This window comes from Emys orbicularis, chromosome 3 (genome assembly GCF_028017835.1).
Source record: "Emys orbicularis isolate rEmyOrb1 chromosome 3, rEmyOrb1.hap1, whole genome shotgun sequence".
Classification (NCBI taxonomy): domain Eukaryota; kingdom Metazoa; phylum Chordata; order Testudines; family Emydidae; genus Emys; species Emys orbicularis.
In genome coordinates this window covers 96439122-96583300 of record NC_088685.1, presented here as the reverse complement: position 1 = coordinate 96583300, position 144179 = coordinate 96439122, and the positions used below count along the sequence as shown (strand labels likewise).

Genomic DNA, 144179 nt, shown 5'->3' with positions numbered 1-144179 from the left:
CAGGTGCTTGGGGCTGTGTGGGGTGGGGCGGGGCAGGTGCAGGGGCGACTGTGTGCAGTGGGTTGTGGTGGGGCAAGTGCTGACTGGAGCTGTGTGTGGTGGGCTGGGGCAGGTGCAGGGTGTGTGTGTGGTGGGTTAAGGCGAGTGCTGTGGGGGGAGGGAGTGCGGGCAGGTGCGGGGTGGCTGCGCGTGGCGGGTTGAGGCGGGCGCGGAGCTAAAAGCTGCGGGCCCATTGTGACGCGGCGCGGCGGTCACTGTGCTGATGCGCCGCGGGGCAGGAGCTGGGCCATGCAGCAGCCGCGGCGGCGGCGAGGGCCGGGGCGGTGTCTCGGGGCCGAGAGCGGCTGGCGCTTCCCCGCGGGCGTCTCCCTGAGTGACCGAGCGTCCAACAGAGGCAGCAAGAAGCCGGCCGCGCCCCGCAGCTTCCCCCGCGCTGAGCCCGGCTGCCCCGCGCCCAGATCGGAGATGGCGCGGCCGGGCTCGGGCCGCTTCTCGCCGCCGCAGTACCTGGACCCGTACGGCTCGGAGCCGGAGACGGCGGGCGGGGAAGGGAGCTGCAGCCTGGCCCCGACGTACCAGAAAGCGGGGCTGAGGAAGGGACAGAAGAGCCGGGTCCCCCACCAGTCACGCCGCTCCTCCTCCTGGCAGCGGCATGTGCCCCCGGCGGGGGAAGGGTATGCGACCTCCCTGAACCCCTCCTGCACCAGCCTCTTCCGAGGGGACTGCCCGGGGCACCCCGACAGCAGCCCCTTGGGCCGGGGCAGCCGGCTGGAGGAGGTGCTCAGGGAGGACCAGTGGGCCAGCCCTGTGCAGAGGACCCGAGAGTATGGCCCAGATTTCATCTCTGAGGCCAGCAAGCCCCTTTCCGCCTGCGCCTCCTCTTCCTCCTGCCAGCTGGAGACCGCCCCCAGCAAGCCCGGGAAGAAAGAGCTCAAGAGCGGGGGCTGGCAGGAGGCGTGTGAGAGCAGCCCAAGCCTGAGTGACCTGATGCACTCCTTTGCCAGACAGTATGAAGATGAGGATGAAGAGGATACACAGGCTGAAAACCATTACCACAAACACAGCGTCCACCATCCCCCGAGGTCAAGAAGGAGAGAGCCCCAGGTCAGCGTCCAGGATCTAACTGATAAGAGATATGAGGACTTAATCCCTGAAAGGGACCGAAAGATTGCAGCTCTGATGCTGGCCAGGCATCGGGAGGAGCAGGATCTGAAAGAGAGGCAGCAGCAGACCTCTGATGCCTGGGATAAGATGAGAGGGAGGGAGAAGAAGATCAAATCAAAACTGGAAAAAGAAAGGCAGCACCATCTTGCTGAAAGCCTGGAGAAGTGGCAAAGGGATAGAGAGCACAGGAAAGCCAGGCTCAGGCTAGAAGAGCAACAGCTTTTGAAGGCCAGAGAGAAAGAAATGATGTTACAGCACAAGAAGTGGGAAAAAGTAGCCGAGGAGCAAGAAATGAGGCGGAAGGAAAAACGTGAAAGAACTAAAGTCCAGGCTGAGTACAGGAAACGCTGTCAAGAAAAGCAACTGAGAGAGAAAAGAATAGCTGAGAAGAATGCTAAGCAGTACAACTATAATCTATTAAAGGAAAAAATGGCGCAGGCCTTTGAAAAAAGACTGTTGAAAGAAATGGAGGGGAAGAAAAGGAGTCAAGATCTGAACCAATATGAAAAAACCAGACACAGGCCCCTGAAAGCGCAAATGGATCACCAAGTCAAAGCTGATGAGCTTTATAAGAGGCTTTCTATAGAACAAAAGCTTCAAAGATCTCAAGAAATCCTTGATCAGCTGATGGAAGAAAGGAACAAAGAACTAAAAGAAAAATCTCTAAGGGATGAAGACCAAGTCCTATTGGCCAAGTTTAGAGCAAAAGAGACTGAGGAAGAAAAAAGAAGGCGTAAAAATATGTTGCTGCAGATAGCGGAGATGAAGATCCAGCAAGCCCGAGAAATTATGTCTAAAAATATCCAAGACAAAGCACAACGTAGCAAGGAAAGTAACTATTTAAAAGAAATAAACCACCACTTTCGAAAACAAAAAGTTGAAGATGATGAAAAATGTCACCTACAGGAAATTCAGGCAGCCATCAAAAGGAAAGATGAAAAAAGCAATAGAATTTTAAGGGACAAGGAAGCAGCTGTTGAAGACTCTAGAAAAATAGCCAGAGCATCTTATGACCTGAGAGAAAAAGTGAGAGAACTGATTAACAGCCATTCATTTGACTAGATGACTTTAGAAGTCCATCACAATGCAAGTCTTCCTAAAGGGATCTAGTAAGACTTAAAAAGAAAAATTGCAATCATTCTTGTGCTAAAATGATGGTTTGCAATACATTCATTTTGTGGCTTGTCTAGAATTCTGCATTGTATTACACTAAAATGGTTTCACCCTTAACCTGGGTGTGTCTCAAATGCACTGATCATTTTCAGTAGGATTATGGCCTAAAGGATTTCACAGTGTTTATTTAAGTGCACCATTTTGCAATTGTATTCTGTTTATAAACTGAAAATGGGCCACCTGGAATCTATACTATTTAAGTGATTAATGTAGAAGGTAGATCTTGATGGAATCCAGAAAAGGTTACTAAAAAAAGCACGAATGCTATCTAATTGCAGGCACACTGTGGAAACATGGGCAGATACCTTGTCTTAGTCTGCATTTGTAAAGCACCTTACAGTATTAATGCTACATAAACCCATAATAACAAAGGTCTAGGTTCCAAGATTCCAAGAACTGAATAATGCAACATCCACAAATATTAAATAACTTGTTTTTTTCTGCCTTCAATCACTTAGTAAATACCCTGATCATACCATATATTCAGTGAGAAAACATTACATAAGTATGTTAAACATGAATCATGCCAGATCTAAACAATCTATGGATGCAGGTATTTTGAGACTGATAGTGCTTGGATACAGTGGAGTTCTTGCTTAGTTCTCACTGTGAGCCATACGCTTTATTTATATATATATATAAATAAAGCTGTGTTTTTTTTATATATATATAAAAATAAAAGGTATTCATTTCACTAGGGAGTTCCACATATTGACAGATCTGACCCTGATTGTATAAAGATTTGGTTGTTTTCATACTGAACCTGCATGTGTCCAAACATTTTCTTTATTTCTATTTCTGTTGTCTGGGTATTTCCCCAACTGTTTAAAATCTGAACTTTTCAAGCACTGAACACATTTGGGTGTGGCTTTTTTTAAAAACAACACTATTATTCTATCATATCTGCATTTGATAGACTAGATGTATGGCTAATGTTAGAGACTTAAACCTTCCTCCCCTACCCCAATCTTTCACCAGTACTAATTTGACACTAAAAAGAATGCTACTGATGAATATAAAGAAAAATATTTACCAATAGAGTATGTGGGGTGAAATCCAGATGCAACTGAAGTCAATAGCAGAATTCCCATTGACTTTTGTGGGGTTAGGATTTCACCCCTCCTATAGCAGATTTTAAAGACACTTGTTTACAATCTGGTTAAGGGACTGCCATTCTTCCACTGTCCCAAATGTGTCACACTTCAGCAAAAGGGTGCCCAAAGGCATCAAGTTCAAGTGCTTTCATCTTGAATAGGATTCAACTTGATTCACTTGGTAAAAATGCTTCATATCACATAAGGTTTCAGAACACTGAATTATATTAAAAATGGAAGGGGTGAAATCCTAGCCCCATTGAAGTGGGCTTGGATGCTTTCCCACCATGTCCAAACAAACATTCAGCTTCTAGTTTTCACTTGCTGAGATCAGAATATGGTTTTATTTCTAATTAATTGTATTGCTTTTGAAACACAGCTAAAGTTCCATTTTGAACATTTAGTTGAATTTACTGAGATCTTAATGCAATCTAAAATGCAACTCTTGTCCATTTCCTGTAGTTATGCACATTATTATGTTGATTTTAAAAGAAACGCATTTGAGATGCAGTTTCTGGCACTAGAGTATTCCAAGAAGCTATTTTAAACAATGGCAATAGGAGGCTTGGGAATGCTGTGTGTATTTGAAAATCTAAGCTTTCAATTAAAATGTAAAGTTTGTATATTATGTTGTATAGTATTTCCTCTTATCTGAGCTTTTAAAGCACTGAACAAATTTGATTACAGCTTTTTTTAAACATTTGTTATAATTCTGCCATAGGAATGCTACTTCAATCAGTAGAAAGCCATATGGTAAAGGACTGGTAATGATACAGAAGGCCTTCCACTTCGGGAACACTATGAGTTATTCCCATTGGTAAAATTACCAATGGTCAGTTTTAGTTCTCAAACATTTATTTAATCTTACATAAATACACCAAATAATTCATGTACTGAATTTAATTCTAGTAATATCTAAATAATCCAAAACAGTAATCATTTTGGAAATATTATATTTATATTTTAATATGTGGAATAATTTTGTTGTTCCTACATTGTACAATTAGTAGCTTTATGCAAAGAAAATGTAAAGGGTACTATATCGGAAACAGTTTTAAATGGAATTACTAATGTAAAATATATTAAGTGCTTTAAAAACTGAATAACATATTTTACTCTTCTAGAAACAGTGGATTATTTGATTTTATATCAGAATATTCTGAGTACTTCTAAAGCACTTAGATGTAGAGTTTTGTGATGTGAAGCAATATCTGAATACTACTGAAACTTCAAATTGTAAAACAAGATGTAGTAGAGCACCTAAGAATAAAACTGCATTAGTGTTAGTATACTATCAGAAATGATAGTATATATATTTATAAAATTTCTGGGACAGTGAATCATATCATTAAATGTTGTAATTTTTCTTACTGTATAACCTCTGTCCTACTTTGTTTATCTGTTTGAATTCATATTTTTCTTACAGTATGTTTGATTTTTAAAATGCAAAACATTTTAACATTCACAGCATGCTAGACATAAAAATACATATCATAATAGAGAGAAAAAAGGAAATGCCTTGATAATACTTGAAGTAATTATGAAAAAACAAGACAGAACCACCTGCATTCAGAATTTTGTGGGTTTCATTGTACAAAATACCAACCCTCCTGAAGGGTCCTGTGATAGGGGCTCTACTCACTGCTTGATGGCACTGTCTCCTGGTGGTTCTGGGGATTAGCTGTGCAAGGCCAATGCCTCTTCCTGCAGCTGCACTCTGTCACGCTGTCTCTTTCACCCTCTGCAGCTCTTCTCTCACTCCAGGAGTCACTGACTCCTCTTCCTGGCTCAGCCCTCCAGCTGGGTCACTATGTGGTTTTACCTTCCTGGGATTACCCCAAATCCTTCCACACAAACAGTCACCAGTATTCTTCTATGGCACTATCCTGATGGTGCCACTTTCCCAGTGGCCAATAGTGAATCTGGGCCCACCCACTACTCCAGTCCAGGGACAACTGTGGATTTCCTCAGACCCTGTTGCTCCTTCCCACAGCTTCTTGTCATCCCCGCCCCACCAGGTGTACCAGCTCAAACTCCCTCCTTCCAGGGAGTAACTACAGACTACTGATCCCTGTAACCTCAAACACACATCACTTCTCCCAAGGAGTGATTGCAAACTACTTCCTTGCAGCCCCCATCCTGTCACCAGCTTCCTGGCTGTATAAACTCAGCCCCACTCTTCTCCCAGCTAGACTTCAGCCAATTAGGTCTTAGTGATCCCAGGCTCTCCTCCTTGTATATATACTAGGGCTGACAAGTGATTAAAAAAGTTAATCACAATTAATCGGACTGTTAAACATAATAGAATACCATTTATTTAAATATTTTTGGATGTTTTTTACATTTTCAAATATATTTATTTCAATTATAACAGAATACAAAGTGTACAGTGCTCACTTTATATTTTTATTACAAATATTTGCACTGTAAAAAACAAAAGAAATAGTATTTTTAATTCACCTAATACAAGTACTGTAGTACAATCACTTTATCATGAAAGTTGAACTTGCAAATGTAGAATTATGTACAAAAAATTACTTCATTCAAAAATAAAACAATGTAAAACTTTGGAGCCTAGAAAGTCCACTCAGTCCTATTTCTTGTTCAACCAATCTCTCAGACAAACAAGTTTTTTTTACATTTGCAGCAGATAATGCTGCCTGCTTCTTTACAATGTCATCTGAAAGTGAGAACTGGCGTTCCCGTGGCACTGTTGTAGCTGGCGTCGCAAGATATTTACATGCCAGATGAGCTAAAGATTCGTATGGAGAGAAGCTGGGGGCAGGGCAGGTATGTGTACCTGGTAGTGTGGGCCCTTTCTCAGGGTCCTAAACACCACTTTGATTCCTTGGGGGGAGGGATAGCTCAGTGGTTTGAGCATTGGCCTGCTAAACCCAGGCTTGTGAGTTTAATCCTTGAGGGGGCCATTTAAGGAACTGGAGTAAAAATCTGTCTGGGGATTGGTCCTGCTTTGAGCAGGGGGTTGGACTAGATGACCTCCTAAGGTCCCTTCTAAACCTGATATTCTATGTCCCTTCATGCTTCAACCACCATTCCAGGGGACATGCATCCATGCTGATGACTGGTTCTGCTTGATAACAATCCAAAACAGTGTGGACTGACACATGTTCATTTTCATCATTTGAGTCAGATGCCACCAGCAAAAGGTTGATTTTCTTTTTTGGTGGTTTCGGTTCTGTAGTTTCTGCATCAGAGTGTTGCTCTTTTAAGACTTCTGAAAGCATGCTCCACACCTCATCCCTCCCAGATTTTGGAAGGCACTTCAGATTCTTAAACCTTGGGTCGAGTGCTGTAGCTATCTTTAGAAATCTCACATTGATACCTTCTTTGCATTATGTCAAATCTGCAGCAAATGTGTTCTTAAAATGAACGTGCTGAGTCATCATCCAAGACTACTATAACATGAAATATATGGCAGAATGTGGGTAAAATGGAGCAAGAGACATACAATTCTCCCCAAAGGAGTTCAGTCACAAATTTTAATTAATACATTATTTTTTAACATGCATCATTAGCATGGAAGCATGTCCTCTGGAATGGTGGCTGAAGCATGAAGGAGCATACCAATGTTTACCATATCTGGCACATAAATACCTTGCAATGCCGGCTACAAAAATCCCATTCAAATACCTGTTCTCATTTTCTGGTGACATTGTAAATAAGAAGAGGGCAGCATTATCTCCCATAAATGTAAACAAACTGGTTTGTCTTAGTGATTGGCTGAACGAGAAGTAGGACTGAGTGGACTTGTAGGCTGTAAAGTTTTCCATTGTTTTGTTTTTGAGTGCAGTTAAGTAACAAAAAAAAAATAAAACTGTACATTTGTAAGTTTAACTTTCACGATAAAGAGAGAGTACAGTGCTTGTATGAGGTGAATTGAAAAATACTATTTCTTTTGTTTATCATTTTACAGTGCACATATTTGTAATAAAAATATAAAGTGAGCACTGTACACTTTGTATTCTGTGTTGTAATTGAAATCAATATATTTGAAAATGTAGAAACACATCCAAAAATATTTAATACATTTCAATTGGTATTCTATTATTTAACAATGCGATTAATCACAATTAAATTTTTTTTTAGTTAATCACGCGAGTTAACTGTGATTAATTGATAGCTCTAATATATATATATATAAAAAAATTAATGAACGGCTAAAGTATTATGTTTTCCAGCTCCAGACTATTGACTACTGAATTGAAGGGAGATAAGGATAAAAACATATTTGAGGCTAGTCAGTGAGCCACAACAGACAATATTTAAGCAAAAACTATTCTGTAGGATCAGATCTAGATTCTGAACACCAGATGGAGGTTGTCTACAATGCTATTTAGATGATAGAATTTAGCCTTATTTGAAATACATTTTTATATAGTGTCAGTGCTGACTTATTCTCAGACTGATTGTGACAGTGGCATTACCATTCATATGAAACGAAGACAAAACTAAATAAAATCAAGTAAGAGTCAGAGAAACTAAAAACAAGAAAGTACAAATGAGAACTGGCACAATATTTCAAAATAGAACACCGAGAAGAGCCTTTAGACGATGGCAGCAGTAACAATATTTCAGCACGCTAATTTTCTTGAGAACAAGAACACCGCCTGAAAACTGGGACAGTCTCATTTGTTATTGGACAACCAAATGAAGTATTTTCTACCCATGAACAAGTGATTAGATTTTTTCCCCTTAGCCTAATCAGTGGATCCTTAGCAAAATGCGTAGGTCTTTGAAGGCCTCATTGAATATGCTCTTTATAAGCAAGCAATCTACTATATGAATAGAAGAAGTTTTGAATTAGTCTCTAAAAAAATTGTATAACTATGTAAATGTAAGGTCTATAGTCCTGATCCTGCTTTCAACCAAGTGTATTCTATGTTATCCTATTCTATATAGAGTTTTACCATTCTTCACAATAGCATCCAAGCACCTTCCAGTAGAGCATTAAGCAACATGACTAATATCTGTCACATGTGGTTTGTTCTCCCATCTTCTTCCTGGGGGTGAGGCGTGGGGCGGGGGAAGAGGATTGTGTTTGCAGTGTTTGGTTTTGTTTTGTTAGGTTTCTGTTTTGTTGTTATGTACATGTTGTTATGTGTTTAGGTTACAGAAGACAGGTAGAAGAAGTTTGCCTTGCACTTAGAGCAGAAGGTGGGGAGGTTTGTGATGGTCTGTAGTTCTTAGAGGATGCCACAGTCCCCATTGGCCTGGAGCAGTGAACCGCAGCCAGAGGGAGCCGTGATCGGCCGAACCTGTGGACGTGGCAGGTAAACAAACCGGCCCGGCCCACCAGGGTGCTTACCCTGGCGGGCTGCGGGCCAAAGGTTGCTGATCCCTGTTCTATGGAAAGCCAGTGTAGCGAGCGGAGGACAGATGGCCTCACGGTCACGTATGCTGTAGCATTTTGTACTGGCTGAAATTTCCTAAGGGCTGATGGCTTCATGCCCAAGTCCAGACAAAAGGTGATGAAAACAAGTATAAAAAAGGCTAGGTCATCATCTGCCAGGATGGGATGGAGTCTCCTAGCCAACTGGAATTGATAGTAGCAAAATACCCATTTACTTCAATAGGTTTAAGATCTGGCCCTATGATGTTTCTGTCAAACAAACAAAAAATTCAGTGCTGCAAATATAACCATTGATTGGCCATATTATGTTACTGATTTTCGGTGAAATTTACATTTTTGCAGAAGATCAGCACTTGCACCGCTCCTGACCAATGCCCTATTTTGCCTATTTTTAAGTGGTGCATAGATCTTGTCTAGGTCCTCTGCACAAGGTGAATTTCACCCTGTAAGAACATAGTCAAATGCTGGTAGTAATGTCATGGAAGCTTGTGAGCTACTTTTCCTACCTCATCATCTTCCTTTATTGCCCTTTATTATACCCTTTTACTGTGGATGGAAGGATGGATGGGGAAGTGAGCTGAAGTTCAAACTCCCTCCTTTCTGTAATAAACAATGTTCAAATCTCTAAAGAGAGGACATTTTTAAATCCACAATTTTCAAATGGGTTTAAAATGTCATCTAAATTTCCTCACAGAATTCCTTTAAGAATTGCTGTTTATTCTGGCTAATCATAGAAAATGTAGGGCTGGAAGGACCCTGAGAGGTCATCTAATCCATCCCACTTCATTGATGCAGACCAAGTATACCCAGATCATCCCTGACAGGTCTTTGTCTAACCTGTTTTTAAAAACCTCCAATGACGGGGATTCTACAACCTCCCTTGGTTACCTATTCCAGTGCTTAATTAACCTTATAGTTCGAAAACTTTTCCTAATATCTAAGATAAATCTCCATTCCTGCAGATTAAGCCCATTGCTTCTTGTTTTATCTGCAGTGCACATGGAGAACAATTGATCACCATACACTTTATAACTGCCCTTAACATACTGCTAGAATTGCTACTAACTGATATTTATGGCCACTGGCGATCACTAGTTCAGAGTAATGTTGAAAGTTTTGAAATACTGTGTACACACACTAGGCTGGTGACTAAGACCTCAATCCTAAAATGAGATCTGCACAGATTAGCACAAAGATCATTGCAGAGTCAGGGCCATAGTCTAAATTCACCCACTCATTGGCTGGATGGCTCTCACTAGACTAGGAAATTTCCCTCAAGACCTGCATTGGTATGATCACAAATATTTGGAAGCTGAGTATTTTCCAATTACAGTCTGAAAACCTTAACTCCCAAACAAGGCCAATAAACAAGCTATGTGGGTTTTTTTTATTGGGCTCTAATGGATTGTATTAAATTTATAAAACTAACACAAAATACACTTAAGATTTTGGAGCAATGTTCACAATTGCTTTGGATAATCTCTGCTTTTAGGATTACTTTCTTCATTTTTTAAAATCAGATTATTTGGGGGATGAAGAAATCTCTGACCTATGTATTCTAATCATTGTCTTTCTTACTTCCATTTACTTATCTTTACATCATAGGCAAGCTAACCCACATAAATGTCTTGTAGAATACAAGATCCTGTGTACAAAAGGAAGACAGATGGACAACATCTTATTAGCACACATTGCATAACACAATGAAAGAGAGTGAGAAATAGGACTTACATTTCTCCTTATCAAAGAGGATAAGACTGCCAGAATTATCCCCAAAAATTATTATGGACCAAATGAAACAAGAGAAAAAAAACCTTACAAGTTAGGCTCATACCTCTGAGGTCGCTATTGTGATTCAGATACAATGCACCAAAGCTATAGGCCAGTTAGCTATTATCTAAAAGGGAGGAGGCTGCAAGCTTCATTCATTAGTGAATTCCATGCGTAAGGGGAGGATGGGGAAGAGGGAGAGAAGGGTAGCATTCGTGAAATGTTATAGGTAGGGCCCTACCAAATTCACGGCCATGAAAAATGCGTCACGAACCCTGAAATCTGTTCTCTCCTCTGAAATCTGGACTTTTGTGTACTTTTACCCAATACTATACAGATTTCACAGGGGAGACCAGCATTTCTCAAACTGGGGGTCCTGACCCAAAACGGGATTGTGTGTGGGAGGGGTGTTGCACGGTTATTGTAGGGGGTTTTGGGCCAGTAGGCCCTTACTTCTGCACTGCCTTCAGAGCTGGGTGGCCGGAGAGTGGTGGCTGCTGCCTGAGGGCCTACCTCTGCAGGCAGCAGTGCAGAAGGAAGGGTGGCAATACTACACCATGCAATCCTTATTTTTGCGCTGCTGCTGGTGGTGGCGCTGCCTTCAGAGCTGGGCTCCTGGCTCGCAGTCGCCATGCTCTGGCTGCCCAGTTCTGAAGGCAGCGCCGCCGCCAGCAGCAGAGCAGAAGTAAGCATGGCAATTCCGTGACCCCCTACAATAACCTTGGGACCCCCCTCACTAACCCCTTTTGGGTCAGGACCCCTCCAGTTACAACACTGAAATTTCAGATTTAAATATCTGAAATCATGAAATTTATTATTTTAAAAATCCTGCGATTGTGAAATTGACCAAAATGGACCGTGAATTTGGTAGGGCCACAGTTATATACATAGTGAATTGCTCTTTACTAGAAGGAATCTGTTTTATTTAAAGCTGACATTGTTCTCAAGAGGTGAAATTCACTACACCCACCTGCATAAATCTTGAGTATTGAGGCTCTATGGGGGTACAGTACAGAGATTATGGGGAGGTGATACCCATTCCTTAACGCAGTGCCAACGGGGATGCAGAGTCCCTCTCCCCACCAAAGCTCCAGGAAAATATGGCTCCCTCAGCCCTTCCCCAACCCTGACTCCCATTGAAGCCTGTATCAGCTTCTGTGGGACTGGCAGCATGCAGCAGTGCTCAGTTATTCTTTCATAGCTGTTCCAGACATGGAATCCTAATGCAGCCCTTGTTCAGGGCTTAAGTGCTGTGGAGATCTTGAACTCGCCCTCCACACTGTGAGTGAATTTCACCCTGATACAATAATGAAGTAAGTCTCCAGGAATCTTCAAACACAGTGGTTCCCAAACTTTTTTCTATGGAGGATCCCTTTAAAATCTGTCTAATTGTTCTGACCCCCTTTCATTTCCAGTACTATGGGAACACCCCTGCCAGCAGGGGAATGCCCCCGCCAGTGTGACCCCTCACAAATTGTGGATGTGAGGTCACACTGCATGGAGGATGTGATTTTGTTCTCAAAATGGAATCCTCCATGTGGCAAAAGTGCTTGAACACCATTCTGGTGTGTTCTGGCCCTGGCTCAAGGGACAGAACCCCACATAACCTCCAGTAGACCCAGCTGTCCAGGCACCTCACTTTGGGAACCACTGCTCTAATAGATCTAGTGGATATTTTTGCTCATTCTTCCACCATCCTGCCATCCCCTCCCCCCCCCCAAAAAAAAAAGTAATTGCATTACTCCTTTGTCTATTTAGATCAGGTTGGGCTTTTGGCCTGAGGGCCATATCTGGGTTTGGAAATGCCATGAATGCTCACGAAATTGAAGGTTGGGGTGCGGGAGGGGTGAGAGCTCTGGCTGGGGGTGCAGGCTCTGGGGTGGGGCCAGAAATGAGGTGTTCAGGGTGCAGGAGGGGGCTCCAGGCTGGAGTGGGCAGGGGATTGAGATGTGGGGGGAGAGGAGGCAAGAGGTGAGGGCTCCAGCTGGGGGTACGAGCTCTGAGGTGGGGCTGAGGATGTGTTGTTGGGGGTGCGGGAGGTTGCTCCAGGTTGGGACAGAGGGGTTCGGAGGATGGGAGGGGGATCAGGGCAGGGGTAGGGGGTTGGGGCATGGGAGGAGGTCAGGGGTGCAGGCTCCAGGCGGCGCTTACCTCAAGCAGCTTCCAGAAGCAGCAGCAGCAGTAGTAGTAGTAGTAGCAGCAGCATGTCCCCCCTCCAGCTCCTACATGGAGGCGCAGCCAGGTGGCTCTGCACGCTGCCCTGTCCCCAGGCGCTGCCCCTGGAACTCCCATTGGCAGTGGTTCCCGGGCAATGGGAGCTGCGGGGCAGCACTTGGGGCGGAGGCAGCGTGTGGAGCCCCCTGGCTGCCCCTTCATGTAGAAGCCAGAGGGGGAGCATGCTGTTGCTTCCAGGAGCCACGCGGAGCGGGGCAAATCCCCAATTCTGCTCCCCGCTGGAGCAGGGCAAGCCCCAGGCCCTGCTCCCCGGCGAGAGCTCGAGGGCCAGATTAAAATGTCTGGAGAGCTGGATGCGGCTCCCTGGCCATAGTTTGCCCACCCCTGGTTTAGATAGTAAGCTTATCAGGGCATGGCTCTGCCCTTTTAGCTGCATGTAAAGTGTCATACATACCTGCTGCTATAAAAATAAAAAATCAGATGGAATTCTTTCAGACATACCTGGAGAGTAGTGAATTTTAATTGTTGTTCTGCTTTTTCATTTGTATCTCTCAAATGTTTCACTTAAAAGAACTACCAATACTTTGGCAATACTTAGTATTACCAATACTAACACTTCAAAATAAGAAATTGATATCCCTTGAGATCTCAGTGCTATAAGATTTTCTCCACTTCCAGAAGAATTATGAGGTTGATGTTTGGATTGAAGAACTAATGAGTTGATGTTTGAGTAGTAGGGAAGCTATTTTCTTTTCTTTTCTTTTAAGTATCTACAATAATATTTCCTTTTTGGGAGCAAACTGATAATTGTATTTCCTTAACAACAAAAGAGTTTAACTTCTTGACAAGTGAAAGTCATTTCCAAACTGGAACAGGGGAGGGCACTAAAGAGTTACACATTGATCCATAATCTCAGCAAAGCTTTTCCCAAAATGTAAGTTTGGTAGTAAAATTATTATTTTGGATTCATTGCTTATACACTGACAAAACACTGGTTCTGATTTACATTTTCATATGAAATTAAACTGTTAAAGAGCTCTTGATGAAGCCTATATTAGATGTTTGAACCAACAGCATAACCTCTGCTTTGGATTTAATTGTATACCTGCCAAGTATAGAAAAATATAATTCTGTCAAAAACTAACCAAAGAGATAGGAGGCCTCTGAGAGACAACAGAGAGAGAGAGAGAGAGAGAGCGCCAGCCAGATGGTAGTCTTTTTATATTATACTGTACTTTCAGGGATTGCTAATTCAGTGGAAGTCATTTATTAACGTATAAATATATTCATCAAATCTTGCTCTCATCTGCCTTTAAGACTGCTGCAGATTGAACTGAAGCTATGAAAGAACTGAAACATTTGGATAATAACTTACAAACTTCAGAGTACTTCTAAAAAGCTACTGCAACTTTACTATACCTGCTTAATTCCCAGAGAAGCCAGAACTTGGCTCCTTTTAGGAGACAACAATTCATCTTTGTTGACAAAACTGAACATTGTGCACTCATTACCATAATTAATGACCATTAAGTCCACAATGCCGTTAAAATGCTGAGACAATTTCTGCCTGGCAGAGGAGCACTACACATTCTAGGGGACACTCAGGTCCTTCTTTGTAGAAGCACATATGGATGTGAGCTGTCTCTTAACTGTAGCTGGACTTTTTTAAACGGCCAGATAAAGTTGTAACCAATAGTAACATTGTAATTATGCATGCTAAAGTAAAGCGAAACAGATCTCATGCATTAGACATAAAATGGATCTCTCCACTCTGACCTGCAAATTGTATAAGTAGGTAGGTGCTTTACTGGAGAAAGAGGACGCTAAAGTATAAGGTATTGGCCACTGTTGGAATTATGGTACCAGACTTAGTGGACTGATGTTCTGACATATATTCCTGTGGTGACTCTCTTGCAAAATCCTCCACATCATTCAACATCTGCTGGCGAGGGATATCTTGTTTGATTAAGTGGACCATTTGGGTTATTTTCAGCTGAACAGTAAGGAGAGAAAAATGCTTTCAGGTAAATTACACACGCAGTGGAACTCCATAGGTTTGACAAGTACTTGTATTCACTAAAAATTTATAAGGTTTCATTCTGAAATGTCTTTAAATTCTGTATTCAGTGTTGTTGTAGCCGTGTTGGTCCCAGGATATTAGAGATACAAGGTGGGTGAGATAATACCTTTTACTGGGTCAACTCCTGTTGGTGAGGGACACAAGGTTTTGAGCTTACAGGGCTCTTCTTCAGGTCTGGGAAATCTCAGGGCTTGTCTACACTTAAAACACTGCAGTGGCACAACCGCAATGGTGCAGCTACGCCACTGTAGTGCTTCATTGAAGACGCTACCTACACCAACAGGAGGGGTTCTCCCGTCGGCATAGATACTCCATCTCCTCTCCGAGAGGTGATAGCAAGGTCAAAGGGAAAATTCTGCCATTGACCTAGCACTGTCTACACCGGGGGTTAGGTCAGTTTAATGTGTTACTTAGGGATATGGAATTTTCATACCCCTGAGTGACATTGTTATACTGATCTAATTTCCACGTGTAGACCAGGACTTAGATGGAAAACCTGGAGACATATCTCCACTGCTACCGTGATCAATACCCACCACAACACCCCTTTAAGGCTCCATGGGTTCTACACATGCTTATCACAACATGTGTTGTACCTCATTCAATGTACTAAATGCCACAACAACAACTATATGGGTCAAACCAGACAATCACTACACTCTTGAATGAACTCACACAGGAAAATGATAAACAACAAAAACACCAAAACATGAGCTAGGAGCTTAAATTCATAACTTTGCTAGACACTAAGAATCATGGACTGAGAGTAGAGAAACTGGAGTTATGGCTTATTACAACAATCTGTAACCCACTAACCCCATGTTGCCTCCTCCCCTTCCTTTTCCCTTTTTGACTGGAGGGATATTAATGAGCCTTGAATGGTCTCTTGAAATATGTGTTAACTACTTATGCTAAACAATCTGTTACACCTTGTATTTAATTGTGACACTCTGAGTATGTTTCCAGACCTGAAGAAGGGCTCTGTGTAAGCTCAAAAGCTTGTCTTTCTCACCAACAGTAGTTGGTCCAATGCAAGATATTACCTCACCCACTTCATCTCTTTAAATTCTGTGGAAGTGCAGGCATGACTTAACTATGTCTTTAAATGGCAGTAGCACTAAATGACCGCAGTGGAAACTTACATTGTTCGGCAATGCTGAACAAATGTACGATTGTGTTGATGAACAAGGGAGCCAGAAAGGCTTTTTTCTAACATTTCCCCACAATTGCTACCACTGGTGAAACTCCACTGATAATGGGAGCTCTAGTGCAGATGGGGCTCCAGGCAGCCATCCACATTTTAAACAGCATGTTGTCTAATATTTCTGAGGGGAAGTCTGCATAACATGGTGCTTAAAATTCCAATGACTACCAATGCGTTGTGTACTCTAGCACCCCTACCATGGCTACTAGCAGAGTGAAACTGAACGGGTGGGATATTTTAGAGAAATAATCCTAGCGGACAGGTGTCAGGCAGACTAAGAACGAGTATAGCATGCTGCCAGAGTAGGTAAGCTGGGAAAAGAGAGAGGGTATGGAAGAGAGAGGCTTGTAGGAAAGGAATCACACACTCTGAGATTAACTGGTACAAAACACAGCCGCCCTGGTGTTGAGCAACACAGGTCACCTTGAGTTCCTCACCCCAATGCTCTGCTCTCTGCACTGGCTTCATATTGTAGTACATACATATTCCAGTTTGAGGTCTTTGTCCTGAAATTCAAAGCTTTTCATAGGACTGGTTGTAGCTAAATGAGAAATTGCTTCTTTCATGATGGTGGCTTCCCATGACAACTATATTGCACTAGAACAATGAAACCGTCAGCCAGTAGGGAGAGGCTCAACATGAGTACGGGAGACAGAACTTTCAAAGGAGCTGGACCTAGACTATGGAACTTACTCTCACAAGAGATAAGAATGGTTACAGAGCTCACCACTTTCAGAACTAAATGCAAAACTCTCCCCTTTGATTTAGCTTCCCTTCAATACATTTTCCACAGTTGAAAGAAACAACAACAAAAGTGCTATAATCACAACAAGAGAGTTACTGTTATTGTGAATTTCAAGTCTATGCAGGAGAAACTGAGTGTAGCTTTCTTTCAAAGCAATATCAGAAGCCTGCAATGATAAAAGTGAAGCAGACACTTATTCAGTTTATTCCTTTGTGGGAAATTGTTATTATTCATATATTAATGGAGAGCTAGTGCACTAGTTTAAAAATATAAGCCTGTTTTTATAATCGCTATACACTTATGTACTCAGTACATATAAGCCTTTTCACAAATGAATTGCTAATGTTTCTGCTATGAAAAACAAGCAATCAAAGCAAAATTTTGGCTGCTTGACATCATAGACAATCTCAACAGGTTCTGCTGATAAATAGTATTTCGGAACTGTGACATAGGTTATTTCCTCACCAATATTCCCTACCCATTTTTGTTTCTTCCTCTTTAGTCTACAATCTGCTTTTGTGAGGCTTGAACTACACATTCTTTTTGTTCTCTTCATTACCATGCAGACAATATTCATCTGTTCTCAAGGAAGTTCTGGGGATCTATGCACTTTTCCCAGGCTTTCTTCTTTTCCATTAAAAGAAGAAAAACAACAAGTAGACTGTTTGGTGCTGTCTGGCTTAGCCATCGTCTGATAGTGATGTAAGGTGCAAAACCCACAGTGACTGGCTGCAGCCAAACTGGCCATGTTCTGTCCACACACGGAACAGCAATCAGCTTACAACTAAATCACATCTGAGCTCAAGCTGTCCTCACAAAGACAGCTAAAGGGAAAGCATTCACAGGCTAACAAAGCATCAGTGAAGCATGAAACCAAAGGGAATCTTGTGCTCAGCGAAGAGATTGTTTCCAGCTTTTATACTAATTTGAAGATTGTACGGATTGTGTAGTAAAAGTAGTCTAGGAGACTTCAGTTTAACATTTGAAGGAGTAGCATTTTTTTAAAAATGGGGGAGATCAGGGAAGAGAGCACATAAGAATATAAGAACAGACATACTGGGTCAGACCAAAGGTCCATCTAGTCCAGTATCCTGTCTTCTGACAGTGGTCAATGCCAGGTGCCCCAGAGGGAATGAACAGAACAGGTAATCATCAAGTGATCCATCCCCTGTCATCTATTTCCACCTTCTGGCAAACAGGGGCTAGGGACACCATCCCTACCCATCCTGGCTAATACCTATTCTCCCTGAACTTATCAAAATCCAGCAGTTCTTCCAATTGAGGAACAGAATGGAGACTTTTGTTGAAAAGCAGCTTTCTCTGACCAGGAATCAAACCCTAGGCCACAGCAGAGAGAGTGCGGAAGACTAACCACTAGACCACCGAAGGGTAAGAAGAAAATTGTGATATATTAAAACACAGAAGACTAGATCTCTGCTGGTGTAAAAGAGTGTAGTTCCATGAACTTCAGTAGTGGTGTGGGGATTTACATCAGCTGAGGCTCTGACCCAGACTGTCTGGTTGCTGAAGACTGTTGAATTCTCAGAATGTTGAACAGTATGTTGATTGACAATTCTATACACCTAGTAATTCATATGTATGCAGATATTTAATTTCCAGATTTTTCAAATCTCACTTTTTTCTTTCTAAGACTCAGAAAGACGTTTTCCATTAGAGGTACAATACTAAATACAGAAATGAAAAGACACCTAACCATGATCTCTTTATAGTGTCCTTACAGTCTGTGGGTTAAAAAGTGGTTTATTACTCTCTCTTCATGACATTTTTTAAAAACGTGTAATTTTTTCTAAACATGTTGTGAAGGGGGACACTCACCAGCAGTGCTGCCAAATGGTCAGGCCGGGGTGTGACACCTTGTTTTCCATCTGAGCACTCCCCTTTCTCACTGGAGCTCTGCCGGATCGGGGAGGGTGTCTGTCCTTTTAGCAACTCAGCTGTCCAGTCAGGTCACACATTCAAGTTCACCCCTTTTGGGGTATACATAAGGAGCCCAATACTGTGGAAGTCTTCAGAAGTCAGCAAGGGCTTCCCCTTGGTCTCTTGCACCTGCAGGATCTTCCCCAAGTAGGTACTCCACCAACAGATAGACTGCTGTCGTTATCCCATCTTTAGGGGCTGGTAGGGGAGCTTGGGCCCACCCTCTACACCAGGCTCCGATCCAGGTCCCAATGGTAGGCAGCTAAGACCTGCACCTTGTGGTGCTATACAGCTGCCTCCCCAGATCGCCTCCTACCTGTGCCCCCTCTTCCCACAGGGTAAAGAACTGAACACAAAATTTAAGTTTCTGACCTTTGAAAGTCACCAATCCCTCCTTTGCAGGTTTGGTCAAGTATCTCCAAGCTTCAGGGAGCAATAGCTCCTGTTGTGCTCCTTCCCAGGAGTTCAAAGTGCAAGTCAGCTCACCTCTCCTGCCTGCCTACCACTGAGCTACTCTGCTTCCCTTTTTAAGCTCTCCCTCCAGCTTGTGTAGGTTTGCAGGTATGGTGGGGCAGGGCCACCTGGGCCCAGAGCAGCTCCTTAACCCCATCTTCTCCAGTGTGGGGTTTGAATACCTCATCACACACTGTGATGGGGCAGAGCGGCCCCGCACTGGTGCAGCAGGGGTTAATCCTTCCTTCCTGGCAGAGGAAGCCCCACCCCGGAAGCCCTGCTGGGCATGCTCCAACTGGAGGCTAGGTATAAAAGCCTGCAAAGCTGCTCAGTTGGGGCTGACCACCGGAGGAGAAGGATGCACACAGCCAGCTCCTGAGGAGAAACAGCCCACGTTTTAGGCTCCAGGAGCCAGCCTAGCCGACCTGAACCCTGCATCTCAGATGGAGGTCCCGCCAGAGGGGAGCGGACCAGAACCCACGTCTCCGGAGGAGACCGCGACATTGAGGGTAGGAAGTGACCCAGGGGAACTTTAGGGATGAGCCGCATTAGAGCAACACTGACGTTCATTGTGCTGCGGCCGGATCCCCACTGAGCCAACGGCAAGGGGAATCCCACCATTAGGAGAGCCCTGGGTTGGGACCCAGTGGAGAGGGAGGGCCCAGGTCCCCCTACGCCTCTGGCCGTTGGGCTGCCCTACCCCACTACTGGGGGAAGTTATATGGACTCTGGCCATTGGGCTGCACTACCCTGCAGCTGAGGAGAGTTATATGGACTCTGGCCATTGGGCCACACTACCCTGCTGTGAGGGAGAGACGACGGATGGGACACCACCAGGAGGGTGCACTCCGCTGGACAGAGCTAATTCCCAGAAGTAACCAGTAGGAGGCGCCAGGTGGTGAGTCCCAACCCCGTTACACACAGCTATACAATGATATATATGATGTTAAAGTGCAAAAATCCTTTCTCCGGATGCCATTTCTCCAATGGCCGGGTGATTTCTCATAATGGGCTTTTCAGTTGTAGCTTTTGAAAATTATTTACATTCTCATTACCATAGGTCATAAATGGATTACTATGGAAAGAAATTCTACAGTTTTTGCACTCTCCTTGTATGATCTTGCTAGACATTCCAGAGAGAAAAGGCTTATTAAACATATGTGGCTGTCTCACACCAGAAGATCGTCGATACAATTTGCTGACCATTCTGTTGAGATTTGTTATGTTTGTTAAATAACTTCACCTTTTCATCCCATTCCCTCTCCTCCTCTAGCATTTCAAAAGCTGACTCCATTGGTGGCCCATTTGAATCTAGGCATTCACTGCTCACAATAGCTAGAGTTGAAGTCCCTTGACAGTTCTGTTGTAAGTGGAAAATCAGATGAATCTCTGCAACTCATTTCTGGAGAGGCAAGACATTGATACTATAAAACCAAATCTCCACTTTCAGAAGAGGTTGTCAGACTTTAATCCAAAGGGGGCCTGAACAAATGCACTGTATGTCCCTCAAGACATCTTGCCCCCTTTTGCTGGAAGATCAGGTTCTAAAGCATCAGAATCTTCTGAATACAACTTAAAATCATATTGTGTTGTCTTCTCTTAAATAATAGATCTTTGGCAAAGTGCAGTTTAATCAGTTCAGGGTATCTCTCAAAGTCCCAGAACATCTCCAGACTGAAGCTTAAACTCAATAACATTGAACAGGTGGAAATTAATTCATTTATTTTTAATTAAAATAGAAATAATAAATAGCCATCCATTTGGTCTGGATGCCTTCATGCTAATTAAAACACAGTCCAAATATAAGTAGCCAATAAAATACAACAGAGTAAACTATCTCTGTGCCTCAGACAAACACAATTGTGCCCCCCCCCCACACACACACACCATAAAGACTAATAAAAAACTTTCCAAAAGTCCCCCGATAGGCATCAGACCCCTGAAAGGCATTCAGAATTGATTTGTGTTCACAGTTCCTACCTTCCATCTCTCAAGAGCACCCTGTCAGTGCCTGCTGCATACATCGTAGTGGCCTTGCATGCTTTGGCTTCTTAAAAATAAAGCACATTGTCATTCTATATTTCAGGGGGAAGCTATCCCATCCCTGACACTTCCTTGGTGGCCTTCTACGCCATCAGGTATCTCACTTCCAGGAATAGGTATTTACAGCCTGGTTCATTGAAAAAATGAACAAGTAGAACTACAGCCTTTTCGGACACTCACGCCTGAACCATTATTTAAATTCTGATTTTACTCTTCCCAAGGAAAAAATATTAATAATTATTGTTAATAATAATTATTATTTGTATTATTGTAGCACATAGGAACCCTAGCCATGAACCGGGACCACATTGTGCTTGGCACTGTACAAACAGAACAAAGACAGTACCTGCCCCACATAGCTTACAATCTAAGGGCATATCTACATTTTCAACTTGCTGCATGTTTTTGTGTATCTGTATTAAGTGTTCTGCAACAACTTCTGTGCAAGTAGTCTGTATACACAGCAAGGTTAGCCAGTGTTTTCTATTACTACGGAATGGAGCAATGGAGAGTGTATACATACCTATAGGAATGGAAATGTCTAGCTCTTGAGAGGAAATCTCCATACTTTAGAAAGGGGAAAATGAAGAAGGGGCTTTAATTCTGATGTGAGATATTTGGTTTTTTATTCATTTTGTCTGTGTGGATCCAGCTTGCATGCTGGGGTGATTTGTGAGTGAAACAGTTCTTTCTTGAGTATTTTATGTCAATCATTCCAGTATGAGACTGATTTGGAAGGGGAGCAAAGGGGAGGTCATGCGCAAGAAAGGTTGTATTTCAAGACTTGCAACCAACTGGAACTGGGCTGTGGGAAAGCAGCGTCACATTCACCGAGATCCTGAACTTGGCCTTATGGAGTAGATAAGTGCTCCCTGTGCCTGCGGCGTCTTCTCACTGAGAACCACCACCTAGAAAATAAATCCTGTAATGAAAGCCGATTACCTCATAACATATCCCTAGAAGGGACTGATCCATCTAATTTCTCTTGCTTACAAAGTGCCATGAGGTTACCATAGTTCAGGCAGCCTCATTAGAAGCAATGCAAAACGTGTCGAGAATGAATGGAGATTAAACAAAAGCACTATGGATGGCTGTTACACATAATCCATTTGTTACTATGCTTCTAGCGAACAAAAGGCTGTATTGTTCAAGGGACTGATTTCTGCCAGGGGTGGAAAAAAACCTTAAATGATATTCCACTATGTTTAAAAGGAATAGAATGCCTTCTTCACAAAGCTAATAACTCATCATTTTAAAGGAATTGAGAATTAAGAGAGTAAAAATAAAAAATTAGATAAATGAAGTAGTATCAGATTTACAGTAAAGTGGAATTTGACAGACCTGGTCCTCAGCACCTGGGGCCCCTGCATTTTCCAGGGTTATAAAGTGAGTGTGGTTCTCATGACATTTTACATGGTGCCCCATCTAACTCTGGACCAGTTGTGTAGTTCATAGACAGTTTGCTTCAAGTGCATGATATTCTCTCTCCTCCCCCCCCCCCCATTTACTTCAGTTGGCTAATTTAGTCTATAATTCTTCAAGGTAATGGATGATGAAGCCTCGCTAAGTATATATGTGAAAAACGATTTAAAATAAAAATTATAAAAGCATTTTAAGAGGTTTTGTCTGAAGGTCAAATACCAGAGTGGTAGGCACAAAACAAGTATCAGAATCAGAACAGAATAGAATAGGATCAAAATTAACTGCACAACCAAAGGGTTGGTTTAGTACTACAATGAAAAGGATGAAAATAAAAGCTACTTATCGTAATTTTGTATGGCACACATGGGATTCTGCTTAGTCTTCCCCCTCCCTCCTGCACACACTTTCATAAAAAATATCTGAGCCCCTCCCACCCAATGTAATAGGCAGCCTGTGCAATATTTCATTTTTAGAAATAGCTTAAGATACATAGCGTCATATTCTCAGCTTGACTTCACCGGACCTACGCCAGTTTACACCAGCTGATGATATGACCTGCAGTCAGTTTCCATGGGTAAATTATTATTTAATGGTTTCTTGCTGATGATGTTAATTGTTTTGTGGAAATGTGTGCTTTAAGACTACATTGTTCTCTGCAGGGTGATCCAGGAGAAGGTGGTTGGGACTCAACAGGGGGGGAACTGGCTGGGGGGGAATGGGGGCTGGTGGGGGGGGGTCTGGGTGCTGGGGAGTGAGGCTTGGTGGTATGGGGGTCTGGGTACAGCTGGTTGAGGCTCAGTGGGGTGGGGGTGCAGCTTTGGAAGGCTCATTGGGCTGGTGTGGGTTTTTATATTGTTTATCTCTGAACAAAATATAATTACACAAGCAGCTGAGTTACTAAAAAGATCCTAAGCATAAAGTACACATTATTATATAAATAGAAGTGTGCTTTGTGCACCTGACTAGGAAATAGCTGGGGATCATTCTCCAAGCGGAACACAGACAAGAATGGACAGAGCCAAGCACTGTGGCTTATTATGTGGAGTGTTGTTTTTTTCCCCCAAGCAGTTTGAAAGTAGTTTATCAGCTGAACATACAAAACAGCAGGGATTTCACAGGCACATTCACAATAGGATGCTTCATTTGTAGCAACACAGGAACAGTCTTCTGACTGAAACAGAAATGAAAGTTGTGGCACTCCTGAGATACTGGTACAACTCACTCTGAGCTTGGAGTAAAAGGACAAGACCTTCCCATGCCCAGGCTACCTTCAGGAGGGAAAGAAAAAAGTAATTAAGAAACTTTGAATGCATGAGGGGCCTCAGAAGGGGAATTAAGCATTTGCAGGCAAAAAGATGCATTGTGCAGCTCAAAATATTTATTTTATTTTGGACTCGCAAGGAAAAGTAGCTGCAATGCATGACCTCATGTAATCGCATGAAGACAGAATTAAGGCAGAGATGCAGTTTTGTGTGGGAAAACATCTCTCTTGAAGCATTCAGAACCAGTGACATGTTTTCATATGACTTTGCAGTCCAAACTTGGTACTCCACAATGTTGACAGAGTTGAGAGCAAACTGTCCTCCATGTAGAAGCAAGGCTTACTTACATTAGCACATTTCCATTTGATCCCACTGTAGCTGAATTTGTATATAATAATATGAACATGACAGATATGACTATTGTACATAAACATTGCTGTCTAAGGTCCAGACCTTGCAGTTGGCTCTGCTTGAGTGAACACATGCCTGCAGAGAGCCCCACGGACCTCAGTGTGACTTGGTGCAGGTAGAGTGGTCTGCCTTCGTGAACTCTGTCATGTACTCCTTGTACACAGTAGTTTGCAGGGCTGTTACTAGCAGGTCAGGCTTCTGTATCAGATGGAGACTGACTACAGAGCTTACTTCTCAGAGATACATACCATATGTGTTCACCACAAGATCCTTTACTACTCCTGAGGAAATGCTGCTCCAAAAAATTAAAAATTCTATGCAGAATTTTAAAATATTGAGCACAATTTTATTTCTCAATAAATAAATGTGGAGACTCCAGCATGGCAGCCGGGAGTACAGGCCACTGGCTGCACGGAGGTGGGAGATCACCCTGCAGCCTTCCAGAACACGGACTCAGTGGTGATATAGCGCAATGGCCAAACGTGCCCCAGAAACACCCCCAGAATGCTGCCCCTCAATGCCAGCTGCACCGAGATAGCAAGCAAGAGGGACAGAGTCTCGCACGCACACCCAGCCCTGGCCCCTGATCTAGGTGTGTGGCAGGCAGGCTCAAGCTGGCAGGATCCAAGTGTGGCAGAGCTTAGTGTGGGGGGATCCAGGTGTAGGGTGAGAGGGTTCTGTGTGGCGAAATCTGGGTAAGGGCAGCTTGATGGGGTGTCTAGGTGCAGGAGGAATTGTTCTCTGCAGGGTGATCCAGGAGAAGGTGGTTGGGACTCAACAGGGGGGGAACTGGCTGGGGGGGAATGGGGGCTGGTGGGGGGGGGTCTGGGTGCTGGGGAGTGAGGCTTGGTGGTATGGGGGTCTGGGTACAGCTGGTTGAGGCTCAGTGGGGTGGGGGTGCAGCTTTGGAAGGCTCATTGGGCTGGGCCAGGTGCAAGAGGGGTGAGGCTTGTCGGGGTGGGGGTTCAAGTGCAGGGGACTCAGCAGTGGGTGATCTGGGTGCAGGGGTGCAGCTCCGGATGCAGGGGGTGAGGCTCAGCAGAGTAGAGGTTTGGATGTGGGGGGTTCAGTGGGAGGGGTCTGGATGCAGGGGTGAAGCTCGGTGGAGAGGTCTGGGTATGGGGGTTCTGGATGCATGGAGGTTGGGCAGATGGGGGAGCAGCTCCCCATACAGTTATCCCTCCCCTTATGCCTGAGGAGGGATGGGGGCAGGAAGCAGAGAGGGGGGAGGTTTCTGGTGGCCACTTCTTGCAGGGGAAGAGGAAATTCCATCCTTCCCTGCCCCTAGCCCCGCCGGGAATAGCAGCTGATTCTGGTTCAGGGTAGGAGCCACCGGCGGGGGTGTCTCCCCTCCTCCCCCACCCCACGGTGATTTACCTCTCTGCCAGCTGCTCTGGGAGCCCAAAACCACAAGCCCACTCTGCTGGGGAAGGGTACATGACTGCTCTTGTGGCCTCCCTTTGCTTCCTCATCAGAAGTCCTTTTTCTGCGGGGAAGAAAAGAAATCTTCAGGGGACATGAATTCTGCACACACATGCAGTGATTCAGAATTCCCCAGGAGTATTTAATGCTCTGCCAGGTATGGCTAAGTTTAGCCTAAATAAAGTATTTTACACACAGTGCCACCTAGCGGCTGAACGGTATAACTGTTTAGTATTCCATTGTAGGATCTGGCCTAAACATCTAGTTCATGTCTGGTATGTGTTGCTTATACAACTCCAGTACATACAGAAAACCAGGGCACTTAGAGTTCCAAACTCAAAAGAACACCATTTCTTCATAATGTGTGAATTCCTTATATTTTACAGTTTTAAAAGTGAATTTAAACTTCTTGTCTGTGCCTTCCAGGTAGCTGAGTACCCTCAATAAGATAGATCCTGAGTGAATGAAGTCCTGTTGTAGTCAATGGAAGCCCACACAGGAATAAGTGTTGCCTAAAGTCAATGGGACTACTCAAATGCTTTGCTGGATCAGAGCCTAAATCTTTAATGTATCCTGCACACTGTATTCCATTGAATATTTTCTATTAGAATTGCTCCAATGCAAAAGGCAAAAAGTAATATCTTAAATGTTGCAGCATTGGGTAAAAAGGGAAAGTCTTATTTGAAGTTAATAGGAAATATTAGGCCCAAAAGTGAAAACTCAAGCGTACTAGGCTCAGCTGAATTTAAAAGACGACAAGTGGTACCACTAAATAGCTGCCTAAATCAGAAGATGTAAGGTGCTGCTGGAATGAGCAAAGAACCCTGTTTAGCAACGAAATAGTCTCCAGCACCTATGCACACAGCCTGCCAGATATGTGTCCTAAAGAGCACATTAAACATGGCCTCCCAGTCAGGGTAACCCTTAGTCTGTAGCTTCTAGTGCCAGGATTTAAGAGAAAAACTCCTGTATTCTAACAGTAGGAATCCACAAATTGCAAAAGTTGTATACCGAAATGTATTCTCTGAGTAACACTGCAAACTTTCCATAGTGACTGTACTAGGGAGAATATTTGACACACACAAATATTAAGCAACAATTTTCAGCTGAAAGCTGAAAGATCCCAGAATCACAGGGAGGAAATATAAGTGATTAATGGATTCTCTGCTGAACAAAAACTACTTAGGCCTGTCACTAGATAGTTGCTATGGTTTCTTGATGCCTCCCAGCAGCAATTTGCTAGCTTAGTAGGAAAAAAAAGATACAAAAGAATGCTATAGAAAAATGCTCCATGAAACACTAACAATTATTCCATGCACAATTCTGTGCCTGTCCTGAATATCAAGCTTTGAATATATACTTTCAATTAATTTCTTAAAACAAAGAGAGGTCTTTGTTAAGAACAGACAAACACCTTGAAATATATCTTGTTAGTAATAGGTAAAGCATATTGGAGAGTTTCAACTGGATTAATATTGGGTTTTGTTTTGTTTTTTAAAGAACCCTCTTTTTGTGAGAATAGGTTAAACACTCTTTGCAATTTCTGAATTTTCCAAATGATGCTAGGGTAAAATGGACTCTCCATTAATAGATGGAAGTTTTCATGGGTATGAAACATACGATAAGGGAGAAGTTAATTCAGAATTGTTTAATAAAAATAGGTAAGAATGGGCCAGAGGTGGAAGAGTGAATTTTGCACCCTCACTCTGGGCCTTTTTACACTGTGTAAAGGGGCCAGAGTGAAATAAAGGGGCTCTAGAAGTCCCAGATCCAGGTATTAGAGAATTTTCTCAGCACAGGAACTGAGGTTGACAGCTATATGCTGTCCTCCAAGGATCCCTCCACTGACTTCCAAGATAATTTCGTATAGCATCATTAACTTCAAAACAGCTATGCCAATTTACACCAGCTGAGGATGTGGCCCACAAGAACTGTCACCACACTGGCTGATTATATAGGACAATAAACTGCTCAGTGATAACAATTAATTAATTAGCATATATTTATGTAGGTCATGCTGGATGCCAAATTATACAGTATTTGGATTCTCTCCAGGTAGTTTTGCCTCTGTTGTGCGAGAGATTGTTCTGAAATCTAATGAAATAATTTACAGGAGTTATGATGTGGATGTCAATTTTGTTGTCCACTATTGTATCACCCAAGATTGAAAATGTGATAGAGGAAAAAACCCAAGTGATTAGTTGTAATACTGTAGACAGCTACATTAATATTGCAACTAGACAGAAATATAGCTATTAAAAATAATTTTCAAGGCAAATTCTAAAAACTCCTATAAGTGTTTCTGCAGCTCCATTCTGTGAACGAAACTGCTCGCTCTCTCACTCTCTGCCACCATCTGGTTGATAGCATGGCATCAGCTTCATGTGATGATACAGGGTGGGACTTAAAGAACCAGCTTGCCTATAAATAAAAAAAAGGATTGGAAATCAAAGTTTCAAGTTTTGGTAACAGAAATTAAGCATTTTTAAAAAATCAGATAATTTAACTTTTTCCATTGATTTCTAATAGGAAAGCGATTTTGGGCCATAGACAGCAAATTTTTTATGCACAGTAGTCAGATTTGCCATGTGCATATCATTATATACAAAATCCACTACTGTGGGATCAAGGGAGGATTCACTCCAATGGCAGGAGGCAGGTAGCATTTGCATTGCTATCACCATGCCCTTTGAGGGATTATGCCAGGGAGAGCTGCTTTAAATTTCAACTGAGAATCTATTGGAAGTTAAAGCCCACTGGTGAATCCTGCACAAAGATTCAGTAAATCAGAACTTTTCCTAGTCAGGCTGGTCATGCTTCTTCTCTGGTGAGCACTGCCTACCGCTGAGGTACTGCTCCCCGGCTCCAGCCCTTCCATCCCCTGCAACTGAATGCTTACAACCAACCCCTCCCCCTCCCTGGCTAGATTTTCTGCTGTTTGGAGCCTTCTGCTGGGGTCTGCATCAGTGGATAGGGTCCCTAGTCTGTACCCATAAATTACCAAGATGATCACTAGGAAATTGATTGTTAATTATTCCTCTGATATTTAAAGTACTTAATTTGTTGGTGATTTACTCTGGTATATAATTAGCATAACATTTAGTTTACACTGGACTGTTTTGCAGACCCACAGGTTGTGAAATGGAATGGAATTTACATTCTGTATGTTCCGCCAACATAGAAAATCTATGAGAAGCCACATATCTGACTCAGAATTTGAAATCTCACAGTCAGGTTGTCAACATGGCTCCTCACTGATTATATGCATCTCTAACATTTTAAATCAATGTTGTTATGGCTCTGGGGTGAGCTGTCCCATTGCCCTCTCTCTCTCCCAGTCTCTCCATATGCAACATCTTTCAAGTGACAGGCCTACAGGCATTCTCAGCATTCTCCCAAGCAACTGCTTCACTCCTAGCTGGGGCATTTCCCACCCTCAGACATGTGTCATACATTTGGCAGTACTCATTAACTGCCTCAGTTTCCCCACTCTTGGCTAGAAGGTGATACACAGCACGCCTCCGCTGTGCCCTTGTTTCAGCCACAGTAAAGTTCAGCTCTGCCTGAATTTCCTTGATAAGAGCAGGCAGTGAACTCACCTCCATGGGTACTGAATCTGGCCTCAGGAAGATTATACTTCAGCCAGTGTGACTCACACCTGACACCTCCCATGTGGGAATGGGTGGAGACTTCCCTACTCCAATTCATGTGCTTATTCACAGATGCTGGGGAAGCCACTTCCTTCCGATCACTCCATTTGCATTTTGGCTTGCACCTTCATTTGCATTCATGCAACTTGCTGGCAGAGACTGATCCACGCCTTTCAAGGAAGAAGGATTGGATGTTGTTGTAGGGTTATAATCATGTTTCCAAGCAAGACATCAACAGGGATACCTTCTTAAGCTCCCACCACCAGCATTTCCAAACCTCCTTGGGTCAGCACAAGAATCTATGCCATAGGCTGTGTTGGTGCTGGTGAAACCACTGGTTTCACATTTGGAAATGTTACCCCTCTTTTACAGTCTCTCAGCATTTGATGCAGCCTCACTACATGGAGTTTGACCAGTGTATGAGCAGAATCTGTGTCCTTCCACTCCTTGAACAACTCCCCATTAACCTCCACCTTCCACTCCTACTGGGTATCAGGTGGTTCTGTAGTCACAAAAGTGCAGCATGAGATATGGCCAAATGACTGTGTGAACTCAGTGGCATAAACATTGTACATCCCCTCTGGGGCTGTACTGCCCTGATTAGTGTGTTGCATTGGTGTGATGGCATCCCAGCCCCATTCTGGCCAGGCAACTAGTAGGTTCCCCAGCTGTGGTTCATAGCCAGTCCCCGGGTGCTTGAGTCCTGGACAGTCAGCGCCGGTATGTCCCATCCCCAGGTAGTGATAATGTTTCAGATCCTTGAGATATCTCTTAGACATTGGAAGAGGATTCCTGCCACCGGTCCTCGGGGTCCCTAGTTTGGGGTTGCCCCCACATGTTCGCCCTCTGGTGACCCAGGCTTTGGCCAGTCAGCCTTGGGCTTTTTCACAGAACCATCTTTACTATCCACAAATTCATCAACTAACCTGCCTATAGTACACAGGTCTTTGGGCTTCTGATCCCTCAATCACATTCTGAAATCATGGGGACACAAATCATAAAATTATTCTTACCAAAACATTTCTTGCAACTCATACAGGGTTGTGGCTCCCCAACATTTGCCTGATTTTCAAAGGTAATTTCCTAGCTGGGTTGTCAGCTTCAAATAAGTTACATGCTTGTGCTTTTGAGCCTCTTCCAAACCTTTTCCTGTAAGCCTCAGGAGTCCACTCAGATTTAAGGAGTAAGACTTTCTGAAATCATCTGTTGCTCAGAGAATCAGTCCCATCCATTTGGCTGTAAGCTTCTATGCCTTTCACACAGGCCTCCCTCCCCTGGGATTAGACTGGAGCAGGTACCGCATTCTGCCACTGGTCAGTGTCATGCGGACACAACACCAGCTCGGACTTTTTAAGCTCTTCAACTTCCTCTCTTGGAACATTTCTAGTAGCTCATCTTTCCTGAACTGTGCATAATTCATTTTCTGACATTCTCGTCTCACTCTCTTTCCTGAAAAGAACATAAGCCACTTTTTTCTCTTGCTTCTTCTTTTGCAATATTTGTTCTTACTCCTGTTGTGACTTATTGCAAAATTACCACTGCCACCAACTGTTAAAATACTGGGGTAAACTGTATCTTTGCCCTTTCTCTCAGTCTCTCTGTGGACACCTTTTTCAAGTGACAGGTCTAAGCATGCACTTATTTCAGAGTGGAATCCAGAATTTGACCCCACTTTAGATTAGCTCACCAGACTAGAGCATTCGCTGTTCACCAACCATAATAGATCACCAGGTCCAACTGGCTTTGGCCCCTGCTACAGACTTCTCTCTGGGAGCTGTGACCAGTTGGAAAATGCAGTGAGCAAGAGCAACATGTTCAAAACGAAGTATTATTTACTTCTTCATAGGAATGTAACAAGCCGAGTGAAAAGGTTTAAAACAAGAAAAGTCTAAATATATTTAGACCTAATCTTAGAATTTGCCTCTTATACAGCACCAAGTACAGGGTTAGTGTTTTAAAAAAAAGAAAAAAACAATTACAGTAGAACCTCGGAGTTACGAACACCTCAGGAATGGAGGTTGTTTGTAACTCTGAAATGTTCGTAACTCTGAACAAAACATTATGGTTGTTCTTTCAAACGTTTACAACTGAACATTGACTTAATAGCTTTGAAACTTTACTATGCAGGAGAAAAATGCTGCTTTTAACCATCTTAATTTCAATGAAACAAGCAAAGAAAGTTTCCTTACCTTGTCAAATCTTTTTTTGAAACTTTCCCTTTATTTTTTAGTAATTTATGTTTAACACTGTATTGTACTGTATTTGCCCTTTAATTTTTTTTTTTTGTCTCTACTGCTTGATTGCATACTTCTGGTTCCAAATGAGGTGTGTGGTTGACTGATTAGTTCATAGCTCTGGTGTTCATAACTCTGAGGTTCTACTGTAATAATAATAAGTTACATTATAGTCAATGGAATTACATAAGGGATCAATTTGGCCCATTGTGTTTAGATCTTACTATTCCTTCTGCTTACCTGGCAACGAAGCGCTTTGTCCAGTGTCACAAAGTAAATCTTTGGCAGAGCCAGGAATAAAACCCAGCAATCACAACTCCTACTCTTATGCCTTAACCACAAGCCCATCTTCCTACAGGTTCACCTACTAATATACAAAACATAATAGTATAAAGGCCATTATATATCACACAAGTCTTGTAACACATTAGGAAAGTCTCCTTTGTAGCATATAAATACAGTGAAGTGATGCAATCAAGAAAGGAAGGTTAATTCTGATTGCTGTTGTAAATCCCAGGCCTCTGTAATAGGAAAGGGGAAACACTGGAGATAGTGTTTCTCTTTTGTAGTTTCACAATTCTTCTTCCCTAGTTTCAGTGGCTCAGATTTTTGTGGTTGACACTTTTGTGTATTTCTGGGCATTAATACTGCTGAATTCATATAATATCAGAATTGTCTCTGCAGCAACTCATTGCAGTTCCTCCAGAGCTGTTTCCATACAGAATAAGACATGCACTTCCATTATCATAAGCTTCCTGCAGCACTGACACAATCTCACTTCAGCAGATTAAGATACCATAGAGTTAAATAACTAGTTCAGTCATTTTAAAGTCACAAACATATAAATCAGGAGTAACTCCACTGAATTGCATCAGTGTAAAAATGATTTAAGTTACAGAAGAAACAGGCACTCTTTGAGCCTTTTTGCATGTACAGAATGGTGTCTTCTTTCAAATATTTGTGTGAATAAGGTAAGCTGGAAATTAGGTCACACTGAGTTCTCACCCATACTAGTAGGCCTTTGAAAAGGGGGTCCTGGGTGTTATTCAACTATGCAACCCCCAATCCTGCAAGTCAAGTAGACACTGAGGGGATGCTATGCAATCACTAATTAGAATGTTATTTGGTGGGGAGGTGGAACACAAGATGACCTCAGCTAAGTGTTGACCCATGATAGGAACCTGGCATGTTTGAAAAAATGAGAAGTTATTTACTTTGTACAGTAACTGGAGTTCTTAAGAGATTTGTTGACCATGTGAACATTCCACTAATGGTATGCATGCACCCTATGTGCTCAAATTCAGAGTCTTTTGGCCAGCAGTGTCTGTATGGTGTGCATGGGTCTTTGTGCTCCTTAGCTGGGGTATAAAAGGGTGGAGAGCACCAACTGCCATCAGTTTCCACAGAATCTAAATATAAGGAACTCTAAAGTGAAGAGATAGAGGTCAGGTTATGGAATCTGCATATGGACAACACATCTCAAAGAACTCCAGTTACTGTATAGGTAAGTAACTTGTCATTCTCCTTTTGAGTGATTGTTCATATGGACATTCCACTGATGGTGACTCTCAAGCAGTGAACCCCGTGCACTGGAGTTAGGATCTCAGAGTCTAGGGATATGTCTACACTACCCGCCGGATTGGCGGGCAGCTATCGATCTAGCGGGGGTCGCTTTATCGCATCTAGTCTAGACCTAATAAATCGACCCCCGAGCGCTCTCCCATCGACTTCTGTACTCCACTGCCACGAGAGGCGCAGGCAGAGTCAACGGGGGAGCAGCAGCAGTCGACTCACCACGGTGAAGACACCATGGTAAGGCGAACTCAGTACGTTGACTTCAGCTACGTTATTCATGTAGCTGAAGTTGCATAACTAAGATCGATCCTCTCTCCCCCAATGTAGACCAGGCCTAGGAGAAGAGAGATTGGGGTACGTCTTTCCAAATGCAGCATCAGACCTAGAGACTTTGGTAACTGCATAATGCTTAGTGAATGTATGAATTGATCCCCAAATAGCTGCTTTGTGTATACAAGATGGAGCTATTCTTCAATGAGGTTGCTGAAGCTGCCTGAACACTAGCAGAGTAAGTCTTAAGGATGGTAGGCAAGTCCTTATTTGCTGCCTCATAGCAATCCCTTACATTAGTAAGGCTTTTGACACAGTCCCACATGACATTCTCATAAGCAAGCTAGGGAAATGTGGGCTAGATCAAATTACTATAAGGTGGGTGCACAACTGGCTGAAATACTGTACTCAAAGAATAATTATCAATGGTTCACTGTCAAACTGGTAGAGTGTATCTAGTGGGGTCCTGCAGGGGTCAGTCCTGCATCTGGTACTATTGAATATTTTCATGTATGACTTGGATAATGGAGTGGGGAGTATGCTTATACTATTTGCAGATGACACTAAGCTGGGAGGGGCTACAAGCACTTTGGAACAGGATTAGAATTCATGAACTTGACAACTTGGAGAATTGGTCTGAATTTAACAAGATGAAATTCAGTTAAGACAAGTGCAAAGTACTTCACCGTGGAAGGAAAAATCAAGTGGACAACTACAAAATGGGGAATAACTGGCTAGATGGTAGTACTGATGAAAAGGATCTGGAGATTCGAGTCGATCACACATTGAATAGGAGTCAATAATGTGATGCTGCTGCAAAAAAGACTAATATTCTGGGGAGTATTAACAGGTATGTCATATGTAAGAGATTGGCGGTAACGGCCCTGCTCTATTTGGCACTGGTGAGGCCTCAGCTGGAGTACTGTGTCCAATTCTGGATGCCACACTTTAGAAAGGATGTGGGCAAACTGGAGGGAGAATTCAGAGGAGAGCAACAAAAATGATAAAAGGTATAGAAGACCTGACTTATGAGGAAATGTTAAAAAAAAAAACTGGGCATGTTTAATCTTTAGAAAAGACTGAAGGGGTACCTGATAACAGTCTTCAACTCTTTTGAGGGCTGTTATAAAAAGGATGGTGATCAGTTGTTCTCCATGTCCACTGGTGGTAGGACAAGAAGTAATGGGCTTAATCTGCAGCAAGGGAGATTTAGGTTAAATGTTAGGAAAATCTTTCTATCTATAAGGGTAGTTACGATCTGGAATAGGCTTCCAAAGGAGGTTGCGGAATCCCCATCACTGGAGGTTTTTAAGTACAGGTTGGACAAACACCTGTCAATGGTGGTCTACTTGGTCCTGCCTCACAACTGGTAGCTGGACTAGATGACTTCTTGTTGTCCCTTCCAGCCTGACATTTCTGAGATTCTATGATTGTCAGAGATCCATCTTGACAAATATTGGGAAGATACAGCCTTGTCCTTTCCGTGACAGCCACAAAGCACCTTAGTGAAAATCTGAATAGCTTTGTTCTTCACAAGTAGAAGGCCAGAACACATCTAACTAAGCTGGGCAAAAAACATTTGGTGAACAGCAAATTCACTGAAAAAATTCATTTGAACTGAAAAATGCAACCAGGAATTCAGCTCAATTTCATCAAATAGTTTTGGCCAAAAAAAATTGGAAAAGAATTCAAAAAAGTTGAAACCGCTCATTTTGGCCATTTCAAAACAAAACATTTCAACTTTTCATTTTGAAACATTTCATTTCAACCATTTCAAAGCATTTTATTTTGACTTTGCACTTTGAAATGGTATTTTGTTTGGAAATGTAGGTCATTTTTAAAAAACAAAAAAGGTGAAAAATACCCCAAAATGAGCGAAAATGAAAGCCAAAATTTTTTTGGTTTACGTTGAACAAACATTGTGTTTGACCCAAAACACAGGTTTTATTCATTTTTTTGTTTCAGGCGTTAGACCAAAAGAATTGAGTTCACAGTGTAAACTATTTACATATTGCATGTTTTCTAGAAATGTGCAATTCCCACGGCAGTAATTGTACTTGAGGTACCCATCATTGGCAGCCCTGTATCTTTTGCAAGAGAAGCAGTACTTAAACCCCAGGGACCTCGAAGAGGTCGTTTTCATAAAGTCCAAATCAGCTGTTTGTGTTTGCTTGAAATTTGCCAGTGGGCAATAACTACTAACAACTAAAACTATAACCATAACTACAAAAATAGAGCTGGAGTACACAGCAAGCCCTCCATCTGGTTGCCTGAAGGCAATTGAGAGGAAATGATAGCAGTTTGTGCACTCTGCCTGCCCTTTTATATCCTTGCTGAGGTGCATGAGGAGCTGCACGGTGTACGTGCACTGCAGCTACTGCTGTCCAAAAGACTCCGAACTTAAGTTCATGGGGTGTATGTGCACCATTAGTGGAATGTGCATGTGGACAATCACTCAAAGGAAAAAAAAAAATATTCTTGCTTACCTTCTAAAATTTGGCACTAGGTAAACTTAAAGCACTTTTCAAATCCACTATGTGGTGTAATTTGTCTTTTTCTGTTAAATATGGCTTTACAAATATTCCTCAAAATTAATCTCTAAATGTAGGTGGGAATAAGTAATTATACAAACTATGAAGCAAGAATCTTGTCTTACAGAGGTGTATAAAGAACAGGAGTACTTGTGGCACCTTAGAGACTAACAAATTTATTAGGTTATAAGCTTTCGTGGGCTACAACCCACTTCTTCGGATGCATAAGAGGTGTATAAATGTATTAAGGCCAGAATGTAGTAATCGCTTCTCGGCTCCTCAGAGCTAAGATCAAGTGTAAGTAGTCTCTCGGCCTATCAAAGGCTGTGATCAAGTGTATTGATGTTTTTGGTCTTTTGGCCCTGAGATGAAAGCCTTGTCTGTGTCTCCTGGACCGTGAAGTACAAACATTATCTTCTAAGTTATGTCCTCCCTCCTCACTGATGTTATGATTAATTAAAATAGCTACAGTCAGGAAAAGGTATCAGATTTCCAGAACTTTCGTAGAACCAAAGAGGGAATTCAATAATTGCCTCGAGTCCCATAACTCCAACCTAAACCTGAATTAAATTCTAAGGGGAGTCAGCTTTTATACCTTTTTAAAAAATGCCTGAAGGATCAGACTTAACTCTGTAGGACTTTATTTGCCCATGCAAAGAGAAAATGGCCACTAAGCAGGCCACTAAGTAACCTGTATTGACACTTAAGTGTTTCAGTAATCAATAATTAGAAGAAAGTATTGAATCTGGGGTCTTTTTTTCTAGTCAGATAAAATCTGGACATTTCTATCAATATTTCAAATATCAATTTTCCCAGAAAGCTTTGAACCTGTGAATTTGTATCTGTTTTATTCCAGAGAATTAAAGGTTTCCCAGTTTACAGCCCAGGGAACAGATGATGCGGAGTGGCCTGAAGGTATCTACTATGAAGGAAAAAGTAATGGTGGCGTGGAAGAGGTGAACCTCTCCGCGACCCTTGGACGTCTGCAGCGACAGCAGATCAAGGAGCTGTGCACTAGCTTTGCGCCAATGTTCTCAGCCACTCCAGGACGGACCGAACGGGCATACCACTCCATTGACACAGGTAATGCTCACCCAATTAGAACCCCACCCTACCGGGAGTCACCTCATGCCCAAACTGCTATAAAAAGGGAGATCCAGGACATGCTACAGATGGGTATAATCCGCCCCTCTAAGAGTGCATGGGCATCTCCAGTGGTTCTAGTTCCCAAACCAGATGGGGAAATAAGCTTTTGCGTGGACTACCGTAAGCTAAATGCTGTAACTCGTCCTGACAACTATCCAATGATACGCACAGATGAGCTATTGGAGAAATTGGGACATGCCCAATTCATCTCTACCTTAGACTTAACCAAGGGGTACTGGCAAGTACCACTAGATGAACCCGCCAAGGAAAGGTCAGCCTTCGTCACCCAGGCAGGGGTGTATGAATTCAATGTATTCCCTTTCGGGCTGCGAAATGCACCCGCCACCTTCCAAAGACTTGTAGATGGTCTCCTAGCGGGATTGGGAGAATCTGCAGTTGCCTACCTCGATGATGTGGCTATTTTTTCTGATTCATGGGCAGAACACCTGGAGCACCTGGAAAAAGTCTTCGAGCGCATCAGGCAGGCAGGACTAACTGTTAAGGCTAATAAGTGTCAAATAGGCCAAAACAGAGTGACTTACCTGGGGCACCAGGTGGGTCAAGGAACTATAAATCCCCTACAGGCCAAAGTGGATGCTATCCAAAAGTGTCCGGTTCCAAAGTCAAAGAAACAGGTCCAATCCTTCTTAGGCTTGGCCGGATATTATAGGCGATTTGTACCACACTACAGCCAAATCGCCGCCCCACTGACAGACCTAACCAGAAAGAAACAGCCAAATGCAGTTCAGTGGACTGATGAATGTCAAAAGGCCTTTAACCAGCTTAAGGCGACACTCATGTCTGACCCTGTGCTAAGGGCCCCAGACTTTGACAAACCGTTCCTAGTAACCATAGATGCGTCTGAGCGGGGTGTGGGAGCAGTTTTAATGCAGGAAGGACCAGATCAAGAATTCCATCCTGTCGTGTTTCTCAGCAAGAAACTGTCTGAGAGGGAAAGCCACTGGTCAATCAGCGAAAAGGAATGCTACGCCATGGTGTACGCGCTGGAAAAGCTACGCCCATACGTTTGGGGACGGCGTTTCCAACTACAAACCGACCATGCTGCGCTAACGTGGCTTCATACCGCCAAGGGAAATAACAAAAAACTTCTTCGGTGGAGTTTAGCTCTCCAAGATTTTGATTTTGAAATACAACACATTTCAGGAGCTTCTAACAAAGTGGCTGATGCACTCTCCCATGAAAGTTTCCCCGAATCAACTGGTTAAAAATTGTTCTTGGAATGTGGGACATATTATTAGTTTTTATATAATCAGTAGTATGTCTAAAGGTGCATGTGTCTTATTAACTCTGTTTTCTCCTAGAGCTCCAGGAAGAAATCACAGCCAGTGTGGAACCGGCTGTCCAACACTATCTGTGATTTGGGGGGCGTGTCATAACTATAAAGGGAAGGGTAACAGCCCTCCTGTGTATAATACTATAAAATCCCTCCTGGCCAGAGACTCCAAAATCATTTTACCTGTAAAGGGTTAAGAAGCTCAGGTAACCTGGCTGACACCTGACCCAAAGGACCAATAAGGAGACAAGATACTTTCAAATCTTGGTGGGGGGAAGGCTTTTGTTTGTGCTCTTTGTTTTGGGGGGAGTTCGCTCTTGGGACTAAGAGGGACCAGACATCAATCCATGCTCTCCAAATCTTTCTGAACAAGTCTCTCATATTTCAAACTTGTAAGTACAGCCAGGCCAGGCGTGTTAGTTTTATCTTTGTTTTCTCAACTTGTAAATGTACCTTTTTGCTAGGATGTTTACCTCTGTTTGCTGTAACTTTGAACCTAAGGCTAGAGGGGGTTCCTCTGGGATCTTTAAGTTTGATTACCCTGTAAAGTTATTTTCCATCCTGATTTTACAGAGATAATTTTTACCTTTTTCTTTAATTAAAAGCCTTCTTTTTAAGAACCTGATTGATTTTTCCTTGTTCTAAGATCCAAGGGGATTGATCTGGACTCACCAGGAATTGGTGGGGGGAAAGGGAAGGAGGGGCGGGGAGATGATTAATTCCTCCTTGTTTTAAGATCCAAGGGGTTTTGGATCAGTGTTCACCAGGGAATTGGTGGAAGAGTCTCTCAAGGCTACCCAGGGAAGGGACTTAGCACATTGGGAGTGGTGGCAGCGGACCAGATCTAAGCTGGTAGTTAAGCTTAGAAGTTTTCATGCAGGCCCCCACATCTGTACCCTACAGTTCAGAGTGGGGAAGGAGCCTTGACACACATAAAGCTTTGAACCTGTGAATTTGTATTTTAGTTCCTTTCAGGATCCGGCATAAAAGAATGACCAGTGGTGTCTTTGCTAAAAAGCAACAAAGAGTCCTGTGGCACTTTATAGACAGATGTATTGGAGCATAAGCTTTCATGGGTGAATATCCACTTCGTCAGATGCATGTAATTTACTAGTTCATTGTATATGGTTTATGGGGGGTGGTCCTGTGTGTCCTGCTTAACATTTAGACTCAGAAGCCACAAAAAAGTAGGAGAAAAGAACAGTGGTAAACTCCCCTAAGGAGCTGGATTAAGCAGAATTGGCTACGGAAGGTTGAAAAAACATAGTTAACATCTCAACTGCTATTGTCATTGCACCATCTGCCTACGTTTCCTCTTGGCTTATATTTGCGCAACGTATTTTATCAGTGGAGAGTTCAGGTTGCTCAAGTGCATTTCCAGACAACAAAACCGCTAGAAATTCAGGAAACTACCAATTAAGCTAGCATTCACATCCACGTCAACTTCAATTCACATCTCATACCATCTAAATATCAAGGTACTCAAACACACTCACAGAGTGCACAAGTATTTCTCTTTATTTTATTTATTTATATATCCAGATACATCTGAGATTACCGGTAGCAGATCAATTGGATGGTAAGGAGTGTAAGGTTGTTTTACTTCCATTCAAATGTAATCAGACCATTTACTGGTATTCATTCTAAATGATTTATTCCACTTTAAAGGGGGGGGGGGAGAGCCACATCTAGGCTGACAAAACATGGAAAATTTCAGGAAATATAATTTAAGAGAAATATTACAGTACAAATTATTTGGCAGAAAAGATGACGTTTACATGGTATTAATATCTATATTTCTATATTTTACACACCCTCCAAATATGAATGCAATGTTAATGCAGCAATTAAGTTTGTGCACAAATTTTTTTTAAATTGTGAAATATGAGTGGTCAAGTTATCAGAGAAATGTTATTTTGGACAGATTGTTCCTAACAGCAATGGGAAAATACTACAAATGTATAATGTGGGTGAGTTTGCTTTCATAAGAGGACCTTCATTCTTGTATTTTCTTATTTTATTTTAAAAACACATATTTTCTTTTGTATTTAATGCCACTGCTTCACTTTATCTTAATGCAAAGACATACAGTTTGGACAAATACCAGTGTGATAGTTACAGGAATCCCAGCAATGCTTTTAAGAAGTCAGTCATGCTGCATTCTGGTGTGCAAAGGCCAGTGTATGGGAAAGATGAATCGAATGTGTGATCTAATGATCAAGCACATTCTAAACATTCATAGGAAGGAATACTGTCATAGTATGGAGGCCTTGTTTACAGAGAATAATTGAAGAAAGCCAGATTAATTTCTCTTATCTTTTTTTCAAAGTCTATATTGCTAGAGTTGGGCATGTACGGGCACCATTTAAAATTTAATGAGATTTCCTATTGTGCATATTCGATGACCTGCTCAAATGTTAATAACATTGAAAGATTTGTTTCAGAATGCAAACTTAGCAAAAGCAAGCATTCCTCATTGGAGGATCCTTCCATGACAAGTCTAAGGTATTTGAAAAAAGCTAACAATATTTTTTATTATTTTTTAAATTTATTCTTCATAACCAGCAGCTGAAGGGATTTTCCCCTCAGACTTTGCAGAACAAATTTCACTTTTGGGTTGAGACAAAACATGAGATGTTCTCCAACAGCAAAATCTATCTGTAAGTTAAGACTTCATGAAAAACAAGGGGTTAATAATGGGAATAGTTTTGCAACCAGAGCTATAGGTTTGGCTACTCATGAATAATATATGTATTAACCACAGTTCTCAAACTGTAGCCCTGCACTCCATGGAGAGCAGAAAATGACTTCTCATTTCCATATGTTGAATTGCATTAAAAGACATTTAAAATACTTGGGAGAATATTACTTTTTCATGCAAACAATAGCTGCAGCTGACTCAGGGAACAGGTGGTCTGTGCAATCACAAACCAGAGGAAAGGTTATCCATGAGAAACTCTGTATTACGATATAGTTCACCCTATGAAAAAGTTTCAGAAGTCTTGTGATAGGTACGCATTTGCCTATATTACATAGATGAATGTGTGTTCATATCTCATTAGTGACTTCCATTGAGTCAAACATTGATTTGTGTCCCTACGTTGTCAAAAAATCTGTTAATATAAATATGTATAAATCTGACATTACCACTAATATACACAGCTTCATACGGAGAAAGCAATGTCCAGATCCTCAAAGGCATTTAGGCGCCTCCCATGGGTGTTAGTTGCCTAAGCACCTTTGAGGATCTGAGCCTTAGGGTACCATCTACACTTGGTGCTGGGGGTATGATTCCCAGCTCGAGGAGACATACTCACATTAGTGCTGATTGAGCTAGCATGCTAGAAATAGCATGTAGCCATGGCAGCACTGGTGATGGGACAAGCTAGCTGACCCAAATATGTACCCATCCTAGGCACGCGCTCAGGGAAGCTAGCCCATCCCGCCACTCATGCTGCTGCGACTACACTATTTTTAGCACGCTAGCTCAATTACAGATAGCAGGAGTATATCTCCTTGAGCTGGGAACCACACCCCCAGCTCCAAATGTAGACGTACCCTTAGTACTGGATAGTCCTGTGTCCTTCAACTTTCAGTAAATATTTACAGATCACAAAGGTTTGTGTGACAACTCAACTTACACACTTATACAAACATTGCTTTTTGCAGCGTTACAGATTACAATCTAAACAGCGTATATATCGCCCAAGTATTCAAACCAAGGTGCCTAAAGTTAGATACTGAAACCCATATTTACACACCTGAATAAAAATGGCTTGTTTTCATAAGTATTGAGCAACTGCAATGCACATTCACTGTAATGGCTGTCACTGGTGCTCAGGATCACTGAAAAATCAAGCCATTGTTATTAAGGTGTTCAACTTCAGACAAAGCAATTGGAAAATTATGGCCAATATATTTACCAAGAATAAAAGATTTAGGGGATGTAATTCCCCCCCTTCAATTCACAGAGGATTGCCACAGGCTCCCACTTCAGCAGGATAGGGAAACAGATTCCTTAAAATACAGGCTACATAACAACATCAGTACTGATCACATTGTACTTCATCTCCACACTACCCCCGTTGGATACAATCTGTATAGAAAGAGTGATCCAAATACTGCATTGCACATATCTGGCTGGTCTTGCAGTCCCCTTCACAGACAATGCTTTTGTCATAACTCACAATGAAATTATTGTAATATTGTTGAAAAAGTTTGCTGTGTGGCACAGTGAATTGCTTTGCCATTTCATATAAATTTTCTGGCTTCAAGTCTTCAATACCATATTCTTTGGTCAGGATGTATTCTAGTTTCCAGTTTGATTCATTTTTCATGTTGGCATCTGTGAGGTTCAAGTAAAACTGCCAAAGATCCTACAAGTTTAAAAAAAAAAAAAAAGGGCGGGGAGCACAGTTGTATTGCTTTCTTGCTTGCTTCATTAAGTTTCTAGAATGATATATTGATTAGGAAGCTGTCACTGCTTATTATTCACAACTGAATAAAAGGTCATGCCCCACCCCAAGAGTTGGGCTCACACCATAAGCTGGCACTTACACTGCTGTAATAGTGGGGGGAAGAAAGAGATGAGAGAGACAAATGAAGTAGCTACATTATTGGAGGTGCTTTCCCTCAAAGAAGAGGGTAAACCAAAGTCCCTTATGCACATCTCTGATGGCTGACCAAATGAATGTTAAAACCAGATCTAGGCTACATATAGTGAGAAAAGCATAGTAAGGGCTGAACTCACTTTTCCCCAGGCACCATTTGGTGGCATATGGATAGGTGGCCAGTGGAGGCTATGGGAAGAATGTAGGGAAATGAAGACCTGCAGGAATGAGGGTCATGTGAGAAATGGGCAGCAGCTAAGCACATAAGCTTTGCCATTGACTCCAGTGAGGCCAGGATTTCACCCCTGAACCTTCTGGAAGTTCTCTTCCAGTGTTTTATACAGTGCCAGACTAAGTGCACAAAAGTTATTCTCTCTATCACCAAAGCTCACATGTGTCTAAAGAGAGACCTATCCATACACGCCAGGATTTTACTTGCCTTTTCCACAGCTGAACAAAAGCTTTTTTCTGACTTTTATTCTGTGTTCTAGGGTTTAGGCAGCAGAAAGAAAATGGGAGGTGGATCTTTCAGGCCCAGGAAAGGCTGCATAGTTCCTATTTGAAGATTTTTCCCCTCCTCCTCCCACCCCTCTCTGCCTACCACTGAGAAGACAGAACCCAGCACCAATCTGGCAGCAGGACACCCAGTATGAAAAAAGTATTAAAATAGCTACAGCTCAAGCCTAACACTAACACAATGCTTTTAATTTTCACGTACCAACAAGCTATACTGAAGAGGATCGTATTGATACAGTCTGACTCCAGGATTGTTGGACTCTCTCTGTAACACACTTTTCACTGGAGTCACGGCAGGTGCCACAAACAAGGAATTTATTGGGTTTTCTGAAAAAAAAAAAGGGAAATAATCATTCCCTTTAGGGTAAATGCTTTTAGAAATGCATTATTTACATTTGAGAACAAAGAAGACAAGACCCAGGGTGCTTGGCTTAGGTACTTTAGGGATTTTTGCAGAGGGGTAGCTATATCAGTGCAACCGCCCAGCATAGAGATGCTGCGCTGGTGCAAACCTAGGTACGTCTCACCCATATGAACTCCGCTTAACGTCAGTGCAGTGCATCTACACTGGAGGCTTGCACCAGAATAGCTACATTGGCCCAACAATCCAGAATGTAGCCATGCCCTACGTATCCAGTGCATTTCTGTTGTTAGCATGGTGACAGATATGGCAATTTCCTGCACAACCTCATTGAAGACAGACAAAGTGGGTGAGGTCATTTTTCTTTTATTGGACCAACTTCTGTTGGTGAAAGGGACGAGCTTTTGAGATTCACAAAGCTATTCTTCAGGTCCTTATTGAATTAAGTTTATGTATCATCATGGGCCAGGGATTGTATGCAATTCCATGGGGGATGGGAACAACAGTCCTCCAGGAACTAAGAACAATGGGGGAGTGATTAGGCAAATTTACTCAGGTTATAATACCTCCAGAGAACTACCACCACCAGGAGAGATTTGCATATACTGATTCAGACTGGATTCTCTAGAGAACCAACAGTCAGAGAAAGGACTTTTGGATAAACAGCGTGAGTTTAAACTCTCCAAGGGAGGCTCCAATCCTTCCTTTTATTGTTTTAATATATTTTTTCTGTAATGCTTTCCCCTTAAGAATAAAAGTGCTTGCTCAGAAAGAGCTGGGTGTAACTTAACTGTGGGCAATTATGCTGCCTATAGCCTCTGAGGAGAAGGCAAAGCAGGCCTGATCAGGCAGTCTGATTTGCTGGGGAACTCAGTGTAGGCAGGGAGCTGTGCAGCCTGGAAATACCCTGGTCAGGAAGGAGAGAGACACGTCCAGTGTTCCCTCTAATTTTTCCCACGCATGTGCAGAATGAATTTTGTTACGTGCACCAATATGGAGGTATGTGTGATACATCACCTCCATATTGGTGCACATAACAAAATGTATGTGGTGGGGGTGGGGTCGAGGGGTTCAGAGTGTGGGAGGAGACTCAGGGCTGGGGCAGAGGCTCGGGATGCAGGGGGGTGCGGGCTCTGGGGTGGGACTGAGGATGAGGGGCTCAGGGCGGGGGCAGAGGGTTGGAGGGGTGGGCTCTGGCTGGGGATGAGGGGTTTGGGGTGCAGGCTGCCTTGGGGCTACAGCAGGGATAAAGGACTCCCCCTAGCGCTCTCTCCCTGAGCAGCACCTGGGCTGGGGAACAGGGGGGAGAGGCCCTTCTCCCTGCCACAGCAGCTCCGGGGCTGAGGCCGTGGGATAGGTGCCTCTCTTCGGGTTGGGCTGGAGCCGGGGGAGGGGTGCCTCTCCCCCAGCCGCGGCAGGTCCAGGCCGGGGGACGGTGGGGAGAGGCGCCTCTCCCCACTGCAGCCCTGAGCACCTGCATGGCACTTAATAGGCTGCTGCATGGCTGCAAAGCTTAGAGGGAACTTAGGACACGTCTCCACCCAAGAGAGCTGATAGTTGGGGAGCCAGAAGCTTGAAAGTGGGTGCCCTTGCTGGACCACGGAGCGGGAATTCAGGTACAGGTGCCCTGAACTGTGACAAGCCTCACTAAAGGAAACAGATCAGAGCTATTGTCAACTTACGTCTTACATGCAGCTTCCTTTGTTTTTTGCATTATCAGAAATGTCAGGAGCCTAAAACAATTTGTCCTGAAGCTCATCTAACCAGGCTATGAGAGAAATCCCTGCTGCCACCTGTTATGTCTACCCTGCTCTTTACAGCAAGTCAAAGGGAGAATATTTGAGGACTTTCAGTAGCTAGAATACACAGGTATGTGTATTTAGAGCATCTCTATGAAGAAAGTTAGATATTCCTTTATGCAGCCAGCATAACAGTGCAGAAGTCACAAGGCTGAAGGCCACAAGTGAGCAGGAGCTCTGAAAGCTGAAGAACAGTGCTGGAAAGCCAGCAGACTCTTCTGAAGGAGATAAAATGGACTCTGTATCTCAATACATGGATTTTGGCTGCAAATTCCAATTGAGCTTGAATTCAGCGAAGCTTTGTCAATAAACAAATGCCTGAAATGAGAACACATTCTGAAAAGAGCAAAGTCATAGTGAGCAAGATTAGACATGCAAGTGCCTATTTTTGTCAGAGGAACAAGACAATAAAACAGATTTGGAAGCAGAGTGACTTGCACAATGCAAACTGCAGCGACAAAGCAGCAAGGCTGGTCTGTCCCCCTCGCTGAAGTTTGGATGTGTAATCAGTTAATTAAATGTGCAGCCAGCCCTGGGAACATCATCTAGGCAAAACACTGCCTTAATAGACACGTTAAGAACAAACTCTCTAAAGGTGGTTCTCTCACTTGGTGCTATTCCTTCTTATTGGGTGTCAATGTGAAATTGGCCTATGTTAAGGACAGCGACTCAGAGTGAAGAGCTGATTCACTGAAGGGTTTTATGATAGGTTTTATACGAACTTCTAAAAACAATTATAAATGTGGAGTCAATTATGGCAAGTTTATAGCCATAAACTTGTAGCGAACTCAGGCACTGGAGTCACCATTCTATGGTATAGACACAAATATTTAAGCAGCGATTTCTATTAGAAACAACATCCTTTGTAGCCACTCTCACTCTTAAAAATAAGTGATTTCAGAGCACAATGCAAAACCTTCAAAGCTGGGTGCTTATCCCAAAGGGAAATCACCTGATCAAGGAGATGGCACAAGCAGAGATTTCTTTTCCCCACTGCCGCCACTTATCTTAATTAACTTTGAAGCAGCAGGGAACCCAGCAGAGAGGTTCAGTAATGATGCAGGAAACACAAAAAGCAGAACATGTTTCCTTGGCCTGAGAACATTCCCTCTGACATACATAACACACAATAGGAACTGGCCAGTGTAATTTGACCATGTCACTGAAAGAGAGGAGAGGAAAGACTAGAGATGCTTGTCTAGGAACTACTGGCGTTCATTAGAAGTGTGATGCTTAGAAAGCCTCTTCTAATATCAGTAGAAAAGGAAAATGTGGACAATCTGTCTTACAATACAATGCATAGTTCTTCCGTGCAGTTCTCATTACAGGAATTTGGGGAGAACACCATTTATACAGTGTTGTAGTAAGTGTTCAACAACCTTGATAAAAAATAAATAAATAGCACTTTCATCCCCATTTCTTTTTACAAATAATTCACACCAGAGTTTGACTGGCCCCCATATACACCAAAATATTCTTTTACTTGGAGCCCATCAGGAAAGGATGCAGCAAAGACACTTGTATTCTACAAACATCATTACCTTTCTCATCCAGAAGGATCATAATGCTATCTCTGTGTGTGTGTCCAAAAAACTGTCCAGCAATAACATCACTATACTTGCGAAAAATCTTTACTAATCTCTCATTGTAATATCCTCTTATGGCAGTAGTGTTCCTTGCGAAAGGCAGATATCCTATTGGCACATGTCCTATCACATATACCTAAAAGATCAGATAGATACAACACAGTTAGCATCCTCATATGAAGCAAACATTTTCAGCTTTAGCCTAGAACCGATTAACATTGAGTCTCATAATAATGTGGTCTTTGAAAGACTTTGTCAGCCTGAACATTGTAAGTTAGTTTTGCTATAAGCAAGTATGAGTAGTTAGTAACAGTGTGTAAAGTAATTATGAACCAATATTTAGTAACCTTACATCAGAAAATGAGCATAAGTGAATACATTTATTACAATATTAGGGAAGTGGCAACTCCTAGAACTAAAGCTGCAGACATTTCCTTTCTAAGCCTTTCTTTTTGAACATTCATAATTTTTTGAAAAATATTTGCCAGCGTGACATTTTTAGCACTGTTCTTTGGACTAATGTCAATATTTTGGGAAAGGCTGTGCAAAAAAGATTTCAGTAATTTAGGAGACAAGGAGAGTGAAAAAAATACACTTGTTCCATTATTTTAAAAAAACCCAAAAAAACGAAAAACTTTTTGCTGTTTTCTTGAACTGTTTTAGGTTCCAAAATTGTTTGATTATTTTATTGTAGGGTTTGAGAAATGCCATACGACTGTTTGATTAAATATTGTAGCAATATGTATTCACACAGGAGACAAAACTGTGTACACAATTTTAACTTTCATTTCTTTACTTCTGCATGCTTAGCAATCTGAACAACATTTTGTGTATGCAAGATAGAGTTTGTGATATATGCTTTTCATGTGTATTATCTGCTAAAAGGAAAGAATGTAATATTTATACTGCAAATACATGTACAAACATACTCATGTTCTCTGGTACCATGTTATAGATGCAACTTTTCAACCAATTTCCCATTTAAATAGCAGAAATGTCCTCTGCATCAAGTCTTGTAGTTTTGTGGATAATTCAATTTTGGATTTCCTGGGCTATGAAAGTACTGTAATAGTCCTTATAATGCAGACATGATTCTGATCTCACGTGCACCAACACAGATCAGGAGTGAGGTCAGAGTTATTCATAGACTCTAGGACTGGAAGGGACCTCGAGAAGTCATCGAGTCCAGTCCCCTGCCCTCATGGCAGGACCAAATACTGTCTAGACCATCCCTGATAGACATTTATCTAACCTACTCTTAAATATCTCCAGAGATGGAGATTCCACAACCTCCCTAGGCAGTTTATTCCAGTGTTTAACCACCCTGACAGTTAGGAACTTTTTCCTAATGTCCAACCTAAACCTCCCTTGCTGAAGTTTAAGCCCATTGCTTCTTGTTCTATCCTTAGAGGCTAAGATGAACAAGTTTTCTCCCACCTCCTTATGACACCCTTTTAGATACCTGAAAACTGCTATCATGTCCCCTCTCTGTCTTCTCTTTTCCAAACTAAACAAACCCAATTCTTTCAGCCTTCTTTCATAGGTCATGTTCTCTAGACCTTTAATCATTCTTGTTGCTCTTCTCTGGACCCTCTCCAATTTCTCCACATCTTTCTTGAAATGCGGTGCCCAGAACTGGACACAATACTCCAGCTGAGGCCTAACCAGCGCAGAGTAGAGCGGAAGAATGACTTCTCGTGTCTTGCTCACAACACACCTGTTAATGCATCCCAGAATCACGTTTGCTTTTTTTGCAACAGCATCACGCTGTTGACTCATATTTAGCTTGTGGTCCACTATAACTCCTAGATCCCTTTCTGCCATACTCCTTCCTAGACAGTCTCTTCCCATTCTGTATGTGTGAAACTGATTGTTCCTTCCTAAGTGGAGCACTTTGCATTTGTCTTTATTAAACTTCATCCTGTTTACCTCAGACCATTTCTCCAATTTGTCCAGATCATTTTGAATTTTGACCCTATCCTCCAAAGCAGTTGCAATCCCTTCCAGTTTGGTATCATCTGCAAACTTAATAAGCGTACTTTCTATGCCAATATCTAAGTAATTGATGAAGATATTGAACAGAGCCAGTCCCAAAACAGACCCCTGCGGAACCCCACTTGTTATACCTTTCCAGCAGGATTGGGAACCATTAATAACTATTCTCTGAGTACGGTTATCCAGCCAGTTATGCACCCACTTTATAGTAGCCCCATCTAAGTTGTATTTGCCTAGTTTATCGATAAGAATATCATGTGAGACCATATCAAATGCCTTACTAAAGTCTAGGTATAACACATCCACCGCTTCTCCCTTATCCACAAAACTCGTTACCCTATCAAATTAGTTTGACATGATTTGTTCTTTTCAAATCCATGCTGGCTATTCCCTATCACCTTACCACTTTCCAAGTGTTTGCAGATGATTTCCTTAATTACTTGCTCCATTATCTTCCCTGGCACAGAAGTTAAACTAACTGGTCTGTAGTTTCCTGGGCTGTTTTTATTTCCCTTTTTGTAGATGATATTATCATTATTATAATGATATTAAACCTGTATAAGTAAGACTAGAGTCAGGTCTCTTTTTTTTCTTTCCTATTGCTCACTACTGTATGTAGCAGGTAGCAAATATACATTTCTTAAAGCCTCTGCCCTATCAAATCAATTGCAAATTCTAAAATAGCCCTGAAACTTGATTCACTTCTTTCTCTTTTCCTTTTGCTAGCTTTCTTTCAATTTACACAAATAGATATGATGGATACTACTACTGACATTGAGTTGATTCATAGTATTCTGTGTGTAACGCCTACCTTCTCCTTCTTTTGAAGAGAGATTTCTAGTGTGCTCTCCAACCAGGCTAACTGGTTGGCCGGGTCAGTTATATTCAGAGTCACATGGTTGGGACTGTAATATAGATTTGTGTTCAAACTGATTATCCTGAGTGGTTGAGGGCTAACACTGGATTGAAAGACTTGTGTATAAAAGCCACCTGTGGAAACAAGATCAACATGATTTAGAGGAAGAATGCTTTCGGAACACAAGTTTAGAGTGAAAGGACTACACTGACAGTTAGACTAGTAAGACTTCTATCAACCAGATTCTGACATGCTTACTCATATCGAGCAGCCCTTATTTCTCAAGTAATCTAGTTGATTTCACTGTATTCAAGATCACTCAGAGGTGAGGAAAATGACACAGGGCATCTTTTAGGACCACTTCTACTTTTTGCCCTTTATTTGTCAATTCGCATGTGTGTATGAATTGGGTAATTGCATATGTGGTGCTAAATGCAACAATAATATCTTAGTCATTTTGTGGGTTCTCAAAATTAGCATTGTGAGTTCACTGATTTTCCTGTAGTTAAAGGACATCTGACTTCCAAAACAGAGATCCAATTAAAGGAAAACACAATGTTTTTGCCATCCATTCAGGCTCATGAAAGGAAGCCTATGTTATGTAGTAGCGTGAAAAAATTAACCCACAACTCTGGCCAACCCTCTATAGCATACAGCAGAACCTCAGAGTTACGAACACCAGAGTTATGAACTGACCAGTCAACTACATACCTCATTTGGAACTGGAAGTATGCAATCAGGCAGCAGCAGAGACCAAAAAAACAAAACCAAATCAAATACAGTACAATACAGTGTTAAACATAAATTACTAAAAAATAAAGGGAAAGTTTGAAAAAAAGATATGACAAGGTAAGGAAACTTTCTTTGCTTGTTTCATTGAAATTAAGATGGTTAAAAGCAGCATTCTTCTTCTGCATAGTAAAGTTTCAAAGCTGTAGTAAGTCAACGTTCAGTTGTAAACTTTTGAAAGAACAACCATAACATTTTGTTCGGAGTTGTGAACATTTCAGAGTTATGAACAACCTCCATTCCCGAGGTGTTCCTCCTAACTCTGAGGTTCCGCTGTAGATGTTGTGGAGCAGATCCCCCAGCTACTATAGCTCCACTGACTTCAATTAACACCAGCTGAGGATCTGCCCCTCTGTGTGTTATTCCATTAGTCTCTCTCTCTCCCCTTCTTGCTCTCAAGTCCTTCTTACCCAGTCTCTCCTATTCAGAATGCCAACCCCCAAATATTCCAGTTCAAATTAAACTTCCAAACCTGCAGTGTTGGTGGGAGTTGCAAATTGAATTGAGTTTGTCAGCCCGTCGGTTTAAAAAAAAATCATTATTGTATCAGCCTATATCTGATTAACTAAATTAGATACGGAACATTTTAATTAATTGTATAATCCTAGTGATTATTTGCTAGCACCTCACTTTGCATAAACGTGTTACTAGATCTTTGAAACTTGCTCTTTGAATTGCAAATAGTCTCAAAACAAGTAAACAATTATTCTTCAATTTTTCTTTAAGTACAAGTGTAACTATGGCTTCACATAACCTTCCTTGATAGTTATGCTCTTATTTTAGATTGTGAACTCTTCCATGCAGGGAATGAGTCTCTTTTATGTTTGTACAAAGCTTGTAAGTGCTACCCAAAGCAGGGAATTATTATTACACTAGAACAAGAATAAAGTCTCCCTACAAGATTAACTGTAGACAGGAATTGCTATATAGCAAAATCAATAACTCTTACCTCTGGAGAAACTGGGCCAGGTGCTCTATTGCACTCATTCATTCTTGCAGTTTAGTGAAAGAGAGAGGGTAAATCTACAGAACTGTCAGACCACTCAGCATTAGTTTTATAAAATGTAGCTACTATATTTTACCTTTCTTGAAGGTACTGATTGCCTCATCAGTTAGCCAAGGTTTCCAGAAATTTGCTACTGCACTGTAAACTTCATTGGCAGATACAGGCAGCTGATCCTGTCAAAAAACAGAACTTTCATCACAGTCTGACACACAAATTCATGGATTTGTAAAGCCAGAAGGGACCATCTGGTCTGATCTCCTGGAAAACATAGGCCATAGAATCTCATCCAGTTATTTCTGTAGAGAGGTAAGGAGTGGGAGCTTAAGGTACTGTTCTGACTACAAGATATCACTGATGACCAGTGCAGCTGTAGAAATTCCTTTCACAGTAACAGAAAGATATGTGGTGAATGCAATAAAAAGATTTTTATGCCCTACTTATATGCAAAGCCTGAAAGACGCTTTGTCCACAGACCTTGAGACAAGAGACTCTACCTCAGGTGCCTACAAAGTTTAATTTTTTACATTTTATTTAAACAAATCTGAAAACCATCATAATGCTATTCCCCCCAGCACTCTTTTGCTCCCAAGCTAAACATTTAAACAGGGTTTTTAGGGGAAAAAACTTTCCATCTTCTGTCTAAGTTTGATGTGAGAGTTCTCTAATCAGGTTTTGCTGAGGCACTTGAGCATTGCTTGGGTCAGGTGAGTCCTAGTTAAAGATGTTGATACAAATTTTTCACATAAAAGTCAAAAACCGTCCCTCCCTCCCCACCCCCAATCCCAGAATAGCCTAGTGGTTAGGGCATTCACCAGGGCTGTCAGAGGTCCAAGTTCAAGTAATCAGAACCAAATACCTGAATTTCAGTCAGAACTGAATGTGAAGTCACTTTTCTATGGCATTTAACACCACTAGTAAATGAGTGCTAGAAACATTTAAAGTAATAGGATTAGGGCTTAACAACTCGGTTGCACAAAAAGTTTCAAAGTTTCAAAATTTGTTTTTCTTTTTGATGCACAATGAAAATGACACCTTTCCGATTCACAAAACATTGTGTGTGCGTGGGGGGGGGAGGGGGAGAGAATAGTATTATGGTGGTTTTCAGATTTGTTCAAATAAAATGTAAAAACTAAACTTTGTAGGCACTTGAGGTTGACACTCTTATTTCAAGGTCTGTGGACAAAGCATCTTTCAGTCTTTGCATGCACGTAGAGCTATCAAAAATCAGTCTATATCTTTTTGCTGCATGGATCACATATGTTTCTGTTTCTGTGAAAGGAATTTCCAGAACTGCACTGGTCAAATATATGGTGAGTGTTCATCCAACAGATATGCTTAAATCTAGCTCCAGATATGAGGCTCAATTGTGGGTTCAAGGAGGCTTCGATCTGGCTCCCAAACACAGGGTCGTGTTCTGTGTACATTTGGATTAGACACTAAATTAGGGGGCCTGTTCTAATTGGAGCTACCAGGTAGGCTTGTGCAAGAGGACCAATGTGACAACAAAGGCTGAAAGACTATTCAATTACATATTAATCCGCTGATATTTTCCACATATGTTGCAACAAGAAAAGGACCAAAGATCATTAAGTAGCTTTACTCAATCAGTTGGTGTTCAGCATATTGGGGCATACATATTTCACTCCTGCTTTTGGACTGCAACAGCAGCCATATGTGCTGTGCCACATCAATGTCAGTTTGTGGCACGTAGTAAGCAAGTGCCTATAAAATATAGCCCATCCAAACTTGCAGCACCCTCACATTTTGTACAGTGTCTCCCTTGTATACTCCCACATGATATTCAAACTATAGGGAAAAAAACATGGCAATTCTGCACATCAATGAAGTCTGATATTTCAAAACGAAATGCTGTATAATAAATACTCACATATTTTAGAGTGCAAAGCTGAGGGCAATGGGTGCAGTTTCCCTTTAAACAGCAAACAAGTTTTTGGAGCATGATATTTTTCTGTCCTAGTTTACTATATTTCAATGTGTTATATTGCATATGCTTTACAAACACGACTAACAGTCACCATACAGGGTGCTCAATAGCTAAATGCTAAAGTCTGCACTGAGAATTTACATCAGCCAATGTGTATCAGAATATTTGTATGCAGCTACCTTCCTCTAGATCCCAGGAGGTTGCTGCATGTCAGTTATTCTCCCTAAACGCTGAAACTCCTTTTAAAAAACAAACAAACAACAACAACAACAAAAACCTAAACTAAATTTCATTTAAGCAAAGGGGAGAAACAGATGTAACTATACATTATATTAAAAGATATCCCCCCCCTCCCCCCCGTAAGGGCTAATTGACATACAGAATGCTGCTTGGGGGGGGGGGGGGGAGGACTGTTTAGAGTATGGGAGGATCTTAGAGAGTCCTGGCTAAAATTTAAAAACAAAGTACTGCAACTGATCTGCTTACGTAAGATCTACCTCCTCCCTTAAGATCTGGTGGGAGAATTTGGCCCTTACTCCTTTGAACTTCTATATTAACTTTGAAATATGTTTAGTGGATATGTTCAGTTTCTAGTGTTCACTATGTTTTCATCTATGCCGAGAACAACATTGCTAACACAATGTGGAAGTCAGAAGGGCATTGTGCCAGACTGGAATGAACTATGGGACCAATAACTTGTCAGTGGAAATATCTGTAGCAGTCCCAAACAATGCACTACTAATGCAATTTTTGATATCAGTGAAGGAACGGTGGGATTTTATGTTATTTGTTTTACGTCACCATTAGAAAGCAGGAAATTAATTACAAAAAATGTACATGGTCCTGATCCAATGTCCAGTGAAGTCAATGGACACACTCCCAATGAGCTTTTAAGCAGGCCTTGAATATTACTGGCACACTGACAGATCCCATTAAGGATGCCATCTGTAGTACTGAGCTCAAGTATTACACACATACGCATGATTTACCCAGCATAAAAAATTAAATGTATATAAATTGTGTATATGAGGTAGTGGTTTCATGATTTGTAAGCATCCAATTTATCTAAGTCAGTTTGCGATACCATAGGTCAATAGAAAGATTTGATCTGACATCAGCATTAGTTCAGGTAACTTTACACACAGAGAAAGTTGTACTTCACATCACTGTAGTATGGAAATATTTACACTCTGAAGATCTAGGTGTAAACTGGAGAATCATAGGATACTGCCTCCAGTATAACACTCATATACAAATTTCATTTTTATTGCAGTGTTCCAGCGCTTTTAATTATACACAGCCATTCTGGTAAAGAAGCCCATCCACTCAAATTCCTAAAAACTCATTTTACCTGTGGCCAGTAGTCATGATTACCCAATGCAGGAAACACCTGGAGATCTGGAAAGAAACTTTGAATGGTGGAAGTCATATTGCCAATAACATTAATGACCATCTTTGTGGAGAGTTCCTCCATTGGAACATGAGGTGGACTATCCCTAAAAAGAAGAGGACTTCATAAGTGTCAAAGTAGCTTCAACACTGTAAAAAACAACTCATTTGTTGTTCTGAACAACTCTGCCAATGCACCTAAATTCTGGCCTGGAACACTGCTACAGAACTCAAATAAAAAGCTAGTGCATTGTCTGAGAGGGTCCCTGCCAAGTCTGCTCCTTTTATAAATAGGTTCCATGTTTAACAGAGAATCCCATGATAAATACTTACCACTATTAAGACTTTTCATTATCAAACCAACCCACTCAAAGTTGATATGTAATCTGGATTTCATTGCTTCCCCGCCCCTTCCCCACATGAGCCATTTAAGGTTTTATTTATTTATTTCCTTCCCATTCTGTTGAAAATAAAGTGCAATGGGTTAATCTAGTCTGGTCTGTTTATATATACACTTGTCAGCATCCTACTCCTGTATTTATATAGCACCTTTTAGCTCAAAAGACCTTGACACACAAAGGCAAACCAGCAATCACAGGCATCACTATACCCATCACTAAAATAAATACCCATCACTAAAAGTAAATCATCCACTAATTTACACTGAAGAGGGAATTGTAGGTAGGTAGAATGTGGGATTTTGGCTAGGACGCCAAACTAATCACCTCCAGTTCTTACGGAAAATACCAGGATAGTCCTGTCTAGCTACTGACATGGCCCCCATCACCACAGTGTTCAAATGCTTCACAAGCATTTATCTTCACAGCTTCCCTGTGCTAATGGGAAGTATCATTACCCCCATTTTACAGATGGGGAACTGAGGCACAGACAGTGTAAATGTCTTGCCTGCGATCAACATAGGACTTCAACCCTGCTCTCCTGCATCCCAGCCTCAACTACAGGAGCAGCCTTTGTTGATGATAAAGTGGGCAGGCTTGTTCTAATTCTTGTCAAAAAGAGAGCACTACCACCGGCACAATACTGAGTTATCTGTTCAGTATTGACTCAAAGAGGAGAAAGGTTCCTCCTGAATTTTCCTTAAAACCTGATTTTTTTTCTTGAAAGTCTCCCATCTGAGTAGTAGTCAGGCCTGACCCAATCCTGTTCACCACATAAGTCAAGGCATAAGTATGAACCCAATATGCAGTTAAAATAACTAGCCTCCGAGTATTACATTACTGTGCACAACCATGTGGTGGTTCAACCAAAGATTCAAACCACAGGCTGCCTGGTCCTTCAGTTGTTAGAGACGAGGAGGGCAGCATTATAAAGCGGACATCTCTTTTAACCAGCCACACCACAAAATAAAGGACAGAGAAGACTGCAGATAGAGAAAATGTAGCAGATGAAAATCACATAGGAGGTTACCATGGATACAGAGCAGCTGCACTTCTCTCTCTTTTCAGGTCTCTGTGTGCATCTCCTCAGGTCTCAGGCCTTTACCTATACCGGGGTGGAACTCCACAGTCATCCCACTCTTACACTGAGCCCTGGCCTACAACAGACTCTGCACCAGCCATGCTTACCCAGAAGGTCTGACTGGGTTCAGGTACCTGCAGGTCTCCCCTTCAGGAGTCTGTAACTAGAGGTATCCAATGGATGATCAGACAGCCTTCTCAAACCAAAGTGTTGTTTATTTTAACAATGGGAACAACGCATTTAGAGAAAAAATATTTTAAAATAGTCTATACACGTGTGTCTGACCTAAAGGCTTACCATCATCTGATGCTAACCTGGCAGGCCTAACTTCTTCAGACTCCCCAGTGGGTGCCTTTGTCTGAGCCTGGTTCCCACAAACTACTCCACTCATGCTTGAGAGTGTGTTTCTTTTTAAACCTGCCACAGTTCTTTTGATCACCTATGCTCCTGGGTCTCTTCCTGTCCTGGCATTATTGTCTCTTAACACCCTCAAGTGTTTGGAGAGAAGTGGCTTCTTTTGAGTCATTCTTTTCCATAGATTCTTAGAGTTTAAAGTCAGATGGGACTATTAAATCATCTAGCCTGACCGCCTGTATAAAACAGGCCATTAAATTTCACCCATTTACCCCTGTATTAAGTGTATTAAGCCCAATAACTCGTTTGGTTAAAGCACCGAAAGGCATCCGGTCTCCAAGAGATCGAGAATCCACCATTTTCCCTTGTAGTTTGTTCCAGTGGTTAATCATCCTTGTTAAAATTTGTTCTTTATTTCTTTTTCCCTCCTGCTCCCTTGTTTTCGCCAACAGCCAATATTAAACTATACAAATATATTTATACAGTAAACATCCCAATAATCAGGTCAACATACAATATTAATAAATTATTCCACAGCACCTCCAAATCTGTTACAGAGGTCAAACATTCGGTCAGTCTTGCAACTTGTTAGTAGGGATGTCAAACGATTAAAAAAAAAATTGCAATTACTCGATTAAAAAAAATAATCGCCATTAATCACAGTTTTAATCACATTGTTAAACAATAATAGATACCAATTTAAATTCAGCATGGAATCATGTCCTCTGGAATGGTGGCCAAAGCATGAAGGGGCCTATGAATATTTAGCATATCTGGCACATAAATACCTTGCAACGCCACCTTCAACAGTACCATGTGAACACATTTTCTCACTTTCAGGTGACATTGTAAATAAGATGTGGGCAGCACTATCCCCCGTAAATGTAAACAATTTTGTTTGTCTTCGCGATTGGCTGAACAAGAAGTAGGACTGAGCGGACTTGTAGGCTCTAAGTTTTACATTGTTTTGTTTTTGAGTGCAGCTATGTAAAAAAAAGTTCTACATTTGTAAGTTGCACTTTCATCATAAAGAGGAACTACAGTCCTTGTATGAGGTGAATAGAAAAATATTATTTCTTTGTTGATCTTTTTAGTGCAAATATTTGTAATAAAGTGAGCACTGTACACTTTATATTCGGTTGTAATTGAAATCAATATTTGAAAATGTAGAAAAACAACCAAAAATATTTATAATAAAATTTAAATTTGTATTCTATTATTAACTGTGCGATTAAAACTGCAATTAATCATGAATATTTTTTAATCATCTAGTTAATTTGTTTTGCATTAATCGCTTGAGTTAACTGAGATTGATAGCCCTACTTGTTAGTAATTCAGATAATGCAAGCGGAGCAGACAGAAGCGGCACCTAACTCAAATTTATTGCTGCATACAGAAACAAATGTTTGAGTATTTAAAACTAGTGCACTATGGTCTTCCAACTATTCAAAGTGTTTCACTAGCAGGGTGGCTATTAACTGACTCAATTACTTACCCTGTCCATATCATGAAGAAACTTGTTGTTCAGACCTCTTTCATGTACTTAAAGGCTGATAAAATAAGTTGATATGGAGAATCACAGAAAAAATCTCCAAAAGGCCCAGGGTTGGAGGCATTAGCCCCTTTGAAGAAGAACAAACTTTGGTGTGATCACCAGTGATGTGGTAAGTAGGGTCTAAATGCAAGTCTGATACATGCCAGAACTGCCCTGTTTTTAGAAAACAAACAGTAATGAAAATGGATTATTTCTTGCCAAGGTGCTGAGTTTCTCCTTACAGTTTGCATTAAGACTAATATATGAGTCAACATCATCCTGTTTTGCCCATGCTTGGCAAATCTATTTATCAACTGAGATTGGGAAACTAGCCCTGGTGAATGTGGGGGCCTATGCCATTAAGTTCTGCAAAATTTAAGTTTTAATTTAAAAAACTAAGCTTTTTGCCTTCATGATTACAAAGACAACCTGCAAATGTGAATTGAATGTACAAGATGCAGCGTTGTAATCCTGAATCTGCAGACCTGCTCCGATGCTTCTGTTGTGCTCAAAGTTTTGCTAAACAGGAGGGAGAGTAAACTTAACAAAACCATGATCAGTCCACTGCTGCTGTTCATTAGCCTGTGTGAGTGGTTTGAAACGGACAAGAATCACATCAATTTCATTCTGTCTACTGCTTGGGAAAGCTGTGAGCATAGGCAGCAGAAAATGACCAAAAATTGGAAGATGACGTGGGGTGGAGTGATGGAGATCCTCCTTATTTACTGCTGGGTGTGGGGAAATAAAGAAAGCACTTCTCCATTCCAGCAGCTAGAGGAGGGGGCAGTTTCAATTTTTCAGACATGTACTATCCAAAAGTTGATAGGAAAGATGACGCCTCCAGGCAGGGTCCAAAAACCCCAACCTTCTCCCCAGAAGCTGTGATAACAGGCAGCCTAGACTTCTTACCAGGGCATGGAGCCTCTACCAGCCTTATCTTTTGTATCTGTCTCTAGCTACTAGGTGTCTGGTAAGTTTTCAACTGCTGTTCCTGAGCACTAAGCAAAGGCAAGCACCCAATGGACTTTAGGTGTATATTAAACTAAAAGATGAATTACAAAGTTACATATTACAGGAATACTGACCTTCAGGTTTCAGATATGATAATAAATAGTCCTTTCAAGCTGTAGATTTCAACGCACTTTAGAAAAGGGAAAATTATCTCTATTATACAAAAGGGAAATTGAGGCATAGAGGCAAAGTGATTTGCCCAAGGTCACACAGCCAGCCAATGGCAGAGCAGGGAACAGAACCCCAGTCAGACTCCTCATAGTGTGCTTTAACCAGAAACTTATTTCAGGAACTTAAAAAGAAGATGTGAACATCTGAAAATTGTAATATTGCAATTTCTGCTAATGGTTGCAAGATTTGTCTTCTGGAAACTTACAGAGGTTTTGCATTTCAGATGCATATGAGTCACAGAAGCTGAGTATGGAGCAATAGTTCTTTTAAAACATGTATATAACTGGAAGAAAATAAAATCACACATAGAAAAATGTGGAGTTTACTTTGCTGACCAAAGGCAAAACATGAGTTAATGTTTATTATAATGGAGTAAATAAATAAATTTCAGACATATTGCATTATTAAGTAATGCAGGGCCTAGCCTGTATGCCATTGTCTGAACCACACCCTCATGCAGACAACATAACCTACACTCAGCTTTGGAAAGATTCGATTTTTTTATTGGTAAATGTCAGTAAATATCAATTTCATTGTACACACACAAACCAACCAAAAAACAAAACAAAAAAAACCCAATCTGGTTGTCCTATCTCAAAATAGATATATTGTAATTGGAAAAGGTACAGAAAAGGGCAACAAAATGTTTAGGGGTATGGATTAGCTTCCATATGAGGAGAGATTAATAAGATTGGAACTTTTCAGCTTGGAAAAGAGACGACTAAGGGGGGATATGATAGAGATCTGTAAAGTCATGACTAGTGTGGAGAAAGTAAATAAGGAAGTGCAATTTCTCCTTCTCATAACACAAGAACTAGGGGTCACCAAATGAAACTAATAGGCAGCAGGTTTAAAACAAACTTAAGGAAGTATTTCTTCACACAACACATAGTCAACCTGTGGAACTCTTTGCCAGAGGATGTTGTGAAGACCAAGAAGTTGGAATGGGTGACTGGGGATGGATCACTTGATGATTACCTGTTCTATTCACTGCCTCTGAAGCACCTCTCATTGGCCACTGTCAGAAGACAGATTATTGGGTAGATGGACCATTGGTCTGACCCAGCATGGCTGTTCTTATGTTCATCAATATCAGTCAAAAATTTACAGATAGGACAAGAAAAATGCTACTTGAGAAGATATTAGAGTTTGATTTAAGGGTATTTACTTTGTATATTTTGACCTGTGATGGTCACAATTTGTGTTTGGATGATTATAAAGCTTTAAGTTTTTGAATCTTAATGTCTACTATCATTAAATAATTGTGTGATCCCCCATTGTCAGACACACACCCTCAATTTCCCCAAACTGAAAATTTAGATCAATAACAATGGGGGGGGGGGATGTTTAAAAATAAACATTGATCTTCTCCCTCTATATTATAAAAAAAATAAATAGAATTCTGCCAAACCTACTTGTAGCATGCTCTACTCAGGTCAGGCACTGACTGACTGATTTATCTGGGAGAGTGCTGGGAGTCACACAAATGCCTCAGCTTTGGGAAAAGAAGTAAATAGCATGGCATTGTACATTTGGTTAAAAATAAAGCAAACGGGGGGGGGGGCAGTGTATAAAAAGGAAGGGGGGGATACCTCCCCCGGCAGGGAAGTTTCTGGACATTTCCAGCCAGATACATATGAAAGCAGGTGAGGAAATGTGGCAGTGCCACAGAGCCAGTTTACAGCGGCAGGGACAAGTCACACGGGATGGATGTAAAGCTTTCCCAGGCTATAGTGAGGTGTCTCCAGTGAGCCCCCCGAGGGGAGGGGGAGGAAGTCCCCAGCCCCCCAGCACCAGGGGCCCAGGAGGAGAGCTCTCTCTGCCTCTCATTCTCAGCGTGGGCTTTGCAATTAATCAGCAGCCAGCAGCAGGGGGGATGAAGGGGGAGGGGGGCAGGAACAAGCCCGGCTGGCTTGAGTTATTGACTGGCAGCTCCTTTGTGTCGGGGTCGCTCCCGGTCGGGAGGGTCTGGCTGTAGGTGACAACCCCACGGAGCCGGGGCCCCAGCCCTGCCCCTCCGCCTCCTTTCCAGCAGGGGCGGCCCCTTGCCCTACTTCTTTGGGGGGGGGAGAGACAAGCCCGGCGGCTGAGGCTCAGCGCTAGCTCTCCGGAGCGCTCAGCCAGACTCACCCACGGCTAAGGGCCCTGCTGGCGGCGCTGGAGCGGCGGCGCCCGGGACCGGCAAGCGGCACAGCAGCAGCCACAGGCTGAGCGCGCAACACCCGCCCGCCAGCTCCATGCTCAGCGAAGCTGCCCTGGGACAGGCTCCTCTCATGTGATCGGCCTTGGGAGGGGGAGGAAGGTGAGCTGGGGGAGGTCACGTGGCACACTTCCTGTCCTGCAAAGCAGCCCCGCCGTGCACTGAACACTGCTGTCCCGGGTGCTCCAGGCCCGGAGATCAGCAGTGGAGGCTGCTCCTGCGCCACCGTAGGGGTTAGTCCCTGGGGGCGTGTCTACACTCTACCTTGCACCCAGCCTCTGATGCAGGTCTGAGCCCAAGGCCCCCTTGCCTCCGCACACAAATGAGTGCGAGTCAGCAAGCCCTCAGGGCCTGGGTCCTAGGACCCTGCTGGGCAGGGTCAGAGCTTGAGTCCTGTGGTGACTGGGTCTAAGGCCTTCAGTTCTGCAGTGTGGACACAGACCTGAGTCAGAAGCTCTGCATAGGGCGGTATGGATGCATTAGCATGGCTATGAGAACCAGGTCCAGCAGTTGTAAACCCACGTTTACAATGCAGCATGGATGCTCAAGCATGAACTTGGAAACCCCAATCCACAAGCACAGGTCTCACAGACCTGGGCTTGGTGTGACATGTAGACATACTCTTAGAGCCGGGATCGGCAACCTTTGGCACGCAGCCCGCCAGAGTAAGCGCCCTGGCGGGCCGGGCCGGTTTGTTTACCTGCCGCATCTGCAGGTTCGGCCGATCATGGCTCCCAGTGGCCGCTGTTCGCCGCTCCAGGCCCATGGGGGCCGTGGGAAGTGGCACAGGCCGAGGGATGTGCTGGCCGCTGTTTCCCACTGCCCCCATTGATGGGAGCCGCGATCGGCCAAACCGGCGGACGTGGCAGGTAAACAAACCGGCCTGGCCCGCCAGCGTGCTTACTCTGGTGGGCCGCATGCCAAAAGTTGCCGATCCCTGCCTTAGAGGAAGGAATTGTTGTCCAAAGAGCAATGGGGCCCCTTTCACTCAAAGCCAAGACTGCCAATAAGAAAAGTCACCTGTTGTAACTAGGGTGTTTTATCTCCCCTAGGACAATTGGCAGGAGAGCCAAAGTCCATGTGTTAGAGACAATCACACCTTTACAGATAGAAGAGCCCAATGAGATCATCCAGCCCTCTGCACGGAGGTCACTGCAGGAGTGCAGTGCTCTCCATTAGCTAGTGTACATTAAAGCATACCATGAGATGGGCCTTCCAGCACTTGCCTAGGACAGTTATTAACAGAGCTCATTGTCACAGGCTTCTATTATTAGGGCATATTCTGCACTGGGATGCATCCAGAAACCTCTGACATGTAGGGAAACCTGCTGGAGGTACAGTGCAGAACGGACTAAATATATCTGAGGTACAGTATAAGATTACAGGTGCCTCCGTTTCTCCATCTGTGAAATAGGTCTAATGATACGTTCCTTTGTAAAGTGGCTTGAGATCTGCGGATGAAAAGTGCTATGCAACAGCAAGTAATATTAGCAGTGTAATAGAATTTGGGCCTTACAGTCTAGGTTCCAGCTACAAAGGGCCCAATTCTGCAAACAGGTACATGTGTAACTTTGCTCCATTTGCTCCATGGAACTGCTCCCATGAGCAAAATTGCACGTGTGCGTAGAGGGCCTCAAATCCTGCACAGGTGGACCCTTACACCTCATAGAATGATACAAATGCAGGGGTAAAAGGGAGCCTGAGTAATCATCAAGTCCAGCCTCCTGTGCTGAGGCAGGACCAAATAAACCTAGACCATCCATGACAGGTGTTTGTCCAACCTGTTCTTAAATAACCTCCAGTGATGGCTGTACGGGGAGATTTTGGCAAACCAGTAAAGTGCCTGAAACCACTATTGCGTATTGCTAAAAGTAGTCAAGTCAGCAGGCCGTAAACTGATCATGCAGCAGCCTTAGCATAACCCAGGCAGGAGGGGAGGGGGTTTTGGGTGCCACAGACAGGGCAGCTTGACCCTGCGTCCTTCCTGCTAAGAATGTTGAAATTGCTGATATATGTATTTTAGAAAAACAGCAAGCTTGTCTATAATGTACCCTGAGGAATGTGTCTGTCAGGGTCCCAAGGCATGGACACTCTGAAAAAAAAACATATCTGGTTAATTGACGATCATAAGGAAACCTCTTGCTTGACCTTTAAAAACTGCTTGCTTAGCAAGTTTTCTTTAAGGGATATGTCATTGTATTACTAATGTATAAATAAGGGGGAAAAGTTTAAGGTAGTGGGACTTCTCAGAAGGGGCTCTTCAGGGACTCTCCCTCTGGATGCATCTTGTGTTCCCCACCGGCAGACAGGGCGCTGCTTTGCCACTTGAGAGCCACACTCAGCTTCGGTAATTATTGAGGGTTGGGGGTGTTTTACTAACCTGTTGCAGACGTGTGTAAGTGCTTGAGACTAATTAAAGTTTAGCTTTAAGTGAAAGCACTCTTGTGTTGTCCTGTTTGTGCCAGCCATCTACCGGTCAGACGGCCATGTCTCCCCTGATTTATTTCCTGACACCACCTCGCTTTGGGTTGAAAGAACCCCGGGTTACAATGGTGATTTCACAACCTTCCTTGGAGGTCTATTCCAGAGTTTAACTACGCTGATAATTAGAAAGCTTTTCCTAACATCTAACCTAAATCTCTCACTGTAGATTAAGCCCTTTACTTCTTTTCCTACCTTCAGTGGACATGGAGAACAAATGATCACAGTCCTCTTTATAAAGCCCTCAACATATTTGAAGACTTATCAGGTTCCCTCCCAGCTTCCTCAAGACTAAACATGCCCAGTTTTTTGCACTTTTCCTCAAAGGTCAGGTTTTCTAAACCTTTTCTCAATTTTGTTGCTCTCCTCTGCACTCTCCAATATGCCCACATCCTTTCTAAAGTGTGGCACTCTGAACTGGACACATTTCTCCAGCTGAGGCCTCACCAGTGCTGAGTAGAGCAGGGTAGTTACCTCCTGTGTCTTACTTACAACACTCCTGTTGATAGCGACAAAGAGTCCTGTGGCACCTTATAGACTAACAGATGTATTAGAGCATAAGCTTTCGTGGGTGAATACCCACTTCGTCAGATGCATGCATATTCACCCACGAAAGCTTATGCTCCAATACATCTGTTAGTCTATAAGGTGCCACAGGACTCTTTGTCGCTTTTTACAGATCCAGACTAACACGGCTACCCCTCTGATACTTGACTCCTGTTAATACAACTCATAATGATGTATGAGCTTGCATGTATGAACTTGCAGGATCAGGGCCTAAATGTCTGCAGAATTGGGACCCAGTTTTGCATTGCTCCATTTTCCAAAGCAGAGTTATGGCCAAAGGACTAATCTTTTGGTAATGTAGTATAGCAGTTCTAATTCTAAATCTTAATATGCCTTGGAAAGGATAGTCTGAAGCATCTTACATTCCAGAATGAATAAAACTCCAGTAATTATAGAAATACTAAAATTAAGCTAAAACCTAATAAGATGTGAGAGTTGAGATGTGTATTCGTGACAGAAGATAAGGAGTGAGTGAATACAAATGCCTATCTGTTCATACTACAGGAGGGCTGTGATGCCATTTATAGACAGAGAAGTGAAAATTGTTTTCCACAAGGGAGAACGTGAAGTTCCAAGGTTAGCTAACCCAGTGATATTGTAATAGCAGAAGATCAGAGAATTATGCTTTCCACCTCTAGGCCTTCTCTGTCTCTGTTCTCTAAATATTCAGTTACTCTCCATCCAGTGGATGTATTTTTCTTTCTGTGTATTTTTTAGTGGTTTGCATTTCTATGGTTTGCCTAACTATATTATGAAATATTTACATCCATCTACAGTTGCAAGTCCCTCATGTCTGACTTTTCTCCTTTCCCTTCCCCACTCAGGATAACCCCACAGGCATTTCACAAATGCCACTTCTCCTAGCCCTAATTTCCTTTGACATTCATAGTATTTGTTTTTTGAGATGGCAAAAGCCTCCATCAGTAAAGTTGTATTGGGTAGCTGTTACATGTAAAACATATGCATACAGGGCATGAAGTGAAGGGGCGAGGGGGAGTTACCTTTGTTTAAATGTGTTTGTAATGCATATAAGGAGAGTAAACAACAGAAGGGATGGAGAGTTCCCTTGTTAAATATTTACCATTCAGGCCTTATGTGTACTCCAGAGCCTTTTCTATCCATCACCTCATTCCTTTCTGCACCAGTAATAAAGACTTTATTCTTTTACTTCGTGACACTATAAATCAGTTGTCATGGATATTAATGCCACTAGTAGAGAATCATGACTTCTTTCCATGGAGATGAAGCAAAAGCATCTGCTCCCAATTCTCTGGGAAAGGGATGGGTGGGAAAGGGGATCATGTGATTTGCATACATAAGAAGACAGCTGTGATGTGAGCCATACTGATGGATGACAGACATAATCTGTATTATTACACTGAAACGAGGTTTAAATCAACCAATGCAAGCTCTGTAGTGCAGAGAAGAGGCTCTTTATAGCTGCACACATGGACAACAGAGGCTGAAGCAAACCAGAATCCAGTTCCACAAGCCACGAAAACGAGTACTACTTTTTCACTCCCGTTGGCCTAAAAGATCACTTTTTTAGAACATGGTGCTAGTGCATTATGCTTATGAAAAGAATGCTGAGACTAATGTTCCTAAGGGACATTAACAACTCTAACTGAAGTCCATCGCAGATGCAGGAGCTCTGCACCTCTGTAGGTCAGGCCCCCAGTTTTTAAAGTGATTTATAGCTATCAAACCAAATATATTCATGATGGTTGAGAATTAAGGGGGCTTTCTCCTCTGCACCTAGATTTACAGTGTTAAGTCCCTTCAGAGAGCACTTCCCTGTAAAAGGATATTAGAAAACAAGATCTTGCATTCGTGTCTTTTTTAGGGCCAATTTGTGCCTAGACCCTTATCAAATGAGGTGCTCTTGTGCTCCCTGCACAGAAGGACCAGCCATAGTTGCAGTCGCTGAGACCAAGCACTAGTCCTCCATCAGTGTCCTTATGAAAGAGAGCCACTATGGTGGGGAGGAACCAGAACTACTTCCAGCACACCAGCTAGCAGATCTAAAGAATACCATGGTCCAGCATCAGGCCTGGGAGCTCAGGTGCAATTCCCCTCCTGAAACGCCTTTCTGGACATATGCCTTTGCAGCATCCCCAATGTGGCCCACTGGTTAAATATCACAACTGTGTCACTGTTAAAAAAAGGTCTTAATCAACCCAAAGCAGATATGGCCCATGGATGCAACGTCCTAACAGAAGGGGGATTCTCTTTATATCTTTTCCTCCTAGTTACATATATGATGCCATGTAACTCTTTTTGGTTATATTTAGCTCAGAAAACTGGGGTATAGAGCCAGTTCACACCAATTCTGCTTTTAAGATGTTTTATTAATACAATTTTGATTTCTGTAAAATGCAGTACGGCTCTTAGAAGAGATTACTGCCCCTCCATACAAATTAAGGTCCATAATGCACCATTGTGTGATAAAACATACAAGAAGGGACTCCAGGAGGAGGTTCACATCATGGTGTTTCCACTCTATGCTCCCCTCAAGGAGCAAGGCTTCCTAACCCTGTGGCATCTGAGGATCCCTAGGAAAGGCAATAACGTGCCATCGCTGGTAATTAGTATCAATGGTCAATGCGGGTCTGGCTGGAGAATCTTGCCCGCATGCTCGGGGTTCAGCTGATCACCATATTTGGGGTCGGGAAGGAATTTTCCTCCAGGGTAGATTGGCAGAGGCCCTGGAGGTTTTTCGCCTTCCTCCGCAGCATGGGGCAGGGATCGCTGGCTGGAGGATTCTCTGCGACTTGAAGTCTTTAAATCATGATTTGGGGACTTCAACAGCTGAGTCAAGGGAGAGAATTATTCCAGGAGTGGGTGGGTCAGCTTTTGTGGCCTGCATCATGCAGGAGGTCAGACTAGATGATCATAATGGTCCCTTCTGACCTTAAAGTCTATGAGTCTATGAGTCTATAACCCTGAGGTTGATCAGGGCCTGCTACATTCCTACTGCCCTCCCACCCCAATCTATGGAACATTTCTGCCTTTTGGTTCTGATTTATTTCCCTCTGCACTGAAGATCATAGAACTCTCAGCCACTTCCTCCATTAGCCACATTAACACACACACACAAAATAGTAAAGGATTGATTCAAAACCCACTGAAGTCAGTGGAAGTGTTCTCATTGATGTCAGTGAGTTTTGGATCAGGCTGTAAGTAAAGATTATTATTATCAGAGAGGAAGGGGACTGTCAGTGGTTTGAGCCAGGGAGATAGTATCCATGTTTCCTCTCACCTCTCTGCCCCCACTGCAGCACTACAAAGATGCTGCTCCTGAGTTTCTCAAGCAAAGAGAAGCCACTAAATTGGAGTGAAGTCACACCTGGTTTCCTGTTTGACCAAAGTCACCCCATATAGCCCAGCCTACTTTAGCATCTTGCCACCACTCCTCCTTGCAGTATTAACCCCATTTAGGAAATGTTTTTCATATCACCTCCTCCAAAGCACTGAAACACTAGTCCATTAAATGCAAAACCAGCATGGGTTTAAAAACATTTTAATTTTAAGTTTGAATTGCATTCCATAACATGTCAAATATGTTCCATTTATTGTAAAAAACGAAGACAAGTGTTTCAGAGATTTAATGCAAAGTTCCACCTGTTGCATTTTACTGAACAAGAGTTTGCCAATTGATGGTATAAAGTAAAAATAAAAAACCAACAACCCGCAAGCTCTTCATTAACCTTTCATGCCAGTAATGTTCATGTCACTTAGCTACGTTCAGTTTTGGATGGCAGTTAAATGCATCCAGCAGGAGTAACACCTGGACAGGGGACAGGTAGGTTCTATGCTTTCTCATAGTGGCGAACAGCAACCACATCACCAAAGGTGAGAGTCTGCAAGTTGGAGAAGAAATAGAGAAGTTAAAACACCATACCACGTTTCATAACCATTTTCTACATATTGCTCAATCTAAAGAGGTTGTTCTAGTGCAAGGGTTCTCAAACTGGGGGTCGGGACCCCTCAGGGGGTTGCAAGGTTATTACATGAGGGGGGTCACAAGCTGTCAACATCCACCCCAAACCCTGATTTGCCTCCAGCATTTATAATGGTGTTAAATATATAAAAAAGTGTTTTTAAATTATAAGGGGGGGTCACACTCAGAGGCTTGCTATGTGAAAGGGGTCACCAGTAAAAAAGTTTGAGAGCCACTGTTCTAGTGGATGTAAATCATATAAAAGTAAACAAAACATGATCGTGCACCCTTAATATTGAGTGAAAACATTCAGAGTTGTGGTTCCCACAGCAACCATACCTTTCTTATTGCTGTTTTCAATACAGAGTAACTCATGATACACTAGATCAGAAAGGGGACCAAAATAAAGGATGTCTGGGAACCAAAACAGAATTTCCTAACTTTTGTGCATTTAAACTCTCAGCCATAACATTGAACCTATATTAAAACAATTTCATTAAAACAAAAACAAACAGACAAAAACCACACTGATCCCATATCAGAATGTGCAATGCACTATGTGTATATTCCAATGTTCATATGCAATACTTATTATATGTAGGGGGTATATGTAAAGGGAATCAAGTGTTCAAATAAATGTACCATGTCCACTGATTGTATATGTAATCACTGAATATGGCGGGTAATTCTAATGTATGGAACTCCCAATATATTGCCTCTTGGAGGTGCCAATCGTGAAGAGTGAAATTTTCCCAAGTTACTGGGTGGGGGCTCGAGCCGGTTTTGGTTATATTGTTGAAAAGGAACGCCCTAGATATTAAACCCTTCTTGCTGCCCACTCCCACTGGCAGAAGGGATAGCTGTTTGCATATCTGCAATTTTGCATCCCAAATTCCTGTTCAGATTTCTTGTAAGATAGTTTGCTGCACACGGGCAAATACCATCGTTACTTGCTTTATAACAAGCAAACTTAAGAACACATATTTCTCATTGACCAACTACATATTGTGTCTGCACTTTTAAGTTTAAACTATTTGGAATTCTCCACACACAAAGAGAGAGAGAGTGTAGCTGAACAAAAACAAGAGTTAAAGACTGATTCTCCAATGGCCAGGTAACAGAAAGTAAAGTAGCTGAACACACTTCTTTTTCATGCCAAGAACAAACATGAGAAATTTCAGCCCAGAGGCTACATTTCCAAACCCCCTTCCTCCCAGTGTTATAAAGGTTTAGAACGTGTGCACTTTTCAGCCATAGCTTTAGTATCACTGCCACCAGGGCCATCTGTAGACTTCCCGCCGCCCGGTGAGTGCAGGGCACACCCGACCCCTGCTGCAGTCCCCCGGGACATAGCTCAGGGGAAGGGGTGGAGTGGGAGCAAGGCTGGGGACAGAGCAGGGGCGGGGGCTATGGGGAAGGGGTGGAGTGGGCATGGGGTGGGAGTGGCAGCAGCTTTCCTGGCCAGATCAGACTGGCCATTGGAGCAGCACGCAGTTGCGTAGTTTGTGTATGGGTAAGGACGGCCCTGACTGCCACAACATTATAATCCTGTTCCCAAAGCATCACTGGAGGTAGGTGGGTTAAAAGCATAAAATATTACTCTTTACGTGAACCTCTTCCCCTGGTCATCATTTTGGAAAATAATCTAAGCAGGAATACTCCATTCATTATTAAATGCAAAAATCCTCAAGATATATTACCCCAGAGAAATACTTATTCTAAGTAACTAGTTGCACATGGAAGTATAAGACAATTTTATTTTAGTGATCTAAAGTACCACCTGTTTAAAATGGATTGATGCACATTTAATCAAATAGTTCATATTTTTGCAGTTCCAGAAGTGTATTTTGTTTCATTTGGGATTAGTACAATGCTGTATTTAACTCCCCTCCCCTCAAAAGTCTAAAATGTCATTGACTTTCTGAAGACCGTTAACTAGAGCTGTTTGAAAAATGCTGAAAGTTTTCCATTGTCTATAAACAGATTCAGAGCAGCAATATATATATATTTTAAAGTATATATAACTTTTAAAAATTCTCAACCAGCTTTACGGATAACTAGCTCTAGATTTTCAATAACAATAGCATGCTCTCGATAGATCTAAACAAATAGTTAATCTGATACGTATGAGCTCAGTGATCATTTTACTTACCATTACCATTTTGCCATCCTTAATTTCTCTAACAAAGTTTGTCTCTTTGCCGTCCCATTTCTGTACATGAACTAGTTTGTCTCCATCCAGGGTCACAACTGACTGGGATATCAAAATATACAAAGAGAAGGATTAATTTAAAACAGTAGCAGATACTATTCAGATTTCTAGGGAATGTATTCAATAGCCTCTACTAGATTCTCTTCAACAAACTTACTCAAACCTGGCATAATAGACGAGTTCTGGGCATTTTAAATCCAAACCCATGAACCCTCCTTGTTTAAAATGAAAAGTCCATTTGATTCTTGTTTGTACAAAAAGGATTAAATAAATCCTGCTTTGTGTGTCCCAGTGACATTTAAATGATAATTTCACATTTGCTCTGGTTTAGCAACTTTTTAAACCCCCCAAAGTTCAGGAAGGATGTACTTCCTCATTTCAGTTGAGAATGATGTCTCCTAAACTGATTTTTGGATTAAAGCGACTGGTACAAAAATATGGATGGGGCATCTAGCAGAATTCCTTCATACTGGAAGGCCAAAACATATGTCATAACATCCAGACATAACTTTGTGTCTCTAGATGAGTAAGATGCGGTCTTGTCTTTCCTTACTCTCCTTTTCTGTGCTACAAAACTAAACTAACTGTGGCAAAGAAGTTGAATCATTCTCCCTAGTCCCTCCCCCACCAAAAGATAAGACTTTTCAAATGCTACAGCCTGAGAGGGTGTTCACTTACTTTGCAGTTTCTGTCATCTGGGGTAGTTTCCTCAAACTCTTCTCCAAGCTTGAAGCTGATTTCAGTGTTCTTGAAAGTGCTCTGGGTCCTGATCACTACTTTGTCCCCTTCATTGCTGATTATCACTGTGGGCTTAGTGACGTTCCCCACCTGCCGAGTAGCAAAGCCCACTCCTAACCCGCCAAATGAAAACAAAAATCCATCAGACCCTGATTTCTTTTACACCCTGTTTGCCAAACAATGAGGTGAAACCTCCTATCCTGTTCTGCTCCTTTCACTATCACACTACACTTTACACTTCTCTGCCCAGTCATCCATACTTCATCTATCCACTGTCCTACACTTTAGCTCACTGTATATATTTCTGAGTCCTCGGTACCCACTTAAGAAACACAATATATTGCAACAATGACCCCTTAGGTCAACAGTGTAGTACATCAGCTTCTTGTCACTGAATTAGTGACAGTTACTTTTTGCTTATTTAGATGGCAATCTTTATCATTCCAGTATAATGAGAGGGACCTGTTTGTTTATTTGCAAGCAACTTTTGTTGATTCAGTTGATCTCATTGTCTTTTCCTAAAATAAAGTTTTAAAACAGGCTCAATGCATTACCACTCTGTTCCCCCGCCTTCCCCGCCCCCCCCTTACAAACCCACCATGCAAATTATATCTATATCACGTTAACTTTGATAAAGAATGAAACAATGATGGAAATAACTGAGCAGGCAAAGCCACGGCACTTTCACATTCACATTCTCTGCAGCAACATTCAGCTCAGCTAGACAACGATTCTTTTTTTGGTTCTACTCAGAAATCACTCAGATGCTTTAATCCAATGCAAAATCCCAAATCCCACGATCACTCTCCAACCTATCTGTGCTGGAAAACATCATCAAAACTTCAGGAACAATTTCAGCAGCCCAATGGGTGATTAGCAATAGCTCCTTTTACCTACCCAGCGCCTTCATGTATTCATCAAAATTCTGGCTGTCAATCAGCTTCCAGGTAGCACAGAATGCCTCAACCATTGTGGCCGCAGGAAGGGTTAGACAGTTGGAATGAAGCTGGCAGGTGGGAGGCTGTGTCCAGTCCTGTTGGGATTTTAAACCTAAGAGAATCTCCTGCACCTCAACTACAGCTCAGCCCCCTTCTTATTGGGACTCGGAGAAGAGGCGGACAAAGAAGAAAGGACCTACATTGCAACCCTCGCCTCCTCCCCCCGCCCTCTCCCTCTTCCTTTGAAGTAAAGGCGAGGAGGGGCTGAAGGGATTCAGTCCTCCCTGTGATTGGATCAGGCCACTGGGTCAGCAGAGCAAGTCTTGTGCCGCCCACCCTTTACCCTGAAGCCCTCTCCTGCCTAGGAGGGGGGCGGGGGAGGGCTCTGCTGCTGCTGGGGGAGCGGGGGGGGGGGGTAAGAGAGAGAGAGAGGGCGTCATTCAAATCCTACTTGAAAACTTGGCAAGAGCAATTTCAGCCTCAAAGAAAAGATGCATAATAAGAGATTCAGCTTCTCTTCCGTTGCACTCTAAACTGGTGACAATTTAAAAAGACACTAAGGAAACCGAAGTCTTATCCTCTTGCAAAGAAAACTCGGTATTTTCTCTTACACATTCAAATAGCAAGGCATAAAAGGGAAGTGTAACAGGCAGGGATTCAGCAAAGAGGCTTTACACAAGGGAGGGACCACACTCATGTACCGCCAGAATTATGTGTGCCAAGTCTATCCCAGTAGACATCCCAGTTAAGAGAGACCATTTGAAACGGAAAACCAGATACTGAAATCAAAATAAGATGCTTGACTGAATACCCACAGCAGGACGAAAAAGGGGGTTCTGGCTGCATTTCACGTTATCTTTATTTGGAAATTTTTGTATTAAAATCAGAGCTTAAATTTTCAAGCCCATTTTTACCACCCAGTTTGGCATTAGCTAGTGCATCCCCCACATGAAATTGTGCCAGTGCTATCCCAATTACATAGCAATCACTCCCCTTCGTTGTCACTGCCTGAAAACATCTCCTCTACTAAACTGACAGCATTTGGAAACTATTTTTAAAAACTGATCTTAAAATTATTTCAGTTTAGCACTTTTTTGTTTGTTCAAGATACTAGGTGGTGACCTAATCTCCTGCAGGTTTCTCATAAAGCAGCCTGGTTCTGTCGGCCAAGATGATGTCAGCCGGTCAGACAGACCTAAAACTTGGAGGGATTCCAGAGCCCCCTGGGCTAACACCTTACAACTTGTTAGGAAAACTCAGGGACTGAAAGAATGAGCTATTCTGTAATTCAAGGAAGCAAAGCTTGGGGACCCTCTGCCTCGTCCAGGGTTAAGAGCTTGTACCTTTATTGAGGTATAAACAGATTGGGAACAAATGGGGAGATAAGTTTGAATTCTCTGTAAATTGATTCTTTGTAAATGATTGGCATTTGTGTTACTTTCAGGCACTTGAAATACTGCATAGTCCTTGGGGCTAGGATGCCTAATTTGGTAAGTCTCTGTCATTCGGTGATCAGGTGTGTCACCCTTAGGCCTGGTCTACACTACCCGCCTGAATCGGCGGGTAGAAATCGACCTCTCGGGGATCGATTTATCTCGTCTCGTCAGGACGCGACAATCGATCCCCGAATCGACGCTCTTACTCCACCAGCGAAGGTGGGAGTAAGAGCCGTCGACGGGAAGCCGCGGAGGTCGATTTTGCCACCGTCCTCACAGCGGGGTAAGTCGGCTGCGATACGTCGAATTCAGCTACGCTATTCGCGTAGCTGAATTTGCATATCTTAAATCGACCCCCCCCCTGTAGTGTAGATGTAGCCTTAGGGTATGTCTTCACTGCAGAGTCCCAGTATACAGAGTGCAAAGATGGCCTTAAGCCACCTTTGCCTTCCCACCCATTCCATTCCTGCCCCACATGCAGGACCAGAGTAACTGAGAATCAGGCCCTCAGCCTGGGGAGACAGACTTCAATCCCCCATTCACATGTCAGCTCTTGCAACAACATTTCAGGTGTTGAGACAGTGGGGCAGGGGTGCAGTACTGGGCAGCTCAATATGACTGCCAGATTCACATGGTCAGGAGGGTTGAGAAAGAGGTCCACTGCCTTGGGTTCTTGCTTAATTACCTTGTTGGGAACTTGATCTATTTGGCCAGTTGCTTAATATTCAGGTTGCTGAATATATTTAGATTGGAACAGTCACTGTCCAATATCAGGCTTACTCACCCTTCTGCAGCATCTGTCTCTAGAGTCTAAACCAGGGACGGGCAAACTTTTTGGCCTCAGGGCCACATTGGGCCTCCCCAGGCTGTGCCTCCCCAAACAGCCAGGCGTGGCCCAGCCCCCGCCCCTTATCCGATCCCCCCCTGCTTCTCGCCCCCTGATGGCCCCCTGGATCCCCTGCCCCATCCACCCTTCCCTGTCCACTGACTGCCCCTGGAACTCCTGCCCCTGACTGCCCCTGCCGCCCCATCCACCCCTCCCTCCTTCCTGACTGCCCCACCGGGACCCCTTCCCCCATTCAACCTCCCAGTTCCCCGCCCCCTGATCGCCCCAACCTCTATCCACACCCCCACCCCCTGACCACCACCCCGAATTCCCCTACCCTCTATCCAACCCACCCTGCAGCTGCGCTGCCTGGCAAGAGCTCGCAGCCCTGCTGCCCAGAGCACTGCACCGGCGGCGCAGTAAGCTGAGGCTGCGGGGGAGGGGGGGACAGCAGGGGAAGGGCCGGGGACCAGCCTCCCGGGACAGGAGCTCAGGGGCCAGGCAGGACAGGCCCATGGCCAGATGTGGCCCACAGGCCATAGTTTGCCCACCTCTGGTCTAAACCAAAGATTGCAGGGAAATTCTAGCTGGAGCTGACTTGAAGGCAATGACCTACAGTAACTCCTCGCTTAACGTTGTAGTTATGTTCCTGAAAAATGCGACTTTAAGTGAAACAATGTTAAGGGAATCCAATTTCCCCATAAGAATTAATGTAAATGGGGGGGTTAGGTTCCAGGGAAAAATTTTTCACCAGACAAAAAACTATATATTATATAGATATACACACAGTATACGTTTTAAACAAACAATTTAATACTGTTCACAGCTATGATGATTGTGAAGCTTGGTTGAGGTGGTGAAGTTAGAGGGTGGAAGAGGGAGGGATATTTCCCAGGGAATGCCTTGCTGCTAAATGATGAACTAGCACTCAGCTGAGCCCTCAAGGGTTAACACACTGTTGTTAATGTAGCCTCTCACACAAGACAGCACGAACACGAAGGAGGGGAGACAGCATAGCAGACAGAGACAGACACACACCTTGTGTGTGGGAGAGAGAGAGAGAGAGATGCACACTGCCCCTTTAAGTAAGCTGACCCACTCTTAAGTGCATTGTCTTTTTAAGTGGATCAGGAAGTTGAGACAGCAGCTGCTGCCCCAGGCTCTCTCTGTCTCTCTCTGTCCGTGTCCCCTCCCTGCTCTATATGGAGAAGGGGTAAGTGGGGTGCAGGAGCAGGGGGGAGGGGGACACCCTGACATTAGCCCCCACACTTCCCTCCCTGCACAGCAAGCAGGAGTCTCTGGGAGCAGCTCCAAGGCAGAGGGCAGGAGCAGCACATGGCAGTAGGGGGAGGGACAGCTGCAATTGCTAGCCTGCTGGGCAGCTGCTGCACAGGGAACTTAGGAGAGCGGGGAGCTGATAGGGGGGCTGCTGGTCCACCCTGGTTACAAGCCCCCACCAGCTAGCTCCAACGGGCTGCTCTTCCTGCAAGCAGTGGACAAAGCAGGCGGCTGCCAAACGACGTTAGAAGGGAGCATTGCACAAGTTGTGCAGCACAACTTTAAACGAGCATGTTCTCCAATTTATCAGCAACATAACAACGAAACAGTGTTAACCGGGACGACTTTAAGTGAGGAGTTACTGTACCTGGTTACCTTCCCTGCCTTCTCAGCAGGACAATAGCCCCAATAAAACAGAATCATTTCACTAGTTGGGGTCAGACCATCCTTTGTAGGTGGTATTTTTTTAATTATTTGGGTATCTTTACATGTTGTAAGACACTTTGATAAGACAGTGATGGCTGCATTCTCTAAACACATCCATTATACAAAAAACTTACTCCATTTTTCCTGTTTAAATTCTGCTGTTGACGTGTTGTTTAGAGCATAGCAAAGCCTGCCTAAAATGAGACTAAATAAGACATCCTGGGACAAAGAAATATGCTTTCAATTCAGATTAAAATTTGATGCATTCAGGAGAATGACACATATTTTCTATTCCCTTTTGTCTTGCGCATGCTGCCAGACTCTCACTCTGCAGCATTTCTAGCACACATTTTATGACTGGATTTTTTTCAAACTCTTACTTGAAAAGAGGAAAATGTATTTTTAGATTATTATTAATGTAACCCATAAAGAGCCCAGTTCAGATCAGCGCCTCATTGGTACCTCAGTCACCAGAGATGCAGAAACAAGGGATGGATTAAGACAGGAGCTGTGGATTCATGGAGTTGTGCTTTGGGCTGTGAGGATGTCTGTGTATCCACAAAGCATCCTGCAACTTGTGCTATATGCGCACAGGAGTCTGCCTGTGTCAAGGTTCCTTCCCCACTCTGAACTCTAGGGTACAGATGTGGAGACCTGCATGAGAACCTCTAAGCTTAACTACCAGCTTAGATCTGGTTTTGCTGCCACCACTCAAATTATTTATGAGTTATTTGGGAAACTCCGTCTACCTCCCCCCAGAGTATCTCCCTCCCAAGTGCTATAACCCTTCCCTGGGTAGCCTTGAGAGACTTCTCCACCAATTTCCTGGTGAACACCGATCCAAACCCTTGGATCTTAAAACAAGGACAAATCAATCAGGTTCTTAAAAAGAAGGCTTTTAATTAAAGAAAGAAAGGTAAAAATCATCTCTGTAAAATCAGGATGGAAAATAACTTTACAGGGTAATCAGATTCAAAGAGCCCAGAGGAACCCCCTCTAGCCTTAGGTTCAAAGTTACAGCAAACAGAGGTAAACCCTCTAGCAAAAGGAACATTTACAAGTTGAGAAAACAAAGATAAAACTAATACGCCTTGCCTGGCTGTTACTTACAAGTTTGAAATATGAGAGACTTGTTCAGAAAGATTTGGAGAGCATGGATTGATGTCTGGTCCCTCTTAGTCCCAAGAGCGAACAACCCCCAAAACAAAGAGCACAAACAAAAGCCTCCCCCCCACCAAGATTTGAAAGTATCTTGTCCCCTTATTGGTCCATAGGTCAGGTGTCAGCCAGGTTACCTGAGCTTCTTAACCCTTTACAGGTAAAAGGATTTTGGTGTCTCTGGCCAGGAGGGATTATAGTATGGTACACAGGAGGGCTGTTACCCTTCCCTTTATAGTTATGACAGCCTGCATGGAACATTTTCAAAACAGACTTAGGCTCAGATCCTCAAAGGTCCTTAGGTACCTAATTCCCATGGAGAGTGAATAGAATTTAGGATCCTATGTAACTTAGGCACATCTGAACATTTTAATTTTAGTCCTTTTGAAAATGACCCAGCCATAATTGAATTGCTTAATCCTCTGATTTGTATGTTGAAACACATAATAGGTTTTCTTTTGAATTAAGGTGTGTGAAAACATTCTGCATGGCTGAATACATGATATAGTTCATATCTTTTATTGTCTCCTTGTTCAATGGCTCGGCCCATTTTCAATACTTTCAAACCTGGTTTGAATCTCTGTTGTGAATCTCAGTATAGTTTTATTGTGAGTAAAGAATGCACATGAACTGATTTTAACAGCAAGTTTGGAGCATACACCCATACAATAGGAGGACAGAATTGTGTTACCTGAGTGCTGAATCTTATTCGATCTCATGTTCTGCTTTTCACCTTTGTTGCAGACAGAGAATCTTATGAAAATCCAGGCAGTAAAAGTGTCCTCGACTGAAATTATCTCAAGTACCTTCCAGTTGCCTAAGCGATTGGCTGATTCCATTAAAAAAGATAAATTATTTCATTGCTGATGATGAGTCATAGAAAATAACAAGGTCTAGCTTACTGATGTGCTGCTTTTTTGAAATCCAAATTTAAACACAGACAAAAATGACTTATGGACAAGGCTACATGTGCTGTGCAATTATGCAGCTGCACAAGTGATCATATAATGCTCCCGTTTATAAAACTGCTACATAAATCCATTTTTGTGCAGCATAAATGCCAGCCAAGGGGCGTGGTAGAAAGAGGACCAGACAGAGGCCAAAGATGCTGAAGAAAATGCAGATGGAATGGGAGTAAGGCGGGCGGGGAGGTACTTGCTTTGCAGAACCCTGACAGAGCAGAGTCATAGCTCAGGAACTTTGCAGGAGAGGAGAGGAGCTATCTCTTACCCACCATAGACGTTCCCCTGTAGTGATGCCAAGGGGGATTAGCAGGAGAGCCGCCAGCTTTTTTGCCGCCCTAGGCGGCGGAAGGTCCCGCCCCCGAAATACCGACGATGACCGGGGCGGCCGAAGATCCAGCCGCCGCGGTCGCCGCCCCCCAAATGTTAGCATCCTAGGTGACCGCCTAGGTCGCCTAATGGATTGCGCTGGCCCTGGGGATTAGCTAGGAGTAGGACAGGCTGGTCCTTATCTTCTGCACTATAATTCTGGGTCTTGCTAACTCTTGCTGAACCAAATTGGTTAATGATGATGGTATGACCTCTAAGCATCCTGTGAGGTTACAAGTTAAATGGCACTAGGAATTCCTTGAAAAGGAAAGAAATGGCCATATATGAACTTCCAGACATTTGTTTTGCTCAGTCAAACTAATGGGACAGTAAGGGTTGACCATGCCTCTTCCAGATATTTTAAAGAGGGAAGCATAATGGAATGTTTAACATCTTCAGGATCTTAGAGTCCTGGAGGTCCTCATCCCACCCAACAATTAAGCAGCATCGCCTTCCTGGCTCTCTACACCACCTTCCTGAGATCCAGATATTTTACCAGCATAGCACTGGGCCTTCTTTTTGCCTGATCCTGAAAGCTGTTCTGACCAGACCAAATGAGGCAAGAGAACCAGATGATACCATCACCACCACCACCATTAGGTTGGCTGAATCCTAAGAAGCTTGTAGGATGTAGTATTTTAGTTTCCTGTCAGGCCCTTCCACTATGTGTTACCTTCATTGTCTTCCTGTTCTATGAAAGAAAGAGGAACTTTCCCAGAATTAATGATCATTTAACTTTTGAATTCCAAGTATTTTAATGTTTTGTTTTGCTCTTCTTTTCCTGTGTTAAAATTGAAAGCAGTAATATTTTTTTTAATCTAACAAATGGAGAAAAGGGAAAATGGATAACAATGGATATAAATTGGAAGCTAGGAATTATAGAAAATTGATAAGGGAGCAGAAGGACACTAGGAGAAATATGTGGCCAGCAGCAGAGTTAAGGACAATAAGAAGGCATTCTTTTAAGTATATCAGGAACAAAAAGAACATAACAATGGTATTGGGCCACTACTAGATGGAAATGTTAGAATTGTCAATAATGCAGAAAAAGCAGAAGTGTTCAATAAGTATATCTGTTCTGTATTTTGAAATAAAGCCAAGTGATTATTAAATATTTTCCATGCCAACAGTAACTAAGTAAGATGTTAATCAGCAGCTACTAAAGTTAGACATTTTTAAATCAGCAGGTCCAAATAACTTGCATCCAGGAGTTTTTTAAAAGCAGGCTACAGAGCTCACTGGACCATGAATGTTGATTTTTTAAAGAAGTCTTGGAACACTGATAAAGTTCCAGAGGACTGGAAGAAAACCCATGTTGTGCCAATATTTAAAATGGTAAATGGGATGACACAGATAATTATACTCCTGTCAGCATGACATCAATCCCAGGCAAAGTAATGGAATAGCTGATACGGGATTTGCTTAATAGATAATTAAAAGAAAGTGATATAATTAATGCCAATCAACATAGACTTATGGAAAATAAACCCTGTCAAAATAACTTGGTGTCTTTTTTTGATGAGATTACAAGTTTGGTTGGTAATAGTGTTGATAGGATGTACCTACGCTCCTGTCAGGCATTTGACTTGGGACCACACAACATTTTGATCAAGAAACTAGAACAATATAAAAATCAACATGGCACACATTAACTTGATTAAAAAGTGGTTAATGGATAAGGCTCAAAATGTAATTGTAAATGGAGAATCATCGAATTGGTGTGTTTCTAGTCGGATCACACCTGGATTGATTGGTTCTTGGCCCTACTCTATTTAGCATTTTTATCAATAGCTTGGAAGAAAACATAAAGTCATCAGTGATAAAGTTTTCAGATGACAAAGATTGGGAGTGGTAAATAATGAAGAGAACAGGTCACTGATACAGAGTGACCTGGATCACTTGGAAAGCTGGGCACAAGCTAATTATATAAATTGCAGTGGAGCCAAATGTAAAGTCTTATGTCTAGGAAGAATGGATGTAGGCCAGCGAGCCTACCTTACCGGAGGGGGTACTCTGATGTGAGAAGAAGTGACTCAAAACTTGGGGGTCAGAGTGAATAATCAGCTGAACATGAGCTCCCAGTGCAATACCTTGGCCAAAAGACTAATGTGATCCTCAGACACATAAACGGAATCTCAAGTAAGAATAGGGAGGGAGGGTGTATTGCCTCTGTATTTGGCACTGGTGCTACCACTGTTGGAGTTACTGTGTCAACTTCTGGCACCTACACTTCATGAAATATGTTGAAAAATTGGAGAGGGTTCAGAGAAAAGCCACAAGAATAATTAAAGGATTGGAAAACCTGCCTTATAGTGAGAGACTCAAGGAGCTCAATCTATTTAGCTTATCAAAGAGAATATTAAGGGATAACTTGATCACAGTCTATAAGCATCAACATGGGGAACAAAAATTTAACAACAGAGGATTCGTCAATCTATCAGAAAAAGGAGTAATGTGATCCAACGGGTAGAAGTTGAAGCTAGACAAATTCAGATTAGAAATAAGGTGCACATTTTTAACAAGGAAGGTAATTAACCCTTGGAACAATTTAACCATTGGAAATTTTGAATCAATCTAGTTCAACCAGAGCCATTGGACTTGAAGCAGGAATTAATTCAGGGAAGTTCTATGGCCTGTGTTATATAGGAGGTCAGACTAGATGATCACAATGCTGCCTTCTGGCCTTGGAATCTCTATATAAATGTTTAAATGGGTTTCCTAGTGATGTGCTTGCTATGGTAAAAGTAGGCTAAAGTCTCCCGACACCAAGTGAGATGTTTAATTAATGTTGTATTAGTAAAATGAGGCTTCTAGTAACATCTTCACACCTTGGAGCCAATTACCCCTTCATCAGTACAGCATCTTAAAAGATCTACGGCTGACATTTGCTTGGTCTGCAGAGTTTCTAAGCTCTACCAGAGCAGGGAATCTGTTATGGCAGAGCTCTGAAGCTTTGCAGCACAGGAGCCTATTCCTGCAAACCTCCCCCATGCCTAATTTTAACAGCTCCTAAACTCTGACTCCTTTCGTAGGCTTCCTTGCATCCAAGCCTGACTATTGGCCTGATCCAAAGCTCATTAAAGCCAATGGGAGCCTTTCATTTCACTGCAGTGGGCCAAAAGTCGTGTGAAACAAGGAAGGTCAAGTGAGTGCAACAAAGAACTAATAATTAATAATGGAATAAAGCAGAAAAAGTCTTTCATATGTTCATTATGCCAAAAAGGTATACGCTCAGTTGTTTAAAAATCCTGGCTCAGCTTCTCCTTGCTGCCCCTAGAGAAGACCAAGTTGCCCATCTTCTCCACTACAGAGCAGACGACTGCTCACTTCCCCTGCCCAGGAAGAGAATGTCCTTCTTCAAGTCCTAGTCGAGCCCTGTTGCTGGGCATAATTTATTAGTACAATTCCAAACCTTAGAAGATCCCTCCAAGTAAAATAAACACCCAACCCAAAGAAAAAGAAGTAAAAAGGCAGTAGTTCTTCATCCTCACTCCTGGGACATCATCTCCCAGTCGCCTACCCAAAAGTCTACAGCTGGTTTGTTCCCTAGTTCTTCTGCCATTATTCCAGGGCCCATTCTCCAAACCATCTACCTGAGTGTGAGCAAGACCATTCTGTAATTTCTGTCCCCCTGTTCCAGGCTCTCCACACCACTGGCCATTCTTCTAATTGCTGTTCCAACCACAACCCTCCCCTCAGAGCTATTACAAGAGGGCTCCCTGTATGATTCCACTCCCCAGACCCCTTTGTCTATGAGTCCTCTGAGCTCGTTCAGAATTACCATCTTCATTTTAGGGTCAGCTAGCCCGTGGCTGAGCCACTTCTTCCCCTGAACCTAGTGGCCTCTGCACAAACCTTCTGCTTGGCGGGGTTCCTCAGCTCTGGCCAGTACTGTCCCACCAACACTTTTCACTGTTGTCTTTGTGCCAGCTCTTTTCCTCAGCAGCTCCCAGCTACTGTTCACTGGTGCTGTTCATGCAGATCTCCCAGGGAACTCTCACTAGTGCCCTGCTACTGCTTCCTGTTCCTCCATTTACCACCTGGCTCTTTATAGAGGCCATTGGCCTTTATCAGGGCCCATTGGGAAGCAGCTAATTAGTCACCGGTGAGCTGGACCTATTATCTCTGAAGGGGCCAGGCAACCTGTGACACTGATCCTTCCACAGTTCATCTGAAAGGAATCCAACTCTGACTCATCAGTGAATTGGGTATCACTTGTGAACCGCCTCAGGTTTGCTGGAGGTGGGGAGAGAGATATGGGAAGTTGAAGGTTGGGGGGAAGACCGGGTGAGAAGCATGGCTGGAGAATGATGGATATGGCGATATCTGTGTAAAAGGAAAGGGTTGTGATTAGAGGTACATAGAGGATGGAAGTTCTCACAAAATATTTTGAGATTTCAAAATCTGTCTTCATTCCAAATCAGAGCAAAAACTGAAAATTTGGAATTCTCCTTGAAGGAAAATTCCAAAGTATTTTCATTTCGCATTGAAAGAAACATTTTGTTTTGACAAAAATCAAAACATTTAGTTTCACTTTAGACTTCTTTAAATTTTGTATTATGATATATAATAAAAAACAAAATTTTAAAAATTTGGAAATAATGTAATTTCAAAACAAAGAATTGGAACATTTCAACACTACCAAAACTTTTTCCAATGGTTTTTGTACTAAACAAAATTCCAGTAAAATTGACACCATTTTGCAGAGCATTTTGATTTTAATAGAATCCCATATTCTGATGTAATTAGGTGCCATCGAAATTCCTCCAACCAGCTGTAATTGTAATGAAAAAAAGTGAGTAACTTTCTTCCATTCAATTTTAAAATCTCTATTGTGGCCTGTGTTAGAGACATGATGATCATGTCTGGGTGATTTGATTTGAGGTTGTGTTACTGTTGGTTAGTTACAGAGAGAAAAGGAAGAAGGTGAAATTCTCTGTGATGGACACATTTCAAATCTGACTGATCAGTCATTGTTTTTTGTTGCAAACTTAATCATTATTTTATGAAAAACTAATAGAAAATTAAATTGTCTTGGACCAGAAATTGTAGTAAATTTAGAGATTAAATTCAATCCCTGAACTGTGAAATTGAGGGATTTTAAATCCTGCTTTAGGTGAAAAAGTTAATATTATTAAACTGTGAAGTGAATAATTAATGTCTCCTTCATATGTACTACTGGCACATGTAAGATGTGTTAGAGTGCCCTCTGCAGACAGCTGTATTGCATTTCTTACCTTAAATTCCTAGCCAAAATAAAAGAAGAGAATCTAGCTGCTCTCTCTCATTTATACTCTGCTACACTATGAGTTCTTTCTTTCTTGGTTTTAAACTAATACAAAAGGAGTTTCAAACAAATTAGAGAGACAATGTGCGTGAGGTAATATCTTTTATTGGACCAACTTCTGTTGGTGAGAGAAACAAGCTTTCAAGCCTACACAGAGCTCTTCATGTCTGAAGAAGAGCTTTGTGTAAACATTACCTCATCCACCTTGTCTCGTTAATATCCTGGTACCAAAATGGTTACAACAACACTGCATACGTTCAAACAAATTGTCACTTGATAAGACATCTCAGACATTGGAATAAGATTCCCTAGTCTGGATGTGAAAAACATTTGGATCGCAGATGTAGGTAAATTGCGGTGTAGCCATCCTTCTGCTTGAAATGTGCTTGGAGTGCCACCTACTGTTTGCTGTCATGTATTCTCCTGCTGCATTGGGCACTGGTTCTGCAAATCAAATACAGCTTCATCGTTAGAACATTCCTGATTACAATGCAAATGTGATACTTTCATTTCAGAAAGAGCATAACCACATATGTCAATCAGACAGTAATGAACTGTGGAAGAAAGATATTAATATGGAGAAGGGCTTTACTGTGTTTTTGTTTGTTTGCTTGCTCTGGTTTATGGTAGTTGCTCATTATGGCATTGCAAGAGCAGATCCATGAGGATACATATATGGATATCCATGGGTGTACACAGAGACACACACACACAGACCAGCACCAACAGCACCAGCATTAGATTCACAAGGCTGTGATGTAGCTGTGATAGCACTTAGAATCGACTACCATCTTGAATGGTCCCTTGCAAGTGTTCTTTCTTCAGAAAGAATCAGTATGGGAGAATTTAGGTTTCTCAAAATTGCATCTTCCAATCTCATTCATGGTATGCCTTGTGTGCTACTACCTTCCACCTCAGTTCTATAAAGCTTCTGTAAAAGGGTACCTTCTTCTGCATGTTGGACATGAATCCTACCATTGCAGTTGTCTTGTTCTCAACAGATGCAAGACTGGAATTTGCCAAGATCACCTAAATATCTCTTTGTGACAAACTCAAACCAACAGATGTTAAGAATACACCATAACTTTTAACACTAAAAAATGTTTAGTTTCCTCACTTAAACTGTTTTTAATGGCCATGTTTCAGCTCCATATAACAGGCTTGTCATCACCACCACATTGAAAACTTGTATATTAGTTGTCACACAGACATGTCACTGTCCAAACAGAGGCCTTTCAAGATGCTGAAATGCCATTGACACAAAACCAGTCTGACATGACTTCTTCATATTTAGAACCTCCTACTATCAACCGACTACTCAGATAGATAAAACTATTCACCCATTCAGTGCCACTGCTTTCTACGTGCAGTGTCAGCACGCCATTTGTTTCTGATTTATAGGAGGCATGCACAGCTTTGATTTTATCATCATTGATCTTAAGTCCCATGGAATCTGCAGTCTTTCACAGTTCTTCCAGCATTAGCTGTAGTTGGTCGGCAGCTTCCAAGAAAGGCAATAATCCATATACTTGAGATCCTCTAAAGACAAATCTTTAAATTTCACACCTCCTACTCATACACCTCAGTCAATTTTGTCATCAGATAGTCTATTAGAACATTAAATAATGTAGGTGAGAGAATGCATCCCTGGAATACTCCTGATTCAACAGAAAACCAGTCTGTAATACAACTGTTGACCATCACATAGCTAAACGGCCTGCGGTACGGTTCCTCCACCAGGTGCATTAAGTCCTCTGGCACTCCGTATTGCTTTAGTAATATCCACAGTGCTGATAGATGCACTGAGTCAAAAGCAACTGCAAAGTCTATAAACACAATGTTAACTTCCTGTTGTTTCTCTAGCTGTTTAACATTCCGCAGAGCATATATAGTATGGACTGTAGATTAACCTGTATGGAAACCACACTGGTTGTCTCTCATTTTTGGGCTGAGACAGTATTTCAATCAGTTCAGGAATACGATCATAAACACCTTCTCAGGGATTGACAGCAGGGTTATTCCCCTAGAGTTTGAGCAAGCTGATCACTCTCCTATTTTGAAAAAAGATTTCCAATCTTCTGGAATGTGACCAGTTTCTCAAACTTTTAAGACAGCTCTATGAAGGCAGAGAACTAAATCCAGGCCTCCACTCTTTAGCAGTTCTGATGAAATAGCAAGACAAAGTATTTTGTAACTGTTTGATCACAAGCATCACTTCCTTTAACGTCACCGGCCTGTTTTCTGCGGGATTCTTTTTTTGATTACACTGTAGTTTACCTGTTGGTGGGGATCTGTTCATTAATTCACACATATGTTCACCCCAGCATTTAAGTTGTGCTTCAATATCTTGGCAATATTGTCTATTTTTGTCCTTAGCTGGTGGAAGGCACAACAATGGCTGGGCATTTAGCACCTTTAACATCTCAATTACACATTTCTGGTCATGTCTTTCAGAGGCTTCCTCGATGCACGGCACCATACTATTTACACACACACTCTCAGGGCTAGTCTACACTACTATGCTACATAAAACCCACTGCACCATCATATATTCTGGGTTCATGTCTCTGTGTGACGGTGCACAGACATTTAGACAGACAAGGCGGGTGAGGTAATATCTTTTATTCGACCAACACTTTGTCTCTCTAATATGCTAGGACTAAACACAGGTACAATTACACTGCACATATCCAGACATTGTCACTATATGGGAATGATAACAAAGGATGTATAATGCCTTGTTATGTAACTCTGATCTTCAGCCATTAGGACATCATGACATAACCGTGAATATGTTGACAATGTGAAAATTGCTGTACTAATACTAATTCCAGCTGTGTGATGTTTACACAAGAGCATTCAAACATTTTTTAAAAGACCTGTCTGTACAATCTGTGTTACTACTTTATGTCAGTAGCATTTACACTGAGTATACAGTACATCACCTGCCATTTATTTCAATAGCATCCATTCAGGGAAGATAATAGGATGATATTGATTTCTGTTGAGGTGGATTTCAAGATTTATTGAGGAGCATGGTAAACACAGACTTAAGCAAGGTTCAGAACTTCTTAGCCAAATCACCCTTCTTTGTATTGTGCACTGTTAGCAGCCATTTTTATCTGTTTAGAACGCATATAAGGTTTAAGCCACCGCTACTACTATATCTGGGTTATGATCCCTAAACAGCAGCTGCAATTACACCCCGAGCCAACTTTTATTGTAGTCAATGGGCAAGACTTCCTTTGACTTCATTCCCTGGGAGCTGAATGTGACCTTTAGTTAGATATAATGTGAGCTATTCTGGAGTCTCTTTTGAAATGTACTACCATACAAACCTTGTGTACTTTGCCCATTCCATCAATCACCTTTTTTCTAAGCATGGTGGATACAATACTATACCAATACAAAACATATGGCATAAGTCCAGCTGAGGAATAGATATATTAAGTGCAGATAAGTTGCTTTTTAGAAATTCAAGAATTCTACTCATTAAGTTGCTCTTTCTAATTTGAGAAAATTATAATAAATCTCCCCAAAAGTATATTTGCCCATTTATTGCCATGCAGGATGTAAATGGAAATACATCTATTTATACCAGGAGAAGATCCAGCCCAATATGTTTGCTATATATCACATGTGTCTTCTGACAGCAAAGCAATAGGTCATAGCCAAGGAACATTAGCTTTCCAATGAGATATGTGAGCGTTCATGGCTGACTCTGTAAGCACTCAAAATACCCAAAACATATTAAATATATCTACAGCATAATGAACTAATGCTTTTTTCATAGTGAGTAGTTGAAAATGAATAATTGCTCCATTAAACTCTAAAAGCCACATCAGAATAGATACATTTTTCCTGCTTTGTAGCAGAATTGCTCTCTTTGCTCCATAAATCCACAGAACACCATGCATCATTTACGCTGACAATAAGGAAGCTTACAATAATACACAGCACTTGGACCGAATTGGCTGGAGTGGAAATTGGGTTCAATGCTTTGCAACATGTATCAGACTACCCCTAATAAAGGCTTAAGGCTTTGATTCAGCCAGGATATCAAGCATGTACTTAATTTTAAGTATGTGAGTAGTCCCATTGACTTCAGCGGGATTAGTCTCATGCTTAAAGTTAGGCATCTGCTTAGAAACCTGGCTAAATCAGGGCCTTAAAGTGGTTACTGTATAAATGAGAAATCCCATTACTGACTGTTAGCAATGTTGCTCCTTGTATATAAAGCTGGCACCAAATACTTTCCAGATAGATTAAATATGTTGACCCTGTTGAATTTAGTCATGTTTAAAAAAATCCTGTTTTGTTACTGTTTCTTTTTTTCTTCTCCTTAGATGAAGGAAACCAGTTTTCTATTTTAGATTTACTTCTTTCCCTTGTTTATTTCTTTACTACATTTTCTCAGTGGCATCTGTACCCTGGCAGACTAGGCGCCAGCTCATGCCAAGGTCCCCATGTCTCAACTGAAGACTGACAGATACGTAGCTGAAATCTGTCTGTTCACTTGTGGTTTAATAGTGATAAAATAAGTATTAGAATGACAGGAAGTTTTTAGTCTTTGGACTCAGTTGAATATTTGTGAGTTACTGCATGCATTAACTTTAGTTGTAATATGTGTATTCCATATTATAATGTAATATTTGGGCGGGTGTAGTGTGACCCCCCTCTGTGACCGTATGCATCACTGTACAGGAGAGGGACATTAATTAGTGTGAAGAGCTGCTCTTTTACAAAAATTGTTACACCCCCTCCCAAAAGAGGAGTCCCGTCAATACCAGACAGGCTATTGTTGGATCTTACAACTGGAAACTCCCTACTTCTGGTTTGAGGAACAGTCAGCAAATGGACTAAAGACTCTTATTGTTCTGATCTCCTCCCAATGAATGTGAATCATGCAAGTGGACTCTTCCCACCACCAGAGTGTGCAGTTGAGAGCCCATGGCAGGCGTGGGAGTAAAAACCCCAAACTAAAGGAACTAAGGATCTCTCTGGTGCTGGAATTCTGTGGGGGGCAAGGCATTTCCTAGGCCTATGCAAGAAAGCCCCAGCTGGTTAGCTGTGGTTAACCCTAAAGAACAAACAGAGCTTGCTGATTATAGAAACCTCTTTTACCATTTAAAACCTATAACTCATTCATGTGTCTATATTCACTTGCTTTACCCTTGTAAACAGGGCCGGCTCCAGGCACCAGGCAACCAAGCTGGTGCTTGGGGCGGCACCTGGAGGGGGGCGGCGCGGCGCTCGGGCCGCCGGGGAGAGCGGGGCCACAGCCGGGCTCGCCGCCCTCCCCCCCGCGCCCTCCCCCCGGCTGCCGGGGGGAGAGCTGCGAGCCCCTCCTGGGGCTCGCCGCCCTGCGCTCTGGCCGCCGGGGGGAGAGCCGAGCCCCAACCGGGGCTCGCCGCCCTCTCGCCGCCCTGCCCCCGGCGCTCTGGCCGCCGGGGGGAGAGCCGAGCCCCCGCCGGGGCTCGCCGCCCTCCTCCCAGGGCTCCGGCCGCCCTCCCCCCCGGCGCCCTGCCCCCTCTCGCCGCCCTCTCGCCGCCCTGCCCCCTGCGCTCTGGCCGCCGGGGGGAGAGCCGAGCCCCAACCGGGGCTCGCCGCCCTCTCGCCGCCCTGCCCCCGGCGCTCTGGCCGCCGGGGGGAGAGCCGAGCCCCCGCCGGGGCTCGCCGCCCTCCTCCCAGGGCTCCGGCCGCCCTCCCCCCCGGCGCCCTGCCCCCTCTCGCCGCCCTCTCGCCGCCCTGCCCCCTGCGCTCTGGCCGCCGGGGGGAGAGCCGAGCCCCAGCCGGGGCTCGCCGCCCTCTCGCCGCCCTGCCCCCGGCGCTCTGGCCGCCGGGGGGGGGGGGGAGAGCCGAGCCCCCGCCGGGGCTCGCCGCCCTCCTCCCAGGGCTCTGGCCGCCCTCCCCCCGGCGGGAGAGCGGAGCCCCCGCCGGGGCTCGCCGCCCCCCCCCGGGCTCCGCCCCCCCCCCCACGAGGGGGGGGGCGGGCGGAGGCTTTTTTGCCTGGGGCGGCAAAAAAGCCAGAGCCGGCCCTGCTTGTAAATAACTCTCTAGTTTCCTTTTCCTATTTAATAAATCTTCATAAAATGTATTATAGGATTGGCTACAAACCTTGTCCTTGATGTGCAAGGTACAGCGCAGTTGACCTGGGGTAAGTGACTGGTCCTTTGGGACAAGGAATAACCTGAATATTACTGTGAATTTTAGTTTTAAGGGCCATCTATCACAGAGATATGCTCATGTGGGTGACAAGACAGACTGGAATATCCAAGGGGACTGTCTGTGACTCCATTTAAGGCTATGTGCCCCTGAGGAGTTTGCACTTAGTGCAATTGGTTGGTGAAATCTCAGTTTAGAACTCATGACCAATTTGGGGTTTGGGCCCTAGCTTTTTAACAGTCTGCCCTGAGGTTGGTACCCAGGCTTTTGTGTCCCTCTTGGGAACGTCACAGCATCTTTTTACGCATCCCAGAGAAATTAGGGCCCAACCCTGCAAGGTTCTGAGTGCCTCGTGTGAGTTTCTGAGCATGATCCTAACTTTACACATGTGAGCAATTATGGAACTACTGTCATGTAAAGTTAAGCAAATGCATATGTGTGTGCCGTATTGGACCTTACGTCCCATTGATTCATTTCATTAGCATTCTAATAGAAAACTCCTGCAAAACACCTTCGGTTAATGAAAGCATTTGTTTAGCATCAATGTACGTAACCCGGATTTCACTGTCAATGTCAATGTCAGTGATTCTCAAACTTTTGTACTGATGACCCATTTCACATAGCAAGCCTCTGAGTGTGACCTCCCTCATAAATTAAAAACACTTTTTAATATATTTAATACCATTAATAATGCTGGAAGCAAAGCGCGGTTTGGGGTGGAAGCTGACAGCTCGCGACCCCCCATGTAATAACTTTGCGACCCCCTGAGGGGTCCTGACCCCCAGTTTGAGAACCCCTGGTCAATGTACTGTAAGGTTCAGTTTTCAAAATAGCCAGTGCTCCAAATGTGAAGAAAAATTAGGAGAATTCATATAGGCTAAAGCACCTGCTTCACTTTAAGCATGTGAGCAGTCCCATGTAATGGCACTTCACTGCTTAATTTCAATGGGACTACTCAGGTGTTCAAAGTTAGGCACATGATTAAGTACCTTGCTAAAGCAGGCTGTTGTAAAGGCCTGAAATGGGGACTGGAACACAGAACCAAGTCAGAGCAGGCATTGCAAGTGCAATACAACTTTGAATTCCTCTTGCCTAATCCTTCTGCTTTGCTTTTCTGTTGCCATTTCCTTTGCTCTTGCAACCTTTGGCAGCGCTTTTATCTTGTTTTAGTGGAACAGTGCTTTTATAACTTGTGAAAAGCTCTAGGACTTAGTTCCTGTTGGACAGGGGTCGGGAGGAAGTGGCAGAGCTCAGCTCCCACTCAGTTCGGGGGAAACTCCTCCTTTGCTGAAAGGCCCACACAAGGCATGCCTGGACTGGGAGGAAAGGGATGTGAAGGCACAGTATTTGTGCAGGGGTGCCTCTGCACACTCTGTGCACCAGGAAAATGTACTCTGTGCCAGCTAGGAATGAGCTAATGTGGAGGGAATATAGTAGTTGGGTTATGGAAATAGCAACTGAATCTGCACTTACGTAGTTCAATGGCCAGTGATGTCTGCATAGGGGTTGCACAGACACAGCAGTCACTACTAGGGCTTGGCAAAGTTTTGGGGAAAATCATTTGTTTGCTGAAAAATTCAGTTTTTGTTGGCCAGAATCTAGTCACCAATTCCATATGCCCATTTTGGCAAGGGAAGAGATTTTCAGGTCTAGCAAACAGCATGTGTCCCCACTTTATAAACAATAGCCCAATAGCTAGGGGATTTGCCTGGGATGTAGGGAAATCTACATTTGAATCCCTGAACTAGGGATTTGAACTTGGAATTCCCCTAACCACTAGGCCGGGGTGGCCAACCTGAGCTTGAGAAGGAGCCATAATTTACCAATGTACATTGCCAAAGAGCCACAGTAATACATTAGCAACCCCCCATCAGCTGCCCCCACCCCCACCCCTAGCGCCTCCCACCCACCGGCAGCTCTGCCGATCAGCTGTTTTGTGGCGTGCAGGAGGCTCGGGGGGAGGGGGGAAGGGGAGGAGCGAGGGCACGGCAGGTTCAGAGGAGGGGGTGTGAAGGGGTGGAGTGGGGGCAGGGCCTGTGGCAGAGCCAGGGGTTGAGCAGTGAGCACCCCCCAGCACATTGGAAAGTTGGCGCCTGTAGCTCCAGCCTATAGAAGGAGCCGCATATTAACTTCTGAAGAGCCGCATGTGGCTCCGGAGCCACAGGTTGGCCACCCCTGCAATAGGCTATAGGCTATTCTAAGGTGAACTGCTCTCCGTTTCTCCTGTTGAAGTTGTTCCACTTCGTAGAAATACTTAAATATACATTGAACCAAAAAGAGAGAGAGTGTGAGAATGATTCCGTATAGGGTTACCATATGTCCGGATTTTCCCGGACATGTCCGGCTTTTTGGTCCTCAAATCCCCGTCCGGGGGGAATTGCCAAAAAGCCGAACATGTCCGGGAAAATACTCCCAGCTTTGTTTTGCTGGCACCCCTGCCCCAGTCCCCTGCTTACCTTAGAGCGGCTCCGGCAGGCTGCGAGCTGCAGGCGGATTCCCCCGCAGTGGCGGCGGCTGCTGCTGCTCCCCCCAGACACCTCAGCTTTGTGTAGCTGAAGAGCCGAGCTGCCCGAGCGCTACCGGCTTCACGGTTTGCCGGGCAGCCCCCAGACCTCCAGACCCTGCGCTCTTGGCCGGGCGCTTCTCCAGCGCAGCCGGAGCCCAGGAGGGGAAGCACCCAGCCAGGGGCGCAGGGTCTGGAGGTCTGGGGGCTGCCAGGCAAACCGTGAAGCCGGTAGCGCTCGGGCAGCTGTTTCACGTGGCTGGGAGGGAGGAGGGGGAATGCGGGGTGCTCAGGGGAGGGGGCGGAGTTGGGGCAGGGACTTTGGGGAAGGGGTGGAGTTGGGGCGGGGAAGGGGCAGGGCCGGGGCCCCATGGAGTGTCCTCTTTTTTTAATGTTTAAATATGGTAACCCTAATTCCGTAGCCTGGTGATCAAGGCATTCACCTGGGAGGTAGGAGATGTGGATTCAAATCCCTCCTCTGAATTAGTCAGAGAAAAGATCACTTTGCCATCTTATAGACTTGCCTACTGACTGTGATGCAGCCCTGCATCTTGTCTCTAGGCTAGGGTGTGCATCATACCCCTATCCCTCTATAGGACAGCCAGTACATAAAGCCCCATTACTCTGGCTCCATGTGGGATTTATGATCATCATCCTTTGAGTACTGCCAATACCCATGTATCATTAATACCTCCACCTGTAAGCCATACTCCAATAGAAACACACTATGCAAATAGAAGTGCCTGATTATCAGAATTAGCTGCACACTATACCTTTGTAAGAATTTCAAATGACCATTGACTCTGATTCCAACACAAGTGCATGCATTCATGTGACTCTATATCCTGAATAATAAAGGGATCCATACAAAATATTTTCAGGGATACAATCTTTGTAACAAAATATGAATGATCTTTTAGTGCAGGCAGAGTCTTTGTTTAAATATGTTTTAGTAAACCCAGAATGAATGGAATAGCTCCATCATAAACGGACAAACCAAAAAATCACAAATGAAACAAAAAAATTGTGTATTATGGTACTTCTGATTCATTCCTTGCCATACAGGAGAGACATCAAAGATTCAAGAACACAAAAGAGATGGGATCTATTTAATATCCAGGATGAGCGTAAGCAATTTAAATCACTTACAAATGTTGCTATTTTATTTTAAATACATCTGAACAAATAGAGTATTGAGGCTGTGCACAGAAAAGACAGAAGGAGTATGATTGTTGGGAATAGAAGAACCCAGAGATTATCTGCCTGGGGATAGGGCTGAATAAACTGAAGAGATTTTCAAAAAGTTTTTTTTGTTTTTTAAGAAGAATATAGAACATTTTGGAAAAGAGGAGGAGAAAAATGTGTTTTGTTTCAGGCTTTTTCACCCCATTTCTCTTCCCAAAGAGAATAAAACCTCTGAAAGTTCCAAAAGTTTGTACATCATAGATGTATGTGTTTCTTCTATCTTTAAAGGTCAGAAAAATCCCCTCCCTATCTGCATCCCAATACACTTGACATAATCTCATCTTGGATGGGAAACAAGACTTGGTGTCAATGAAAAAAATAATTTGGAAAATTAATCAGGAGTTATATTTAGCACAGTTATTGTGTTTTGTACAACTGTTAACCATAATCATTGAAATGATCAAAAAGGGTTTGGTTGGATTAGTATCAATATGGTGCAACTGATAACAATTAAAAAACACCACATACATTCTTTAGCTTTTTCCTGGTTGTGATTTGTAGATTACTTGCTTTTTAATGGACTACAGTAGAAAACAGCATGAAAACCCTAAGTAGTAGCTGCAAGTTAATGTCATCCAGATACAATTGTGTTGAATAGTCCTGCCCAGACCACTACAGTTTCTAGTAGGGCTTGGAACCTGTGAAAAGCAGAACATTTGTAAAGTCTGTCGATGGACATTGTAAATCCAGCAATCTCTAGAGATTAGGAGGCACTGCTTTTTCCTTCTATCTCTGGGTTTTCCAACATGGCTTCGGATGATATTTCTCCACCCTCTGCTTCTTCATCTAAAGAGACATAAATACATGATAAAACACCTAGCACATGCATTCTCATGCAAGAGATTGGCTATTTAATCAAAGATAAATATTTATTGATCACTGCTAGTATCAGCTGGCTCTTAACTACCACAGTGACAGATGTTTTAGCAAAACCATTCGACAGCTAGAATAGATAGTTTAGACAGATAGGACTTTCATCTCATTTTCCAACAGCAATTCCCTGTTGATGCTGAGTTGCTTGCCCTGTGCTTATACTGATCAATGGGTATTTGGTTGTAAGATTAAAATTGGAGATAATTTCTTTGATTTTTCTCTTGTCATTTCCAAAGATAAGAAAGAATTTCATATCTCTGAGTGTTGCTTGGTTGCAGATAGAGAATGTTACAATGTATGGGGGTGCCAGTTATGGTATGACTGACTTTTCTTAGCATTGAAATGCTTCATAGACTCCACTTTGCCTTTGCTAGGTGAAGATTTTCTTTCTGATTTAGAAAGTTCACTCTTTTATGGACTGGGTTAGAGTGATTGTTTGAATACAACAAAACCATGGTAGCCTGAAAAGATAATTAAAACAGAATTCCACTATATAACTTCTGATGTATTATACTGTTAATTCTTTACTACTGATTAAATATACAAGTAAATGGAAACTGCCCTCTGTTTTGTTTTCTTTACTGCTCAGCAACAGTTTCTAAAACTATACTGCCCTCAAGCCACATGTGGCACAACCACTGATGTCAATGGGATTTGCACACCCAAATCTAGGCCAGACTATGGCTTTTAGGGATCTGTTCAGACCAGGTAGCTCTGATTTAAACATACAGTACTTGGCTGTGGAGCTCTCTGAGTCTTATGAAGTTTGACTGTCAGAACCTAAGGGGTAAATTTTCAGCAAGCAGCCCTGAGAACTTGCCATAACACTAGCATTAGCAAGAAGAACTGTGTATCTTATATCTGCCAGAGTGAAAATATGCAACTAAGCATCATTCCGGAGCCAGTGCTCCCTAGCATCACAAGCTCCATTCTGCAGGATTCTGATCAATTGCTGTAGGTGCTGAGCCCCCTCAACTCCCAGGGAAGTGAGTGGAAGTTGAGAGCAGCCCCTTCATGAGTTGCTTAGCACCCTGATTGAGCTGCTCATGCTTGCATCCAGCTGCAATGAGCTAGCTCTAATTCTAGAGCAGGGGTTCTCAAACTGCAGGTCAGGAAACCTCAGGGGATCATAAGGTTATTACATGGGGGGCCGCGAGCTGTCAGCCTCCACCCCAACCCCATTTTGCATCCAGCTTTTATAATAGTGTTAAATATATAAAAATGGTTTTAATTTATAAGGGGGGGCTTGTTATGTGAAAGGGTGCTATGTGAAAGAGGTCATCAGTACAAAAGTTTGAGAACCACTGTTCTAGAGTGACTGTGGTGACAGCTCATTTATCCTCTGCTCTTAGTCCTTGCTCAGCCAGCGCTGACTGGCTGAGAAAGAAGCCATATTGAGGTCATCTGCCAGTAAGAAAGAACTTTATTGAGCTGACCACTAGGTGGTTCCTTCACAGGAAGCCAATTTCTAGGTAGGCTCAGAATAAGTTACTCCCACAAAGGGGAAGAATCTGAGCATTAACTTGATGTGATCTTTACAGCACACTGGGCTACACCATAGACCAATGTATGCAGCTCCCATCCTTTGCTACATGTGGAAGAGCATCTGCAGATCCCATTCTTGGCTTTTCACCAGTATTACAGTGGTTTACAGCATCCTGGAGACAATGTAAAACTTATGGCCCACAAGCATTAAGGAAGGACAAACCTATTTGGATAAAGTCTCCAAGATCACCACCCACATTTAAACCCAAACTGAATTTCCTTTCAGGTATGGAAAAGTATGGCTTGCTTTAAAAAATAAAATCATTCCCCTCTGCACGTCTCCTCTCAGCTGGAAAAGAGGCTGTTCTTGTAGTATTTCTCGCTCAACTGGACAGAGGAATTGCCAGAAACCTTGTAAGAAAATCCTTTCATTGTGAAATTTCCAGCTCTGTTTTACAGACACAAAAGGTGCAGATGAGGATCCAAACTTTTGGGTGCTTGACCCTAAAAACTTTCTGGCCATTGTCTTGTCCTAAATTTACTTTCCAACAGTGTATATGGGCTACAATCTGTTGCATACATTGAGAATTCTTGAAATGGGTTTATGTGGCATTTACTAGAACGGGGTCGGCAACCTAAGGCACACGTGCCAAACACGGCACGCAAGCCAATTTTGAGTGGCACGCTGCTGCCTGCCGTGGTCCCGGCCCCCGGCCCCACTCAGCCCCCCTGCCCACCGCTCTCCCCTGCGGGGGCAGGAGGCAGAAGCTTGGTCCTGTGGCAGCCAAGCTTCCCCTTCCCCCGCTTCTTCCCCCAGCGTGGTGCTTTCCTGCCCCTCCTCGTCTCCTTCCCTGCACCGATCAGCTGATGGCCCTTGCGAGGAGGAGGGGGATGAGTGGCAGTGTGCTCGCTGCTCCGTAGAGGAGGCAGAAAAGAGGTAGGGACGGGGCCTTGGGGGAGGGGGTGGAACAGGGCATATCCCTTCCAGCCCCCTGCCATGAGCTGCTCAGGAAAGAGGCCTGGGAGCACCCCCATGAGCCGAGTACCCCAGCCTTCTGCCCTGCACCTCCACCCCCCCGCCCTCTGCCCTGACCCCTGAACCCCCCACACACCCAGTCTTCTGCCCTGCATCCCGCACACACACCCAGCCCTCTGCCCTGACCTCTGAAACCCACCCCCAGGTCTGGGGTCCCGGCTGCCAGCCCCTTGCCAGCTGGCATCCTGGCCACAGGCCCCGCTCAGTCCACTGCCGGCCTAGGTGAACAGAACCCCAGGCTGGAAGCAGGCTGAGCAGCCTGTAAGATCAGCATTTTAATTTAATTTTAAATGAAGCTTCTTAAACATTTTGAAAACCTTGTTTACTTTACATACAACAATAGTTTAGTTATATAATATAGACTTATAGAGAGAGACCTTCTAAAAAATGTTAAAATGTATTACCGGCACGCGAAACCTTAAATTAAAGTGAATAAATGAAGACTCGGCATGCCACTTCTGAAAGGTTGCAGACCCCTGTACTAGAATGATACAGAACCATTCTGTAGCTAGTGTCAGGGAAACCCTCTGAGAACTCTCTGCTCATACAGCACCCCTGAGTCATCCCTAAAGTTAGAGCCAAATTGACCCCCATCCTGTGCAAACTTCCTATTACCTCATTTTCACCATTGCAAATTACAGATATCAGAAATGGAGGATTCAAAAGCAGCCCTTTTCAGAAACAGCACTGGTCTACAACAGTGTTAAGAGCAATTGATAATTCATTGTTCTTCCAATCTCTGCAGATTACATCCCTGTATTCATGTGAAAGAAACAGCACATTTTGCTGGAGCTACCGTATCTCTGTTTTATTTGTTCTTAATAATAGATTGGATGGGCACCAGGAGTGGATGATTATTCTGTCTGGAGGCCTAAATACTTATGTCATTTTATGTAATGCCTTGGCATTTCTTTTAACAAGGTGATCACTCTTTCATGTTAATTTTCATGTGGTAAAAGACTAAGGGGAGAGGCTCTGTGCTGTAAGAAGCACTTTTCCCCCCCCCCAACAACTAAGCTTTCCAGAGGCTAAAATGAAACAAATGGGAGGAATCTTTCTTGATCTCCAGTTGTTTTGTTAACTCTATTTTATTCAAGTTAGTTATGTGTCTCCGATTGTGCTGAACTATATAAAGCTTAATAAGATTTTTTTAAGCCAATGAATATTTCATTGGGCTTGGCTAATGCAGTGTTTCCACCTCCACAGCTCCAGCTGTGAATAACAGCCCAAATCCACATTGTTCTCAGCTACATCCCATTCAGTAATGGAAATAGCAGCTCCCCAGTGTGTAGTGGTAAAAAAAAAGAGAAGTGGGTAAATGAACCTAAACTAAACTCTATATTCCCCAAATGCGAAGTTGGTAATCTCCATTTACCTGCATTTACCCTCATTACACTATTGCAGCTCTCCTTTCCCCAGTCTGAGCATAAAGGGAACCATGCCGAGCTCAGAGTAGAAAGATTTATCACAGTTCTTGTCAAATGAAATCTTATACTTTGACCAACATAAATAATTCTCATTATAATATGTATCAAGAATGTGGTGGAGTGGACTCTTGGGGTATGTCTACATTGCAATTAAAAACTCATGGCTGGCCCATGCCAGCTGACTCAGGCTCAGGCTAAAGGGCTGTTTAATTGCAGTGTAGATGCTGGGGCTTGTGCTGGGGTCTGGGCTCTAGGATCCTGTGCGGTGGGAGGGTCCCAGAACTTCAGCTGCAGTCTGAGTCTGAACATCTACACTGCAATTGAACAGCCCAAGTCAGCTGGCACAGGCCAGCCCCGGATGTCTAATAGCAATGTAGACATACCCGTAGTGCTACAAGTACTAAGGCCAGCCTCTTTTATAATGCAAATGCCTGCAGGGAGAGGTTAAGATCTCAGTTTCTCTAGAGGTCTGATCCAGCTCTCACTGAAGGGGAGTTTTTCCATTGACCTTAGGGCCTGATTCAGTTCCCATTACCTGCTTTCACTGCTGTCAGACTCTTAGGGCTGCCAGCACTAAGGCCTCCGCTGCCCTCCCCTAAACCTAAGGCAATATCTTTGGACCACCCCTACTGTCTTTCCCTTCTAGCTAAAGCAATCTTGGAACCATCATCAATTATCTTTGAAAACTCATGGAAGATGGGTGAGTTCCCAGAGGACTGGAGAAGAGCAAACATAGCACCTATCTTTCAAAAGGGGAACAAAGGGGACCCAGGCAATTACAGACTGGTGAGCCTAACTACAGTACCTGGAAAGATATTGGAACAAATTATTACATAATCAGTTTGTCAGGATCTAGAGGATAATAGGGTTATAAGGAATAGCCGGCACGCATTTGTCAAGAACAAATCATGCCAAAACAACCTAATTGCCTTCTTGGACTGGGCTACTGGCCTAGTGGATAGGGGAGAAGTAGTCATGATATATCTTGATTTTAGTAAGGATTTTGACACATTCTCACACGATAGTCTTATAAGCAAATTAGGGAAATGGGGTACAGATGAAATTACTACAAGGTGGGTGCACAACTGGTTGAATGACCATACTCAAAGAGTAGTTACCAATAGTTTGTTGTCAAACTGGGAGGGCATACCTAGTGGGGTCCCATGGGTCAGTCTTGGGTCCAGTTCTATTCAATATTTTTATAAAGGCCTTGGATAATATAGAAGAGAATATACTTATAAAATTTGCAGATGACACTAAACTGGGAAGGATTGCAAGCACTTTGGAAGACAGGATTGGAATTCAAAATGACCTTGAAAAATTGGAGAATTGGTCTGAAACAAACAAGATGAAATTCAATAAAGATGACTGCAAAGTACTACACCTAGGAAGGAAAAATCAAATGCACGACTACAACACAGGGAATAATTGGCTAGGTGGTAGTACTGCTGAAAAGAATCTGGTGGTTCTAGTGGATCACAAATTGAATATATGTCAACAATGTGATGCAGCTGCAAAAAAGGCTAATATCATTCTGGGGTGCATTAACAGGTGTGTCAAATATAAGACATGGGAGGTAATTATCCCGCCCTGCTCAGAACTGGTGAGGCCTCAGCTGGAGTATTATGTCCAGTTCTGGGCACCACACTTTAGGGAGGATGTGAACAAATTGGAGAGAGTCCAGAATAGAGCAACAGAAATGATTAAAGGTTTAGAAAATCTGGCCTATGAGGAAAGGTTAAAAATATTGTGCATGTTTATTCTTGAGAAAAGAAGATTAAGGGGAGGACCTGATAACAGACCTCAAATATGTTAAGAGCTGTTATAAAGAACTCCTTGTCAGAGGATGTTGTGAAGGCCAAGACTAACAGGGTTCAAAAAAGAACTAGATAAACTCATGGAGGATAAGTCCATCAATGGCTATTAGCCAGGATGGGCAGGGATGGTGTCCCTAGCCTCTGTTTGCCAGAAGCTGGGAATGGGCGATGGATCATTTGATGATTACCTGTTCTGTTCATTCCCTCTTGAGCACCTGGCATTAGCCACTGCCGGAAGACAGGATACTGGGCTAGATGGAACTTTGGTCTGACCCAGTATGGCCATTCTTATGTTCTTATATTCTAAAGAGGACAGTGATCATTTGTTTTCCATGTCCACTCAAAGTAGGACAAAACGTTATGGGCTTAATCTTCAGCAACGGAGATTTAGGATAGACATTAGAAAAACAGGTTGGACAAATACCTGTCAGGGATGGTCTAGGTTTATTTGGTCCTGCTTCAGCATTGGGTGCTGGACTCGATTACTTCTCAAGGTCTCTTCCAGCCCTACATTTCTATGATTCTTCTTTCTGTGCCCATCTCTTTCCCCCTCTACTTTATAATGCTCTGCCCTTTAACTTTGTGCTTCTGTTCGCCAAACACATACATCCTAAATTTCTGATTCTTTTTCCACCCTTCTCGTTTCAAGCCAGCAGGTGGCAAGTTGATACCTTTTTACTCCTCTACTCAAGTGCTCTATCTTCCTGTGGGATCTGCTGAGAAAAGGTCTGCCTGTTCATTACCCTCTCACAAGTCCCCCGTGATCCGCAGTGGGTTGGAAATATCAGTTATAGAACCTCAGAGATATATGAAACTGCAGATAAGACAACCATGGAAGATAAATAATAGGAACAGCTTCTCTCTTTGAGAGCACCAAGGGGCCAGAAACTAGCTGAAAATCCCCTTCGGTTGAGCAAATTCTCAGCTGGGGTAAAGCTGGTGTAGCTGTCTCCTCACCACCCCTTCTCCACCCTGGCAGAGGAGGACAAGGCAGAACACAGCTCTCCTCCACAAATTTACAGCTGGCATATGGTCTCCTGGGGTAATAGGTACATCCCTAGATGGCTCTGATTTATGCTTGAGTTGGGGCCAAAGCTGCAGTGGTTTTGGAATTGGGGTGCTGTAAGTGGCTTCCTGACACCTCTTGCCCTCCTGTGCTGAGACCCCAGTGCAGAAGAGAATCTGGCACATAAGGCGAGTAACCAACTAACAAGATGATCGGTGGCACAACAGTGTTGTGATGTGGGTGGTTGTTTTTTGTTGTTGTTGCTGCATGGATTTGGAATTCATCTTATAATTCCAGCTCCCCAGCTAGTGAACAACAGGTATAAGGGTGGATATGGCAAGTTTAGCTGAAGTCTGGTATAAAATTAACCTTTCCCAATTAATGGGCACAACTAATGGCTGCTTTGGAAAACAGATGCAGATTTAGTTCTAGCTAGAGAAGAAATACTGCCATTGCACTTGACATCATAACTGAAAGAAGTGGTAAAAGTCTTGAGAGAAAATGGAGGATAACTGCATGAAATCCTTAGTTCTCACCAATTTGTAGGCATTACCTTTTGACACAGAAAGTTCAGCTAGTTTGTGTGGCAGGTCTGAAGTCCCTGCCCCAGCCCCAGCAGGAGAACCCAGAATATCTGGTAAGGCATTTCGGCGGCCTGCCCTTCCCGATGCTGCAAAATCTGTGACCACAGGCTCCACATCAGTCATTTCTAACTTCTTTCTTCATAGCAACATCTGCAGACAGAACACACACCAAAAAAAAAAGAAGCTGTAGTCTGTCTTGAAACATGCAGTAATCCTGTTACTCAACAATGGAAGGTAGTCAGCTTCTGAACAATCAAATACCAATGGCTTGTGAAAAGTGACTAACTAGTGCTTTCTTAATAAATGTCACATACTTCAATACCCTGCTGCCATAACTTTATCTATGCTCTGAGAAAACATTTCACTGTTCATTTCCTTCTGTTTCTATTTGTACTTTAGCATCACAAACACAGACTAGCATAATGGATAGCTCTCAGTACCAACAAGGTACCTATAAATAGAGGCAGCCTTTCTATGAGCCACTTGTGTGTGTGTGTCCTGATCCCTTTTCTTTTTTTTTCTCTTTGTAGGTGGTTTTACCAGACAGTCACTTGGAAGGGAATTGAAACTCTGCCTTGCTATGTTGTCTCTGAGGAACAGTCAGTGGGTTGTATTAATTAATAATTAATCATTATTATTATTGTCCTTATTTAGGCTGAAACAAAATCCTTCCACAATTGGAGCAAGGTGTAAAGAAAGGACTCTGTGCTTTAGTTCTGACAAAGAACTAAACATAAAACCTCACAATTCCACAAAAGTCCTTTATCCTGCAAGTACAGGTGCTTTTACTTTGCCCTGTTCCCATAGAAATACTTTTAGTAGGTTTAAATAAGACATGTTGTCTCTTACAAATAATGTCCTTGTGTAAATAGGTAGAACCAGTATTTCCCTATGCACTAGAAGCCTGCTTCAAAGCCCACTGAAGTCAGTGGAAAGGCTCCCATTGACTGCAGTGGGCTTTGGATCTGGCCTTAGGGGACTGAGAAAAGTTATTTGTATGCAAAAGTGTTTGCAGGATCTGGCCCTGGCATATCAGCTGAGGTGGGAGTGTCTGCCCCCAAAAGGGCAGGACAGAGTGGGGTGGGGGGAATAGTGTTTCAAAGTGTAATGTCTATGAATAGTTTGTAACAACTACAAATAATAACTGAAATTAACAGCAACAAAACAATTTGTCCATGATATAAATAATTTGTGGTAACAATAAAAGTAATTTCTATCAATCAAATACTAATTGCTCCATTTAAAGTAATATTTACTTCCTTTGGGGGAGTTTGACTGTCTTTTTTATAAATATGGTCAATACTTAAAATGGGGAAGGGAGAGGAGGCGTGATCTGAAGACTAGGAATTTTGAGGTTCTTACCCTGACAGTATTCATGGCAATTGTCCCTATTTAAAGAGATTTTTTTTAAAGGAAAATATAAATCATCTTGCCACTCTGTTTCTCCTGTCTAGACAGCTGCTTATAATATGTTTCATTTCTATAGCACTTTTCACTTCAAACGCATAAAGCATTTTATAGTCACTAGTACTGTCAGCCTCACAACACCCCACTGTGGTAGGTCAGAGTTAGTATCTCCAACTGAGGCAGGTAGATGAAACATGATTTGCTCAAGGTCACACAGGAAGGCTGTGGCAGAGCCAGAAATAGAACCCATTTCACCTGACTCCTAGTCCTGTGCTTCAGCCACAAAGATTATCCTCCCTTCTTGTAAACTCCTTGCAGTTGTTTAGCTTCAATTTCAAGCATAAATATTCTAAATTCATCTTTGCATTTGTCAAGAGCTAAATATACTTTAAAAATTAATGGCCAGTAGTGACAGGCATGAGCAAACTGTTTCATACGACATGAATGTGTAAATGAATCACTCTATTTAAACAAGTGCAGCCACTGTAAGTGCAGGTTTGGTGGGCTAGTGGAACCTTCCTGCCTTGAATGCAAATGGTTACATGTTCAAATCCTCACCAATCTTGCCCAGATATGATTTAAATAAATATAAACTGATATAAATATCCATCTAATATGCTACCCTGACAAGAAATGCTGAGAGGAAAGATTACGTATTGCATATACATTATTCATCATAAATATTTGTCTGTTTTTACTTACTTCCTAGAGGAGTTCTGCAGTTATTGCTCATGTGCTTAGTCTTCTCATGACAGCAAGGAAAGAGGCTGGAAATCAGATTTCAAAACAGAAAAGAGCAAGACTATAATCAGTGTCTTCCTTAGCCATTAAACTTTTAAACATTGTTACTTATTCCTGGTGCCCAGCCCCCAGTACCACAGCAGCTCCTTCCTCTTTTGAGCTAGCCAGTCAGGTATTGTGGTGGATCTAGCCAGTCCAGTATTGTTCCTCTTTGACTGCTGTTTTTTAAAGATAAGTGTTGTTGTTGTAGCCATGTTGGCCCCAGGATATTAGGGTGGCAAGGTGGGTGAGGTAATATCTTTTATTGGACTAACTTTTGTTGGTGAGAGAGACAAGCTTTCAAGCTGCTTAGCTCAAAAGCTTGTCTCTCTCACCAACAGAAATTGGTTAAATAAATTATCTCACCCACATTGTCTCTCTATTTATTTAAAGATGCAGTTCAAAATTGGCCTCTGTTTTTAAAGGCCACAATGGAGGTCTTCCAACCTATGTCATGTACCTGATCTCTCTACTCTTTTCTCTCAGGAACTGGCACCTCTGTCCCCCAATATAATTTGTGTATAGGAACCTCTCCAGCTACAGCTCCTACCATCTGAAACAAGCTTCCTGTATGGTATAGTCTCCTTTCATCTACCTCATTTCAAATTTCATCTGAAAACCTTTTTTCTCCATTATTCCCTCTTTTTTCTCCCTGATACAGTTTATCTGACTGTAATTGTATTCTGTAACTCTGGAAAGCATTTTGACATACAGTTTGCATCTGTTTTATTTTACTTAGATTTAGATTTATACATTCAATAAAAATGTATCTGGTCACTGCTCTAGGCACTTCTGAGAAAAACTGAAAACACAGCCCCTCAATGTCCACCAGTCCAGCATCCTGGTTTTGTGGCCAGTGTATTGCAGCCAAAAATTAATCAAAAATACCCCATGCTACCCACAAACACCTCCACTCATTTCCTCCTCCCTTTCCAGCATTGCTGAAAGGTCAGTAGATTTAGGATATTTCAGATCAAAGGGAGGAGTGAGCCAAAAAGTTGAGGGCCACCCAAAACATCCTGCCTGCAGCCCTTTCTCTTTTAACCCCAGGGTGCTCCAGCTCAGACTCCTTCTCTAATTACAGCTGTGGTTATATGGCATGAAGAGAGAGGTTGTCCCTCAGATAGGCAGATTCTAAACTTTATAGGCCAAAACCAATACCATAACTCCACCTGGAGACCAACAGGCATGTATGAAAGACCCTGTTCAGAATAATAAGGCATTGTATTGTGTAAAAAAGCCCATATTTTAATATTGTCAGAGATTTATTTTCCTAACTCTCTTTTACTATAATGCTTTCTGTGGCCCACTTCCTCCCTTTCCTATGGTACCCTTGTACCCCTCTATTGTCCTAGCTTGTGTAGGTAGAGCTGGGAACTACTCTGTCACTATCTATTGTAGCCAAGTATCTGAAAAGGTCTGGTGTGCCGTAATGTCTCAGTTTCAGTCAATGGGCGGGGGAAAGAAATAGTCAATTACAGTGTGATTTGTCCATAGTCCAGGTAAAATTCATCATTCTAGCTATCAGAAGTTTAAACAGGCATATTTTGGATACTTGGACAAAATATTGACAGGCAAACAACCAATTTTTTTTTTTTAAGTGAGATCGCTGGCTTATTGTTACTTAGCTGCAGGACTTTCTGTCAGTGGCATACCCACCATTCCAGTCTCCTGAGAGAAATGATTCACAGAAGCTGACAGGGTTTATTAAAAACAAATGCCAAAGGAAGAGACCAAATTACTTTCTTTAAAGTCAACATCACTCTCAGGATCAAGAATAAAGTGTTTCATGGTGAATGGGAGTAATAGATGCCCTGACCCATATTCACTGTCAGCAATGTCTCTCTCTCACTCTATCAGGAAGCAGACAAATCACTGATACACATATTTTTGAAGCCTTTTTTCTCCCAGTCTTTTCCCTGAATGCAAGGCTTACTCACAGACACATTACTGTGGTTATTCTGCTTGGGAGGACTGACTAATCCTCATGAAATGTCATAGTGCCGGACATTGGTATTGCTGCCAGTTCACACAAGAAACAGAAAGAAAAAAACCATCTCCACTTGGTATTCTTAAACATGTCTGTCTTTTCTAAATCTTCACACCTGGTTCTTAGGAAAATACACTTTCTGCCCACCGTCAAAGAGAGAATTATATTCCTTAAAAAATGGACTTTCAAAAGATGACAGTGTTAAGAAGCCTTCCTGTATCAGAGAACTACACTCAAGAACATCTGGAAAAGATGATACATAGTAACTAAGAGTTAATGGGCCAGAGCCATATTAAGATTTATTCTGTATCTTGATGGACTCTCAATGCATGGTCAGCATCATTTAAGTCATAATTTATTCATGAAAAGCTTTGCATTGTTTTCACTTGTAAATAATAATAATACTTTGTGCTCTTATAGCATTTTTCTCCAAAGCTCTCTGGCTACAAGAGGGTTTTCATGTGACAGCAGCCTAGGCCCCTATTAAATGATATACTGCCTGCAGTGCAAACGAGAGGAAAATGACACCTTCTTAGCTATGCAATTCCTGTGTTTTCATAACCTCTTATGTTGTGATACGCTCTGATGGCATTACTACCTACTCCTAAGAATTTCTTCTATACTTAGGACTCCCTCATAATATATGCTAATACTATTGCTGGTGGGAAGAGGGAAACATTTGAAGAGCTTGCCACCACCATTGTATCTCCCACCATATGAGGAGTCTGCTATCAAATATTCCAGTTAGACTGTATCCTGGGAGTTTGTCTCAATTCTTCACTGTTTCTGGATGCCAAATTAGTTACAGCTGCCAAAACCCTGTCACCTGAGACCAGTAAAGTGGCTGCAGATGATGGCTTAGCCAAGTCTAGCCATTGTGACTTCCAGGCTGGGTCCATGCACCTCGCTGTACTTGGCAATGAATGTCCTGACCTTAAAAATACTCTGATTGGTCCAAAACACAGCAGCCTGGCTCCTAGGCAACACCAGCTTTAAAGAGTTCATCAACCCACTGCTCTGTTCTTTCCACAGACCTCCCTCCCCATAGAAAACCAACATATTGACCCTCTTTTTTAAGACCTTCTATGGCAATGAGCCAATGTGTGCTCTCAATAAGGGACCAAGACCTCCCTCAGTAGTGACATTCCACAGGAACAATGACATTTTCACCCTTGAAGTTGACACTCACAAGAGCAGAGGAGAGATTGGTCTAAGCAACTGTCCAAATACTCTGGAATTCCAGAGGAGGGAAGAATGATCACAGACCTCAAGGCCCTTACAAATAAATGTAAAACTTATTTCTTTATCCTAATCTTTCCCCAATAACAACCAGAGCAACACCAAAGAAAAAGAAGAAGAAGAAGAGAGGAAATTACTTTCCAGCATCTTCCTATGGAGGAGGGAGAGATTGAGCCAGGGTCCAACAAATGAGTTCTCATTAGTTCATTTTGGGGAAATATTCAGCTATCTATAGTGATGGGTACCAAACAGGAACCTAGACAGATAGATACATGGATAGTACCTTTCATCAGAGGATCTCACTGTGATTTTCAAATGTGAATAAAACTCACAACACACTGGGAAGGAGAGCATTGTAACTATTTTACAGATGAGTAAAGGGAAGCACAGACAAGTGTAAGTGACTGGCACAGTGTCACACATGGAGTCAATAACCAAATCCAGGTGTCTTGAGCCCCACTTCCCTATGCTAACCACTGAACAACACCCTTCCCAATAACTAACACGCAAAAGTGACTCAAACCACAGAAAAATTAAAGCAGAAAGGAAAATAAAATCCTCAACTTGGATTTCCCCCCATCCCTTTAGTTTCTTAATGGATGACGACAGTGAAAGCAAGGACATGGCAAAGTGGTTTTCCCCACATCCTGAGCGCTGACCACATGGGCCTCTGCACTCTACTTCGTGACTCAGAAAGAGAAAGCACAAGTGCCATTCCACACAGTGAGACTGAATTACATCCCTGTGTCATCCTTTTCAATCCATTAACAATGAAGCAGCATGTATGAGTTTTTCCACAACTCTTGACATATTCTTAGTCTTATGTAGTTATACTGGTTACTTATGAGCTTGGGAATAACACTTAACCTTTGTTATTTGTACTCAAAAAGTTTTTCATTCCTTTTGGCTCCCTCTGTTCTCTGAAGCTTGACATGTTTGTGTTCCTGCTTGGGTCTTACGTTCTGGACCTGACACTTACTTGTTATGGCATTTGTGCACTGTGGAATTTCCAGCTATAGGGCTTCTTTTGGATCTGCTCCAAGCTGACGGAATGCATTTCCATATGATTCTCTTAGTGTTTTTAAGGTCACACTTAAAACATGGTATTGTTGGTGTTGCACTCCATATGTTTTATGGAAATATGCTTATGAGTATGAATACGATGTAACTGGAATATGCTTTATGCAAAAGGCCTCTTGTAAGGTATCATAACAAAGGTTATAAACAATTCTTCCTATTTGCATGATTGTATCATTCTTGTATCTGAAGCTAGAAATATGAAGTATAACTCTGAGGTCCTATTGTAATTATGCAAAGTGTGGGCCATTAATGGTGGTTTAGAATCTTAATGCTCCCACTGACTAGAGCAATTGGTTGTAAATGGTTTATTTACCTGCATGCCTTCTTGTGTATGTGTGGGCCAACACAGGAAGAATGGAGAGTAGGGGTCTTACAGTGACATGTGACCATGTCACATGATACTGGAATCCATCTTAATCCTCGTACTTTTCCATTGATGAGGCGGGGGTGGGGACAAGCACAGACAAAAGATTCCCGCCTTGTGCCAAAGCTATAAAAGGAGATGGAGCAGGACAAAAGGGGCAGCCAGTCATGAGAAAACCCCTGCTTACCACCTGAGATGTCTGCTGGATTTAACAAAAACTGTACCGGGGAAAGGATTGGGTCCAGACTAGGAAAGAGTCTAGTCTGTGAAAGAAGCTTATTGGAACATCTTTGAGGCTGAGATATTACCTGTAATCAGTTTCTTAATGTATTAGGCTTAGACTTGCGTGTTTTGTTTTATTTTACTTGTGACTTACTTTGTTCTGTCTGTTATTACTTGAAACCACTTAAATCCTACTTTTCATACTTAATAAAATCACTTTTGTTTATTGATAAACCCAGAGCAAGTGATTAATACCTGGGAGAGCAAACAGCTGTGTATATCTCTCTATCAGTGATATAGAGGGCGAACAATTTACGAATTTACCCTGTATACGCTTTATACAGAGTAAAATGGATTTATATGGGGTTTGAATGCCATTGGGAGCTGGGTGTCTGGGTTCTGGAAACAGGTAACCTGCTGAGCTGTTTTTAGTTAAAGTCTGCAGCTTTGGGGGGCGTGGTCCAGACCCTGGGTCTGTGTTGCAGCAGGCTAGCATATCTGGCTCAACAAGGCAGGGTTCTGGAGTCCCAAGCTGGCAGTGGAAAATGGGCTCAGAGGTAATTTCAGCACATCAGGTGACAGTCCCAAGGGGGTCTTTGTGACCGAACCCGTCACATTTGGTAGTTGTCCAGTCCTCTCAGCTGGATTACAGCAATGCAAAATACCTGAGGACTTCAGTGCTTAGGAAACTCCAGCTAGTACAGAACTCTGCAGCATATCTCAGCAACGCTGGCTACTGTGAACATATCAGGCCTGTCTTCTGCTCTCTACACTGGCTTCCCATAGAATGTTGAATCAAGTTCAAGCTCTTAGTCCTTATGTTCAAGGAGCTGCTGGGCCCAGGGTATCTAAAAGAATAACTAAAGCTCAGGGATGAAGACTGTGGTCAACAACTTTCACACCTCTGGCACAATGGACCTCTCTAACATAAGGGTAAAGCTTGTCTGTGCGTGAGACAGCTTCTTGCAGACCGGTCCAAGACTGTGGAACGAACTCCCCTGGGAAGTAAGGACCATCACAAACTTCAACACATTCTGCTCTAAGTGCAAGGCACATTCCTCTGACCTGTCCATCTCTAACAGAAAGACACAGAAGAGAGAGAGAGAGAGAGAGAGAGAGAGAGTGAGTGAGTGAGTGCGTGAGTGTGAGTGTGAGTGTGAGTGTGTGTGTGTGTGTGTGTGTGTATTAGGAAAAAAATTTCAAAACAAAACACTCCACTGCACACACCACTCCCCCCTGGGGAGAGGATGATAGAACAAATGCACGACAGATGTGTGGTCATGTTGCTTAATGCACTACTGGAAGGCGCACAAATACTACAGTGATAAGCATGGTATAAAAAATCCATATAGAATAGAATAGGTTCAGTGTGGGTTGTGGGTTTGATATTTGGTTTGTATAGCACTGATACACTTTGAAGTTACTTTATAAAATGAAATAACATTAGTAACTGTCCAGCTTTTCCACTGAAAAAGAAAAAATGGGGAGAGGCATGATGCTGAAAATTATTTCACAAATGATTGTCAGTAAGTAAAATTTAGGCTAAATACAGTGACATTTGCTGAAGACAGTCAATACTAGCCAAGAAAGCCATTGCATTCCAAATGACTTTGGAAGAGTACGAGCTGTGACAGATAAGAGCCTTAGTCACATCCACAAGTGAGGTAATGCAGCTAGAGAGAAAAACAAAAAACAGATAAAGCCTATTGTATTTGCACATGGCTGAAAGAAATCAATCATGCCCAGACCCTGCTATAGAATAAGAAATTAAGCCCAGTGGCAAACCGAGCCAAATACTGTCTCCAGTGCTGTGGCCATCCAGTCTTACAGTGTTTCTGTTCCCTATTGAATAAGTGGCATAAATATATAATGCGCTACCTATGCATGTATCATGGATTTATAGGGGCTGTGTAATGCTCCCAGCCTTTCAACCACCTCCCAGAAGTAACCCCATTAGCATGCCAGAACCCAAGGGTCCACCCAAAATACAAGGGTGAATTCCCGAGCTATCTACATCCAAGATTGTACCTTTCGGCTCCAGCACCCTTTTTTCTCTCACTCTGTGGCTCTCACCAGCGACTCCAACTGAGATCAGACTGCTGAGAGAGGTTTTAGCCTCTGAGGGAGCAATGCAACCCTGCAAGCATCTGCAGCGATACTAGGCAGCCTTTTCAAAACAAGGTAGCCAATTATTAGCCAATAGGAGCATAGCATACAAAAATTCTTAGATTAATATGGAAAAGCCAAGCTCAACTGGGAGTCCAGTATTAGTAGAAGAAATGGCCACACAGTGCTAGACTCATCTGGGAGCCATCTTGGCTCCCTGTCTCTGTGTCTCTCTGTCTGTGAGCCCAGATCTTAACAGCCACCGGAAACCTCGTTCCTTTGTTCTCCTGACTCCAGCTACGCTGTGTTCACATGTTCAGCCTGCTTTGGCTTCCCGGTTAGAAAGCATTTATGTCCCAGTCATTGGTTCTTTCGTTGTCTCCTCTGAGCCGTTCATTCATATACATTGATTCCAACCACTTCTTGTTAAAGTATCTGGTATCAACCCAGATAAAATATATGACACCTTGCCATGCCTCATTCCCCTCTCCCCTAGGAGAAGTCAATCCATTTATACTCCGTGTATAGCAATACAAAGGGGTGGGTAAACTAAGGCACACATATGGCTCCTAAACATATTCCCAAAAATTCCTATATTCATCACAGCACAGAATACACTTCTTGAGTGTATCCCAAAGGCCCCATATCCTTACTCCATTCATGATCCACTTTTGCCCTGATTCCTATTGGAAAACTTGCTGACTGGCAATGACAAGCTTGAGGAGTAGTTTGGGAATCATTTACATGTCCTATTTAATAAGCCAGATTTATCAGGATACTCTGGATGCTATAGCCAGTCAAAAAGAACAGGAGTACTTGTGGCACCTTAGAGACTAACAAATTTATTAGAGCATAAGCTTTCATGGGCTACAGCCCACTTCTTCGGATGCTGTAGCCCACGAAAGCTTATGCTCTAATAAATTTGTTAGTCTCTAAGGTGCCACAAGTACTCCTGTTCTTTTTGCGGATACAGACTAACACGGCTGCTACTCTGAAATATAGCCAGTCAGTTAAACTAGGCGTGTGGCTGTTTTGCATTGCCAGAGCAGGACAAAGCAGCCAGAGAGTACCACCGAATTTGGCCTTATATGTATTGCATTTATTTAGCGCTGATAGTATAATTGTGTGTGTATGTACATATATAGTGTGCTTCAATCTGTTTATTTGTCTATTGTTGCTTTATGAACTACTTTGGCCAGGGATTGAGCCTTCTTTTCTGTCTGGAATGCCCCTAACTAAGATCTTGTGGATGCTGCCAGAAAATCAATACAAAGATCCAGCAATGAGTTATACCATAATTAGATTTCTTATTATATGCAGCAAATGCCACCATTCTCAAATTAGCTTACTCCATTGCTGGAGAAAAAACCCCTACCAAACAAGATGCTCCACTGCATGCAGTTTTCTCCCTCGATGTGACAGATGTTAGTCATATCACTTAGGCCCCAGATCCACAAAGGGACTTGTGTGCTGCAACACTGAATGTCACTGAATGCCTAACTTTTAAGTACCTACAAAAATAACAGAAACGACACTGAGATCTACAGAGTCTGAGCTAGGCAACTAGACTCCCTATATAATTAAAAGGGAAGAGCTAGCACCTTAGACTGTGATCCACAAAGCCAACACACTAGGCGGGGAGCCGCCTAAGCTAGTCAATGGGAGATGCCGACCAGAGGGGTGTGTGCGAAGACCCACCCCATTGTGGAGATAGGCACCTAAGTCTGGGCTGCAGAGGGGTGCTTATCTGCTTGCAATCCACAAACTGGGGGAAAATATGCACTTGTCCAAGTCACGTGAATCACATCCTAAGTAGCAGCAAAATAGCTATTTCAATGCTTGATCATCATGCTTACAACAGCATGTCGGTAACTGGCCCAGCATGCCCACATACAGACATGTAAACCTGAGGACTCTGTATTGGAATCACAGGTAGAGTCAATAACCTCAAGAAATAATGTGATCCCATCATTTTATTAACTGTTCTTATTTAAACCCCAGCTGTCATTTGCTATAGTTTTCAGAGGGATAGAAATTATTTCATAAGCATGGCGCACGCTGCACATTCCACAGTCTGCATCCTGCCTACAGAGTCATCACATGCCTGGCTGGCCACCGTAAACAAACGTCTAACATCCCCATCACAAAATCAGACAGCTCCCCCTGCTCATCGATGGATGAGGTCCTGGTCAGATGGAAAACACATTATGAAAGCATGCTGAACCACATGCCTGCTGACAACTGTCCAGAGCTACAGGTCTCGGCAAACTGCACAGCTGAAGACCCAGGGATGAACATTGATCCTCTGTCACCCGAGGATGTGCTGCTGGACCTGATGGTATTCCACTTGAGCTCCTCAAAAAAAACGGTGACTTTGGAACCAGTGAGCATCAGCTTGCACCAACTGTTCTTAAAAGTGTGGGCTTTAAGAAAAGTATCAGCAGAATGGAAGATGGCATCATAGTGTCCTGCACAAGAGTAAAGGATCCCTCTTCGAGTGTGGCAGCTGCAGGCCAATCTGATAGTTATTGTTCCCTGGAAAGGTCTTTGCTCAGATTCTGCTTGGTGGGATGCAGCCACTCCTTAACAGACATCATCATCCACAGCTATCAGGTTTCACTGTTGGGTGGTCAACAATGGATGCTATCGTTACCTTCCAGCTTCTGGATGAGCTGCACCGAGAATATAACTGCCCACTTCACATGGCATATATTGACATCAAAGCGGCTTTTGATTCAGTCAATGGGCCAGCATTTTGGCTCTCACTGAAAGGAATTGGCATCCCAGATGTTCTGCTAAATCTGATGCATGATCTTTACATTGGTACTGGTGCAAAACTGTTGGTTCCTGGCTTTAACTGCATTTCTATACAACTTTAGGTGTGCAGCAGGGATATATTCTTGCCCCGGCACTATTCTGTAAAGCTATCAACTGGATATTAAGACTCACTGCTCCACAGGTCAGACTCAAGATTGGCCAAGAAGCGTTCACCGACCAAGATTACACTGACAATGCTGCCTTCCTTGTGGAGAAGAAAAAAAATTTCAGCCCCAACTTCAAAGGTCTCTAAGATGCTGCTCATATTACAGGGTTGAACATCTCGTAGCAGGTCAAGAATCTCAGAATTGGGCCATCAGCTACACCAGTGCAGGTGGGGTTGAGTACCATGGAGAGTGTTGATGAGTTCATCTACCTAGGCTGTAAGCAGGGTTCAAATAGTCTCAGCAAACTGGACATTCTTTGATGAATAGGTCTTGCTGCCTCCTGCATGAAGTCCATGTCTCGCTTAGGGATGCAAAAACATCTTTGCACTGAGACAAAGTTTGGGATCTGTCAAACCTGTGTACTACCTGTATTGCTATTTGACTTTGTGCAAAATGTCATAATTTCACAGAGATCTGGCCTTCCTTCAATGGCTCATTATATTCAAAAGTGGCATGGCATGCTCTTTGGCTGTATCTCCAAGATGGACAAAGACACCCAGAACATTATGTTCTTAAACTCTCCATTGACACTTGAAGAGGTGAACTTTCTGACCCTACCTGGTGCCACTCACAGGGCCACCCCAGAAATTTATGGATTCACAGGATTGAGCCAGATCTAGGAACTTCACTACACAATGCCTGGTGCAACGCCATCAACTGTGATCACATTCGCTGGTGCAATGGTCCCTTAGTACACTATGCATGTTCGATGATGATGCACATGTTGTCATGTCATTTTCTACTCCCTTAAATTGAATATAGTTCTTGTGAGAGATGCTGGAGTTATAGCCCTAAAAGTGAAGTCTTCTATTGGTCAACAGAACAGGAAGTAGCAATCCAAGTTTCTGCATTATTGTGCCTAAAATCTGTTCTGTGGAGATTGCCTCCAAGGATTAGATGATATTTCATTCTCCACAGCTACCCAGTCCTTGCCCCCTCTTCATCTTGAGGCTTCCTGCAAGACTCCCAACTGTGATAGTATGTTTTATGAAGTGGATGCTTTCCATTATGAAATGGACTGAGAACATCAACTCATTTCATGTTGGCCACCAAATAGTGATCAGAGGATAATGATTCTTGTTAATTGCCAACCTAAGTAGGTTTGAACTAGTAATCTAGGTGTGAAAGCCTCTATATTGCTCATTACTGAGCCATCAAGCCCTCAGATTAATTTTTATTTTAAAACAAACAAAAAGCATGAACCCTTTGTGGTTTTAATCCCTCAAATTAAGTAGATCAAGCCCAAATTCATGGCCAGATAAAATTTGACAGTAAAACCTATCACATTTATGATCCTCATCAGCAGGTTGTTGGGTTTTTTTTATAAGAATTCTCCCTGCACCAATTCAATAAATTACATACGTAATCTAGGAGTGGGTTAATATTTTAAAAAAAATCTAATTATGGGATTGTAATTATATTTTGATCAGTGAAGATATTTACTGCAGTTTAGTTGGTAACACTGATTATATAGTTAAAGTATTAGAAGTATTTAATATATTGGTTTTGCTCATGGATATCTGTTAAAAATATAGGGCCAAATTCTGCTCTTGGATATTCTGTTGTAAATCCAAAGTAAATCCACTGAAGTCATTGAAGACACTTTGGATTCACATTGGCTCAAATGAGAGCAGAATTTTTTGCATAGTGGTGAAGTATTCTCTCATGTAGAAGCTGATCCAAAGCCCACTGAAGTAAACGTCAGAGGGCTTTGGACCAGTTGATCCTTTCTCTTATTCTGGGCCCAATTCTACTTACTGATGTGACAGTTCTCATTCTCAGTCATCTTTACAATCATGTCCTTTTAAGACCCCTTTGCCTGAAGAGAGATAGGGAGGAGAGAATCTTTTCCCTCAGGTGTAATATTTTGTGTCTTGTTAAGCACATTAGATGGACACAGGTGTAACTAGATCTATTATACTGGAGTGCCAACTCTGCTAGAGGGTAAGCAATACTTTTGATTCAAAGTTCTCATCTTCTCATTCTGACTCCAGCATAGGGTGGGCACACTGAAACAGAAACCCCTACACCTGCAGACCAAGAATTATTCACCACAATTATTTGGAGAATAAAATGAACACATTTGAGAAGGGAAGATAATTTGATTCAGAAAGTCACAAGCTGTTCTCAGACAGTTTGAGGTGTAACTTCTCAAATATACTGTTCATTATCAATTACTCACCCAGTTCTAAAGGAGAACATGTAAAGGACTGGCAAGCTAAACCATTTCAGGTCTTTACAGTCCAAGAACATAAGCATATGGTTGACTTTATTTTTTAGGGCAGCAATCTGCTTACACCCCCTTGTATAAATTAGTTTTTTAAATCTAAAACACTTCTAGATTTTATTGTTTGGCCAGATTTCATGAGAATCAGCTTTATGGGTAAAGTGCTGGCACTTGTTACATTAATGGTTCACAAATTCAAAGGATCAGTGAGTGTGTCTTCATCATCAAGTTATGATCGTTTGTTGTGCATCACTCCAATCTCTTCATCCCCATCTGAATCCCTCCTCTGTCTCCTTCTTCTCCATGGCATCAAGTTCATGCTTCTTGTTCTCACTTTGAATGCCCTACAAAATTCTCTGCATCTCTAATTATCTGTTCTTGTCTCTTACAAGCCCCACCCCTTCTGCTCCATCAATGATATAGGCTTCACTGCCCCATTTCTCTGCTTGTCCCATTAATGTCTACAGAAACCCTGAAAAAGACAATTTATTTTGCTGCTTTAGGAAGATAGGGCATTGGACAGTGATCCTGGCATTTCATTCATGTTGTGGAATGCTAAGTCAGTGGTTAATAAAACATTGACCGTCCATAAAGTTGACGAAGACCCTTGCCTTTGCATATAGAACTGCGCTTAAGGAGGACAATTCAGCTGGATCATTTTGGTGCAGTTGGTTCCTGGCAAGAACTCACTGAAACATGAACCAACAGGGGGTCATTGTGCTGGTACATCTGACCTGAAGTGTAGGAGGTCTCCTTTGTGGAACCAGCCCTGATAGAACATGTCCATTTGGAATGTGAGCCCTGTAATAAAGGCAAAATGGGACTAGTGTTGCTGTGCCAATCACTTCAGTACACTGGAGAGTCCCTGTGTGAGCTGATGAAGTTTCTTACTGCTGTGACATTAGAGGCACTGACTCTGACTTTAACAGTCTTGTAGATGACAAGTAACCAGGAACATATAAGGCTGATTTAGGCCACATTCTTGTTGCAATTTCCATAGGCTACACTTCAGGAACTTCTGTTCTAATTCTTTTTTGGTTTGATTTGTTTTTTTTGTTCTGAAATCAGCTTTCAAACTTTTTTTCTTCAGCCCTGCTCTATAAATCACATTTACACTTTGGTTATATTTTAACACATTTTATATATCTCAAACCCAGCTGTTGCTGACTATCAAATGAATCCTAATTTATAAATGTTCCATTGTTTTCCTGCATACAGCATGTGTACTCTGCCTAATACAATTGCACTCATTACACACCTTCTAAATCATATTCATTTAATCTCCAGAATCTCCTGCTTCAATCATTTAAATGAAATTAACCATAGAAAAATCGGTCTCATACTAGGGTAACTAACCCATGAAATTTGATTTCAGATTTTATTATTCAAAATAGCCTAATCAGAAATGTGTCTATGCAAAGCCTCGTAATTTGAATTAAACAGTTTCAGCTATCCTTGACTCACAGATCTTTAAATCATATTTTTGGAGAGTTTTAGCTACAGATAGGAGAATATGTGCAAACACTTCAAACCTTTTGAAACTTTTGATAGATGTCCCCATGAGTACAACTTTAGGCTCTGATCCTACAATTATGCAGTGCTTAGCTTCACGCATGTGGCGTCAATGAGTAAAAGTTCAGCACATGCCTAAGTGTTTGCAGGATCAGTGACTTCAGTGGAACTGAAGCACATGCTTTGCTGAATTGGAGCCTCAGTGCCGGATCCCATGGGCAGCTTTAATTCAAGCTTTTTCCATTCCACATATGGGACTGGATCAGATTTTCATGAGCCATTATTTTGTGTTGAATGGATGCACAGATATTGGTCCTTGGGAAACCCCAATTCTCACATGGAGGCTCTCCATCGGATTTGCATCACAGCATCTGCCATGGGCAGTTTACAAGGGATATGGAATCAACATCATCTTAGTATGACAATCAAGTTCAGGATTTATTTGAGCTGTATCCTTCCCATACTGTTGTACGACTGCAAAACATGGACACTGCGCTGCTCAGACTGTACAAAACTGGAGGCTTGCCACACAAAATTAAACGTTGTATATTGGGCATATAGTGGAATGACTTCATCTGTGATGCACATGTCTATGGTCGCTCGGGTCTACAGACTACTGGGGCCATTGTCCGCAGGCAGCACCTTACGCTTTTCGGACATGTCACAAGGATGCCACAAGACGTTCCAGCGAACGCCGTTCTCTGGGTGGCTTGTAACATCCGGGATAAAATTCCACCAACCGAGGGGTGGAGGCGGCCCAAAAGCAGACCCCCTATTACATGGGTTCATCAAGTCGGTTCCGATGTTGGACTCTCAGGCCGTCAAGCCTTTGTGGTTGCAGGTATGGACCAAATTGTCTGGCTGAGTGTTTAAGAGAGAGAGACTCTGGGTATCTGCAGGAGGGATTGAGGATTCATTTGCAGTATGGAATCATTTACAATTAAAGAAAACCAAAATATCAAGCTAAGCTCAGCGTTTTGGGTGGTCATCTTGATGCGTCCCCAAGTTACGCAAGGATGCAGAGATTGCAGCAGTTTGTAGTGACAGGCAGTAGGGATAAAAGATAGTAGTTCCAGTCCCTAAGCAAGCCCACAGCCGAGTAAAACTGTATGTGTATATACAATGGGTTGAGATGAGGGAAGAACACAGCTCTGATGCTTCCTGGCTCCAGTCTAAATGCTGTCATTTAGAAGAGAGCAGCCTGGAAACTCTACTGATGTAACAAAATAAAAAGAAGCACATGGGTCCCTCTGGAAATACCTGATGCAATTTCCTGCTTTTCAGAAGAAAGGTTTTTTTGGTGGAGGGGGGATCAAAAATAAACTTCTTTAATGTTTAACTGTAATTTGTCCAAAGCAATTTTGGTTCTACCCAAACATAAAAAATTATGCAACAAAGCTACCAAAAATAGTAGGCCTCCTGATATAAAATGTGTATGGGCTATCTCTTCCACTGTACATCAGAATACTAGCTGCCTTTGCTTATCCCCCACGTAAAACCTGAACTCTCGAGCCCCCTTCTCTTACACAGCCATATCTCCTGACATCTATATCAAATACCAGTATTTTGGCAACAATGAATTTAATTGCCATGTCTCCCAAGGTTTCTGTTCTTCTTTTCCTTAAATCACTCCACTTCAGAACTTTCCTTTTGTCCTATGGACTTTTTTTTTTTACCCCTTTTCTCCATCTAAATTTTCAGCCTCCTCAATCCTCCACTTTTGTCCCATTCCAGTGTTGTTATTGCAGGTGTCGCACTGCTAGACATGGTACCTACTAAAGGCCTCCTCCACATAACTTATTCTATTTAGATTTTACCCATTGTGTAATAAAGGGTAACTGCAATGCCCTATTTGCTCTTCTCTTTCCATTTGTAGATGACATCCTTTATTTCCTAAATCTCTTCTTCCTAAACCTCCTTAATTTTTATCATATTATCACAGTCTCCTCTTTTCCAAGGGCAACAGACCTAATGGGCCAAATTCACCTGTTATAAATCCAAAGCAGTGGAGTTACACCTAGGATTAATTTGGTTTAATTTAATTATCCTTTCACCATACCATCATTTTAAGAAGGTATGAATCATTTTGATTACTCTCTGCTGCCCACACTCCAGGCCATTACAGATCCTGTCCTAGCCTTCCTATCATAGAGCTTCCATTATAGAATACGTTGATGAAACAGTCAGTCTTCAATTAAAATCCTTAGTAACAAATATTTAGGGAATTATTTTAAAGGCTCCCTATGCTTCTTAAGGGAGAGAGAGAAATTATTGTCCAAACAAAAGCCAGCCCTAGCAAACCCTAAATTTAAACAGTATGGCCATCAACTCAGACAAGCAGTCATCCCACTGGCTTGTGGAGGACTACCTCCACACAATCTACACATGTTCAAATTAATGTAGTATGAAATTATTTTAATGCAAATTAGTTCTAATTAATGCAGATGACTTTCAACGAGCCTTTTCCCTTTTGGTAAATGATCCTTTGGAAAAAAGTAACCTAGTATCAAAATACCGGAGTAAGTATTCTAAATGGGGACTGAGAATACTAAGCAGGGTGCAGAGCCGAGCAGTAGAAATAGGGCCATTTGAAAGATGAAAGGGGAGAAAGAAAAGGCACTAGTTGAACTTGATTCAAGTCATTTATAAAAAGCCAGGCTCTTTATGCTATTTTTAGCTGGAACACCATCAGGCATAGAACTTTTATTTTGCCTTTTTTTTTGGACCATTGAGGCTTAAAGGGGAGGAAAAAACACAGAGCAAAAAAGCAATTGGGTCTTCTCCCAGCTCATTGAAAATTAGATTAATCCTGTCTCTGTCATACAAGGTAATGATACTTGGCAGCCAAATATATTGATCTCTCTGGTTTCTTTTCTTAATTTCTTAAAATTTCTTAAATTTTTTACTCATGATTTTCTATTGGATATTCATGTGCTGTTTGCTATATTCTGCGTTACATCAGTGTTTGCTCTGGCATACAAGACCAGAGGTGTTCTCCCATACATGGTCCAAGGAGCAAGCAAAGAAGGTCCCAGCAAGTGTTTTTACTTAGATTGCCTACAGAGTGGTTCTTCAATGTTTTCATTCAATCACTTAATCAGACAAAGGTGCTTTTCCTGGATGATTTACCTTCCAACATCCCAATCAACTAAGTCTTGAGGGTCAAAGAGTTTCAGTCTATGAACTACCAGTGATTTGTAGAACATAGTTTGGGGGGCTTACAAGATTTTCTCAGAAGATACAACATTCAGGATTCATTTCAGCAAAGCATTTAAGCATGTTGTTAAGTCCATCTCTAAACTTTACTGATTTAATGGGATTTAAGCACATGTTTATGGTTATGTGATCAAGTGCTTTGCTGAAGTCAGACCTAAAGTTTTTGCCATACAAGACTCCTGTCCCTAAAGGTCTAACCAAAGAGAGTAGCAATGGGAAATTGCATCTCTACTGCAAGACCCATCGCCTATAGAGTCCCAGAAGGATCAATTCTCTCTCCATTCCTATTCAGCAACTACATTCAGCTGCTAGTTGGACTGATCAGACCACATGGACTTAAGTGCCAGCAATATGCAGACAACACACGGTTCTGCCTATCTTTCACCATGCAAGCCCATCACTACCAAGATGATTCATTGCTTGGATGGGAACAGCTCATGTATGAAAAATAGCTGGTTGAAGCTGCATCTGAACAAGACAGAGATTTTGTTGGTGGTTTGAGCTACTTTGCGCCATGGCTGCACGCTCTCCAGTCTCCTTTGGCTTATGGTACACACCTACAATTGGTCAATTGATTCTGTAGTTTAGGAATGCTCCTGAATTCCTCACTGACCCTGTACTCTCACATAGCAGTATCCATCCACTTTCTACCATCACCAGGTGGCTAGCAGACTCCATCCCAACCTGGTGGACTATGACTTGGCCTCCGTTATGCACATCTTCATCACCTCTCAGCTGGACTACAGGAATGCATTATATCTGTGCATGGAGTCATCAACCCTTAGGAAAACTCCACTATGTACAGAATGTTCCAGCACATCTTTTCAGCAACACTGGCTACCAGGACCAAACCAAGCTTGTCTCTGTTCTCTACACTGGATTCCCATAGAATATCAAGTCAAGTTCAAGGTCTTGGTCCCTATCTTCAAGGTACTCAGTGTCCTGGGCCCAGCATTTCTACAAGATCAACTAAAACATGGGATGAAGACCCTGGTCAACAACACCGCCTTTCAGGCACAATGAAACTTTTTAGCATGTGCAGGAGATAGCATTCTTGGGGGCTGGTCCAAGACTGTGGAATGAAATCCTGCCACCCAAAGAAGTAATGACCATCACAGACTTCACAGCTTCCTGCCCCAAGTACAAGGTGCACGTCTTTGTCTTTACTTTCTAATATAAATGCACAGCAGGGTATATACACAGACACACACGCATGCACAGAAAAAATACCAAAACAAAAACTCTACCTAACACACACAATTCTCCCCTTAGAAAGAGGATGAGAGAAAGAATGAACCATACATGACAGATGTTAGTCATGTAATTTAATGCACTACTGAAAAGCACTCAGATACTGTGGTGACGAAGCCAGTATAGGAATCTATATAGAGTAGACTTAATCAGACTTTTTGTGGTATCTGTGGTATAGAGTTACCAATAAGACTTTATGTTAAATTCAGGACCCTTGAAAACCACAATTAGGATTTTATGACTGTCATGAAGTTTAACCAGTTACAGGTACCTGCATTAATGCATGCTAGCTCAGTAACTCCTGAATGATCAAAGTTCTCTGTCCATCTGCTGTGACTATGACCTATTCCAGCTTCTCTATAAGCTGTGAACATTTTCTTTTTTTAGCTCTGCCTGCATAATCTTATTACAACCTGACACCAGGCAATGAAATTCATCTGTCTTATTTCTTATGCACAACTCCACACAAATGGATTTTTCCCCATTGCATTTATTAAATATAGGGTGGGAGGAGGGAGGAGCGATATCCTCAGAGATACATGCATCACCAGCTAATCTTTCTGTAAATTGATACTTCTGCTTTGATATAAATTGGATCCCACACAAAGTGAGCTGAGCGTTGAAGGACACATGCTGGAAAAAAGATTTTTCCCGCTCAGAAACATGTTCCAAAGGGCCCATATCTGCATTCTTTAGGGGAACGTTCAGAGGGGTTTCAGTGTTTTATTACAGGACTCACAGATCTGCTCAAATGGTTCAGGAAAGACAATCAGCTTTTGGTATTCAGTTCTGATTTAGGTAAACACTTGTAGTGATTGCTGAACCTTCATTGATTTAAATATTGATTTAATATTTTATAAGAACCCAAGAGTAGTGGCTGATGCTGTTTTTCCAGCTCAGCTGGAAATTGGAGTTGAATACAGCCCTTCTTTTGGTATTTCTGCACTTCTGCTTTCACTCTTCATTAGTTACTGTGCGTGATGGAGGAAGGAGATGTGGTTTGGGTGGATTTTCCCTGAAAGTCACTACCTGTTCTTGAAAATTTTCAGAAGATCATAGAAACCAAGTGCAAACATATTTTCCTCTAATTTTCTTGCTACATTTTGGTGGCTCCATTTAAAACAGAGCAATAAAAAGTGTTGACTTCCTTTGTGTCCTGTGTTTTCCTCAATAAACACAAGAGCAGTTCTTAATTCTTACTCGTGTGCATATACAGGGTTTGTCTATATGATGGAGTAATGAGCACTGGGGATGTGATTTCTAAGGCATGCTGTGTTGCACATTAATAGGTCCTTGTAGACCCCTGCTGATGTGCACCAAATATTCCTTATTGCACTTGGGAACGTTTAGTGTGCACCTGCAGGGTCTACATGGACCAATTAATATGCACCATGGGAGTGCGCTTTAGAAATCACATCCCTGGTGTGCATTACCCCACTGTATGATGATCCTTTCAGTCCTGAGGCAAAACTTGAATTGGGCAGTTATAGGTAGGTATGTCATACCCACCATTCTCATTGGTGCTGGTAAAATTCCCATTGACGTCAATAGGGTTAGAATTTCACCTTAGGAATTCAGATGTTATTCAGATGTTTGCTGATTCAAACCCCAAGTCATTTCCACCTCTCTATATTGCGCCTTAGCCGAACACTTTTTCCCCAGCCCTTTCCCATATATGATAATCTGAGATACAGCTTAGTTAGACTCATTTATATTGCAACAGGGCTGAAGTGCAGTTGGCTGTTTCAGAGATGTGACTGTGTGTAAGTGTGCTAATTTTAAAGACAACTTTCTTGCTAAGATAAAGATGTTAGGATCTGCATTTTGCATTGGGCATTACATACAACTTTATTAAGGTGTGACTACTAGATAAAAAACAATTGCCAAATCTATTGTACTATTTCCCAACCTCCACCCCCAAAAAGTATTGTGTCAGTAAAAGGACACATTTTAAGAGAATGAAATGATGCAGCTTCCCTGCAGCTTTCAGCATTCTGAATCATTAGTTATTATGGTCTTGAGCCTGCCATTAAAAAGATAAATTTTATTGGTTTTGCTTTATTAGCATAATGCAGAAGATTTCAAAGATGTAACAACCTTTGGCTATAGTTTGTGTGATCTGCTTCGTTTATTTTTCGTGTGTAGTTAGAAAGCAGAATGCAGAAAGGCTAGACTCATTAAAAACATCTGAAGAAACTCTTATAAATGAATGGGGCTTTTAAATGATATTGTGTAATACAAGACCAGTTTTATTATTAGAAGTAATCAAATGAGAGGAAGTACTGGGTTTTCCAACTCTGGGACAATCCTCACTTTGTGTAAATTGGTATAGCTCCATTGCAGTCAATGAAGCTATACTGATTTACACCAGCTCAGGATCTGGCCCATCTGAACAAAGAATTAACAATCAAAGCTTGGACGCATGTCTTTATTCTGAAATTCTTTCTGTGCACATGTGCCCTTTAAATATGACATTTCTTGTGTTGATTTTAGCAAGATTATGGTTATTTTAGTTCTGGAGAATGAAACATGAAGAGACTATTGGTTGATTCTCACTTATCTCATTTAAAGTTCAAATGCATATATATATATAAAGCATCCTTGCAACTCTCCAGGGTTTCCATTAATGCCAGCTAAAGGAAAGATTTCTTGACCTGTGACTGTAGCTTCTAAAACTGTGACTCAACAACATTTTCACACTTAGCAGTTTGCCATTTGGATTTGTGCCAGACACAGCAACTGGTCTATCAACTTCCTGTTTCTCAATGTGATGTTTTAAATAAAGTTTGCCAATTAAAAATATAGGAACAAATGCTATTCTTTCTTATACTGGTGTAAATCCAGAATAACTATGGACTTAAGTAGAGTTACTCCTCATTATCCTAGTGTAAATCTAAATAGAATCCAGCTCATCATATAGATTACATAAAACAACTATTGGCTCCAAAGTTCCAAACAGAACTGTTCCAGGTTGAAAACAGCCTAATCTGGGGTGTCATTACTTATTCAGACACAGTGCTAAGCATTTGTCATTCTGAAGCCTTTATTTGTTTCCCAGATAAGATTGCTCAGGTTCTGCCTTGTTGACTTCCTCCACGGTAGAAGGACCTTGTTGAGAATAGATGTACATAAAAATACGGCTTCTCTCTGGCCGCTGGCTGCACGGCTGCCCCTGCTCCTCCTGAGTCCTCCGGCCCATGCTCGCAGGGCCACATTTTGAAAGGGGCTTTAGAGATGCAGGCCAGAGCCCCGGGGCCCCCTTAGCCCAGGCCCCTGCAGCCCCTAAAGCCCCTGCGTTCCAGGTGGCCCTGCCTGCCAGGGGCTCCCAGAATCGTGGCCATGGGGGCGGTGCCGCGTTGCGCAGAGCCACCTGCACACTCCCTGCATCAAACAGGAGCTGCCCCAGATAAGTGCTCTGCACCTCCTGCCTACCCCAGCCCTGAGCCTCCTCCCGCACCCTCACCCTGAGTGCCCTCCCGCACCCCACCCTGAGCGCCCTCCCACACCCTAACTCCTTCCCAGACCCTGCACCTCAGCCCCAGGGGTAAGCCAGGGGCACCTCCCCACCACAGTACAGTACTGTACAGTATATAATGCCTTTTGTCTGCCCCCCAAAAATGTCCTTGGAACCTAACCCCCAGCATTTACATTAAATCTTATAGGAAAATTGGATTCGTTTAACATTGTTTCACTTAAAGTTGCATTTTTCAGGAACACAACTACAATGTTAAGTGAGGAGTTACTGTATACAGATAAATGAATGTCACCAGAGTAACCTTGTTTGGTCACTATAATAACCTGAAGCATACTATGGTGTTATCCTAGTTTCCTCTCAAGGCCTGTTTAGGCTTGCAGAGGTTTATTGTAACTGATCTGAAGCTATACTTATTCTTTTTTATTGGCCTTTTCTTCTCCTCAATGACACTATGGTTATCTAAAGAGCAACCCACCCACCCCCTTTTTTATTTTTTTGGTAAACACAAAATACCAGCAGAATAAATGGACATGATAAGTGATGTTCTTGGACAACAGAGGGTTATTTGTCAGCCTGGTAGACAATATCCAACCATTAACTTAGAAAATATTCACTCTGGACTTTCAGCCTGTGTCCATAATGTACAAAAATAACCTTATTTTAATATGGCTGCAACCCATTTGTGTTATCACAGCTTTTTTCTTGCTTATGAGGACTGAAAAAAAAGGCATGTTACAAATATACTAAAGAACTAGGTTTTAATCCTGCTAGATGCCAGGGTCTGATTCTGATCCATCACTGGTGAAAATCAGAAGTAGCTCCACTTAAATCAATTGAGTGTCATCAACATAAAGGACATCAGAATCAAGCCGCTAGTCTAATATAGGGGTCTTTAACGTGGTCGTAACATGTCCACACTGGCAAAAGAAAAAAATGTGGTAGTAGCACAAATACATTGAAATGTGGTGAGGCAGATCCTTAGCTGGTGTACATCAGCTCCAGTGAAGTCAGTGGTGCTATGTGCAATTTACACCAGCTGAAGATCTGGGCCACTTATTTTTGGAGTGTAGACACTGGGTGAATTCTTGGCCTTACTAAAGTCAATGTGAATTTTGCCATAGATTTCAGGATTTTACCCTTTAAAGAACAATAAGGTTCTTTCTCACTCATAGTTTCCTGAAAAAAAGTGTTTTTCATGATACTTGGGGCCAGCAGTAATGTCAGTCTATCAGTGGAAACCCGATAGAAAAAAAGAACCAAAAGGTCTACAAAGATTTACTAAAAGATTAAAGATTTACTAAAGGTTTCAGGCTTAAAGATGACTTGGAGATGGGGAAAAGGGTTTATGTCCTTTTTTTGCTGCTTTATGTTAGGGCCGTCAATTAATTGCAGTTAACTCATGCGATTAACTCAAAAAAATTGTAGCCAGCATTGCAAGGTATTTATGTGCCAGATATGGTAAACATTTGTATGCCCCTTCATGCTTTGGCCACCATTCCAGAGGACATGCTTCCATGCTGATGACACTCGTTAAAAAATGGGTTAATTAAATTTGTGACTGAACTCCTTGGGCGGAGAACTGTATGTCTCCTGTTCTGTTTTACCCACATTCTGCCATGTATTTCATGCTATACCAAGTTGAATGATGACCCAGCACATGTTGTTTGTTTTAAGAACACTTTCACTGCAGATTTGACAAAACGCAAAGAAGGTACCAATGTGAGATTTCTAAAGATACAGCACTCGACCCAAGATTTAAGAATCTGAAGTGCATTCCAAAATCTGAGAGGGATGAGGTGTGGAGCATGCTTTCAGAAGTCTTAAAAGAGCAACTCTCCAATGCGGAAACTACAGAACCTGAACCATCAAAAAAGAAAACCAATCTTCTGCTGGTGGCATCTGAGTCAGATAACGAAAATGATCATGCGTCTGTCTGCTCTGCTTTGAATTGTTATTGAACAGAACCGTCATCAGCATGGATGCCTGTCTCCTGGAATGGTGGTTGAAGCATGAAGGGACATATGAATCTTTAGCAGATCTGGCACATAAATATCTTGCAACACCAGCTACAACAATGCCATGAGAATGCCTGTTCTCACTTTCAGATGACATTGTAAACAAGAAGTGGGCAGCATTATCTCCTGCAAATGTAAACAAACTTGTTTGTCTGAGCAATTGGCTGAACAAGAAGTAGGACTGAGTGGACTTGAAGGCTCTGAAATTTTACATTGTTTTATTTTTGAATGCAGTTTTTTTGGTACATAATTCTACATTTGTAAGTCCAACTTTCATGATATAGAGATTGCACTACAGTACTTGTATTAGGTGAACTGAAAAATACTATTTCTTTTGTTTTTTTACAGTGAAAATACTTGTAATCAAAAATAAATATAAAGTGAGCACTGTACACTTTGTATTCTGTGTTGAAATTGAAATCAATATATTTGAAAATTTAGTAAACTTACAAAAATATTTAAATAGATGGTATTCTATTATTAACAGTGCGATTAATTGTGATTAATTTTTTTAATCGCGTGATTAATCGCGATTTTTTTAAAATCACTTGACAGCCTTTCTTTATGTACAAAGAAGATCTGAAAGTTACGGGGTTTAAAATTTCCAGATGCTTGTTTTTTAATTGTAAATTCAGGTCCTGTTTAGCCTGGAAGACTACAATGAAATGAGAACTAGTGAAATGGCATCACAGAAAGCATGAGAATGTAAGCTGAGCAACTGAGAGGGGAAGGGACTTTCAGTCAAACTGTTTTAAAGTCTTGGTTTTAGGTTTGTTTTTGTTAGCACTGGGATGTTTAGGTGTTGCTGTAATACAAATAATTTTATTCAAGCCAAACCCAACACTAGAAATATTGTTCTACAAGAAACTGTTGAATGGTTTGCTAAAATATAATTTCCTCTTGCTTGGTGGATATTTAATTAGCAAAACAGTGAAGAGCAAGGCACTTACATGTGAGCCAAGTACCGTATTCAGGTTTTCCTGGAGACAGGTGTTGCAAGATGCTTAGCAATATTTAACATTCCCTGTGAGTGAAAGTAAATAGGATTAACCAACAAAAAAATGCCAATCTGTCTAAAGGACAGCTATAATTGCCTTGGTTGCTGCCCTTTCTATTGACTCAGTGTAATGAATATCTTATTTCCACAGGGCATATTTACATGAATTGCATATGACAATGAAAAGTTACCATTGTTAAAAGGAATCAATGGTGAGTTTTCAATACTGGCCTCAATTTTATCTAGTATTTGCATCTACCAAATTTTCAAAGGACAATAATTCTCCCGTGGTAATTAATAAAGAGCAGGTGTGTAACCAAGAATTGGAAACACAGGCATAGTGTAACCCCATGCCAGCCTTCAGGGAAGTTCAAACATTATACACACATTTGTATGCCAGAAGTATTGGAGCACAAAGCATGAAAAACAACAAATGAGGTCAAATGTAAGATGTTGGGTGTTCAGCACTTTACAAAACTGGGCCATTTAGTTAGGTGCTCAAATATGGATATAGAAGCCTAATGGTAGGAACTACTTTTGAAAATCATAGTTATCTTGTATGTCCTCCACTTTCATCTTTCCCATCATAATCATCATAGTAAGGACCAGTTTTCAGTCTCAAAAATGGGTCAGTTATTTTTGTTTGAAGTTTTTTAAAAAAAATTCACTTCTGAGAGAAGAACATATATAGCAAATTTCAGCCCCAAAATTACAACATTGAAAAGTGACTACAAGCACCTGAAAATGTCCCCTTAAAACTAAAGTGTTTGTACATCTATGCACTGCACTCACTATACATGCATACAGTACTTTTTAATTGCTGCAGAAGCTCACTAATTTGCAGGTTGCTAATCCACATTTTCAAACTGATTTTTATCTTGGTTACGTCCCCCTCATTTCACAGTTTTCTAATTACTTCACATAATTTCATTAGCCAACTCATTGTCTCAAGCTACTCACAGGAAAAGTCTAGACTGGCTTTTTTGTGTCTCCCCATTCCTGGTATGGATTCTGACTATGCACATGACAAATGCTGCTGAAGAAATTTAGGCACAAATTTTCTGAACTTTAATCAGAGCCCAGTTAGGATAGAAAAGAAAAACAATACGCTTCAACATTATCTTGTCTGTCATTAAAAAAAAGTTAAGCAGTAACAGAACAAGTCTACTTCTTAGCAAGAAAAATCTTAATAAATGTTCAGTTTAAGGTAAGTGGATTTGGCAACCACGTTGGGACTCCTTCAAGTGATTTAATTAACCTACACTTCCCACACATCACAGTCAGGAGGGAAAAAAATCAGGCCTGATTTATGAAGTCTTATAAATAAACTCAAGCACATTTTCACAGGGGTGTAGAATCAGATGAAGCCAATGATCAGGCAGGTGATGCTTTTTTCAACATTGGCCTTCACTTCACCAATTCCAACAGATGCTACATTAAATCATGTAGATTTGTCTTGCCAGTGACTAAGCAATTGTTTTGCTCTCTGGAGCCCAGTGTTTTATTTCCACCTGGCTTTCAGTCTAAACAACACATATGTTTGTTTGTTTTCTTTGGTTGATTTCCTGGTTTCACTCCAAGTGATATTTCCAAGATATTTGTGCTCTGGATGTGCCTTCCTTCAGCCTGAATGTAGTTGATCTCAGTCAAAGCCAGCACACTGGATCAGTTCAGTTCAGCCAAATGCACCCGCTATTCTATGTTCCTGCTAATTGCCTCTATATTTTCATTGGTAGCTATGGTTTTGAGAGTTCCTAGATTAACACACATGTTGTGGACAACAGAATAGCATAACTGAGGGAAACTGTGGCACAATGAATGGATATAAAACATTTTCTGGAAAGCTGGGTTCAATTCCTGGATAAGTGACGCTAGTGATAATTTGGGTTTTCATCATAATGGAAATTTGTGGGCATCACAAAACCACCAAACAGCTCATCACAGCAATCTTGGCTTGGCGAAGAATAGCAGTGGTACTGCAACTCACTGTGTGCATCATCAGGCTGTGTGGGAAAGCCTGAACAGCGCTTTCCCAACAAATGCCTAGCTATGATCAAAAGCTCACCTGCAAACTGGCACATAAATAAATACTCTGCTGGTCAGTCCATCAAATCTGAGACCCTTCTGAACTCTACTGTGCGTAGTTTTCCCCTTCTCTTGCTCTTTATACAGTGAGCTGGGGAACCATCTGGCCAGCAATGGGCAGGATGACTCAGGGAAAGCATGGGGTAACACCCAGTGGGTGCACTTTACTGCTGCTAAAAAGGAGCAACACCACCCCCCCCCGGGACATGCATTTGTGCATTCAACTCAGCCCTTTTCTCACTCCCTTACCAATTCCCTGTTTCAATTCCAGCATCCCTACAGTCTTCTGCACCCTGCCCCACACTCCAGCTCCTCTCTCCAGACAGATATGCAGTTCATTCGTGTGATTAATACATAATATAGATAGAAGCAGACATTGGTGCTGGAACTAGGGATGCTGGGGGTGCTGCAGCACCCCCTGGCTTGAAGTGGTTTCCATCATATACAGGGTTTGCAGTTTGGTTCAGTGGCTCTCAGTACCCCCACTACACAAATTGTTCCAGCACCGCTAGAAAGAGATGACTTAGCTCATGTCTTAACATATGCAGCCAGGAAGAAGTGGGTCTCTGGGGAGGGTTTGAACAAGGAGCAGGAGCACCGCTAGCTTTTCTGCTGCCCTAGGCGGTGGAAGGTCCCGCCCCGAAATGCCGCCCCCCACAGAGGTGGTGGAAGGTCCCGCCGCCAAAATACCGCTGCAGTTGCCGCCCCCCAAATTGTAGTGCCCTAGGCGACCACCTAGGTCGCCTAATGGGTTGTGCCGGCCCTGACAAGGAGAAACTAATAGCTTTGCAGACCTGCTCAGGAAGGGCATTCCATGTGCAGTGGTGGCATAGAAGGAAGTGCAGACAGTTGTGGGAGAAACAGACAAACAGGACAAAGCTGGTTTCATTGGTGGAGCATTGAGGGCAAGGAGGCAATGTGACAAGAGCAGATAAATAGGAAGGTTAAAACGTGATGTGTGATATTTCATGGTGCTGAGCATTTACACTACTTCCTTTTCTACCAGCCTCAGGGTACACCTACATTGCAAAATAAAAAAGTGTGTTCTTAACTCTGGTTAGCTAATCCATGTTAGCTAACTCAGGTTAGTAGCATGTGAGTTAAAGCCTCCAGGGAAGTTAAAAGCGGAATTGTTGTGTCTTCCGTGCTATTTTAACCCAAGTTAGCTAACACAGGTTAGCTAAACCAAGCAAAGAACACACCTTTTGCTGCAGAGTAGACATACCCTTAGTAAAGATTGATCATTTAAAAAATAATATCTATAAAACATGTGTGCAAGTGACTGAGAACCCATTGACTGTTCGAGCCTGTAGGCCCGGTACTGAAGGAACATCAAGATTTTGGCAAACTGGGGATGGCACCACGTACCCATCAGGGTTTGGTTTATGTACCATAGAACACGTGGCAACCCAAAGCAGATCACTGCATAAAAACGAGCTCTCTTGTCCTGAGTGAAACTGACTCTGCATTCAATTTCAGTGCCCAAGTGGTGATTTTTATTAAATGTTTCTACTCCTCTGGGAAACTCAGCAGGACTGGAAGGAGAGAGGGCCTTTCCTTACACACAGATATCCTGAGACTCAGGAACAATGAGGAAAGGAAACACAGAGAGTGAACGCAATAATATAGTCAGTCACAAAAAAAGATTTGTAACTGTTTTCACAGGTGAGGCGGGGCTTGTGGAAATGCCCGATTACATGGGTGCTGGAACAGTTTTTTATAGTGGGGGTGCTGAGAGCCATTAAACCAAACTGTAAACCCTGTATATAATGGAAACCACTTCAAGCCAGGGAGTGCAGCAGCACCCCTAGTTCTAGCACCTATGCCTGATTATGTGCTCAGTGTTTGAGTTCTCCTGCCTGTTGTGGGTTAGGTTGGTATTTCCAATCCTATGTCCTTGTAAAGCCAAATGCAAAATAGTCAGTGTGCTTGCTATTCCTTTACTCATCAATATCATCTCTAAGAGGACAGATGCTCTTGTTTACCATTTTCTCGTTTTCAAACCCTCTCCATTGTGGTTGTTGGGCTCCAACTTTTACCATATAAAGCTGTCTCCTTTCTTCTCTTTATTTGCTTTTGCTACACACTGCTATTGACAGATTGGTTACTGTTTAAATAGTTTCCATTTTGCATTTGGAAATGTTCCTCACAGCTCAGTGAGCTCTCAGATTCTTAGGTTTAATTAAGAGTCAATGGGACAAGTGAGTTACTGAGGGACTGTAGAAAAACTCTTCAGTAAATGAGATACACAAAATGTTTGTTCACATAGCTCCATTATATTCACTTGAAGCTCATCTGTTCTGTAAGAATTTCAGGAGACATAATAGTTACATCCACCATTTCATTTGGATATTGACTGTCTTCCAGTCACTTAATAAAGTGGAACTTGCTTGTTGTTAGATTGAAGGCAATTCAGTTTACAATGATGTAGACTCAAAAGACTGAACTGATTAACTACATTGTAGTGCAACACAAATTTCATTCCCAGTTTTAGTAAAGCTGCTCCCTGGGAAGAATTACTTCACTATAAGAGCACTAAACTGGATGGTTCCAGTTAAGAAGAGCACTTGACTATGTGCTTATCTTAATTTGTCTTTAATAGGAATATTCATATGCTTAAAGTTAAGCACATACTTAAGTGCTCTGATCAGTTGGGGCCAATACCTTTTAATGGTTACATTATTTTATCTAGTATGCCATATTAATATCTATTCAAAACTTAGACATATTACCAGGTCATAATTGGCCCAAATTTTAAGCTTTACAGCCCTAAATCTGCAAGCTGGTGCACACTTTTGACTCCTATTGAATGGGAACTGAGGGTTCTTGGCATTTGGGGGGTAGGGTTCTGTAAATGTAGGCATTCGCCAAATCTAAGACCAAAAGGAATGTTTCCACCAATTTATTAAATTCCAATGGAACTTTTGTTAAACAAATATACATTCCCCTGCTACTTGCAGCCTGTTGTTGCAAGTTCATACACAAGTAAGTGCATTCTTGCAAATCCAAATTATAGTCTTGACCAAGAAAAGTAAAATTGACTAGAACACAAAAGTTAAAATAAGTGGCCAGTTTAATTGTCCAAATCACAGTTGCTATGAGCAGCTTTTAAAATGCCATGAACAATATTTCAAGTGAACTGGTGGGTCCCCAGCTAGCAGATAGTTCTGTGCACATTCTGGGGATCTTTGTGATAGGTTTTGGAGGTTTTGTTTTTTTCATCTTTAAAGATAAGAAAAAAAATAAGTGAAAATTCACCAGAACAAACAAGAAACTCCCCAGCATCTTTCAGACCCACGCTTATTCAAAAAGTCATTCCTTGTAATCATTTTGTTCACAGCTCTCAGCCCCATGTATATACACAGCTACCAGTAACGGGGATACGGAATTCTTTCAACTATAATTTTTAACTTGACAATGTCCATATTATGTTTTATAGCAGTCTTCACAATAAAAAAAAAACATTTTTAAATAAATAGTCTCACCTTTGTTTATAAACTGATATCTTCGTGTTATGAATCTTGAGCCAGACTCTGACTTGTGGTACACCAGTGTAAAGTAATGTGAATGGAGTTACACTGGTGTAAATCTGGAGTAACTAAAACCAAAATCTGCACCCTTAAGATTAGAGTTTGGGGTGGATCCATCCTTAAAGGAAAATGGGGAGAAAAACACCCCAAACACCAGCCCATAACTTCAAATGTAGGATATTTCAGGATACACAGGCGTAGTAACTAAGCTTGAAAGAGTAGAGGAAAGAGAATGTATAGAAGCCTGTTTATGCACAGCTTATTCTACTGTGCACTGGATTTTTGTTAAGTGCAAGTATACTCTGTCATCCTATCTAAAAAGAGTAGTCACCATGGCAACCCCTAAATCACCTGGCACTGCACGCTTGACACCAATCTGGCTTGAAAACATCTTTTTAAAGGCGCACACACACACACACACACAGCATACTTCATATTTGTGTATATATTGCAGTGGATCCAGTATAAAATAATTGTTTTTTTGTATTATAAAGAAAATGTTTCCTTATTGTGAAAATGGGAATTTTAAAATAAAATCATGTTCTTCACAAATCATTTCTGATTTCAGCTCCTTTCCCCACTACCCGGATTTTCTCCTTTTCAATTAAAAATATGAACGGTATTTGGGTGTAGAGGAAAAGAGTGATGGCTGCAGTGAAAACCTGGCTTGTTGATGTATCATTTTTTTCTGTACTATAACTGCTGTAGGAGCACAGCTTCATTCTGTCTGCTGGAATGTGCACTCAGACTTTTTAGGGATCGAATCTAAATATAGCTTCCATCCCAGGGTTCTTGAGCTCCTCCCAAGCACTGAAAAAATAGAAACAACATCTCACTTTCTTTATTCTTTCCCAGCTTCCAGGAGTATCAGCTTGTTTAAGTTGGTGTTTATTTGTGTGTGTAGAACTTACCAAGGGAAATTAATTTAAAGAAATGAGGTTTGCATTTAGCACTGAAAAGGAGTTTTGCCTCCAAGATGTGCCTTGTCCTGAGATGCAGTCCTCTGCTAAGCTACAGGCATCCAATCTGATACTATGATCGGAACATCCTAGAAGTTTGCTGATGAATCTTTCCAGTTCATTCCTATAGTAGCCTTCAGTTCTTTTCCGTTTGTCCCTGTTACTTTCCGGTATCTTTGCCAAAAGCCTTGTCTCCCTTTTGTTCCTAGCAAGGACTGGCAACAAAGGTGAATGAAAACAATCCCCCACTCTGACCTACATACGGACCTCAGCTACCCACCAAAATATTTTCTGATGCGCTGGGCTGGATATTTTCTATTTTATTCTTTCCCAAATTATCATCCCTTTTATTATTCCAAATAATGCTGTTTATATACTCAATTTTCTTTTCAAAATAATCATTGTGAGATGTATGAAGCATTACCATGTAAAGAGTTTGTACACACACACACACACACACGAAATATGTTCCTAATAAGTCTGTAGTAAGGCAGAGCTGACAAGCAGGTTTCTTTCCAGATAGGAGATAAGGTGCATCTCTCGGTCAAATGTGAGTTATGCATTGTAAGTCAGATCTACATAAGGAATAAACAGGGGGATGGGAAGACCCCACAGACTAAACCTCAGGGGGTTGTCCTGTCTCTGGTGTGCAAAGACAATGAATGTTGGGGGTAGAAGTAGAAGGCACAAAGGCAGAGGTGAAAGTAAACCAGTACGGTCCGGTACACCGGCAAGAGCCAGTACGCTGTGCCGGACCGGACCGGCTTCCGTGGTGGGGATTTAAAGGGCCTGGGGTTCCAGGCACTGCGGGGAGCCCCGGGCCCTTTAAATCACTGCCGGAGCTCCAGCAGCTGGGTTTGGGTGGGGAGTTAAAGGGCCCGGGGCTCCGCGGCGGCTGGAGCCCCGGGCCCTTTAATTTGTCCCTGAGCTCCCAGCTGCCTCTGCAGCTGGTAGCTCTGGGGTGATTTAAAGGCCCTGGGGCTCCCAGCCACAGCCGGGGCTCCCAGCCACAGCCGGGGCTCCCAGAGCCTTTAAATCTTGAAAGGCCCCGCCTCTTCCGTTTGAGGCCATGCCCCCGCTCAGGACTCCGGCGTACCAGTAAGTCCTTTAAGTTACTTTCACCCTTGCACAAAGGACACAATTTTATCCTTCACTGAGGTAGCAAAAAGCACAGCGCTTTTTGCTTTCATGAAAGTTGGATCCTAGCCACATTGATTAGCAGCACTGGGAGCTTGCTTTAGGTGAGGATTTTAGCATGATCAAGTTAAGTTTAGACTCTCAAGTGTAAAAAGCAACAGAGAATCCTGTGGCACCTTTAAGACTAACAGATGTATTGGAGCATAAGCTTTCGTGGGTGCATCCGACGAAGTGGGCATTCACCCACGAAAGCTTATGCTCCAATACATCTGTTAGTCTTAAAGGTGCCACAGGACTCTCTGTTGCTTTTTACAGATCCAGACTAACACGGCTACCCCTCTGATACTCTGAAGTGTGTTATACCTTTTGTTTTATATGCAATCATTTCTGTTTCCATTATCCTTATTTGCTCTCTCTTAAAGCTTAGTCTTTGATAATAAATGTATGACTGTTTCATTATAATACGTCTCCATCAGATGATGTTATAGAGGACCTTATCCTGAGCTGTACCAATTAAACTGTTTGTATTCTTTTCCCTTGGGGACAGCAAACCTGGTAATTTCGGGGAGTGTTAAGTGACAGGGGCTGGATACTACAGGGGGATGCTTTCAGAGGTGCTCAGGGGCTAGGGTGCATCTATTGTTACCTGCTAGGAAAAGGAAGGGCTGGCAGAGCCCTAGGAAGATAGTTTGGGTGGCCAACAGACTGGTGCTAACAGGAAGCTGACATTCAGTTAAGCACAAGCAAATCGGTCTCCCACTAGAGGCAGGGAGGTAACAAAGTGACTCACAATCCTGGGCACCCTGAAAAAGTGTCACAGTTACACACCAGGAAAATGACTGAGCACCAGGTCATTCCATGCAATCATTCAGGATCACCTGGCTGCAAAGAGCCAAGTCCCAATGTTAATAAGAGATTTGTTTGGCAATTTTTCTAGCATGATAAACAGTTACTGGAAACAGGATATGGACAAAGAAACACTTTAGAAACACTGGGACTAGATACTACAACAGTACAATAGTCAGAAACCTTTAATACTTCATGTAAAGATGAACAGATATCAAGATTTCTGCCATTCAGAAGGTGCTGTGACCGAGTATCCAGGGCTTATACAAGAATGAAATTAAGACGGGGAAGCTGCCGTATTACCTTTTCACTATATATTCACATAAAATGTTAAGATAATATTGTAATATACCATCACTTTATGCACAAACACTGCCATTGCTGAAAGTCATGGTAAAGTGCAGGCCATGGAATACTTGTTTAGTTTAGGCAAAATTATATACTATAAAAGTAGAAAGGGAATGAGCTAGTATTCTGGCATATGTGCACTTCGCATACCCTGTAAGTATGCCCAAGAGCTTTCAAATCTGAGTAATGGCTTGTTTGGAAAAACTGGCCTCCAAACTGTAAAGTTTCATCCAGTAAGGATGCAGATTGCTGAACAACATCTCTCGGACTACTGAACTTTGTTGAATGTAAATATTAACTATAGAACATGTGCTGTTCTGAAACTACAGAAAGAAGAGCTGATTGTATGTGAACATTTATTCTCTAAGGACAGAAAATCTACCAGAAATCATTACATTTAGAGTGCTGAGTTTGTTCTGAATGCCCCTTATAGTATTTTGCACAAATTAAATTTTGCACCAAAGCACCCAAGGGATTACCATGCGATACAGATGTCCAAGGTTTCACCGAATGGGAGTAAAAACATTTGTGCATTTGTGCAACATGCAAATGTGTGAGAGTATTATCACAATTTCCCTCTAGCTTTACAGTAAACGTATATATGCACTCTACAGGCCTGCTCTTAGGCATAAGGGTCCCATTAACTTTAATAGTGTGGGATCAGGTCCTGTTTGCATAAGGAAGAGTTAAAAGTTAGCATTTAAAAAAAGTGTTATTTTTTTGTATCTGTTTACCTTCCATAATAGGTCGTTATAAATTTTGCTGACAATAAGACTATGAAAATTAGCTTCATTCAATTGTATTGTTTACAAATGTTCTGTGTATAGATATAGTTCTGTAGTAAATGGTACATTAGTTTGGTAGCACATAAGATCCTAGATAGAATGATATAACACAATATCCTAATATACTCAGAAGTCAAAGTAACAAATTATTAGGAGATTATTGGAAATTAATTTCTTGAATAGGAAATGGAATTTTAAAAAGTCTCCAAAGGCCTGATTCTGATACTTTTACTCAATGAATAGCACTTTACTCCATGAGAGGCCCCATTGCCTTCAATGGATATTAGAACCCAGCCTTTGCTAACATTTGTTATTGTGATCTTTGTATATTTCTTGCGAGTTTTAGGAGTTGGAGTATAGGCTGGTAAATCAGGTGGGATGACCATGAGGGATGAAGGGTAGTACGGCCTCCGGCTCTTTACTGACAGCGAAGAGAGTAATAGAAATAAACAAGTCCTTCCTCAATGATTTGTTATGGGACAACAATATAATGAGTGTTGTGAAATGCGCAAAAATAAAAGTAGTCCCTGCCTTGAAAGAATTTAGTGGTGAATGACTAATTAATTACACAGCGCAATGTAGTCTGGAAGATATTTTAAAGCAAATACTGAGGAGAAGAGAATGCAAATCAAATCAATGAATAGAAGTTCACGTTATATGAGCAATGTCAGAATGAAGATCCGTTTGTTTTTATGTTAGTTCTTATATTTAGGGTCAATGTAAAAACAGTGAGGGTCAAAAATCTGATGACTGTATCTGTGTACCTTCTGTAATAGATTATAGATGTTGCTGACAAGACTATGAACTCTTCACTTTGTACAGCTGCTTTTGTAAATCCACCTTCACAGAATCTTTGTTAACACAGCAGTCTTATAATGCATTGTAAGCTGCACAACACTTTATTTTTAGGTCATTGTCCATTGTTACTATCCAAATATACATGGCTGTTAGATACAAAAGTGTGGACAATTACATATGTTCACTTTGCATTTCTATGAACACACTTTATGGAAGCACTAAACTGCGACCTTATGTTATCCAGCAGCAACCGGTGAAGAGAAAAATCACTAATAAATAGATGGCTAAAGATTTACTCACACAACAAAACTGGAAAAGAGCTTCTGAAACTATAGTAATTCCATTGAAGTCTATTCGGTTACACAGGTGTAAAACCAGCATGAGGGCAGAGTTAGGCCTGGTCTGCCTAAGAGAATTAACAGAACAGAACAAAAAGCTGCCTTCTGGGCTCCTCTTCTGGATTCAAATGGCAGCTAAGGATTTCATTTCCTGGGTTCTATCTTAGTGTTAATGCTCAGATACACTTGATAGATGTTTCTGTCTCATAGAGAATGACAAAGCCAGTGATAAAGCCTGGATTCTCTGGCAGATTTATCTTTGAACTGTCACAGATGATGCGGAAGCTGCTTTGTTTTTTCTAGTTGAAAACAGCACACAGAAACAAAAAGAATTCTGCAAAGCATGAAGGAAGAGTGGGACAAACTCAACCCACTGCTACTGCAAAGTGGGTTAACTCAAACTCAGGTGATTGCTTTGACTAAAAAATGAATTAAGACAAACAGAGTAATGCATTCCTAGAGGGGATCTACAGAATTCATTCATCTGGCAGAAGACCTGATGAAGACTGGTGACACCTTGGAAAGGTAACAGGAACTGTAATCTGTTAAAACTCTAACACACCTCTCCACAATTTGTTTGAGTAATCAGTGAAGGATCCTGCATAATTTATTAGGTAGTGGATGTTTCTTATAGTATGGTAAATTGGAGAAGAGTAAGTGATACAGTAAACATGCTCTTTGCTTTTCCAATTAGAAGACCAATCCATATAATTAGTTATGATAAGCTCTCCTTGTTCAGCAAAGGCCTCACAGCTAAAATGAGGAGAGTATGTGGACAGCTTAACCTCACCTCACCTGTGTTTCTTGTTCTACAGGGTTTTGTGAAGATGTTAATGATGTTGCACAGGTGTAACAGGAGGAGGCCACTGACCCTCCTGGGCCACAGAGAGGTTGGGCTCTGGATAGCTGGAATTTAAAGGAAGGCTGGAGAAAGAAAATGCAATTCATAGGTCCAAATTTAGACTCATCTGGAGTAGTGCTTTACTCAGCCAGTAGTCCCATTGATTTCAATGGCATTTTTATGGAGTAAAGTGCAACTTGACATGAGTAAGGGCATCACAGTCTGGCCCATAGTACACCTAGTTTAACCTGGCCATTGAGGTGGTGAGTACTTTTCTAAGAGCTTGACTCTGTATAGAACTCACTTTTATATGGTTTATTTTTTTTCCAAATCTGGACTTTTCTGGTATCCATTGAAATAGCTTTGGTTTAATCCAAGTAAAATGAAACTTTCAGTGACTTTGATGTGGCTGTTGGTGAGGCCTGTCAAAATATAGTAATAATCTTTTGCATAGCCTTCAGAACCAAGGAGTCGGATTTATGTTTTACAGAGGATTGCCCAAACAAATATGAATATACTTTTCAGACTCTTGTCTCCCTCCCAGCCACTCCTCAGGCCTGGTCTACACTGCCGCTTAAGTCAATGTCAGTTACGTTGCTAAAGGTGAGGGGGGAAAAAATCTCTCTCACACACACACACACACACACACACACACACACACACACACACACACACACACACACACACACACCGAGCAACGTAGCTTACATCAACCTAACCTGCCAACTTACCTTACGTTTCTCAGGGAGTACTGAAGTTGATGGGAGAGCGCTCTCCCATCAACTCCTCATGTCTTCACCAGACCAGCTAAATTGATGCCGCTGCATCGATCACAGCAGTGCCAATTTAGCATGCAGTATAGACAAGCCCTAAAGTGAAATACAAAAAGTTACTGACAGAACACTGGCATGGGGTGTGTACCCCACACAGGCCTTGAATGGGCTAATGTGGGCCTGAGAGGTCAATTAACATACCAGGCTGTAGCCATGCTTAATTAAGCATGAAGCCCAGCTAGGCAGGAACAGGCTGATAACTATAAAAAGAAGAAGTTTGTAGCAGAAAAGGGGCTAATAATTGTTCCTATCTACGGAAATAATGCCAGCAGGTATCTGTGTAACAATAGCATTGATTCGGTGCATATCAGAATACCTAGAACTGAGATGGCTGACAAAGCAGTAAAACAAGCTCTAAAAAAGGAAGAGGTGGATATTAAAGATACCTTTAAGTAAATAAGAATTTAAAAGTGTGGCCATGGAGGAGCTTGCAAAGGAATGGCAAGACCTATGGACTAAGGAAATGAAAGGACTAAGGTTTTATGATGTATGCTCAAAAAATCAAAGATAATACTGTACTCCACAGTCATGACAGAAAAAGTGTGACAGAGTCATTTTTAGAGTGGTAACAGCTCATTTTCCCTTAAATGAGAAGTTAAACTTATTAAAAAGACACAAAGATGGGCTGTGCAATGTGTGCAAAACCAAAGAAGCTGTTGATCATATTCTATGGCATTGTGGGCAATATTCTATGGAAAGACAGTTTCTTTCTGAAAAATTGAGTCAGCTTGAAATCAAAGACTTTTCCCTAAAGGGGCTAGTGAGAACATCTGAAAAAAGCAAAAGTGCCAAAAAAAAAAAAAAAAAAAAAAAAAAAAAAAGCCTGACTGCACTAGAGCAAAAGGATACATATAAAAAACAAACAACACCACCTGGCTAAAAATGAATGAAGAAAGTGGCAGTCAGAGCCTCATATGATGAGTCTGCTGTGCCAAACAAAAAACAAAAGACAAAGAAAAGGGGTTGTAGGGAGAGAGTCTGCAGTCACCCTCTGGGAATAGAGGGGTAATGAGGAGGAAGCCCAGGAGGAGAGAAAAAGTCCTGGGATCCTAGCCAGACTAGGAGAGGGCTGGGCAGAAAAGCTAGACTTCAGGGGAAGGGAACACCCCTGGACAGTAGGCCCAGAGAAAAGAGTAGGACTGGATGAGGGCTTTGAAAACAGAGTTAAACCCTGAAGGGCAAGGCTAGGAATGCTGGACTACAGAAGAAGGCTCAGACTACAGGGGAAAGGAACAATAGAGGGGTTTGCAGGAAGGAACTTGTACCCTGAAACTGTCGCTGAAGAGGGCAGCCGGAGAGAAGGAGACTCCTAAAGCAGGCCTGGGAGAAGAGAGGTTCCAGAGAAGAAGCCCCTGAGTGTCAGAGGCTTGGGAGGAGACAGGTGTCCAGGGAGAAGGCTCTGTAATAGAGTGAGGAGGAACTCTGCAGAGCCTGGGCGTGGGGCGAAGAGTGTGCAGAGGATTGATTCTGGGAAAGATAAGAGAGTTTTGTGTCCCTTTGAGTTGAACATTACTACCCCAGAAGGGGACTGAACTTTGTGACTTGGTCAGAGGGCGAGCCACGGAAGTTCCAGCAGGAGGCACTGAAGAGGAGGACCCCTTGCAGCATAGCACCCTGACACAGGGGATTGCTATGGGTGGTGAGTATGCAACCTTGCAAACACATATAAGGAAATTCCAAATTATGGCTACTCTTGTCACAAAGAACACCATGTAGGTGTGCAGCCCTGGGCACAGACCAGAATCCAAATTGTGCCTCAGAGTCACAATCTGATTCCGAGTTCCCATTTGCATTAGGGTGGGGTGAAGTAATCTCTGCTCATTCCCTGCCCATGCCTAACCAGTTCCCATCCACCTGCACAGGATGCAGAATAGCAGCCCCATGGAGGAGGCTGTCCTGCTGCTGCTCGCAAACGCAGGTAGCCTGGGCAAGGGACTAAGGAGATGCCTTACACATAAGGCACCTCACAAGTGAGCTCTTTGTTATAGTCAGCAAACACGAACTACAGGTCAGCTTGCATCTGTACT

General features: G+C 42.3%; 4 protein-coding genes across 4 annotated transcripts; 1 reads left to right on the top strand and 3 right to left on the bottom strand.

Moving 5' to 3' along the window:
- The first annotated feature begins 288 nt into the window (after positions 1–288).
- LOC135875585 (coiled-coil domain-containing protein 185-like) lies at positions 289–2226 on the top strand. The gene has a single exon (XM_065400514.1). It carries the CDS (start codon positions 289–291, stop codon positions 2224–2226), a length of 1938 nt encoding a protein of 645 aa, XP_065256586.1.
- Positions 2227–42457: 40231 nt separating this feature from the next.
- On the bottom strand, positions 42458–62103 carry SMPDL3A (sphingomyelin phosphodiesterase acid like 3A). Its single transcript, XM_065401931.1, is given in 10 exon segments — positions 42458–42508; positions 42510–42803; positions 43756–43880; positions 47255–47435; positions 50106–50284; positions 52022–52118; positions 55242–55386; positions 58608–58740; positions 58743–58820; positions 61959–62103. Coding segments are annotated over 10 exon segments (1428 nt in total).
- Positions 62104–68587: 6484 nt separating this feature from the next.
- On the bottom strand, positions 68588–73087 carry FABP7 (fatty acid binding protein 7). The gene is made up of 4 exons (XM_065400921.1): positions 72864–73087; positions 71907–72079; positions 71169–71270; positions 68588–68936 (listed from the first exon to the last, which is right to left on the bottom strand). Exons 1-4 carry the CDS (start codon positions 72934–72936, stop codon positions 68886–68888), a joined length of 399 nt encoding a protein of 132 aa, XP_065256993.1. The 5' UTR covers positions 72937–73087; the 3' UTR covers positions 68588–68885.
- Positions 73088–95262: 22175 nt separating this feature from the next.
- Positions 95263–102910, bottom strand: PKIB (cAMP-dependent protein kinase inhibitor beta). Its single transcript, XM_065400590.1, has 2 exons — positions 102757–102910; positions 95263–95345 (listed from the first exon to the last, which is right to left on the bottom strand). The coding sequence occupies exons 1-2, from the start codon at positions 102908–102910 to the stop codon at positions 95263–95265; spliced, it is 237 nt and encodes a 78-aa protein (XP_065256662.1).
- Between the last annotated feature and the right edge of the window lie 41269 nt (positions 102911–144179).

Excerpts from the sequence above, each read along its gene's own strand:
- LOC135875585 (XM_065400514.1), top strand. The coding sequence starts at position 289 with ATGCAGCAGCCGCGGCGGCGGCGAGGGCCGGGGCGGTGTCTCGGGGCC.
- FABP7 (XM_065400921.1), bottom strand. The coding sequence starts at position 72,936 with ATGGTTGAGGCATTCTGTGCTACCTGGAAGCTGATTGACAGCCAGAAT. Across the intron at positions 72,080-72,863 it reads TGAATACATGAAGGCGCTGG|GAGTGGGCTTTGCTACTCGG; the intron begins GTAGGTAAAAGG and ends TTGGCGGGTTAG. Across the intron at positions 68,937-71,168 it reads AGGATGGCAAAATGGTAATG|ACTCTCACCTTTGGTGATGT; the intron begins GTAAGTAAAATG and ends TCCAACTTGCAG.
- PKIB (XM_065400590.1), bottom strand. The coding sequence starts at position 102,910 with ATGACTGATGTGGAGCCTGTGGTCACAGATTTTGCAGCATCGGGAAGG. Across the intron at positions 95,346-102,756 it reads TGAACTTTCTGTGTCAAAAG|ATGAAGAAGCAGAGGGTGGA; the intron begins GTAATGCCTACA and ends ATGTCTCTTTAG.